The sequence below is a fragment of the Camelus dromedarius genome, chromosome 13 (assembly GCF_036321535.1).
Source record: "Camelus dromedarius isolate mCamDro1 chromosome 13, mCamDro1.pat, whole genome shotgun sequence".
In the NCBI taxonomy this organism is placed as follows: domain Eukaryota; kingdom Metazoa; phylum Chordata; class Mammalia; order Artiodactyla; family Camelidae; genus Camelus; species Camelus dromedarius.
The window spans coordinates 121023-259971 of NC_087448.1; the positions used below are offsets into that span (position 1 = coordinate 121023).

General features: G+C 55.8%; 2 protein-coding genes and 1 long non-coding RNA gene across 17 annotated transcripts; 1 reads left to right on the top strand and 2 right to left on the bottom strand.

The window, feature by feature from the left end:
* Positions 1-3050: 3050 nt before the first annotated feature.
* On the bottom strand, positions 3051-26769 carry CFAP97D2 (CFAP97 domain containing 2). 3 transcript variants are annotated; one of them, XM_010987643.3, is made up of 5 exons: positions 26445-26769; positions 19571-19651; positions 18632-18750; positions 10018-10160; positions 3051-3182 (listed from the first exon to the last, which is right to left on the bottom strand). In XM_010987643.3, the coding sequence occupies exons 1-5, from the start codon at positions 26535-26537 to the stop codon at positions 3163-3165; spliced, it is 456 nt and encodes a 151-aa protein (XP_010985945.1). In that variant the 5' UTR covers positions 26538-26769; the 3' UTR covers positions 3051-3162. The 3 variants fall into 3 exon arrangements, with proteins under 3 accessions (XP_010985945.1, XP_064348960.1, XP_064348959.1); XM_064492890.1 differs by lacking the exon at positions 10018-10160; XM_064492889.1 differs by lacking the exon at positions 3051-3182 and having other exon boundaries at positions 9539-10160.
* A 6577-nt stretch (positions 26770-33346) lies between these two features.
* On the bottom strand, positions 33347-42583 carry LOC116157264 (uncharacterized). 7 transcript variants are annotated; one of them, XR_010383539.1, is made up of 4 exons: positions 39828-42583; positions 36438-37939; positions 36300-36347; positions 33347-35514 (listed from the first exon to the last, which is right to left on the bottom strand). It is a non-coding gene; the product is annotated as an uncharacterized LOC116157264 (long non-coding RNA). The 7 variants fall into 7 exon arrangements; XR_010383538.1 differs by having other exon boundaries at positions 33347-35589; XR_010383540.1 differs by having other exon boundaries at positions 33347-35063; positions 35259-35589; positions 36300-37939.
* A 428-nt stretch (positions 42584-43011) lies between these two features.
* On the top strand, positions 43012-121157 carry RASA3 (RAS p21 protein activator 3). Of its 7 annotated transcripts, XM_064492919.1 has the most exons (25): positions 43045-43166; positions 52904-53033; positions 69829-69946; positions 80596-80699; positions 88014-88108; positions 95122-95198; positions 98784-98864; positions 99179-99251; positions 100148-100224; positions 102159-102263; positions 103812-103968; positions 104364-104512; positions 105108-105222; positions 105881-105955; positions 106657-106780; positions 107716-107822; positions 108607-108684; positions 110538-110615; positions 111545-111618; positions 112313-112419; positions 112802-112884; positions 116315-116523; positions 117433-117536; positions 119120-119303; positions 119817-121157. In XM_064492919.1, the coding sequence occupies exons 3-25, from the start codon at positions 69870-69872 to the stop codon at positions 120013-120015; spliced, it is 2532 nt and encodes an 843-aa protein (XP_064348989.1). In that variant the 5' UTR covers positions 43045-43166; positions 52904-53033; positions 69829-69869; the 3' UTR covers positions 120016-121157. The 7 variants fall into 7 exon arrangements, with proteins under 7 accessions (XP_031322255.1, XP_010985948.2, XP_064348989.1 ...); XM_031466395.2 differs by lacking the exon at positions 52904-53033 and having other exon boundaries at positions 43012-43166; XM_010987646.3 differs by lacking the exon at positions 52904-53033 and having other exon boundaries at positions 43012-43166; positions 119906-121157.
* Positions 121158-138949: the final 17792 nt, after the last annotated feature.

Here is a 138949-nt window from a genome sequence, read left to right on the forward strand (position 1 = left end):
AGCACACACATTCCCAGGTGGAAAGGGGCTCCAGGAGAGAGAGACACGACTTCCTGTTGTGGACTCCACTGTCTGACCCCTCTCCTGACAGCATCACTGGTAACCGGTGATTCGTGTGGAACATTATCTGGCATGCGTTTTATGTAAGGACCTGAAGGGGGTCAGAGCATGCCATCCCAAAATACACCGCTTTGGCTCCTTGATTATTTGAGAAACAGCAGATGCAAGCGGGGTTCTCTGCCCTCCCATTTCTACCTAAAAGCAGGGCCTAAGTCTCCATTGAGGAAGAAGCCCCCCCTGCACCAAGAGGAGAGCACTCTGTCACCAGGGATGGGGAGCCATCAGAGACGGATCTTTACAAACACACCTGCTGAAACAGCCCGTGTCTCCCACTAATTCCCTCACACGTCCCCATCGTGGCCCCACAATCTGCAGCCCCAGCCCAAGTCCCTGGACTGTCACAGCCCCACGAATTACGGTTCTTTGTTTGAAAAGATACATAAGCTCTTGGCTCTAATGATCTCTTCAGATTTTCGTTTTCCTTTGAAGACTCCTACAGACACTTAAAATAAGTTTGCATGCTTCCCTCCTGTTTACCTGGTCGATACGGAGGCCAGCCGCGGGTTCTAGCTGTGTGAAAGGAAGCTTTTTCCTCCCTACAGATCTTACTCCTACTGCTTCTAAACACAATTCTGTTAAAATTATTGGGGAATCTAATATTTACCCAAATTGGATTTCATAATTTGGAGAGTCGGATTATAAAAACTGTCTTAAAGCCGTGCTGGAGAATTGCTGACTTGCGCCAAAGAAGCCCGTGGGGATTGGGTACCTTCTCCTTGGTTGGGTCTCAGCATTCTGAATTACTGAGTACATACTGGTTGAGAACAAGTGAGTGTTTTACTACAACTTACCTTTGATGAAGATATTGGGGAAAGGGGCTAATTAGGGGGCCGGGGCTGTGGGCTCCTCGGCACCCCCATCAAGCAGGCAGAAGGCGAGCAGAACAGACTGGTCCTCTGGTCGCGCGGGCCCCGCGCCGGGGCTGCGGCTCCAGGGGCCACCACCAGAGGGCGCGCCGCCGCCCCGCGGCTCCGGTCCCGGTCCGCGGGCCCGGGCCGGACCCGGCTGGTCGCTGGGGCGTCGGAAGGCTGCCCGGAGGCCCGGGGCGCAGGACCTGGGAGCCAGGGGCCTTCCCGCTGCGGCCACTGTTTTGAGGGTCAGTTTGCTGGGTGGCTTCCCGCGCTCCTGACGGTTCCGGACCGTTCCTGGTTTCCCTGGAGCCGCGAGCCCGGCGGCGCCTGGGGCCTGCTGCGCAGCGTCCGGAAGGGCACTGGCGCCGCCCAGCGACCGCCGGGCTGACAGAGACCCGGCCGGCGGCCGCACAGGCGTGGCGGCCAAGCCCCCGCAGCCGCCCGGGGCGCCCTCACGGCGGGGCCCGGTCGGGGCTGGGTCCCCCAAGGCCGGCCCCCGTTGGGGTTGGGCCCTCGCCCCGGCTCCCCACCACCGCACCCCGGAGCCGCTTTCTTGCCGCAGCCCCCGGGAGGGGCGTTTCGGAGCTCGGCCCTGGGAGGGAGGGAGGGCCCGACAGCGCTCTGCTTCCAGAACCTACCCTCACACCCCGGCCGGGCCCCGCCAGCGTGGGGGCGGGGCGGGCCCCCCCCCAGGGACCCTGTCTGCTTCTTTACTGAACTTCTACGTCTCTTTAGCAAATACAGGTAGTTGAATAATTGTTTCAAAACTCAACAGACGACAAGTTTCTTTTCTAGAAATATGACATGTCTTGACAACTTTATCATGTGTAACAAATCTTTCTTCCCTTGTGTTCTTTTCCGATTTTGGAGTTGACGCCGTGAGACTCAAACGTCAAAGCTAGACTGCTTGTGTCATCGTGTTGGGACAAGAATGCGGAGACCAGGCTGCTGGCGCTCAGCTCTGGGAGTGATGTGGGCACTGGGGTGGGTCAAGGCGGGACAAACGCCGATGTCCGTCAGAAGTGCTGCCTCGGCCCTAAATCGTCAGGGTTGCACAGGAGGAGCAGATGTGAGGGCTTGTAAACCCAGTGTACCATAGCTGCTCAGAGGGCGTTTTCTGCCAAATTTGGCAGTGATCGCAAGACTCTCAGCAGTGTCGTGCCCTGTTTGAGGCTTCCCGACAGGGAAGGGACGTGGACAACCTACAGGGGTTCCAAAGACCGCCATTCAGTGCACCGAGGGCCAAGCACACAGCCAGGCTCTAGCACAGCCTCGCTCCGCGGCCGAGGTTTCAGAGAGGTGGAGTAATCTCACAGTCCTCAGAGAAGTCAGAGTTCACACCCAGGTCTGCCTGACTCCAGGTCCCTGATTTTAAACACCATCAACTGAAGAGCCTGCCTACAAGGAGCAGGAAAGAACCTGGGATGATTCCATTTGGACCCAGAAAACCGAAAGGGGACACTGTCGACCTTCAAGGATGTGTTAAAGGCTTTGTGCACAGAGAGTGAAACGAGCTTCTTGTTCTCTTTTATTTTAGTAGAGACTTCAACCTAAATCTGCCATATGATCTTACCTGGGCTTTACTGAGAGAGTCAGCAGAGTCTGGGACCCTCTCAGCAGTGCTTAACTGCTCCAACCAAGAACTGCTAGTTCTTTTTACATCTTTAGTCATGTATTGTGGAGTCAGGTTATAATTTCATCACATTGAGGAGTTTTAGTCTGATTTATTTAGATATTTGTTAAAGTAACAATCACAGATTTTTAAGGCAATTACACAAATACACCTGGGAGTAATAAGCAAATCCACAACAGCACAAAACACGGTAACAGAGTAAGTATTAGTAGCTAGAGAAAGAAATCTAATTCAAAAGGTTTTAACTCCCAGAATTACTCTGCATAATCTATTTCCAGCTATCAGCCTGAGAAGCACATAAAATAGTTTTGCTGCATCATTTGGTCAAATACCTTGTGTGAACACTCAGTTTTGGAGTGCTGACTCACGGGCACGTACAGCTGTCCTTGTGCGATAGTGGCGGGGTCAGCGTCTCTGAGGACTAGTGTGGCTCTGGCACCGGGGAACCATGGTGGCCGCGTGTTTTCCCATCACCACTTCTCACGCTGTCTTCTTTTCCCACTTTGGGTCCTGAGTCCTACCCACAGCTTCACTTTTTGGGTCCAAGATGTGGTCTTGCTAAATTTCAGTTTCAGTTCCTGCTGGATCAAAAATACATGTTGGAAATAAACACTTTCCTTAAGCAAGAATAGTAAGATACCAGTTTACTAGAATGCCTGGGAAATGGAGTCTCTAAATTCATTGACAATTCTACCTTATTTAGAATTCGTCATATAATTATTGAGCTTTATTGAGACATAATTTTATAACATAAAATTCACCCTTTTGAAGGGTATATTTCAGTGGTTTTGCAATATTCAGTTTGTACAATTACCACCAAATCCAATTTTAGAAGACTTTCATCAATGCCCCACCAAAAACACCACACTCAGCTATTGCTCCCCAATTCTCCTCCCCCCAGGCCCTGGCAAACACTAATCTACTTCGCATCTCTAGGGCTGGACTGTTCTGGACACTTCCTTCAAATGGAATCATATGTTGCATGGCCTTTGGTACCTGGCCTCTTTCACTGTTCATCATGTCTTCCATGTTTGTGCACAACGCAGCGCCTATCAGAACTTGGTTCCTTTTATGGCTGTGTGATATTCTTCTATGTGCTTACATCACATTTTGTTCATCTGTTCATCAGTTGATGGAACATCCTTGTGCAAGTTTTGTGTGGACATGTGTTTTTAATTCTCTTCGGTGTGGACCTAGCAGTGGGATTGTTAAGTCATATGCTAATTTCTGTTTAACTCTTTGAGGAGCAGCCAGGCTGTTTTCCAAACTGGCTGCAGGACTTCACATCCCCGAGCAGAGCGTCCATCTCCACATCCCCCTTAATGCTTGTTATCTTCTGTCTTTTGATTCTAGGTAACTGGCAGGTGTGCAGGGAGGTCTCATCGAGGTCTTGGCTTGCATATCCTAATAACATTGAGCATCTTCTCATGGGCTTTTTGGCCACTTGTACTTCTTTGGAGAAATGTCTACTTAATTAATCAGAAATCTTTTGCTGTTTCAACTTTGTTGTTGAAAATCTTTCTAAAATAGGTCAAAGTACTTTTACACTAAATCGGTGCTTCTGCGATTGCAGTCTGAACCAGTGGGCTTGTTGGTGTTGCATGGTCTGGGCCTTCAGGACACAAGCCAAATCCCAGAGTTTTTGTTTTTGCTTTTTCTCTTCTGTCCTCATCCCTCCCTGAAGGATGTGCTGGAAACTGCCTGTAGATAGAGTCTGGTTGTCCAGGTGTCTCAGGAAAAGAGGTGGAACAGGACTTCTTCCTTTGCTGCAGAATCATCAAGACTTGGAAGAGAAGGGAACTGAGGCTACTGACACCTCCTCCCTGGATGGTAACCACGTCCCTGAGCTTCCGCAGTGTTTGTATCAGGGGGCCACAAAGCACAAATCAGTGTTTCATCTAAAATGCTAGGAGTTGAATTCTTACAGTTTTATTTGTTTGCACAATATAGTTAAGATATAATCAGACAAACAACCCATCAAAGGGTGGCCAATATGATCACAAAGATCCTCAAACTTGTATATAGCTGAAGGGGTAAGTGGAAATGCCACCCCAATAAACACAGTGATGGAGTCCTATGGCTTCAAATCAGCCACATTAAAGTTTTTTTCTGGTGTCCTAAATGGCTGAAACCTTTGTAGAGAACCTATTGGATTATCTTTCACCTTAAACTCTACGCCTGACGGATTACAACCCCTGTTGGAGCTGAAGGTTTGACATGCAGTAGGCTCTTAGCCAACACACCCAGGTGGTGCAAGACTAGCTCAGTAATTAAACTCTTGACTCTGGTTACTGTGTGACAGTGTCACCCTGTCCCTTGTGCAGTGCCCTCCGGTGAGAGCCGTAACAGCTTCTTCTGCTCTGTTGTTGTCCCCCGTGCACACACACCACACACTGAGACTGTGGAATCATTGGGGTGGGTACTTGTCTTCAGGTACTACTTGCCCACCAGGAAGGGTTTTAGGTAAGCAGAATTTATGGCTGTATACGTGTTAAAGGCTCTGTCTTTACTTTTATTTGTTTTTTTAACCATTTGACTCTCTTCACCCATTTTCCCACCACCCACCCCTGCCTCCAACCACCAGTCTGTTCTCTGTATCTGTGAGCTTGTTTTTCTTTTTTTAAAGATTTGACAGAGGAGTGAGATCAGACAGTATTTGTTTTTCTCTGTCTGACTCTTCCACTTAGCAGAATGCCCCAGAGGTCCAGCCATGTTGTGATAAACAGCAAGATTTCATTCTTTTTATGACTGAACATCTATTTCACAATTTCTTTATCCGTTTGTCCATTGATGGGCACTTGAGTTGCTTCCATATCTTGGCTATTGTAAACAGTGCTGCTATGAACATGGGGGTACAGATGACTTTCGAGTTAGTAGAGATTTTTTGCCTAGTGTTTTTATTCTGTGTGGCAGATGAATATGTTAAAGAAGGAAAGAAAGAAATAATATTTCATTGTTTGCCAAGTAAATAGTAGGCACTTTTATAGTAATTTTTGCAAACGTTTAACCTGACATGAGTTCTGGGAACGGGTTCATCTCTCCCTACAAATGAGCAATGGAGGTTCACAGGGACCGAGAGAGCCTGGGGTGACCCTCGGGTCCACGGGGTCCCATCACAGCCTCTGCACTGATGATGTCAACAGTGCCCTGTTGCTGCGTGTGTTTGCTCTGTTTCTGTCCCTTCTCGCGTGTGCAGGTTACTGGGCTTGGGGCACGAGGTTAGAGCAGCATAGTGAGCTGAGGCCCAGCAGCTCTGGGACGGCCGCTGGGTTTTATGGCTGGTCTTGTAGAAACCCATCCCACTTTGAAGAAAAGTTACCAAATCAGTTAAGTCATTTCTCACTTTGGATTTAGGGGTAAATGAGTATGATTTGAGAAGGGTAAGGAGGATGAAGATTTGAAAACTTCCTTCAAAATATTTGCAAGTTGTTAATATTTAAACTGGCGGTGGGGGTGGGGGGAGCTTGAAGAGTTGCCTAGGAGAGCTGGGGTGCCGCCCTTCCGCACCTTGAGAAATGTGCACAGTTCCCTTAGCAGACGCTGCTCTGGAAGAGAAGGAATCAGTGCTCTTTCTTTCCCAAGTCAGTGAGCTTCAGATGTTCTGGAATTTTAAAGGTGAGTCACATGTATCCTGTCTGTGCTGGGCCAGCAAAGGCCCCAGACCCCCTGACTGGACAGTGGTTGGGTGGGAGGCATCTGGTCTTCAGGAAGCTGCTCGGGAGTGGCTTACTGGGGCTTCCTTGGACCATCTTCCAACTTCCTGGCCCTATAAAACTGAGTTCCTTCCCCCCTAAACCTATAGTTTTCAAACAGCTTGGTTTTGTCCTGCTACCCCCATTCCCGACTGGATGCTGAGTTTCTTACATTCCCAAGGCTGGAAGGCAGGGGTCTGTCAGGGAAAAACACAAGCAGACAATTCAGAGCAGGTCCTGCTGGTTCAAAGCTGTCACCCCAAGGGCAGGAAAGGGGTTTTCGACTGAGGGATTCCATGGCTGGGTGTCGGTCCCTCTGCCCTGTGCCTCACAGAAGCGGAGGCCCTGGGAACTGCAGATAGGGCCTGGAGTCCACTCGTGAGAGAGCTGTGCTTGGATTTTGGCTCTGACCCTCAGATCAGCATTCTGTCTTGGGATCCAAAGGTAGTGAGCTGGCCATACGCTTTCCATGTCTGTCTTCTTGCAAAGGAGAGGGCAGAGCAGTGACAGCCTCCCCGGGAGGCCCAGCGCTGGGACGTCTGCCTGCCCAGCTGCCTGGGTCTGGTCTTCGTCAGAACCGTGAGGGCCTCTCTGCCCCCCTCCTCCCCCAGCCTCCACTTAAACACTTAGCAAAGCTGGTGACACTTCAAATGAAGTCTGAGGGCTGCAGGCTGCGGGAAACCCTATTTCTAGGAGCTTCTGTTTTCTCTCTCTTTGTTTTCCTTTATCTTAACATCTCCCTTTACTGTTGGGCTTTATCTGTTTCCTGTTTTGTAAAAGGGGAATTTCAAGAGAGTCAAAGTAAATAAATGAAGGATGGATTTGAAGCACAGTTTCCAAGGATTTTCTTCATTTGTTAAAGAAAACAATATAAATGTGAAAAAAGTAAGGAAACAAAAACAAACAAAAAGCTAGAAATAAGAGCAAACAAGGTACTTATGTCAATAAATATAAATGGATAAAACAGGGGAAAAAGTCTCTCAGGCTAGATTATAAAGCAAAATTACAGTGTTCTGCTTAAGGACACAAACCTAAAATAAAAAGACACAGAAATATTAAAAATAAAATGATGCCAAAAAACAAATTAAATCGATATAAACCAAAGGAGGGCAACAGAGGTAGCAATAGGAACAAGCACGTGGAAGAGGGTCCAGGCCCCAGAGAACCAGGTGAGGAGACACAGGGTGATGGCTCTCAGGGTGAGCCCCACTCCCTGACGGGCAGGGCCTAGGAGAGGCCCTACGTGGTGTGAGCCGCTGGGAACCTCTGGAAGGCAGTTTGTGTGAAGTATGAGGAATAGGAAAAGTTTTTTATATTGCAAACTGATTTTTTAAGTAATAAATTTGGAGACTTTTAACTCTAACTTACACAAGGTACAAAAACTCCCTGTTTATTAAATTCTATATTAATTAAAGAGTTAAAGCTAATTAATACAACTATAAAAGAATTAAGGGAAAATATAGGAGCATATTTCTCCCATCTTAGCTTGAGACGGCAAGTACGGCACAAGGATCAGATGCTGTAAGGGGAAATAAGGGCAGACCTGACTTCCTGCAAGTGGACTCGGTGAAGTGATAAGTAATACTGTGGGGAAATGCTGTGCCACTGACAATAGGAACAGGGTAAATACTGGAACTAAAGGAGACACAGCAGTAGGAAACTGCTCGACCCTGTGGACAGTCAGTCCTCAGAAGAAACCAGACGGGACGAGGTGAGGGCAGGGCCGAGTGCGGGCGGAGCTGCACGTCGTGGACACTGAGGAGGCTGCTGCAGAATTCAGATGTGCGTACCTGTTGACTGAACAGTTTGAGGTCTAGGAATATAAGTTACAGAAATAATACGTGTAAAGATGAAGATGGGCTGGGATGCTCGTGGTAGTTTCATCTTGAATCATGAAGGACTGGAAACAGCTCAACATTGTATCATTGGAAGACTGATTAAATAAATTAGGGCACATCTGTACAAAAAAATACTTTGTAACTGCTGAAAAAGAATGGAGACCATCTTTATGTACTGACACGAAACTATTTCCACGATATATTATTGCATGAAATAAGCAACTTACAGAAAACCATGTAGGGTGTGACCCCGTTTTTGTTTAAGCAAGCAAATATGCATAAAGCATAGAAGTCCATGTTCACAAACAAGCTGTTAGCAGTGACTGCTTCCAGGGAGTCCAGTTTAAGAGAGGCCCCGCCTTTTACTTACACACTCTGTACTGTTTGATATTTTATTTCTTACAATAAATAAATGTTAGTTTCATAATTAAAAATAAAGATTTGTAACAGAATGTTTAAGTTTCAATATAAATTGCAACCCAGATTTTCTGAGTGCCTCAGCACAGATACTGTGTTGTTTTGTTTTGTTTTTAACAAACTGAAGGTTTGGGGCAATCCTGCGCAGGACGAGTCCAACAGCATATGCTCACTTCGTGTCTCTGTGTCACATTTTGGCAATTCTCTCAGTATTTCGAACTTTTTCATTATTATTATGTTTGTTAGGGTGATCTGTGATGTTAGTACTATGGCTCAAGTGGTAGCTTTTTTTTTTTTTAGCAATAAACTATTTTTTAATTAAGATATGTTCAGTATTTTTAGACATAAATGCTACTGCACACTTAATAGACGACAGTACAGTGTAAACAGAACTTTAATATGTCATGGGAAACCAAAAAATGTGCTACCTGCTTTCCTGTGATGTTCACTTTATTGAGGTGTCTGGAATGGAGCCCGAGACATCTCCAAGGTGTGCCTGTGATTAGTAACTGCTCGTTAGCTTTGCATCTTTGCAAAGATACTTGTTCTCTCCAGGCCTCAAGATTCTGTAAAAAATGTCCAAAGCACACAGGCAGGGAGGCTGGGGCTTCTCACACCCATACCAGCCGATGGGGAAAGGCGCTGCTGGCAGAGTGAAGGCCAGATGGCCTCAGAGGGTCGTGCACCTCGGGGAGGGGCCTGGGATGGGACTGGGGGCCTGGGTCATGCTGAGGGTGGGGGAGGCTTGGGGCCAGGAATGTGTATCTAAAGGTTGATATCTATGCATTTTCCCTCTGATGGACTAGATTTCCAGGGAAAGCAATTCCCTGAAATGTTCCACAACACGATGGCTGTATGTGCACACAGGGGAGTGAGTGAAGATTTTATAACTCTTTAATCTGATTCACTGAAACATTCATAAACAGGATTATTAATGACAAAATTAAAGTATCATTTTCCTTCATTCAGAATTATGATTTTGCCAGCAACAAGGACAAAATGAAGAGGGCGAGTTTAGAGTTTAAATTATTTGGCAAACTCTTTCAAATTATTAATTCTATTTGCCTTTCTGGATGCAGTGTGACAGTTATTTCAGGACTGTCACTTCATTTCCTAACGAGGCTTTGTGCAAACTGTCCTGCAACGTTACTATTTTTCATCAACTCTTTCTCCTACAACCTATAATCAATCAGCTGAGTAGATTTTTCTCTCTCTCACTTCCTCTCTCTCTCTGTATGTATATGTATATATTTGGTGAGGAAATAGTGGATGAATTCATCAGCTGAGTCAATGTTCTGTGTCTTCTATTATTAGGATGTGGCCACTTGGCTTATGCTTGCTGACAATGAAATAAAGTGCCGTAAAACAGCGGAGAATCAGTGAGTCGATGTGTTTGCCGAATCTGATGAAGGGAGTGGAAATTTCCAACAGCTATGGCTTTAACAAGAAGAAGGAACCACGGGTACCTCTTCCCTCGGTGTTTCTGCTGGCTCTCGGGATCCCAGCCGTCTTTGAGTGGGACAGGATGGTTCCGAGTCTGTGATCCTTTCCAAAATGATCTTGTCTTCTCTCTGCACTCTGTGATGCTTCTGATCTCTCTTCCCCCTGTCTAGACTCCAAAAAACAGCATATTTCTTGAAACATGGAGAGACTTAAAGCCTGTGACAGCGTCTCTGTCTGCTTTCGAGAGAATGAGCTGGGTGCCAACGGGCAGGAAGGGCTCCTGGGGCGGAGTGGCCCCTCTTGTTCCCTTGTCCCGCAAGTGTCTGGAAGCCCCTCCTTCTCTAGGTGCCTGGGTTGGAAGGGGCTGGGCTTCAGAGATGAACAAGCACAGCCCTGAACTCAGGGACCTGATGGCCTGGGCAGGGGTGGTGAAAGGTGGAGGAGAAACTGCAGGGTGCTGTGGCAGACGAACTGAGGCACAGCGGCAGGGGCGCCCAGGCCTTCCTGGGGGAAGGGGGAAGGGACGTCGATCATGAGAAGTGATGCTGGGACGCAGACTTGAAAGAAGAGCGGGTGTCACCAGGTAGGAAGGAGAGGAAGGACACTTCAGTGACCTGGCCTGCCTGGAGAGGTGCAGCGGGAGGCTGCCAGAGGCTGGACCTTGGGTGTTGCTCAAGGAGTTCTGACTTATCTTGAAGGCAGTGGGGAGACACCAAGTGGTTTAAACCACACTCACATGCATTTTAGAACAATTGATCGCTGGGGAAGGGGCAGAGAACGAATCAGAGAGGACAAGACTAGAGGGGCATCGATCGTGAGCCCACCACAGTGGTCCAGGAGAGGCGGCCTCCTCCGGACGGCCCTGGTTGGCCGTGGGCGAGCATGGCATGGGAGTGAAGAGAGGGCACAAGTTCCGGGGAGCATGGGAGTGTCGCTGACATGGGGAGTAACAGTGGAACACCATCCCATCCCAGTCAGAACAACCACAGAGCCCTGTTCTGAATGCTTTACACACACTGCTTCACGAACACCACACTGCCATCGACTGTCTCATATGCCACCAGCAACACCATGCCATGCACTGAGAGGAATTTCCACCCAGCCATCGGTGGGTGTGGGGGCAGTGAGCACCTGCGAGATATGAGTGTCTCACTTCATCCTTAGAGGCAGCACTACCAGTAGCCTGACTGAAGTTAAAGAGCGAATTGGTGAGGAGATGGGACTCAAGCACACGGTCTGACTGGGCCTGGGTTGTGGTGCAGCACTGGGTGGAATCACCTGTCGGCTGGTGCAGGCTAGAGACACGGGTGAGGGAAGGAGGGCAGCTTGCGGTGAAGGCAGGGTCAGAAAGGGGCACCTGCACTGAAGGGAGGGTGGGAGACCAGAGGGCAGAACAGGGCAGAGAAAATGATGAGGCAGAAAGGCAGTGTGACAGGTGGGGAGAGGACACTGACGTTCAGTGCTTCAGAAAGGCCCCAAATTGACCTTTTTGTAGGTCAAAAACAACAAAAAATCAACAATTTTATTCAGCACATGAAGAGTAGGGCTGAAAAGAGTCTGCATGAAAGTCAGGGCATAATGTCCATTTCAGCATCATTTATAATAGTGAAAATTCTCAGTTAATCTGGGGGCTTAATAAGAAGGAACTGGTTGAGTAAATGATGCCACCATACTAGGACGTGTGACCAACCCAGTAAACAATGTTCAGGAAAACATTCCAGTGAGGTGTAAAAATTCTTCTGATTTAATGCTGGGTGAAAACAGTCAGGATGTAGTATTGTATATGAGGTACAATTTTAATTATACTTAATACATTTCTATGTGTACAAAAATATAACTGTAAGAATGCAGACAAATATACAAAAATTATCTCTGAGTTGTGGAATTATAGGTAACTAAAATTTTCCCTTTATGTTCTCTGCTATGAATGTGTATTACTTTCTAATCAGGAAAAAATGTGAACATTATTTTTAAAGCTTTAAAAGGAAACAATTCAATAAATTTGGTAAGTGGGAAGTCATCGGTGAGCTCATTTGTCTGGTTATTCAAGACCTATTTCCTGAACACCCACTGTGTGCCTGGCACCGTGCTGGGCATTGGGTCCACAGAGCAGACAGACTCACAGACTCCTTCGGTCGTGAGGCTTGTGGCTTGTGGGAGGATGAGAGCAGACAGGCAAGTGCACAGACGACCACGAATGACAGGCTGTTGTGTGTGCCATAGGGGATGGTCGTGGAGTCAGACCACAGGCAGGGGTCATCCTTTAGAGTGGCTGTCAAACGCCCTCATGTGAGCTGAGACTGAAGGCCAAACAGGAGACAGTGGACCTAGGAGGACATTCCAGGTTCCGAGCTGAGACCTCGAGGGAGGGAGTGCGGCACCTGGAGATGAGCTCCTGACTGACAGCTGCTCTGTGAGTTGATGCGGAGCTGTTTGCTCACCACCTGGCCTTGTCTGGGGGGACCACCCACTTGGCTGGTCGTGTAAGTTGGGCATCATCCGAATATGCACTGCTGGAGGCGTGACAGGTCAGCCTCACGTGTGCAGGGCGGGGGGGGGGGGTGTCCGAGCCGGGGCCTGTGCGGATGAGTGTGGCCTGTCATGTAAAGCAAGTATTTCTGGATTATCCCTTATTTGTGGGTAAACTTTACCTTTCCCTCCTGTTTGCATGAGTAACTGGCAGCTGGCTTCATTTCTCTTTCTTCTTTGAATTTTCACTTAACCAAATTCTACCTCTAAGGTTGTTAAAAGCTTCTTCTTCCATTGAAAACTCAAATGAATCCTATTTAAATTTCTTGAGGGATGAGGTTGCCAGTGGGTTGTGGACCTGCTTGTTCGCTCTGAATCTGGCAGGGACACAGGTCCGTGGACTCTGGTAGCCCAAAGGAAGGGGCCCTTCTCTGGGCCCCTCTGTAGAAAACTGCACACACACAAGGTACTTGATGAAGACTGTTCCAGGAGCAGTCCCTGCTGAAACCAAATCGCAGCCTCGTTGGAAGCCTTGGTACAGAACGTTTCTGAGGTTATCTAGTCCAGGGAACCAAGACGTTGAGTTTTAGGAATTCTCTACTTATTCTGGCTATTAGCCCCTTATCAGATACGTGATTGCAAATATTTTCTCCCAGCCTGTGAGCTGCCTTTTTACTCTGTGGGCAGTGTCTTTTAAGGGACAAGTTTTCCATTTTCATGAAGCCTAATTTGCTTAGTTTTTCTTTTGTTACTGTGCCCTTGGTGTTGTATCTGAGAATCATCGCCAAGCCTATGATATGAAGCCCTTTCCCTGTGTTTTCTTCTAAGAGCTTTATTGTTTTAGGCCATGCATGTTGGTCTTTGATCCGTTTTGAGTTAATCTTCATTTATGGTGTTAGGGAAGGGCCCAACTTCATTCTTTTGTGTGTGGAGATCCAATTTCCCCAGTATTATTTGTTTACAAGGCTGTCTTTTCCCTGATGAATTGTCTTGGCATTCTTGTCAAAAGCATTTGACCATATATGCGAGGGTTATCTGGGTCTCTCAATTCTATTCCATTGGTCTGTACATCTTTCTTTATGCCAGCACCACATTGTTTTTGATTACTAGAGCTTTGTAGTAAAATTTGAAATCAAGAAATGTGAGTCCTCCACCTTTGTTCTTCTTTTTCAAGATTTGGGGTCCCCTGAAATTCCATATAATTTTAGCATGGGTTTTCTATTTCTGCAAAAAATGTTACTGGGACTTTGATAGGCATTATATTGAATCTGCAGATCACTTTGGCATTTTATCAATATTAAGTCTTCCAATTTGTGAACGTGGCATGTGTTTCCATTTATTTATGTCTTCTTTAATTTCTTGCAACAATGTTTTGTAGTTTTTATTGTGTAAGTCTTTCACCTCTTTGGTTAAGTAAATTCCTAAGTTATTTTTTCTTTTTTGAAGCTATTGTAAATGGAATTATTTTTGTAATTTCCCTTCCAGATTGTTCACTGTTCATGTATAAAAATGAAACTGATTTTTGTGTATTGACTTTGTGTTTTGCTACTTCGCTAAATGCATTTTTAGTTCTAACAGTTTTTTGGGGGTGATGTGGAGTCATTAGGGCTTTATACATATAAGATCATATCATCTGTGAACAGACATCTTTTTACCTCTTCCTTTCCAATTTAAATGCTTTTTATTTCTCTTGACTAGTTGCTCTGGATAGAACTTTCATACTATGTTGGATAGAAGTGCTGAAAACAAGCCTCCCTGCCTTGTTCCTGACCTTAGAGAAAAAGCTTTCCGTCTGTCAGCATTGAGTGTGACGCTTGCTGAGGGTTTTACATACAAGGATTTTATTATGTTGGAGTAGTTTTCTTCTATCCCTAGTTTGTTGAATGTTTTTGTTATGAAAGGGTATTGAATTTTGTCAAATGCTTTTTCTGCCTCAATTGAGATAGTCATTTTTTTCATCATTCTGTTAATGTGTGTATTACACTGATTGATTTGTGTATGTTGAACCATCCTTACATTCCAGAAGTAAATCCCAGTTGATCATGGTGTATATGCCGCTAATTTGGTTTACTAGTATTTTGTTGAGAATTGTTGTATCAATGTTTGTAATGGATATCATAATGTAATTTTCTTTTCTTGTGGTGCCTTTGCCTGGCTTTGGGATTGGGGTAATGCTGGCCTCATAGAATGTATTAGGAAGTGTTCCCTCCTCTTCAATTTTTTGGGAAAAGTTTGGCAAGGATTGGTGGTAGTTCCTCTTTAAACGTTTGGTAGAATTCACCAGTGAGCCACTGGGTCCAGGGCTTTTCTTCGTTGGGAGATTTTTGATTACTGATCCAATTTCCTTACTAATTATAGATCTATTCAGATTTTCTACTTGTTCATGAGTTAGTCTTGGTAGGTTTTATGTTTCTGTGAATTTGTTCATTTCATCTAGGTTATTCAATTCGTTGGCATACGATTGCTCACAGCATTCTCTTATAACCCTTTCATTTCTGTAGAGTTGGTGGTAATGCCCTCACCTTCATTTCTGACTTTAGTAATTTGAGTCTTCTCTTTTTCTCTTAGCTTATCCAGCTAAAGGATGATTATTTTTTTGTTGATATTTTTGAAGAACCAACTTTTGGTTTCATTGATTTTTCCCTACTGCTTTTCTGTTCTTTCAAATATCTCTGCTTTAATCCTTATCATTTCCTTCCATCTGCTGGCTTTGGGTTTAGTTTGTTCTTTTTTTTTTTTTTTTTTTTTTAGTTCCTTAAATTGTAAAGTTAAGTAGATGATTTGAGATTTTTTTCTTATTTTTTAAAGTGTTTAAGTTATAAATTCCTTTCCCCAGCACCACTTCACTGCATCTAATAAGTTTTAGTATGTTGTGTTTTCATTTTCATTTGTCTCTAAGTATTTTCTAATTTCTCTTGTGATTTTTTTCTTTTATCCATTGGTTGCTTGACAGTGTATTGATTAATTTCCACAATTTTGTGAATTTTCCAGTTTTCCTTCTGTTAATGACTTCTAACTTTTCCCACTGTGGTCAGAGAAGATCCTTCGCGTGGTATCTGTCTTTTAAGAGCTCATGAGACTTAATCTGTGTCCCATCCTGGAAGACGTCCCGTGTGCGCTTAGGAAGAGTGCTTGTGCTGCTGTTGGGCAGTGCCCTGTGTGTATCTGGTGGAGCTAGTTGCCGTGCTGTGTTAAGTCCTCTGTTTCCTTACTTATCCTTTGACTGATTGTGCTATCCGACTTTGTGACTTGAGTATTGACATCTCCAACTATTACTGAAGAACTATTTCTAGCTTCAATTCTGTCAGTTTTGCTTCGTGTATTTTGATAATCTGTCACTGGGCTGGACTCTGATCTCACACCATATACAAGAATTAACTCCAAAGGGATCAAAGACCTAAATGTAAGAGCTAAAACTATAAAACTCCTAGAAGATCACATAAAGCCATGAAAAATAAAATCAGGAATGAAAGCTCAATTGTTGGGCAAATAGTTTCTCTCATAGTGTTGACTTTTGCTCTGAGTAGCTAGCTAGGTCTGTCCATGCTGTTGGAACAAACTTGTCTGCAGTGTTCTAGGGACACATGAGCCTCTCTGAAGAAGGGCTGCTTCTCTCCAGCACCGGGCATTAACGTGACCAGTGTACTTTATTAAAGAAAGGAGTAGACAGAGACGTGAAATGGCTCCAAATTGGTGCGTTCTTGACAAAACTATCCACTCTCATCCTTGCGGGTCCCCTGATAATCTAATCACAAGGTGACACCCCCTTTCTACCAGCACATTGCAACAGGCCCCGAGATGAAGATTGCTCGGTGGCCCTGTGTCAGTGCTCTGGGTGTGAGGGCCACTGTGAGGCTGAGCCACCCTGACTTTGGACACAGAGCTCCCACCTATTGTGCGCAGTGTGCTGCCCAGAGCCAAGCACAGGTAGGAAGGAGACGAGGGTTCTCTGATTTGCTGCAGAGCCCAGCAGGATGACAATGAGATGGTCTGTGGTTTGGGAAGCAGGCAGAGAAATTCCCTAGCTGGGGACCAGCCGCTTGGCTCACAGGCCAGCCTTTGGCCCCTCCCATCCTATTTGCCCTCCCGAGGTCCAGCTCCCCCGTCTCCCGTGTCACAGGCAGGGCTTCCCTGGCGCCTCTGACTGGTGGGCACCTCCCGGTCTCTCTGCCCTCCTTCCTCCCTCATCTCCTGTGTGACAAATCAGGCAGGCACTGAGGGGGCTATTTGAGTGTGTGAATGATTGGGATTTGCAGTTTCAGAGAGAATTCCAGGCAGCAGGCAGGAGCGTCTCCCTGTGGGAGCCCCTCCTAGACTGAGTTTCATGGGGTCCAGCTGTACTCCTGGCCCCTTCATTACAGCTTTAAGGTAAGCAGTATCAACAGCGCTTTTATATGCAGGTTAAATGTCTGTCTTTAAAGCAGAAAATGACTCCAGATCAAAGGTAAAGTGTCCCAGGAAGGAGGAGGTTGACCCACAGCTCCAGGCTTCAAGGACAAGGGTCTGGACAGTGGGTGCCAGGCTGTTTTTGATGCCCAGGCCGCTGCCCGGCCTGACCCTCCCGACCAGGAGGCGGGGTGCCCTGAGTGGCACCTTGACAACCCAGCACAGCAGGAGTGTGGCCTCTGCCTTGGTGTTTCCAGCTGGGCCCACCACACCCCTGGTAGGACACACTTCCTGGTGAGGCGGGAAGCCCCATAAAAAAGACCGGCAGGACCCCCCAAGCAGGGCCACTATTCTCCTGACAGCACCATCCGGTTCCCCGGCCCAGAGGCTCTATCTCACTCTTTGCCTCTGAAAGGGCTTACTTACCCCTAAAATTCTATTGGTTCCCTGAGCTCACTTCTGATTGGTTATTTCCTTCACCCCTGATTGGTTATTACTCTCACTTCTGATTGGTTTACTTCCCTAACTTCTGATTGGCTCATTTGTAGTACTTTGTTTACATGGAGCTCACTCCTGATTGGTTATTTCTCTCACTCCTGATTGGTCTATTTCTACAAAGCTTGTGCCTGGTGGGTCAACTTCTGTTATACTTTATTTGCATATGATGTTACAAAGTGTAAAACTGGCAGCCTGTAAAGGCCTGTGTAAACCTACAGACAGGGTCCAGAGCTTGGAGTATTAACTCCTCTGGGCCCGCTGGCGTAATAAACCTGAGTTCTCCTTCTCTCCGGGTGCTGTTTGGTCTCTCGCAGCTGTAACACCGCGCAGTAACGCTGAGCTACAACGCCGAGCTGTAACACCATTTTCCGCACTGGTGCTTGAGGATCAGCTTGTATTTAAGTGTATTATGAAATGTGGAAACCACTCAGCTTCTTGGAGACAGGTGTGGGCTAAAGGTTTTAAAAGGATCCAGCACTTCTGAAAAAAAAGCCACCTTCAGTGCAATTACTCATCATGGTCACTAAGTTAAATGACAGTGATGGGGCCAGGGAGAGAACCTGGGGGATTCATAGGGTGTAGGGGACAGAGGTTATTTACCTTAGAGAAGGGTGCTCTCAGAAGTCATACCTCTCTCTAGGCATTTAGAGGGTGATTTTAAAGACTGACAGCCCGCCCTTCTTCACCTCCAGGGAGAACCCCACTCTGGGTGAAAACACAGGCAATTAGGCGGTGAGGGCACTCGAGGCGGGGCGTGGCCCTCTGTGGTCACAAGCAGGAGCAGCCACTGCCCATGCAGGACGCAGGAGTAGGCAACCTTCCCTGCTTTTTCCAGATATTGGCCCGGGGGTCTGTGGCAGAACAAAACCTTTGCTGCTTTTGGAAACGGAAACTTTGAGAATGGCCAGGCACAGGCGCTGGGCCAGGCGGCTTCGCCAGGAAGCTGGGCTCCGCTCCTTTCCGGCTCCATCAGCCTCAGTTTCCCCATCTGCAAACCAGGAATGCAGGAGCTCCTCCCTCAGCGGGCCTCCCAGGGTTAAAGAACCGAAGCTTCAACAGGCCTGGAAGAGGCTGTTGCTGTTGGGTCCCTGCTTTGCTGTAGGGAGGGCAGCTGATTCCAGGCAGACCAGGTGGAGCCCTGGTTCACGAGCCCCAGAGGAGGAGGCGCTCGTAGCCTGGGCGCTCTCTCCTGAGGGCTGGGGGGCAGCGCTTCTGCTCAGCCCTGGCCCAGCCCCCGCGGCCACCCAGGTGTGGTGTGCCTGAGGGTGGTGGGGCTCCACTTACCTCCTGCGTGTGCAGGCGCTCCTGCTGCTGGCCTGCCCCCTGGTCCTCATGATGCAGGACACCTTCTCCAGCAGCAGACGGTTGTCCCTGTCGATGACGGACAGCCGCCCCTCCTCCAGCTGCAGCAAACACACGGGAGCCTCACTGCATGGGTTTACTTAGGCGCTTCCTCCCACCCTCCTGCCCTGGGCTTAGGTTGCCCCCTGGAGCACCAGCCTCCTGTGGGCAGGCACGGGCTCCTCTGTCTGGGGATGGGGCCGGATTTCACATGCTCGACGTGGAAGTGACAGTGAGGATGCCGTGGTTCTTTGTGAAATTAGTCATCCTCTGAAACAGACCTGTGCCCATGCCACTAGGAGGAAATCACTTCGGAGTTTAAGAGAGATACTTTATACTGTGCAGAGGAAGAGGAGATTGAGGCCAAAGGAAACGAAAGTCCTCTTGTTTTAGGTTTTCAAATTGATTGATCTGCTTCACTTCTGCCCATTCAGGCTGCCAGCTTGCAGGCACATGAAAGGCTCACAGCATTTTGCTTTGGGAAACATTAGTATCAGTATAACCGTGTGGTGCTAACCCTTGCCAGATGGTGTAAACGTCAAGAAATAAATACTCTGAGGCAGCCATGAAACATCTGGTTGCAAGGAGTGATGGTAATTAATTACTCGAGATCCACACTGAATAAATGCAGCTGTGTCCCCCGACCCACTTTCCTGGAGACCTGCCAGGCCAACAGGGAGACTGAGAAGGATTTCTGGTTCTATTACCACCAACTCCGTTCTGGGCAAGACAAGGTTACTTGGTTACTTATAGGCATTTTATTTTTGATATGTGACTTGTTTATTCCTTCTTCGGCCTGCCGTTTTCATTTTCCTGGGTTTTAAGCTGACACTTTGATATTATGTTAGCTAGGACGGTAGCTGGGAAGTAAAACAAAATTACCTTGAGCTTCTTGAGTTTCAGGTGCAGGTGGCCGAGAGTCAGCGGGGCCCGGGTGTCCACGAGCGGCTGGGCTTCCTGGACCTGCACAGAGCGGGCAGTGTGACCCCAGGCACATTCTGACCAGGTAATTAACGTGAGCTTCAGTGGGCACTGGGGACCCATATAGATCATTATTCATGCACCAAAGATTTCACGTTGGCCTATGAAAGAAGGTGCTAAAGAAGGCTCAGGACTTGATTTAGAATCTGAGTAACCCCTGGAGGGGACCAGGCAGCCCTCAGAAATGAGCCCACACTATTGTTTTCAAGTGAGAATCAAGTGGATATGGAGTGAGACTTCATTCAGTGTAACTGCCAGATGACATTCCTGTGCCGCCCTCTGTTGCCAGAGGGCTTGGAGACAGTGGATTATGTCCCCGAATCCACCTAAGTCTCCTGTCTGAGCTCCAGCAACATTTCAGGATGAGCACCTTAGCCGTTGATTCAGTGCAAAATGATCCATGCAGAGTTTCCTATCAGAAAATATACAAGCAGGGAAGAATTTATATTTTAAAATGTGATAGATTAAATGCATAAACCATTTGCAGTAAAAAGGGACCTGGTATTCTCGACACCTGAGCTGGCAGCTGCTGCCCTGACAGTGGGGATGCTGGGGAGCCCCACCAGCTCGCTCTGTCTAAAGGGACCACTGGGCATCGGGCAGCCTGGGGCCCAGACCCACAGAGCCACATGGGGACGGAGCAGGGTGCAAAGCCAGGTGATGGGGAGAAGGTCAATAGCCAGTACTTGTGCCCTGGAGCCAAGGGAACCCCGAGGAGCAGAGGCAGGGGCGATGTGACCTCATACCCCATTGAGAGACCCTCACTCAGTCACTGTGTGCGGAGGAAGAAGGGCCTGGTAAGGCTGGCCGGTCTCAGGCCCCAGGCGAGGATGGGGGATGGAGGTGGGTCAGCAATGGTGCAGGTGGGCAGCAGGCAGGGGCAGCAGAGTCGGGCCTGCTGGGGGCCTGTGTCTGACGGGCGGGGCCAGGGGTGGAGACGGCCAGCTTCCGGCAGGTCTGGGGTAAGGTGAATGCCCTTTAGGCACATTTAATCTGAGGTGACTCTTGGGGGCTTCCTAGAGGCAAGTTAGTTCAGGTTGCACGTGAAAACCTGAGGCCCCTTATGAACACTGAAATAACACTACCTATTACAGCCTCTGCTTCTGAGCACCCTGCCTCACATGATGCTCTCTCCTCTGTTGTCATGTGGATGCAGGGAAGGGGACTCCTCCTTGCAGTGAAATGCTGGTCGGTAAGTGGAGATGGAGTGGAGACACGGAAAAATTGCCATTTTATAACCATCCTATTACAGATTGGTTTGGGCAAACTTGTAACAGATGTTCGACATTGGAGGGAAAGTGTGACTGAGGAGGGGCCGGAGGGAGTTGCTGGCAGAGATGGTGAGAAGCAACGCTGTCCACCTGAAAGGACCCCTGAGAGCAGGGACCTCGCAGCTGTTGCCTGTCTCATGAGGCAGGGGTGCGAGCCCCTCCCCCTGGAGACAGCAAGATCCTTCTCAGAGACTCTGGGCTGAGGGCACAGTGGGCAGGCCCTGGGAAGTCACAGGTTCTCCAGGTGAGTGATCTCTGTGGAGACTGAACTGCCCCCGGAGGTGGTGGGGGAGGGGGAGGTGATTGGTGTCCTTCTGGAACACGCAGGCTGCCACCACAGCACAGAGGTGCATAGGGACACACGTCCCCTAACTCTTTGCATTATGTGCGGCCTAGGCTTCCCTGAAGCCTGTGTACCGTCAGCACCTCTCCTGCCTCCATCTGGACCCAAAAGGGTGGAGGGGTGGCAGGAAGTGGAGCTTGTCTCAAGTTTCCAGTTCGGAGTCTCCCGCTGACACGAACATGGGCAGGATTACATTTGGATGGTGTTTGGACTTTACACGCTTGGGGTCTGCTCGTTACAGCATCTCATGTTACCCCAATTAATAAGAATCAATGCCTTTAACATACCAAGGGAAGGTTATTGCCAATCTAGAATTTTATACCAAACTTTCTATCAAGGGTGATGATAGAATAAAGGCATTTTAAACACAGAGACCAAAAGAAACAAATGGAAAAACTCCAAGCAAACACAAACCTCCCCTGCACCTGTTCTTGGGAAGCTACTGCAGGATGTGCTTCGTTGCACCAAGGGTGTAAACCAGACACAGGACTCAGATGGTTGCTGGACGGCCCACCCTGCTCTGTGATTCCATGACCCCAAGGCATGACTGTGCTTCATATTTCACGATACAAGGGAGACGGTTTGGTGGGTTGCTGCAGGGTTTAAATTGGGTATAATTTATTTCAGAGGGCTTGGAGGAAGAGCTGAGTATTGCATCGCTGGGGAAAATGCAGGAGGAGGAGAATTTGTCTTGAAACAACATCGGAGCCAAACCTTCCTATCCTCGAAGGCCTTGTGTGGCAGCCACACCCCCATGTTCTAACCCTAAGAGAGTCAGAAGTCACAGACCTGGGGCTGGGGAGCCATGGGGTCTCTGCGTTCTCACTGACGCTGGTGCCTCGCAGATGGGCGGGGTGGCGGCTGTTCTGTCCTGTCCTGTTTTACATTGGACACCTTCTCTGTTTCTGTGGTGATGCTGCTACCTGGGTAGCCGTCCCGGGAGGTCAGACCCTGCGCCACCTCTGACCCCCTCTGACCCTGTCTCCACTCCTTACCGCACTTTCCTGAGGGTGTTCAGAGGAGTGCAGGGCCCTGAGATGATCCCATAGATACTGAGGACCTGCTGTGGAGGACCAGCAGATGCCAGCATCCTGTCCTATTTGTCTCAGAGTCTAGAAGCAGAACCGTCACTGGAGCACTCAAGGTCACATTGGGCCTGAGTCCTTCCCATCCCTGCTTCTACATCCTGACCATCATAAAGGTACCTACCATCAATACAGCCAGTGTGTTGTTATGTTTTTAAATTTGTGAAAAATGTATCTAACTGTAATGACCATTCTGCTTCTTTTTTCACTCAAAATTATTTTTTAAACTGTAGTATAAAACTTCAAACAGAAATAACAATAGAGAAGAGAATAATGAACCCCCTGATGTCTCACTTCGCTTCCGCAAAACCGACTAGCTCGTGGCCCGTGTGGTTTCATCGCTTCCCCTGCCCACGGCCCCACCCCAGGCTGAGATTACAGCAAAGCTAATCCAAGCAAATCCTTTTCGTCCTTAAGTATTTTAACTTCTGTCTCTGAAAGATAGGAAATCTTTGTAAAAGTATATAATTTCAATACCACAATCACACCAAACGATGACACTAGTTCTCTGATTAAATATTCGGGTCCTGTCTCCTTCTCTGATTACTCTCTCTCGTCTGCTTGCTTGACTTAGGGTCCCAGTGAAGACGTGCCAACACCGCACGTGGCTGGCAGGTTTCTTCCATCTCTTCTAGTGTACAGTTTCTCCCTCTGTTCACCCCTGCAGTGTGTTATGAGGAAACCAGCTAACTTGTCCTGCAGACACTCTCCATCTGGGTCCTGCTGATTGCACACCTGGCACATCCTTAAACCGGCAGTTAGAAATTCCAGTTCAACTTTTCCCTTGGCGAGACCACACCAAAGGTGGTGCTGGGATGTTTTGTCTGTAGGTATACGTTTCTGCTTGTCTCTCTCAGGTGACGTGAGCAGCTGGGCCTGGTCCTTGATGGGTTCTTGATTAGGCATTGAAAAATAGAGACAATCTCTTCCACCATTCGTTCCATGTTTATTAATACTTCCACGATGGCAAGCTTCAGCTGAGAAGCACGCACACTCGGTTCTCTTCATCTACCAATTTTAAAGATGGTTCTTAGCATCTTCCGAGGCTGTTTCTGTTACCATCGTTAGGAAGTCAAGGGCATGGTCGATGTACTTCAGTCCACTGCACTGACTTCCTGACTGATGTTCAGCGAGGCCCCGCTGGGCCAGCAGGGGCTCCTCCAGCTGGCGTTTGACACAGCGCCAATAGTCTGCCAGCCTCTTTCCTTCTGGAGTGAGCACAAGGATCTGCAGGGTTTTCTTGCGTATGTCCTGTCTCAACTTGGAATCAGCCCTTTCTACAACCGAGGTGGTTCTGTTAGTGGGAAGTGGCATTTGGAGACCGCAGTCTGGTCGCTAGGAGTTGTGACTACACCTGAGTTTGTGTCTAGGCCTTGGCAGGGGCCAGAGCTCATCTGCTTCCTCCAGTTCCAGTTCAGGACCTCATTCCCTCCAGTGAGGCTCACTGATCTCACTTCTGCCGAAATTCCCAGATCTGAAGGACACCAAAGCCTACCGCTCGTTTGCTTTATCAACCCTCAGCACACAACAGTCTGTGAGAAGAACACTGCCCCTGCCACCACTAACATGATTACTGAAATCAAGTTATTTATTACTTTTTGCCTTTGTTTTATCATTAGGGAATCTCACCATGAGTATACACATTACTGAGTTTTGAGGACGTCTGAATAGTTCCTCTCAATACACGTACGAAGCCAACTGCATCTACACTTAGGTTCATTTTATTTTCAATATTCTGAAGTGTTTTTTAGATTTAATTTCGTTTTGTAATATGTGAAATATCTTCGTGGCTCCAGAGTCGCATCTGGCAAACACTTCTTTCTCTAGGAGGCCTGGGCTCTGTGTTTGGCACCCTTGCTCTATCCCCCGTTGACACGTCTTCTGACTTTGCAGCTGCTCCTTTCATATCTGAAAACATAGGGAGGCATGTGTTCTGTATGTATGTGCAAATGTATTTATGTATGTGTATGTGTATATAAACATTTTCATCCCTTTTTTGGGTAAATAGAGCATATTTTACATATGCTTTTTCCATTTCATAATATATTCTAGAGATATACATTTCAATATATATCCTAGAAATAAATTTATATAGTATGTATAGCCATTTCTTGCTCTTTTTATAGCTGCATGGTACTTAGTTGTGTGAAAGCACCCTCATTTATTCACCCAGCTTGTTTTTGAGGAAGAGTTGGGCTGGTTCCAATTTTGCTAGTGCGAATAATGCCACAATTAGAATCTTTTTCAATTTCTTCTCACGTCTCTGCCCCGGTGACTTCGGCACGTACACTCAGCTGTGGGGCTGCTGGGTTAAGAGATGGATGCATAGGTGATTAATTAGGTGGCGCCAACCCCCACAAGGATGGGCCCTCTTGCCTGCCCACCAGCTCTGTGCGACAGTGCCTCTCCCTGCCAACAACTTGGAGTTTTTTACCAATCTGATAGTTGAGAAGTGGCATTAGAAGGAAGTCTAGTTTGCATTCCTCAAGCATAGGGAGGTTAACCATTTTTTATAGGTTAAGAGCTGTTGGCAATTCTTTTTCTGTAAACTTCTGTTTATACCCCTTGCCTATTTTCATATGGGGTTTGCATTTTTCTTATTTTTAGAAGTTCTTTATGTATAAAGATATTAACCCTTTGTAATTTAAGTTGCAATTATTCTCCCCAATTTGTATGTGTTTTTCCATTGATTCTTTTGGGTTCTCCAGATATTTAGTCATTTCATCTACAATTAGAGAAACACTGATATCAATTTCTTTCCATTTCATACCTAGTGGATGTGTCTTGCCTACCTGCATTGGCTAATGCCTCCAACATAATTTAAAAGACTGTAAGGGACAGCACGCGTCCTTGTCTTATTTCTTACTTTAAGGGAAAACGTGATTAGGAATGAAATATTTATATTTTATTACGTAAGGAAATTCAATAGCATTTCTATTTTTTTAAGTTAATTTTGCTTTTATTTTTAGCATGAATGGGTGTGAGGTTCCAGGGCAGAGGCCCTGCTGAGAGGCCAGGCTGGGCTCGGCCCTCCAACAAGTTTTCCGTCTCCCCTCTGTTGCATCGGGGTCCTTACAGCCCCGGGGATTCTCAGCCAAGCAGTGAGAAGTTTCTCTAAAGAGCTGCCCTTGCCTTTATATGGAAAAGGAACTGGGGAGATACCAGGGGTGGTAAATCTTTCCCACCAGCCACTGTTCACCAAGCACACACTACATGTTCGGGGTACTGAGACTCTCCCAGTAACGAGATAGGGCCACCACCCCCCCGACCAGGGGAAACAAACAAGGTGGAATAGTGAACACGTTACGTCATCCATGCGGCTCATGAGGCAGCAGACGAGGAAACAGAGAGGGGTGTGCGCCGAGACTCCTCGCTCTTAGGGAGGGCGCGAGGGGCAGACTTCCAGGAAGACCAGAGGTCACAGGAAGTGAGCTGAGCCCGGGGACCACCTACCAAGAGGCTCAGAGGGGGTCTCATGGGGATGCAGGCACAGAGCCCAGGTGAGGGGCACAGGGCAGCCTGGCCGTAAATGTGGTATCCGTGCACCCAGGTGGAGAAGTAGGAACCTGGGGGTGTCTCCAGGGAAGTCACTCCAGAGTGTCACAGAGCAGCCCTGTTTCCAGAACGTCCGCTTCTTCAGAGTGTTTCCCAGCCTTGACGGCCCCTGAGCACCGCACACTCGGATGGTAGATGGGCAGATGACCGCCAGGCCACTTCGGGACCACAAGGCAGCTTTGCAAACGAGACCCACGTTGGCATCGACTAACTGGGACTGACAGCATACCTCCCGATGGAGCTAGAAGTCACCCGGTCCCCTGAGGACGCTGTTTGACAGGGAGAGCGTCCTTGGATCTTTTTGCCTGAAGATACTTTCAGGTCACTTAGAAAAAAATAAATACTTCATAGCAAGTGCCACATTTGAGAAAGGGACACTTGGACACCGCAGTCTATTTAATGGAGACTTTGTTTATGGCAACACTATGACCAGCCTTTAAGGAAACATCATTTCAGCCATTCCACCTCCAGAGAGAAAACTAGCCCTTGGCTCCCAGGGAAAGCCGGGCCTGGCCGCCTACCTTCCTCCTGTGGTCCTGGTAGGCCTTCTCCCACGTGCGCTGCTGGCGCTCCCCAGTGCGGGGGGGCGTCAGGTGGCAGGCTTGGCGAGACATCTCTGGCAGCAGAGCCCACTATCCCTTCTGAGAGGCACCCGGCCTCAGGGCGGCCCTGGAGACCCAGTGTTTGCTGGTCATGTGACGGTCGTCACGGTGCCCAAGCTCAGGGACGAGGAGGAGGGGGGGGGGGGCCTGTGCTCGGCAGAGAGGGTTGCATGGCCTCCCTCCGGGGTGTTTTCTCAGTGACCACCCCACACTCGTGAATGAGGTAAGGAATCTTTCCGCTCTCTCCTCCTCCCCCTTCCCCCTCCTTCTCCACATCTCCCCACCCCCCTCCTCCCTCCCTCAGCCTCTTTCTCTTCTGTCTTGGAGTTTGGTAATAATTTGGACACTCCAGATATTTTTATTTGTGGCTTCAGTGGCAGAGTCTCATCGGGTTTTCTTGATGGACTGGAAAATCAGCTACAGAAAGCTCCAGCTGCTCTAGGCCTTTCCACTCTCCCTGGCTTTTACCTGGTTGGGGTGGTTTCTGTGGGACAAATGAAGTGATGGTGGGTTAACCACTGAGTCGCCGTCACTGTCAAAGTCATGTGCACAGTGCTGGAGATGACATGAGCAGAGGGACTGGTGAATGACAAGACAGCAGTATCATTTTCATTGCAGAGCCCACGTCTTCATTACATCACAGTGTCCACTACAGGAAACCTTGGTGCAGAACTAGTGTCTGGGAACTCACGGCTCAGCTGTGTGTAAGAAGTGGGCATCTTAGGAAGCGCCACGTTCCCCATGTCAGCATGATTCTGTGGCTGTCAGTTTGAAAGAGAATCAGCCGAGCTTAAGCTGCATCAGACTTGGGAAAAATAAGATGTGGATAAACTACAGCAGGACTCTCTCTGCCCTGCTGTGGGCGGCGGAGCCACAGCGTGCTTCTAGGGATCTTCAGAAGTGTGGCGGAAGACTCTGCAGGTTGATAAACTTGCTGATGTGCTGACAGTTAAAAAGCTATTGAGTTTTTCAAAGAACTGATTTAGTTTAGCTCAGAATTTCTCATGGGTATTAACTTCAGAAAACTATACGCTACAAGGTCCCACTGTGCAGCACAGGGAACTGTGTTCAATTTCTTGTAATAACGCACAAAGGAGAAAGAATCTGAAAAGAAAATATATATGTGTATGTACATGTGTAACTGGCTCTCTTTGCTGTACCCCTGAAACTAACATTGTAAATCAACACTTCAGTAAAAATTTTTTAAAAGAAAACTATGTGCGTACAGTAGAAGATAGACGTAAAAATTACTACATAAAATACAGTAGCCCTTCGAGGTAACAGGCTTCATTAAGACTTCTGGGCCTATGAAACCTACACACCATATTCAGAGGATTCTGTTAAAACAATTCACTTTCTTTACCCAGTTACGGTCATTGATCAAGCCCGATGTCCAGCAGATGCTCCGTGAAGATGGGTCACTAGTGATGGAAAATGGCCTGATGTTTGTGAGTGACTCCCCAGCTGTGGGGCTGGTCTACATGACTCGTGTCTTCCTTTTCCTGTAGCCAGTTGGCCACTCGCTGAGAGGTTTCTGACGATGCTCTGTGTCCTGCAGGGGGCTGGGGGCAGCTGGGAGGCAGCTCGTACAGTTTGCTGGCACTCGTGTGGACAGACCATGGACAAGGGGCAAAGTAGGAACTGGGCTGTATAAATGCACACACCCCTGGGCTGTGTACCGACCCTCCACCCCGGCTGACTCTCACTGCCCAGCCACTCAGTCAGTGTTTGCTGTCTGAGTGGACTTGGTGGTGGGCCTGGAATAATCAGACTTGCCCCCGAAAACAGAAAGGTCCCATCAGCTGGGTGGTCTGCCTCCCAAGCACCCACCTACCCACTCACCCAGGTTCAAACCAAGTTTCAGTTCCTAACATGTTCTCAACCAGATCCAACCAGAAAAGTCAGTTAGCCAGTAGCTCCTTGGAATTGGTCCTGAGGAAATAATATGCAAGGCTGACAAGGGTTTCTACACATCAAAGAATTACCATTAAAGTGGATGACTGGAAGGTCGGAGTTTAATCATTAGTAAGAGACAATGTTAGCTTCCTCTGGTGTCTTTTTCTGTCCAAGACCCAATCCATGATACCACTTTGCATTTTGTGAACTTTTGGGTAGAGAGTTTTTTAATATTGGGCTGGGTTTGAATGTTTAGTATCACACAGTTTCTTTTTATGCTCTGCAGAAAATAAACACCAAAGCCTGTTCTTGATTGGATTACTCATGTGATACCTGTGTGTTCAGATCAGCCTTAATCAGTGTGTTGGCCCAATATTGACCTGAGAATTGAGTTTATTAGTAATGCCCTGAACTGTTACCGAGGGACGCCATGACTACGCACAGTCGTTGCACAGGACTTGTATGGTACATGCCATATTGGGCATTCGTGACTTGAAACATTCACAATCCCAGTCACGCGTCCTGTGGCTCTCGCTTTGGCATTTCTGTCCCTCTGCCCTCCCACTGGAGCAGTGAGATACACGCAGCACAGGCTCCCTCTCCTTTCTCAGGACAGAGTAGTTTAAAAACCATCTCAATACCTCAAACTCATTCACTCTTGGAGGGAAATGAGCTCACAGATATTTGTTCTCAGAAATAATTGTGTGACCCAGCGGCCTCTGATGAGCACGGGTCACTGGAGAAGCTGCGTACCTCCGTGCGGTGACAGGCGTGGGCTGCTTTCCCAACGCCGAGAACACCTGAAATCCTGGGCATTGTCACTTACGCGTCTGGGAGTGGACACAGGGATCGGGAGTCTGGAGGACATGGCCAAAGAAACCAGGGTCCTGGGCCAGCACACAGGGCTCTTCCTGGGGACACTCGTGGTCCTGAAAAGTGGGGATCTCTGCGAGAGAGAGACACGTGGGGAGCCTAGCGGGAGACAAGGGCTGCACCATCAGGAGAGGTGTGAATCAGAAACAATCTCTGGGAGCAATGGCAGGTTACTGTAGAACAGAGGAGGATGCGGGAGCTCCTGCAGCTCCGCTCAGCCAGCCTGGCTGCCAGTTACCCGCAAACCGTGAGACTGGCTGTGTGGCCCTGGGCTGGCGGCGTCCCAGGATGCAGAGGAAAGGTGATGGCTCTCCTCCAAGGCCTCAGATTCTCCCAGTGTCTCCAGGGCACGAGCATCCTGCAAAGTGAATGACAGCAGTAGAACCACCAGAAACCCCAGAACAGACTCCCAGGGACTCTCCTTCCCACTGAAGTCATGGGACACATTAAGGACAATGAGGCTTACTATGTTTTAAGGGGGAAAAAGATGAAATTGGAAACATCTGCAGGGTACAGGAAACCACAAAAGTTTTCAGTACAGGAGGAACATTTACAAAATTTGCAAACTTTGACCACACGCTGAGCTGTAAAGAAGTCTCCACAAGTTTTGAAGGACCGTGACCGTACAGACAGTGCTGGCGAGGGCACTGAGCTAAGGATGAACAAAGACACCCAAGAGCCCCACGTGTCTGGGGTGAGGGGATGAGGCTCTGAGGTCAGCAGCAAGACAGAGCTGCTCCTGTGACCTTCAGGTGCGCTTTTAGGGTACATTGGACGTCTTTGTCGGTTTGTTCTGAACACAAGGAATTTTAGTTGCCGGTCATTAGTGATGGTGGAGTTATCTGTAGCCTCAGTTACTCAGTCACTTCTCAAGAATGTTAGTCCTGAAAAGATTCACTTAGGCCTATTAATCCTCCTCTGGAGATGTTCTTAGGGAATTAATCCAGAAGAAAGGAGAGCTGTATACACAAATGATGACCTTCAGTGTTGCTGACTTCACAGCTAGTGGAGGGGCACACCTGTGGCGTCCTCTGCAGGTGAAGGTCACCTGTGCGTATTGGCTTGCTGGGAGGTAGTGCAGCTGAATGACGCCTGGGAAGATTACAAACCCAGGAAAGCAAATGTAAAATTGTTCCCCTCACAGTCTGTAGGATCAGGAGTGAGCACAGAGCCTAGAAGACGTCCTGGAAAAGCTAATTTATTATAGGTGAGAATGAAGCGATTTTTAATTTTCAAAATGGATGTATCACATTTGTGTGGTTACTTTAAAAAATCCACTTGATGTGCAAAGTGGCCCTGATCACACCACCCAGAGCCCACGCCTCCCCTCTGAGGCGTCTTCTCTCAACCACTGAGCATTGAGAATTCAGTGGCACGTCACCCACTGCTCGAGACAGGGTCGCTGGTAAACACACATGCACCCCTCGGCCTCTTTATCTAAACAGCTCGCCCCGGGTCCCACGTCCTCTGGTCACGTGGCCCCACGCTGCATCCGCAGCCTGGGCCGCCCAGGCTCCGCAGGGGAGACCCCGGCCAGAGAGAGCAGTGCACACTGTGAGGTCTCAGGCCCTGCACGCGCACTCTAGGAACCCAAAAGGAGCCGCTTCTCCTTTGCCTTCAAGCCCAGTGGAACAAGAGCGGCTTTACTGGGAAACCCGTAAATGGCTGCCAGCGTGCAGAGAAGACCTCCACGCTGGGGCGCAGTGGGACCAGAGCAGCAGTGGGGAAGCCCCTCCTGCCCGGGTCTCTACCCTGACTTATTATTTTTTTATCTGCCTAGAGGAGGCAGTGAGACCTCCAGTGCTTTTGTGCTATTTTAGGGTAGAAGGGTGGCATCTGCAGGGTTGGAAGCAGGTGCTGGCTGGGTCGGGGGTCAGCAGAGCAGCCAGTCCCTGGAGGAGGACCAACAGGCATGCCTGCCAGGAAGGCCCCGGGCTGCCTTCGATGGCACTACTGTGGCTGCAGACACTGTCTCAGGGCCCTTGAAGCTGTGGTCCCGCAGGGGCACGAACTGCAGGATGTGTGCTTGGAGCCCTGGGGCAGGGTCTGGGAGACCCTCCAGATGCCTGTGAGCTCGTTAGGAACCTGGGAAGGGATAGGCCCCAGGCTCTCAGCCCCTGGGTCCTTGCTGCCACTTCAATGTGGATGCTACTGCAAAATAAAGAAAGCGTTTTCTCCCTCAGGAAAACAAGGAAGCAGTTCATGAGTATTTTTGGCAACACATCCTTCCCTTCAAGAAAAAGAAGAAAATGCAACTGGAAAACAAATTGCACCCCCTCCTCCAATTGAGAAAACACATGAAACGTGAGAAGGGTCCACTCCACCTGCACTGAATGGAGGGTCTGGCCTTCAGGTGGGAGGGTGGGTCTGGCCGGGACTCAGTCCCCCGTAGGTGTGGCCTGTGGGCCTGGCACGTGGTCAAGCAGCCAGGAGGAGGCTGCTCTGTCCAGCGTGGCAGCGGTGGAGCCCTCTCGCTGGCAGAGTTGCCCCAGGGCTCAGAAAGTCAGGCTTCCAGAAGAAGCACATTCATTTAGGGTGACTTGAATTCAGAGAAAATACTTGAAATTGTCTGAAATTTACTTTTTCATCATCTTTACATTTTGATTCTAATTCTGCCAGTTGCAGTCATGGTGGAGAGACGGGTGTCCTTCTGCACCTGGCAGCCCCGGAAGCCCTGGAGCAGCTGCAGCAGGACCCCGCCCCCACCCTCCCCTTCCTGAGGCCGAGCCTCTGCAGCTCCTTTCACGGCTCCTGACAGGAGAGGTGGGCATCACTTGGAGCAGCAGTTTCCCGGGTAGGAGCCGGGTCTGGAGGAGAGGACCCTGCGTGGCAGAACCTGGTGGGTGCAGTCCAGACGGTTGCCCAACCCCTCCCCGAAGACACTGTGAACCTGGTCAGTCTTGCTGGTCCCACTAAGCCCCTCCCCACCACGGCCATATGGAGCTCCCCTCTGCCGGCGGGAAGGCACACTTTCATCCGTGGAAGCGGTTGGTCATGTGGATGGTGGCCGACAAGCACGGGCAGCCCGTTGGTCCCAGTCCGGACTCACATTTTTGGTTAGGGAGCTGTCCGTGTCTCTGGGAGGCAGGCAGGAGGGAGCACAACCCCCAGCCTGGGCTTGTTAGGACACAGGCTTCCTAACCTCTGTTCTCACACCTTCCCCAGTGCGCTGGAGCGACTTCTGCTTTCTGTTCCCTCCCAACTACATTCTTGTTATAAATGGTCCTGCAGATACCCTTCGGGGTGGGGGTGTCTGCCCAGTCCCCTAGACCTGCCCCTAGCTGGTCTCACACCCAGGCCACACCCCTGCCTTGGCCTGGGCCCCAGTCGATTGGATCAGCAAAGATCTCTTTAGAGACTGGAACTGGTATCTGGATTCAGCTAGTCTGTCTCAGCATACAGCATGGCTGGCACTGAGATGCCCATGAAGCCTTGGCTAATGAGGGGCCTGTCATCCATCCCACGAGCACAGAAGCAGGGAGAGACAACCTTCAGGGAAAGAAGATTGTGAGAACTGAACAGAGGGACAGAGAAGTGGCACCAGGAGGCTCCCCAGGCACCAGCTTAGACCTACAGGAGCCCAGCTTCCTCTGGGTTCAAAACAGATGCCAGAGTCTCCCGATAAATTCCTCTTTTGTTCTGAGCCATCCAGAGGGGACAGAGGCCAACTTGGGGAATCTAAGACCATAAGTAATTCCCACTTCTAACTAGTTTTATGCAATGGTGGTATTTGTCCTCCCGGGAAAGTACAGAGAGGTGACCCACCCTCTTCCATAGAAAAATCTGCAGATTCCTAGTTGACTGGCCTTCCTTGTCTTACTTCACCCCCAGAAACCCTGAGAACCACCTGCTAGGTCTTCAGGTTCCTGCTGCCACTTGAAGGGCTTTTGAAGTGCGTTGAACTTGCTGGAACAAGTCCTCTGTTAAGCCTGATAACTGGCCGGTCAGCACTGAGGTAAAGCCTGGAAGCGGTGGTGATTTCCTCAGATAGAAACCCAATTATACTGGCTACAGTTATCGGTGATTTGATTTAAATAATTACGTTTATTTTTAAAAGAGGACCCCAGTCTCCCCTCTTTTACACTCTGCCCTGCTACCCATCCTTTCATCAATAGTTAATCCATGTGTCTTTTTAAAAAATTATTTGCTTATTTAATGTATTTTTAAAATTTACTTGGAGGGGGGAATAATTAGGTTTATTCATTTGTCTATTTTACTGGAGGTGCTGGGGTTGAACCCAGGACCTCACGCACGCTAGCCACACACTCCACCACTGAGCTACGCCCTCCCCCTTTAGTCCATGTGTTCTTAAAGCTTGTTTCTTCGAGGACAAAACTGAGTTTAAATGTCAGAAAATGGTCATCTTATCCTTGGGCCGGAGGCACCTGAGCCGCTTAATTTCTGAAAATGGAAGTGCTTGCTGTCAAATGGCACCGAGGCAGGAAGCAGTGACAACAGCTGGTTCAGCCTTCCTGGTGGCCGGGCTGGGGAGGGGACAGAGCTGGGCCCAGGGTCTGACTCTTGGTCCGGGAACGTCCCCCTCTGCCGGCACCCCGGTGTCTGTGGTGCCTGGGTGAAGCACCCGAGGTGTTTCACGGGCGGCGGCTCGTCTTCTTCCACAGACATCACAGTAGACGTCTTGGTGTCAAAGGCATGACGGAAGGTCTGAAGGTCTTCAGTCGGAGACCAGCTGCTGCTTTCCTTGGGGTGATGAGGTCAGTGAAGCTTCTGCTCCTCAGCAGGGCTAACGGTGGTCTGGGGAGGTGCGGAGGGGCCTGCCGCTGGGGCTGTGGCGTCCTGCCCTCCTGCCCTGGTCCACTAGCTGCTACGAGCTGTTTCCCCTGCTCCAAGAGCTCCCAGGACCCTTTTAATCTGGTTCCTGAAGACTTCCCAAATCCTACCTGCTCACCACCACACCCATCCCAGCCCTGGCCGTGCCTTCCTTCTTCCCGACCTGTTCCTGTACCACTGGCCCCCCCGCAGGGAAAACGCAGATTTCCCCTGAAGCTAAAGGGCTGAGGTCCAGAGGCCCCACCTGCCCAAGGCCCTGGGAAGACACTAGTCATTTCTCTTTGAAGTTTTACCCTCTTTTCTTTTTGATCAGTGATCCCCACCACCACCCCCCCCATGCCAAATCACATCAGTTTCAGGGTCTGCCTCGGTCTGTATCTTTTTCTTCTTTGCACAATGCTTCCTGTTCACATGTTCTCTCTGCCGGATGTCTCCTGAGGGTGGTCGTTGAGCCACCAGAGTGGGGGACGCCAAAGGCGGAACCCCAGCGCCTCCTGTGTTCAACCAGGGCAACTCCTCCTGGGCGTGTTTAATATGTTGTGCTCTCGCTTGAAGAAGTGTCCTGGAACTCTAAGAAACTGTGAAAACCCTGGTAGGCCATGGCTGGTGGCTTGAACGTTAAGGTCAAAAGCTAATACGTGTGACGTGATATTTTGGCCGTGAGCATGGGGTAACAGTTTGCTGTGACACTAATTTGAAAAGATATCAGTGACTTGGACAGTGAGTCAGCACAACTCTTCCCAAGTCAGCACAGCCTCTGGGGTGAAACATGCAGGTAAGTAGAGTGCGTGGTCCGTAAGGTGCTGCTTTTCCTTCTTTGTGTGTGAGTGTAGGGACCTGGCATGTTGATGAAGCCATGAGACTTTTACTCAGACCACAGAGCATTCGGACAGAGATGAGCTGGACCTGGGAAGACAGGCGACAGGAGCGTCTGGGAGAGAGCTGGACCGTGTCAGCAGTTGGCAGGTCTCCCGAGAGCTGTGCACAGACAGGGATTCAACATGGAGCTGCACTGGGGCCCTTCCACAGACACTATACGTACATTAGTTTTCCCTCCCGAGAATGACCATGGCCTAGAGAACCTTTCCGTCAGAAAAGGGGATATTCAGTAGTGACAAAGAGGTGTCCAAAGACCATGTCCAAGTGTTTCAGCACAAACTGAAAACTAGTTACCAGACAACAGGACAACGGAAAGATGGTTGAGGGTCACAACAAATCAGCAGGTGAACCAGCAGCAGTGGTGACTGTAGAAAGGAGCGGCAGAGCGCCATTCACGGGAGACGGCCAAAGCCAGTCTCCCTCTCAGCGTGACGCAGGCTTGTTTCCATGTCTGGGGGAGCTGTGGGGCGGCTGGTGCCCCCAGGCACCTGGGTCTCCTCCCCCCTCAAGCCTCAGCAGACTGCAGGAGATGCGCGCAGGGAGGGTGGACCTGTCACCGCAGAGAAAGGGAGGTCGAGGTGCGGGCAGGCTCTGAAGGTAGGAAGGGATGGAAGGTGTGCAAGGGCTGGGGAGGCAACAGTGGAAGCTGATGTCATCATGTAGGAGGGACCCTGCCGAGGTCCTGAGGTGTGGGTGTCACTGGGTTCTGCCTGCCCCTCTGCTTCCCTGGCCTCCCTCTCCCCTCCCCACCCGGCAGACACCGAGGGCTCTTCTTCAAAGACCTTGAATCAACAGCCTGGGTTGGGCCACAGCTCCTAGCACGTGTCTGGGGCCCCAGAGTAAAAGCTTCCTCATTCTGGTTTGGGTTGGGGCATGTTGCGGGGGAAGGAGTGGGTAATTGCCAGCTCACTGCCCGCCAGTTCCTCACCGTCCAACTAAAGAGAGCACAGCCAGCAGAGCCCAGCTGTGGACACGAGCTCCCAGCTTACATTCCCACTCAGAGACGCCGGGGGAACCCACAGCAGAATGAGCCTGACTTCCCTCTAAGAGGACCCCAGTATCCCCAGACTTCCAGAAGAACGTCAGGGGAGTACAATGAAGGTCCACAAAGACAGGGACCTCGGGGCAAACGGCTAAGTAAAAACAAGAGAAAGTCAAACTGAAAGTCCAATTGTTGTCCTCAGAAACATTCTAGAAAACACTGCATGCTCGTAACAGGCAGAGTAGGAAAGAAATTAAAATCTGATTCCTGAACCTAAAATCCCAGGGAAGAGATGACGCTAGAGCCAGTGTGTCTTCCAGGACGCAGCTCAATGTGGACAGGTGGGGACGTACCTGAGGAGAGGTCACCAGGCTCAGGAGTAAGACGTCTCACCACTAGGACTTCAGAGAGAAAGAGAGAAGGGTGAGTAACACTAGGACGTAACAGGAGAACTTCCCATGCAGAAAGAAGACGTGACTCAGGAGACTGACCCCTCTGAGGGCTGAGGAAGTCCGGACGAGGCCAGAGGGAACTTCAGGACATCAGATGAGGAACCAAGACGGCCTCAGACCCGTCAGCAAGGGTTCAGAGGACACTGGGGCAATAGAGACTTCAGGGGTGAAACGGCAGAGTGGAGACCATACTCACCCCTCTTCTGGGAACCAAGACCAACAAAGAAAAGGAGAAGGAGAAACACACTCCACCTCCAGCAAAGCTAGGAGACCACGTGGACAGGGGAGCTGGCGTGGGGGACATCCCGAGAGGCTGCAGGTCACAAAGCTTCAGACTGTGACACACCCAGGGGGAGAGCAGAGTGTGGGTCCCTGGCCTCACCTGGCATGAAAAAGAATGGTTGGAGCCACCAAATAGGACCTCGCACTGTGCAGGTCCTCATGACGCCTGGGGCCGAGGTGGTCCCCCACGTACAGCCCTGCCTCCTGGCAGACCCTGGCCCCCGACAGAACCCTCCCCCCCAAGGCAGACCCTGGCCCCTGATGGAGCCTCCCATAAACAGCTGGTCCTGGGAGGACTCGCCACACTGGAGGTGAGGTATAAACAAAGGCAACCAGTGCCGAGTCTCAACAAAGACAGAGTGAGAATAAAACATATAAAATGAAGGGAAAGGAGCAAGTAAAACACAGCAGAAGGAGCAGAAAAAAGAGCCACGAAGGAAGTGAAAACTGAGCAGACTCACCTCCTGGAACAAAACCGTCTCCTTCCATGTGAGAAACAGCACATCCAAAGTGCATAGTGAAAGGGGCCCCTCAAATCCAGCGTCTCCACCGCGTGAGGCAGTGCTAACTCCAAGAGCAGGGTTTGCACAGTCTCACACATTTTGTAAGCTTATGGCATTTAATTTTTAATAAAGCTTCTGTTTAACTACCAGCGGGCAAAACTCCTGAAAGCATAGTGTGATCCCACAAGCCGGTGCCTCCTGGATCCCCGGGGCCCAGTCGCTGCTGAAGGTCCTGAAATCAATCTCAAAATTACAAATGAAGCTAGAACAGCCAGCACTGTTTTAGAACACGCTGGGTCTAGCCAGGGCTGGTGTTTGTGTAAGGGACTTGGGTCATGACCTAAAGTGCAGTTATTTTGTGGGTCCTTCAACAAGAAGTTTGAACCCCTCTGGGACCCCTTTCTGGGTGACAACGGTTTGCGAATGGCTGTCAGGGGCCGCACGGCTGCTGACACAGCCAAACACTCCAAGAGGAGACAGAGGTCAGTTACCTGCTTCCTGAGGGAAATGCAGAGGAAGGAGGCCTGAGAGGTGGAAAGCTTCTGCAAAAGGGGACCCCCAGGAAGAGAGGGTGCAGCAGGGCTGGTCTTTCCCTGGGCTCCGGAGCACCCGGGGCAGGTCTGCCCTCAGGTGTGCAAGGCGGTAGCGGGAGACACTCTCATGATAACAAGGACGGTCCTCGCAGGATGAGGTGGGGTGACGCCCTTCCTGGGGCATCTCAGGTTCTCCACAGGAGAGGATGTGGGCCACCTGGGGCTGTGGCAAGAACCATAGGAGGGATCTGTGAGCCAGCATCTACCACCATCTTGTCCTTTAAAAAAATTATTTTGAGGTGACTGTAGATCACATGCAATTACAAGGAGTAAGACTGTGCAGCTCCCCATTTCTCCCAGCACTGAGGTGGTGCAGGACTGTAGAGATCACAAAACTGCAGAGATCCAGCCCCTTCCCCACCCCGATCGCACCAGTGTCACATGCACTCGTACGCGAGCATGTCTGGACCTGTGCAGTCCTGTCACACATGCAGACACGTGTGGCCACCACCACCATCAGGACACAGGACACTTCCACCCCTAGGGCCCCTCCTGCTGCCTTGTTACAGCCACTGCCTCCCCATCCTTGACCTCTGACAACCACTGTCCATTCTTTGTCTCTACAATTTGCCGTTTTAAGAGTGTCATGCAAATAGAACCCTGCGGTGGGTGTGACACACTCTCCTCCCACCTCGGGGTCCGCAGCGCACCTGCATCGGAACTTTTTCCTGCTGAGTAGCTTGTTTGCCCTCTGCCTGTGGAAGGATGGGTGGAGTGCTGCTTCTGGTTTGGGGCTTTCGGTAAACACGTGGTTTCATGTGTGTAACGCCTTTTTCTTTTTCTTATTCTTTTTTTAAATTGAAGTATAGTCAGTTTACAATGTTGTGTTCATTTCTGGCGTACAACATCATGCTTCAGTCACACATGTACGTATGTATAGTCCTTTTCATATTCTTTTCCATTTAGATTATTATGAGATACTGAGTATAGTTCCCTGTGCTCTACAGTATAAACTTGTTGTTTATCTATTTTATATATAGTAGTTAGTATCTGCAAATCTCAAACTCCCCATTTATCCCTTCCCATCCCTCTTCCCCCCTGATAACCAAAGTTTGTTTTCTGTGTCTATGAGTATGTGTCTGTTTTGTAAATAAGTTCCTTTGTGTTTTATTTTTTCAGATTCCACATATGAGCGATCTCATATGGTATTTTTCTTTCTCTTTCTGGCTTACTTCACTTAGAATGCTGATCTCCAGGTCCGTCCATGTTGATGCAAATGGCATTATTCTATTCTTTTTATGGCCAAATTAGTATTCCATTGTATAAATACACCACAGTTTCTTTATCTCGTCCTCTGTAGGCTCACATTTAGGTTGTGGAACATCTTTTGAAGGAGATTTTCTCCCTCTAGAGGGGAGAAGGGGCCTGGAGTGGACGTGGGCCTACTGTCACCTCGGATGACCAGAAGCCCCTTCTGCACTGCTGCAAGCTCACCCCACAGGGGAGGATAGACTCGCAGAGCGCTTGGGAGGGGTGGAGGCCTGGAGGGAGCGGCAGGGACTGTACCCTGAGATCCCAGGGCCAGAGTGGTGCCTGGCTTCACTGACTCCCCCAGCCCTGGTGCTGGTGTTGCTGGAGAGCCGGCATCTACCGGGTGCTGCGGGTGAGAGGAAAGGGCCCCACCCTTGCCCTGGGGAGTCAAGAAACCACCGGGAACTGACTGTTCTTAATTTGCCTAATGAGCCTGATTGCTGAACACAACACACCAATTCTGGGCCCCACAACACCCAGTGGGCAGGCACTGCTGTTTTCCTGTTTCGCAGACAGAGAAATCTAGACTTAATCTGGGGAGAAGAGTTATGTTCACACCAAACCATCTGGAAGGAATAGAAAGTAATAAGCCATGTGTCAGAGGCCAGACAGGTAATAAAAGCCAGTCATTTTCACACTCACAGTTAATCAGTGTGTGTGCAGGCCACAGACACTGTGCTGCTCCTGAGCCCGACCTGGTCTCTCTGCCGCCCTGGGGTCACCGGGCCTCCCTGCAGCACAGTCTGGCAGGTTTCCTCCTCTGCCAGCTGCCACCACCCGCTCCCTTCGGTGCCACCCACCTGCTAGGAGTCAGAGCAACGCGATCGTCGTGAAGGGGCGAGGTGGTGCTGGCCTGGCCAGGTGTCCCAAGGTGGCTCCTCGACTCCCAGGCCCAGCACAACCTCAGGCTTTCAGGTTCTCTTCAGTGCTGCCACTGTGTCTAGACCTTCAAGACCGAGTCCACTTCCAGGGCTTTCTCCTCGTCCATTCCAAGGTGAACTGTGGGTGGAGGAGCTGCGGAGGTCCTCAGCGTGGCATCCTAGGAGGTGCACCAGCCCCAAGGGTCCCATCTTCCCACGGTGGATGCAGGCCAGGTGCTCAGTAAAGGTCGTGCTAAGAAAATGAATTCCCAAACAGAGTAAATACTCAAACAAACCCTAGTGCCACTGTGTAAGACCATCTGTAAATACTAAGAAAATCTTGAAGGAAATACAATATAGTGGTGGGCACTCTGGTATCATTTTTGCCCCTTTCAAGTTTCTTCACTATTACGTTGCTTCTCTCGAACTACTGTTTCACAAAAGCAGCAGCTCCTACTGGCCCTTGATAAAATCTGTTTGGCTTGGTTTGAACGATTTGAAGAGCAGTTTGGGACAGCCGCTGCATTCATCACTGGGTCTCCAGAGCCCAGCTCCCTGCACAGGAAGCATCTGTGGTCAAAGGCCAAGTTTCCTGAGTCCTGGGTTTTCTCCTCTGGAGCCTGTGTTGTGGTTCTGCTGTGAGGGTGCACTGACAGCAAATCCCCATCCCAAATGATGAATCAGGTGCCCCTCCTGTTGACTCCTCTGGGATGCTTTGATGGAGATTTTAGAAGAAAAGCACATGTCATCTGGCCACGGCTAAGAAGACTGGATCTGGAGCCCAGTTAATTGCTGGTTTCAGAAGTGTCTTCAAAAAGCTCCTTGATACTTGGCTAATCATGGTCACAAACAACAAGTTAAACTTTATCATGACAAAAACATAGACATTTTGGGTGAACATGCTTCACAATAAGCAATCGAGGCATCACAAATCTACCTAACAGTACATCCACCATATGTCTGAGGTTATATTCAACTATTAACTCAAACTGACAGATGTATTGATATCAACAAACAGCAGACAAACCGTTAAGGGTTTCTACCAGCGAGCGGAGGCCAGGCTTGGGCTGGGGCAGCGACCCCTGAAGCTCACTGGCTTGAGCTGGGACCTCCTTTCCCCAGCAGCACAGAACAGCCGGGCTTCGAGCGTCCAGCAAACCTCAGCGCAGATGCCTCTCTCTTCCGCTTTTCTCCTCGATGTGACCCAAACAATGAACACCGGAGAGAGATTATTCAAGGGTGTCACTACTCCTTTCTCTGGATTCTCCTACCAGGTCACGAGAGCTATGTCACCTGGCTCCTACAGGGTCACTTATTTACCTGAGTGTCCAGCCGGTCTGGCGCAGCGCTGTCTCAGGATTAGGTCTCACTCTGACCTGTAGATGTTGTTGGCTCTCTAGCTGCAGGTGCCAAGGAGACCTCCTTATTGTCACACTTTGCTTTAAATGGTGATCTTTTCTTTGCCTTGCCCTCAGCAAGAGCCACCTGATTCCATAGTCCAGATAATTCGTGCTTTTCCCAACTGCTCCAGTGTCTGACACACGGCCCCTCACTCTGTTTCCTACCCTCTACCTACCAGTTCTGCTCCAGCTCAGCACTGCTCAGCCGGGAGGGGCTGCTGCGCCACCATTTGGCAGCCAGCTCTCAAACCCCACCCCAGAGGCAGCTCCCCGATCACCTGGCCCCTCCTGTCTTATGCTGGATCTCTCTGGAAACAGATTCTGGAGCTGCAATCTGTGTGTGGGAGTTTATTGCATGTATTCTCAGAAGGAAAATCAGTGCACAGGTGAGGGGACGGGTTGGGCAGAGAAGCAGCCTGACAACAGTGCAGCTGCTACTGGGGCTCCAGCCAGTGCTCCAAGAAGCTCAGGAGCTGGGGCTGCTGTTCAGTTGTCCTGATGCAGGCACAGCCTTGGGCGTAAGGAGGGTTGGCTCTGGAGGACACAATTGGCACTCCCTTCAGGAGTCTCTGAGGTTGGCAGTCAGAGGCAGCCACACTGGGGGTGGGCCATGGGGAAACTGCTTTCCTAACCTCCGTGTTGAACCACTGGCAAACGCCTAGTATGAAGATCTTGAAAAGAGAAACTCAAGCAGGTGATTGTGGACCTGAAAGGAGGCTCAAGCAGTCAGGGTAAAGAATGGTCATCCAGCTTTTTCAGCGTGCACTTAAGCACTCTTTTAGGAAGTGAGGGAAAGCAGGGACCAAAAAAGGCCTCGCTGTTTAAGAAGCGTGTGTTCTGGTCTATGCAGGTGTGGTGTCGTGCGCTGTGAAGACAGAGGAGAGGGAAGTGGACAGGAAGTCAGGAGACACAGAAAATGAGGTGAGGAGGGTGGCCTGGGGGTCGCAAGGGCAGACAGGAGTGCACTTGGCTTGTGCGAGGTTGCGAAGCCAGAGTGGCCCGAGGCCAGGGGACAGCAGAGGGCAGGAGGGGGGTGGCAGGGATGGGGAGCTGTGGAGCCTAATCAGGGTCTCACCGGCCCCGCTCTCCTCCAGACCCCAGGTCACCCCTGCAGTTGGTCAGCTGCAGACCTAGTCTGAGGGGGCTGAGTTGGGCCAGGGAATTCTTTTCTTTTGATGCCTTTAGATTTGAATTTCTTAAAATCATGTGCATGCCTCTCTTGTCCCGCACCCCCGCCCTGGTGTTGGGCTCCCGCCTGATCCCTTCATCACCCCTCATCCCGTTCGCTCCCCGCCACCTCCCCCTCACCCCAGCCTGGTCTTTCCCCAGCTACCCCCACCTGGTCCCCTCCTGGAGCCCTCCACGCGGTCACAAGCCTCGCCCAGGACCCCCAGCCCGCCTCGCCGGATCATCCCAGCGGGCGAGCCATCCTGGCGGGGTCCCTTTATCCCACGTCTGAGACAGACCTTGCCCCTCTGCGGGCCTCGGCCAATGGGAATCTGGGGTTGGGATGCGGGCAGAGCCTTCTCGCTCCCCGTCCTCGCCCTCAGCCAATGCGCAGTTGGGGTCGCGCTATGGGCGGACCCACCACGTCCCCGCCCCTCTGCGGGCCTCGGGCAGCGGGAGCAGGGCAGGGGCGTGGGCGGAGCCTCCCCGCCCCCCCCGCCAGCGCTTTGACCAATGGGCGGGCGCGTGGGCGGGGCCGGGGCGGAGGCGCCGCGGACGGGCGGGCGCGGAGCTGGGCGCCGAGCGCCGGGACTGCGCCGCCGCTCGGGCTCCGGCTGCTCCGCGGGGCTCGGCGCGCGAATTCCCGGCCGACCCAGCATGGCGGTGGAGGAAGAGGGGCTCCGTGTCTTCCAGAGCGTGAAGATCAAAATCGGTGAGCTCCCGGGAGCCGGTTAGGGCAGCGGGGTCTTATCCGGGGCTCGTGGCTGGCGACCCCAGGTCCCAGACCCCTTTGCTGGGGGCTCCGGCCCAGGGGCCTTCTGGCGATACGCGCTCTCGGGCCGCGGCCCCCTGCCCACCTCCCGTGGACGGCCAAACGCGGCCCCCTCCCCACCTCCCGGGGACGACCAACCGCGGCCCCCTCCCCACCTCCCGGGAGATGCCCGGCCAGGGCCCCCTCCCCACCTACCCTCAGGACGGGCTGGGTCGGGCCGGGCCGGCGGCTCTGGGGGACGCAGCTTCCAGCATTGCCTCTGCGCCACTAGTGGCCGCAGGCCCGCGGAGGTGGGGTCGCCTGCACTAAGGGGAGGTGCGGTGTAGGACACGGGTCCCGTCCCCGCTGGGAGTGCGTATCTGCGTGTGCACGACCACGTGCCGGGACTCTCCCGACGTGTGCATTTCGGGTGCCCAAAACACCAACCTCGGGATTCTGCACCTTGAATTAGCGTGGCACCCAGAAACTTCCTTTCCTGGGACCGTTTAAGCTCTTTGACATGTTCCCAGGTGCGAGGGGCCAAAACTGGACGCTGACTGGTGCCTGTGTGTGCACACGACTGTGTATGTGGATGTGTGTGCATATCTGTGTTCTTGTGTTTGTGTGTATATGTCTGCAGGGGAGTACGTGGAGCGCTCTGGCCCAGGGCTCCCTCAGGGCCAGAGCCACCCCTCCCCCTTCCATTGAGAACTGGCTGCAGGAGTTTTGGCCACCAGGGCCTGCCATTCAGGTCATGTCCCCAGAGCAGTTTGCCTTTCTCACTGGACCCAAGAGCTGGGGGAGGGAAGTGCAGACTCTGGAGTGGGCTGGAAGGCTATATCTAGACTTCCTGGGTTTATCTGAAGAGACTTGCTTCTTCCCAGTTCTGTTTTGTCTTGGGAGGGTGATGTGCAAGTTTTTCCCCCCAAAACAGATGAGTGCCTGGAGTGACTGTCACACATTGATGCCATAAATGTGCTGGTGGGAGAGGGCTCCTGAGGACCCCGAGTGCTGTCTGCTTATCTCCCTGTCCCCCCTGGGTGCCTCACACTCGCATCTGTCCCCGTGTGGAGAGGGGCGGCCAGAAACAGAGCCAGGCACCCAGTGACTGCTGAAGTGTCAGTTGTCGATGACATCTGATGCTGCTTGAGGAATTCCAGCCACCCCAAATCAGCATGTTGTTTCCTGTCTGCTTTATTTTGGTTTGTGGATCATCGCTGAGACGCTGTTGATATTTGGCCCAGAAGCACTGCAGATAGGATGTGGCAGCAGCGGCCGGAGGAGCCTGCCTGGAGAGGGTTCTCTTGTTTACTTGCTTGACATCTGCTGTCACTTTCATACTGAGAGGTTCAGCATTGCACCCCACCTGGAGTGGTGGCAGGGAAAGTGCCTCTCAATGTCAGGGCCCACTGACCACGGGGGGAATGTCACCCAGAGGATCTGAGGTGCTTCCTCAGTCATGGGGCAGGAAGGGGTGGGGACAGCCAGGCTCCTGGGTGCAGCTGGCAGGAATGGGTCTGCGGCCCTTGGGATTCGGGCTCTGCACGGCCAGCCTCAGACTCAATTCAGGGAAGGTTCTGGACCGTGCACTGACGGGTCAGGTGTGGAAGGAAGGGGTTTGAAGATGCTGCTTGGTTAGACATTCTCTCTTTTGTGCTTCACTTTAAACAAGTGAGAGGAACGCCCAGCTCAGCTGAGGATTAGTGCAGTGACCGAACATCTGCTGTGTCTTACCCCATGTGGAAACTGGGTATTATTAGAACCTCAGAGCACCCCCCGCCCCCGCCGTTTGGGGGCTGTAGCGGTGAGGACGGGCAGAAAAGCCTGTGCACCAATGGTCCAAGTCCCTGGACGTGGTTCCAGCTCTGAGAAGCCCGTTTTCCCTGCTCTCTGAGGGTCTTCACTGGCAGTGCTGGGCTGCAGGAGGGAGACATTTGCATGCAACCTCTGCATCCAGGGCGCACAGGCAGCAAGGGCTTACCCACAGCACAGGCTGGACATCGTCCTGTGTCTGAGCAAAGAAACGGTCAAGGCTGTGATGCTGACTTAGAGCCTGGGCTGGAGACCCAGATGTGAATTGTAGGGGCTGGCTTGGGGCTTAGTCTTGTTCTATGGTTAGTACAAAGGGATGATGGGGGTCCCCGGCATGGTGGGGGTGCCTTGAGCTCTCCATTTCTTTCCTTAGTCCTCTGCTATGGCCAGTGTCAGCCCTGACTTGCCTGAGTGCCCTGGCCTTGAAGGCATGGCGAAGAGGAGGAGGGGCAGATGTGCAGGAATCACAGGCGCCCTCGCTCCCCTTGCCCCAGAGACCCCGGCCTGGCCGCCCATTCATCTCTGAGCCTCGTCTCCAGGCTTACTGGCTGCGTGCCCTTTCGCTGCTGCTGGGCTGCTGGCCGGGTGACCCAGGGCCAGCGTCCTCCCCTTTCATGGCCTCATTTTTCCATTTGCAAAATGCCGGCAGTTATTGTCTGCGGCATCCGGTGGGAGCTGGGAGCTCACGAGACAGTGCTGTTCAGGCTTACTTAGCGCCCGCCCCCTCACTTTCAGAAAAAGACAAAGAGAAAAATTCCCCCTAAAGTGAGAACAGTCAGCGATGCCGCTGTGTTTGTTGCTGAGGGAAAACGCAGAGCATTCTGGGGGGTCGTTCTCGGGGTGCTGGAGAGTTTTTCAGGAGTGGGGGCCTTGGCCTCAGTCCTTAAATGGTTTAGGACATAAGATGGTGCTTGTTTGCTGAGAGCTAACGGGAGAATGGGGAGAATCTCTTCCTTTTCCCTCTTTCCCTTTCTTTTCCCTGCCACCTTTTGCAAATGAGATAATACAGAAGAAAGTGCCAAATGAAAGTAAGATTTTCTTATTGCAACTGTTCTGAGTCCTTGTCCTGAAGAGCCTGTGTCTTCCCGCACTTAAATTGTGCCGTTATGTTGGACGGCTCTGCACACCCGAGAATCCTCGCTGAGGTCTATCTTTGGTAACAGCGGTGTCTCACGCCGTGTAAGACTGAGCATGCTTCCTCTGGGCTGATTGAGGAAGTGTGCTCCTCCGACTTTCCATGAGTCAGGGCTTCAGCCCTGGGGGCGCAGCCACTTGAGGGTTTGTCGTGGCGACGGTGAAGACCCCGTGGTGGGGGCGCTGCTGCTCGGGGTCGTTTTGGGCCTGGCGCTGCTGTGGACCCTGTGACGTGGCTTGGCTTCCCAGTGGTGTTCCTTTCTCCACGGCCCTTACGACTTGTTTTTGAAAGTGTCATCTGGGTAAACGTGTTAAGAGCAATACGCAAGGGTGTTTTTCTCAAGCTAGAAAAGAAAAAAGAAAATCCTGGCTTTGCCCTCAAGGTGAGAAAAGCCCCCTCCCTGGTCTGCGTGTGGGTCTCATAGTTGGGTTTGAGGGCAGGATGGGCCTGCTCGGTGCCGCCATGTGAGGCGAGCTTGCTGGTTCCCTGATGCCGACCTGCCTCCCTGGGCCCAGTGCAGCGGCCCCCAGGCTCCACGAGGCTCGGCACACGCTCCTGTGTGCCTCCTCTGTGAGATTAGAGCTCGCCCCCCGAGACGGTGATGCCCATTTGGATCCAGCCCGTGCGTACGTTCAGGCAGATGAGCCGCTGCAGCCTGCTGGTGCCCAGGCGGGACCCCGTGCCCGCCCTGCACCTCACTACAGGTGTCACCCCCCAGGGCAGGAGGTCCCTGGGGCAGGTGGAGCTGGTGGTGGCCAGGGGTTGCTAGTCTACACTCCTTTGGCTGATCAGCCTGGTGAAGAGGCCCCAGACCACTGGGGTGGGAGCTCAGGGTTCTGGGTCCACGCTGCTGCAAGTGTGGTTTTTACCCCAGTTTTCTGCGTGGGAAGCATTTGCCTGCCCATCGCAGGGTCTGTGAGGCTCAGGTGATGTGGTGGTCCCACCTAAAAAGTTGAAATAGTTGTTGGTAACAGGGCTTCTTAGGGTTCATGGAGGCCACGCTCTGTGAACAGGAGGGTGACAGCAGTGACAGGGGCGTGTCTGCGTGTGCATGTGCGTGTGTGTCCACGTGTCCACGTGCGTGTGCACATGTGTGTGTGAGATGGTGTGAGGGGGGCCGTGCTGGCCACACATGGATCTTGGCTTTGGGGGTTTTGTGTTCTCCTGGGCTCTCTGATGCTAAAATTACCCTGGATATTCTGTTAACGGAGCTCAGCTCACGGTGCTATTTTTAACCCCAAGGCCTGCTGTGCAGCAGGCTCGGGCCCAGGCTGACTCCAGCCAGTCACTCCAGGTGTCACCTGGGAGGGGGTGTGCTGACCTTGGGGGCAGATCTTACACTCTGGTGCGCCTGTGTCACGTCGTTTCGGCTGAATTCTCACAAGTGCACAGCACTGATGTTGGGGAAGCGAGGGTCCTGGTGTGGCAGTGTCCACCCGTAAGGGAGCTGGACACTCCCCCGCGTTGTGCAGGGCCTCCTCACCACTTCGGACTGTCCGTCCTCCTTTCTCCGTGAGCTTGGACAGGAGGCGGTCACTAGTGTGGGTGGGGGGACCTGGCTGCTGGCTGCTGTGGGTGGGCGGCAGGGAGCGTCTGCGACAGGGCCGTCACTGACCATGGGTCCTGAGGCAGAAGCTGGAGAGGACAGGATTCGCGAAGATGTGGTCTTGAGCAGGACACAGACGTCCAGAGCCAATTCTCTGAGCAGGGCCACCTGCAAGCCCCACGGCCCTGGGCTTGTCAGGAAAAGGCGTCAGGTAGGTGAGCAGAGCCGGGCCTTGTAGCCGGGTCATTTTGCTGGAAACAGCATTTGGCAAAAGATGTTTGGATTTTCATGTGTAAACACTCACCCCTCCTGAAGGCGTCTGGGGGTCAGAGCATCAGCGCCTCACGCTTCAGCCCCAGTGCACGGGCTTAGGAGGGAGGTGGACGTGTCTGCTGACAGTGGTAGCAGCTAACACTGGGGCCTGAGGTGTGCAGGTCACACTTGAAAGTGAGGGTGCTGGGATTGGGTCCAGGCCTGTCCAGGCCGCGGACACGGGTGAGCCTCTGGGAGGACGAGCCCCTGGGAGGATGAGCCCCTGGGAGGATGAGCCCCTGGGAGCCCACTCCACAGAGGAGTTTGGGACCTAAGACTGAGTCCAGCCACTTTTCTCGCCAACTCTTCAACTCCAGACAGACGTCCTAAGCCCACTCTGCCTCTGTTTCTTCATTTGTCAAAAAGGAGAGTAAGACTGTTTTTGTGCAGCTCAGGGGACTCGAGTGAGCAAAGGCACATGGAGGTGTTACCACAGGTACAGTTTGAAGCTACTTGCTCTGTTAATCTTGTAACAAATGAGACCCAGCTGAGCAAGTCAGGAGAGCCTCGTGTGGCCTCTGCGGGGGTCCCAGTGTCAGACGGAGTAGGGGTCTGTGTCTGGCTGTCCTGATGTACAGGAATGTTCAAAGAGCAAAAATTGGAAACAAAGTAAATGCCACTTGAAGGGTGATTATGCTATGGAGCTTCCAGAGCCTGGAGTACAGTGCTGCTTTCGGAGAGAGCTGGAGCCTAGCCAGGCCAGGAAGTTCGTGGGGCCGACTGGAGAGAAAGCAGAGAGGCTGTCAGACCCCTGGGAGGGTGGGGGGCACAGACACATCTGCTGATGGGAAGGGAAGACTACACCTGCCGCTTGGACCCCGAGCTAGGGTGTGGAAAAACTGTCAGAAGAGGGAAGGAAGCAGGTTAAAAATAAGTCTGCTTGAAAAAGCAGGACCGTCAGCACGGTGCGTGCGTGTGGAGTTACAGAGGTAGACAGGTACATGGAGAGGTGACGGTCACAAACTCTTAAGAAATGGAAAGAGCAACATTGTGCAGAAGCTGCCAAGGCCCAGAAAGATGAAACAGCTTTCCTTTCCCAAATTGCACAAGGCTCACCCTGTGCAGGAAAAGCTTGGGGTCCGGACTGAGTGAGTGAGTGATGGGCTGGGCACTGGGGCTGCTCAGGGCTAGGCCTGGAGCCAGCTCAGACCGCAGGCAGGTTGGGCTGTAGTGGTGTTCAGGAAGCTCTGACACAGATGAGAGTCGCACCATCCACACCGGTGACGTGCTTCTCCAAGTGTGAGGCAGCTTCCAAAATTAAGTTAACACGCGCGGACACTGGTATGCACGCACATCCTGTGAACATCCTTAGAAGAAAGCAGATGAGTGTCTCCAGATTCTGGCATGGCAGCTCCGAGGGCCGGAACCCAGGGGTGGCTCCGTACCGGGTGGGGCTCGCCCCCCTCGGCACCAGTGTCTGGGGAGCCACTGGTGTGAGTGTGTACTTTATCTTAGCTGGAACCAGTGGGTCAGTAAGGTGACTGTGAGATCACAGAAGAACCCCAGTTCTGTGAGTGTCTGTTTCCTTTGGCGTGCTTCTGCAGGGTGGGATCCCGGCCGGGCTCACTCTGTCCCGAAATCTGGCGGTGTTACTTTCAGTTTCGAGTGAGCTGGAAGTGGGCAGCAGGGATGTCAGCTTCCCAGTGACAGCCCCATTGGCGAGCGCTGCCTGTGGACCCCTGAGACCCACTGGGGGCCGGGAGGAGGCTGGACTGCACTCAGGGTTAGGGCAGTGCGCCCTGCCCTTCTCTCCACAGTCAGTCCAGGAGTGACCCGCAGCCCTGTTTTCCCCTCTTCACACCGCTTCTGTCCTGTATCTGAGTAGTGTCCCAAGTGTAAACAAGGATTCTACGTGGCCCCTTGGCCAGCGGGATAGAACCCCAAGATAAGCAGCGTCACCGTCTCTCTTGGACTCGGAGAGACTCAGAGCCTGGAGGCTCAGTCGCCCACTGCTTCCCTGGAAGGGCCGACCCCGTCCCTGCCCTGGAAACGGCCCTGTGCTCTGCGTGGCAGCGGCCGGTGCCCGCGGGTGTGTGCTGGTCTCCAGGTTCCCCGGCCGCCCTCTGGGGCTGACAGGATCCAGGACGGGCCGGGCTCCTGGGCCTCAGGGGTGTGCCCGAGGGTGGCACTGATGACTCGTGTCTTTCTTGGAGCTTCGTTTTGAACTCCATTGCGGGCCTGTCAGGGTGTTCTGTGTGTGGGGTGAGGCCTGTTCCCTGTCCCTGGTAAGGGGCCACACGGAGCAGCCCCTGGGGCCTATCTGGCTGAGCCCACCGCTGGTTGAGGACAGCTGCACGCACCTGGGATCTTCTCCAGCTCTGATTTGTGTTTTTTCTTCTGAGAAAAAAGATTTCATTTTCCTTTTTAGTTCTCATGGGAGGTACTGGAATGGCCAGTTTGTCTGATTTTCTGGACACTGCTTTCACGCTGCTGGTAGGTCTTTGCTTAGCGAACCGTGGACACCTGGGGGAGCAGTGGACGCCCTGCAGGACGCGATCGTGTCAGAGTGCAGTGTGCAGGCAGAGTTAATACCTGGCCTCTCCTCTGAGGCTCAGAGGAGCCAGCTCACTTCTCCAAAGTCACACAGCAAGAGAATCTGTGACTGCCTCCATCACCCTGTGATTGCCACGGCCCTGGCACTTTCATGGTCAGTGGGGAACAACCTTCTTGGGCGTGTTACCAAATCACTTCCTCAGTAGATGGCTGACTTCCCACCAGGCCTTCTCCTTCTAGAGAATCTTTAATGAGCATTTATGGGATTCAGCAGAGCAAAACCTTCACACAAGCCTGTGATCCTGAGAGGCCAGAGCAGCTCGGAGCTCAGAGCCCGCTGACACACCTCCCAGCCGGGGGTCCTGAGCTGCCGGAGCACCCAGGCAGCTTCACCCAAGCATGAGCTTCAGATGGGGGCTGGGGGCCATGTGGACAGCCTGCAGGCCCCGTTGGTGGTGAGGGACCAGTGTTTCCTCCTAATGCCTGCTCTCCAGCTTCTGACCATCTCCTCCTCCTGCTGGGGTGGAACCCCTCTCACCTCCAGGTCCAGATGTGGCCTTATGCGTGAAAGCCCCCTGGGCTGGGCAGGCAACAGATAGGAGGGGTGGAGTGGGCAGTTCACCTCGGACATTTGGGAAGGAGGTGGCTCAGCCCCAGGTCCCCAAGCCTCTGGGCATCTGCTGATTTTGGCCTGGCTAAATGGGGGCTTTCCAGGGCTGGAATCAGACTGTGATGCAGAGCTGTTAGCAGAGATCCAGGAACCTGATGTGGTTCCAGAAATCCTGTCAGTGTGTGGACCCCAGGGGACCTGGCCAGGCTGGCTTCTTGTGTCGAGGTCTGCAGTGGGGTGCCTGGACGGGGCTGGTTTCCCACGGCCGTGGGGTGAGGGCCAGGGTGGGGAATTCCAGACTGTTCGGGGCTGCAGCTGGAAGGCTCAGCCTTCTCAGGTGGCCCTGCTGGCCTGTCCTGGGCGGTGGCCATCATATAGCCGGGTATTTTATCTTCTTTGTAGGGGTGAGGCGGAAAACCACCTATGTGATGTTCACAGGGAGAGCACACCCCTCCGGTGCGCGGAGCGTGCAGAAGTGGGGGGTGGTTTCCTGGGGCTGTCCCCAGGAGGAGGCTTTAGTTGAGGGAGGGCGTCGTTTGTCTTTACCTTCTTACGAGGCCTCCTCTTGTCATCACACGCTGTGCGCGCACACGGGCATGCACACAAACACACACGGTACACGCAAGGCTCCACCCACATAGACATGCAGAAGTGCACACAGCATGCACACAAGGCTCACGTGCACACGCAGGCATGCCTACGCAGGCACACGTGCACACACATGCACACGGGCATGTTACTGTGGGGGAAGAGGCCTAGGAGGCTCACAGCAGCTCCCGTTGACTCTTTCCTGCTGGCCGAGCTCCATGGCATCAGCGAGCTGGCCTTGCCTGCTGGAGCTGGGTGTGTGGAGTTTAAAGATGGCTCCTGTTTCTTAAGCAATTCTTAATCTTCCTTCTGCCCGACGTGGCAGAGGCTGCAGGCACACTGCAGGTGCCACGTGGCTCTCGTGGGCCTGATCCTCAGGGGCCTGCGGGAGTGTGTTGAGGGCGCCTGCGGTCTGAGGACCCGGAGGGTGGCTTTGCCCTGTCCCCGCCGCCTGCTTTGGGACACCTGCCTTTCCACTTTCTATGACTTGAGCATCTTTTCTGCAGTTGTTTCTGATGTTTTAAATATTTTGTATTTGTATCAGAAACATTTCACTTCTTAGGCCCAAGCCTGGGTTTTCCCTGTGGCTGTTTCTCCTATTTGTTCCTGGGCTGTCTCCCTCCTGGCCGCGCTCAGGTGTGTGTTCCCCGTCTTCAGCCAGCTCTGGGGGCCCCAGGCTGGCTGTGCTGAGGACAGTGAGAGGTGAGAGGACATTAACCTGACGAGGGAACACTGCAGCTGGGGCTGCGTGAGCCTCGGCAGGGGAGGGGGCGAGGTCAGCTGCCGGCCCCAGGGGCAGCCCCCGAGTGACGGTGGGAGGTGCTGCACTTCCTTCCCGAGTCCCCGTGCCCCCACCGCCCCCGCGGAGTCGGTGGCACCCCTTTCTCTGTTCACCAGCTCCTGCCCCTCTCTGCTCCGCCTGTTGTGGGGGTGAGTGTCTCAGTGTTTGGACCCAAGAATACGTTCCTGCATGTCCTGACCAGAAGTAGTGCCTGTCATGGAGAGAGAACCCCTGGTCATTATGGTTTTGCTCAGTATGTTGACTGTCTGTGTATTCTGTTTCATGTATTCCAGCGTCCTCCGTGGAGAAGCCTTCCCCTTGGCCTGTGTTCTTTCGGTCAGGAGCGAGGGGTGGTCAGGAAGGAAGAGGGGGCAGGCAGAGCCCGGCCGCTGAATTAGACTCTTTTCTGTCTTTCCACCAGCTCACTAATCACTGGAATTAGTAGCGATGTGGTTTTGTGTTTCCTCTCCAACAACCAGCCACCCTGCCCCTCCTGCCCGAAAGGCTTTCCTTTTGGAAGCTGTGCGCTTGGACCCAGCCGTTTTGTGGAGGTAAGGGTGCTGGCTGAGTGGGAGTATCTGCTGACTTCAGAAGAGAGGGCTGGCAGAGGCCAGCCAGGCCCCTTGTGTGCTATGGAGCCAGGTGGCCCCCCGTACACATTGGCCTCTCGGGGGCCGCCAGCACCCCAGCTTGCTGGGCTCACTTAACTCCTCAGGCGTCATCCCATGAAGCAGAGCAGAAAACCAGTGGAGCTGGGAGTTCTCTTAGGCGTGCTGGTTCCTGGTGACTGGCGAACCCTGCTTCTTCCTTGAGAGTAGACTCCACCTGCAGGGCCGGCGAGTCTCCCATCCGCTTGGCCGATGACACCCGTGCTGGGCTCACTGCAGCCGCGGGCACCAGGGAGCCAGTGTGGCTGGACCACAACTTAACTTCAGTGCCCAGGTTTTAAACCAGGGCACTGCCCCCCAGGGGATGGTTGGCCACGCTTGGGGCCTTTTCTGTTTGTCACACTTGGGAGAGGGGAGGGTGACCTAGTGGGTGGAGACCGCCCCACAGCTCAGCAGCTGATAGCGCACTGGGCATAGTGGCAGCACTGGGAGGAGGGGCACTGGTGCTGGGAGCAGCTAGACCTGGCACTTCCCTGGTGGAAAGATGCCGGCAATGTGGACCAGGCAGACGCTGCGTGCTTCTTTAGGTGTGGACGAGGAGGGCAGGAGCCTGGGGTGGGGGCACTGTGGCCAGGCTGCTGGTGACACTCTACAGCCTGCCTGCTGTGTGACCTATGGCAAGTCACTTAACCTCTCTGAGCCTTAGCTTTAGTGTCTGTAAAATGAGGCTACTGACAGGACTGTAAGAGCGTTGAGTGTACTGTCACCGTCTTTCCAGCTCACTCATGTCACGCAGGAGGAGAGCAGGCTCAGAAGAGCTCTGAGACCTGCTCGGGGTCACAGGGTTGGGTCTGTGAGCCGAGGGTGTTTTCGTGAGCAGTCAAGAGCACACCTGGGCTGGCGGATTCCTGGGGAGGATGTGGCTGCGCGTGGAAGGGCTGGGCTGGGCGGGTGTGAGCTTGTGGCCTAGCCGTGTGTTCTGTGCCGTCACCCGCCCCCACGGGGGACCCCAGGGTTCCACTCCTCCCTGGCCCGTGCGTCCTTGGAGTGCTGGTACGGCTTGAGGCAGCTGGTTATGACTTGAAAGTTGAGTGTTAGCCAGGAAGTGTGGCCTCTGACTTGGCGTCACCTTGCAGGAACACGTCCATCTGCAGCAGCGTGTTAGGTGGCCGAGCTTCCCTGGGGAGCAGTGAGAGCGGGAAGTCGGGCGGAGGGCTCCAGCTTCCGGGCCGGTCGCAGAGCACCTCGTGTGGCTGAGAACGTTCTTACAAGGTTGTGTTTGTTTTCGAGGAAACTGGAAGGAGAGCAAGCACCCCGTTTGACACTGTGGACTTGAGGTGATAGTTGACAATTCTAGCATGTTTTGAATCCTGTAACTTTTAAAAAATTATAGATGTAAGTCATTCTATGGTTTTATCTCTGTGACCCAATGTTCTTATGACAGGAAGTGGGCATTGATGATCAATGAAATGTCTATAGGCTCTTGGACGCTGTCTTGTGGTTCCTGCACCTGGACCATCCAGCCCCTGGGACACAGGAGCTGCCAAGCAGGCCTTGCCCAGGCTGAGGGGGGAGGTGTGTGCGGGGCCCCCAGCCGCCATTTCTGCACTGACGTTGCCCTAAGGTGCTGCTCCTGCTCTCCCGTGGGACAGAGGTGTGACTACGGGGCTGCTGGATGCAGCTTTGAGTTGCAGGTGACCCACCAGCCCGGAGAGCCCTCTGTGGGCTGGCAGCATTTATTCCCAAGTGGCCCACGCTGTGCCCCCAGCAGCACTGACCTCCCCGGGGGCTGGGGGTGCTCTCTGTGCAGACACGAGCCAAGGAGGAGAGTCACAGCACCCCAGGGTCCCCTGCCCTCCTCAGGGTCACTGCGTCTATGATTCAGAGTCTGCTCCTCCCACACGTGGAGGTACAGCTGCTGAGAAACCACCACCAGGCAGGTTGGAGGGAGGTGTCTAACCCACTCTCAGGTTTGTTCTAAAAACTTGCCTAAATACAAGAGTAAAAAGAAAGATTAGTGGAGAATGAAGAAAAACAAGTTGCTTTTATAAGTAAAATCAAATACATAACCATGTTCCACTCATCTTGGCCTGTGCAGTTTAAAGGCCAGCCAAGAATGAGGCATTTTTCAGAGGTGGGGTGAGGTCCTGGCCCATTTTGCAGGATTGAGCAGGTTTTGTGGTCGTTCCTCGAGCGTCCCAGAGCGAGGACCTGCCCCCTTCTGTGGCTCCTCTGCTGATAAACTGTCTGGGCCCTCCTGTCACATGTGCAAGGCTGAGATGACCCAGAGTCCTTTCCAAGATAGTTTTGGACTCAAGTCTAGTAAAGGAAACCCCAGGAAATCCAAAATAGACGTTAGCACGTGACGAGAGGAAAGTCATTTTAAGCTCCGCAGATAAACCGTGGTTTGGCTTTCTAATAACGCAGCCAACGTCAGGTCCTTCAGGGCCCAGCGCCCTGGGCATCTGCCTGGCACATCGTTGGTGAATTAAGGAATATCCTGCAAGCCCAGAGATCTCCAGTGAACTGTCACCATCCTGAACTTTGGATAACAGAGGCTACCAATCTGGTTTTCTCACTGGCACTTTTCTCTTTTCAGAAGTTTGTCAAAAGCCATGGGGTTGTTCCCTCGGGGTAGCAGGGCCCCTCAGGTAGCGGGGCCCTGGTCGTCAGCGCCCTTCAGTATGTTTCTCGGACGTTCCTTTGGTTCCTGTCACCGGCTGCAGTGGAGGATGCAGGGGCCTTGTGGGAACACCCCAAGCCACAGCTGCTGGGTTAAGGTAGGGTGTGCAGAGAAGGGGCCCTGCTGGGAGAGACTCTTAGGAAGGCCTTACCTTGAACAACCCCCACTGTGAATGCAGACTTGGAAAGGACCGGCCTCTGGTGTGGTGTGGCTGGAGCTGGTGTGGCTCGTGGCCCAGTGCTGATTCTGCCTGCCTGGGACCACCCTAAGCCCTCCCTGAGTCAGGACAGCCTTCCCAGGTGTCCCCCTCTCAGCCGTGGTGCCCCCCGCCCCCCCATCCTGTGTCCCTCCGAGGACAGGGTCTTCCTCCTGCTTAGGTTCTCCTTTGACACCCTCCGCACTGAGGGCCGTCCCCTCTGCTTCCCCCTAGGAAGGAGGCTGCCGGGCCCCCTGGAGGTGGCAGAGGAGGGCCCTGCAGCCGGCAGCAGTTGCAGCCCTCTGCCCCCCTCGGGTTTTTCCCCATCCACCGTGAAGACCCACGCCCCCACACGGAGCTGGGTGCTTTCGGCCTCTGCTGCTTCTACTGCAACCCCCACCCCACCACCCCATTCTCTGGAATTAAAGGGAGGGTGGGCTGAGGGTCGAGTGGGTTTAAGTCGGTCTGTTCTGTTTGGAGTCACTGCTGCTGTGCACTGTGAGCCGGCCAGGGCCCGGGTGTGACGAGCCCTCAGAGGGACCGGTTCTGCTGAAACTGCGTCAGGGAGGCCCTGACTGCTGGCCTTGGATGGAGGTTTGACAGCCTCTGCTGTTACTTGTGAGGGGCTTTGAGCAGCTCGTGCGGTGAGAGGCTATTTTGGAAAGGATTGTCACAAAGGTAGTTGAAATACTGAGCTTTTCCTGGGTGTTGCTGAGAGGCTGGTTCTGTGTGCGAGCTGCGGTGTGGGAGGTGGTGCTTCTTCCCCAAGGACACCAGCTCTGGGATTTTGTCTCAGCTTGTTTACGGCATCAATTTCTGCTCCATGTTGCAGTTATCACCATTCCAGCCCGAGTGGTGATGGGTAGCCCCACACCTTCTGCGGGCCTCCCTCAGTGCAGGCCCGGCCAGGGCCTCAGAAGAGTACCGCTGGCCCTCCCACCTCTAGGGTGGGTTCTCGTGCCCCCCACAGGCCTGGCCCAGGGGTCAGCTTGTTAGTGCTCAGAGGGGTGTGCAGTGAGGCCCTGTCCAGGCCTCCCAGGTGCGTGGAGGCCAGAGCCCGAGTGTGTGCGTCACACACCGTGTGGAGCCCAGACAGCTGCTGCAGCCTCGCGGTCCGACTGGCACCTGGTGCTGCAGAAGACGCACACTCAGGCCCGCTTTGCGGGGGTCACTGCAGACGTGTGCCCCTGGAGACGCCCACGGGGCCCGTGCCCCCTCTGTGTCCCGTGACTGGGAGGAGAAGCCCACGGCAGGGGGCAGGGGGAGTCCAGCAGCAGCCCCCAAGCTGGCCGCACATCGCCACCCTAGAGAGCTTTACAACACCAGTGTCTGGTTCCCCAGCCAGGCTGGGGCACTCGCACTTCCGGAGCCCAGGAGTCGCAGGCAGAGGAGGACGGCGTGAGAGGTGCGATGGGCGGGGTGTCTTCTGCTGCATCATGTCCCCTGTCCCCTTGGTTTCTGTTTCAAGGTCTCAGCCCACATGCTCCTCACTCACCCCGAGGTTGCACCGACTGTCTTCTGGGTGCTGTGTGCATGTGTGTGTGTGCGCGTGTGTGGTGGGGCACGTGCAACTTCACTGGAGAAGGTTTGGCAAATGTGGAAAAGCAGAGAGAGAATCCGGAAAGTTGTAACTCCACGTCGGTGCCATGTGCATGTGGGCGCGGCTGGATGGGCTGCTGAGTCACAGGGCACGCTGATGCCCCGCCTGCCGACGTCCCATGGAGTTCAAAGCTGTTGGGACCCCTCAGACTGGGAGCCCCCTGTGTCAGAGGGCACCCCTCCTTGGCATCTGGGACCTTCGGAAGCTGGAGCCTGCAGACGGCGTTCAGAGACCCCAGGACCATAGTTTCTTGTGTGGATGTGCTCGACCTCGCTGCCATATTAGGAGTCTCAGCCGTGAGAGAACGTGACTCCGCTCCTCAGCCTGTGTCCACGCAGCTGACCCGCCTGCATGGGCGAGCCAGGGGCCCAAGCCGGGTGGACTACCATCTCTGGGTTCTTGAGCCGCCGTTGGTTTGGGATTCAGTAGCCATGACCTGGGTGTGGATGGGGGCTGAGCTCCCGAACGGATGCTGGAGAGAGGTGGCCGTGAACCAGCTCTGGGTGCTTGGGTCAGTGGGGAGAACCAAATGCAATGTTGTGACTAAGTGAGTTAGGGACGCCAAAGGGACAAAGGAGAAGGTGCCCACTGCCTCGAGTGCCTTTGTGGCCCAAAGCACTTTTCACTTCTTAGAAGTCAGGGTGGATATGAGGGTCGGGGCTTTTCTGTGGGTTCAATTTAATTCATAGAGAATTGTGAATTGGCCCTTGGTTGAAAAAAGCAGACGGTCTAGGCCAGCCAGAGGCTCAGATTCTGGGAGCTAAAAATAGAAGTGGTGGGGCGGACAGGCCCAGACTCCGCACAGCCGACTGCGGCCAGAGAGGCTTCCGTAAAATGAGCTTTAATCAGGCAGCGGTGATTAAGCGGAGGGGTGGGGGGTGGATGGTATAAATTCAGATTACGACAAATTAAAGAATCAATGTGGAATGTCCAGAGTTGGTTTGTTAGTGTCACTAGACTTTAAACCAGAAGAAGTTGTTCGGACGGTGTAGGGCTGAGGGGCTGCTTTGTGGGTCGGTTAGTGTGGAAGTGTGGTTGTAAGCTGGAGACTAGCCGGTGACAGATTGTTGCTTTGCACGTGTGTGGTCTTGCAGAAGATGGACGTGGTCAACTCTTTACAACGCTGTCGATATTCTTAGGTCCCCAACAGGCAAAAAATGTAGAGGCTATAGAGCAGGCCAGCACACATGAGGGAACCTAGCTGGTAGCAGAGCCGGCGCCTTCGTCCCTGGGGAAAGTGTGGTTCTCAGTGAATGGAATTGCCTTCATTGGCCGTCTGTCTTGAAAAGAGTCACATTCTAACTCACACCATATAAAACCAATTCCATATGGATTAAAGATTACAAAGTGAAAAAATAAGACAAAAATACCGGGAGCATTTTGGAGAATATTGTGAATGCTCTCTGGAACCCGGGGGAACTTGTACGTCGTCAGCCAGCTAAAAAGATGACAGATCTGATTCCATGAGAAGGACGATTCCTGTCCAAGTGACAGCCTGAAGCAGGCGTCCCACCTGCTGGCTCACGGTGGCCGGGCCCTCATACCCTGAGACAGGCCCAACGGGAGCAGGCGCAGGACTGGACGTGTGGCACAGACGCCCACCTGCAGCCCCCGCCCCCCGGTGGGCGGACCACCCCCGGGTCTGTGCTGGGAGCCCCCAGGCCCCGTGCATGAGCTCCTCCAGTCCCAGGGGAACCACAGCCGCATTCCTCTGGTGCTGTGCTGGTCTGACCCCAGGGCCTGGAGGGCCTGGGCAGCCTGGAGGGCCCGGTGCACTGGGCACGTCCTACGGCGGCCCTCCTGGGGAACGCGGCATTCCTAAATCCACTGGCAGAGCAAGTGTATCAGGTGGCAAGGAGAGAAAAGCTTCTGGCAGAGTCATGCAGTGTGGTCCAGTTTTGGGGACCAACGTAAGGACCCCCCCACACGCAGATGGGCTGTGGGGTCACGAGCAAGGTCTGGATGTAATCGGACCAGACAGTGCTGGTTATATCCTGGGGGGGCGCTGGTTAGGGAGGGTGGTGAGGGACTTCCTGTGTGTTCTTACGTAGCATTACTGGTTATGTGAACATGTATTTCTTTTGTAGTGAAAATGTTTAAAATAGATAAATAAAAAGGTTTTTTTAAGCATCGAGCCTTCAGGACAGGCCTGCACCTGCTCCCAGTGTGTGCGTGGGGTGCCCACCGTGGGCCCGACGCAGCAGGCGGCTTCCTACGTGTGCCATAGTTTGGGCCGGGCTGGCTCTGGAGTGAAACAGAAAACAATTCACAAAGTCATTAAATCTCCGTTTGCCGGGACTCAGCCTCTGAGGGTGGAACTCGTCCCCAGTGGGGTTTGTGAGTGAGTTTCTGATTTAGGGTAAAGTGGGTATTTACTCACAAAGCTCTGAATTATCCTGCTTCATTTTGCAGTTAAACTTGGTCATGACAAATGGCCTTCATTGTTACACATAATAAATTGACTATGTCGGTGTTTTGTGCAAAAGGAAGGAGTTGTTGGCAAAAGAGATTAGATCTAAAATTTTAATTTACAGTAAATCTCAGATGCTATTAAATTTATAAGCATTTCTGTTTAATTATAAACATAATGCATATTCTATAGAAATTTTGCAAAAACTACTTCTAAATTTTCAAGAATGAGAAAACAGTGAGTCACTTCCTCATTGAAAGGTTTGCCGCTGTAACGTTTTGGTCCTTCTGTTCAGTCCTTTCCTCTCCATTGTTGCTGAAGATACACTGTGTACACATGCACTTACTAGATATCAGATACGCAACTGTATCCTTTGCATGTTCACTTCGGACCTTTCTGTGTGTTTCAGAGAGCCCTTCATCAGACCCACCTCTGCGTGTGACCTCCCGTGTGTCCTCAGTGTGCCCGCCTGGCCCTCTGGGCCCTTGCCTCTCCTGCACACGGGGCTCTGGAGGCCGGGGATCGGGCTGCGCTCTGTCCAGTGTCAGAACCAGTTCCTTTTCCTGACAACACAAACATTGTTACAATAAACATTCGCCATTCATAAACCTCTGTCCTGCCCCTGGACTTAGGGGGAGCTGCTGTCAAGCTGCTGCCAGTGAAAATGTGAGGGGATTTCTCTTTCATTGGCAATGGCCCCTGGATGTGACTGTGGCCTTGAAGGGGTGGGGGGTGGCCAGGGCTGCTCGGCCCTTGGCTGGGGATCCAGAGCCGCTTTCCCCACAGCCCCTCACCCTGGGCGCTGCCTGACCTCAGCCGGGCTACTCGACAGATTTGGGGATAAAGATCCTCAGAGCAGGCGATAGGCGTCCTGCCCCACCAGCACCTGTCCTCTGCACTCCAAGAGCTTCTGCTGTAAACCTGACCCTCGAGGCTCAGACAGCCCATGGCTGGTGGCCTGGGGAAGCCCTCGGGGTGTGGGGCGGCTACCCGCCCAGCACGGGCCCCACCTTCTCTTTGCTGCTCTGTTCTGGCAGCCTGCTCTGGAGGGTGGGAGGCCCACCCCATGGGGTCCAGGATAGGCCAGGGCTTGTCATGCTGAGTTCTCTGGGGAGGGGAGTGCCCGACCACCTGCATGCATTTGTGTGAGCTGCCAGTTTGCCAGGGTGGTGACATCAGGCGAAGGGACAAAAACACAACTGTGTCTTGGACTGGGAACTCAACCTCACTCTCGGCCTGTGTTTCAAGTAATGTATGAGGAAGGAAAACCAGAGTCTTAAATTTGCAGTTTTCTCCTGCTCTAAAATTGCACTGGGACTCAGACCCAGCGGCCAGCGCGGGCTCTCAGTTTGTGGCTCGCTGTAGGGATAGCAGATTAGAGACCATCTCTGTGGCTGGTTCATTGAAGTGGGGCCAGAGGCTCCCACCGCGGCCTCACTGCCTCCTGACTCTGAGGGGCCGGTGGTTGGAGCTCTCCGCCTCCAGCAGGGCCTCCAGCGGCTGTTGTGGGCTGTCTAACCAGTGATGCAGCCTCCCTCCCGAGCCCGGTGCGTGGTACAAGGTATGCCCAGGGCAGCTGATGGTAAACTGGGCAGTGTCTTGCTTCCTTAGACCAGTCTTAATGTCAGAAGTGATTTTGGAGTTTTGAACAGCTGTTGCGCAAAGCAGAGTGAGATGCTGGAGCCGCGGGGCCGGTTGGGGCTGGCTCTGCGGTGGCAGGTTCTGGGGAGCCTTGTTGGGCCTCTGGGGTCGAGGGGCTGCCGCAGCGGTCTGAGGAGTGAGCCCTGCGGGTACACGCATCCCAGATGCAGCGTCTGGGATCCCAGCTTCTGCCCTCCTGCCCAGAGACCTGCTCAGCGGGTGAGTCACAGCTGAGGACAGCCCACTGCCCTTTAGAAACAATCGCAAAGCTTTGCTTACTTCGTCCCTTAAACCCCTCCCAAGTGCCGCCTCCCCCGCCCCACCCCCCACCCCCCGGCCTCAGGCATGAGGAAGCCAGCGTCTGCCTTGCCGCCAGCAGCAGAGTCACCCCAACCTCCAGCCTCCTGCCCACTCTCCTGTGCTGGCCGAGCGTCCGTTCCAGCCCCCGGGCCCCAGGCTCCCTGGCTGCAGGCACCTGCCCTTCTGGCCCCCACGGGCCGTGGGTGCTCGCTGGTGGCAGTGAGGCCCGCGGTGACAGTCCAGTGGCCCTGGTGGGGTCACGGGACAACTGTGGCACTTTCCACTTCCCCTGACTCGTCTACGCGGCGCTGCATGTGTGTGGCCTGCAGCGCGGTGATTGCTCAGCTGAGGAAACGCAGGCGGGGAGCCCCAGGTCACCCTGCAAACCCAGGCTCTGGGTGGGTGCCCATTGGCTGCGAGCACATTCCTGTTCAGACCGGCCAGTGATGCGAATGGGGTCCCAGCACCCAGCCCTCGTGCAGGGCGGAGGAGGCACAGGTGCGGCGGGGGGTGCTGCCACAGTGGGGTGCAGGGGTCTAGACTCGAGTGCGAGCCACACAGGTGAAGACCAGCTTGGTGTGTGGTGGGCAAGAGCTTAGGGGTCTGGGGGCCCGGCTGAGGGCTGCGCTTGTTTCAAGGAGTGTACTGCTCTGGAGGGTGGGGCGGGAAGGAGAATCCGGAGGTGAGGGCCCCCACGTGAGCCACCAAGGGCAGTGCAGGGGAGGTGCCTGGATGACGCAGGGCCCTGAGCATCGTGTCGGGGAGAAGGGCATTTCACCAGACAGCGTGAAAGCCGGTGAAATGTTCTGGAATACTGGCTCCCTCATGCCTGAGAGGGTCGCGGGCGGGGGAGATGCAGGCTGCTGGACAGTAAGTGGTTCTCAAAGTGGGCGAGCTCTGTCCTGAGACAGCGGGGCCGGAGGGCTGGAATCTGCCTTTTTAACCAGGTGCTGCTGCTGCTGGTCTGGGCCCCAGACTCTGAGAACCACCGGGTGGACGAACAGGGAGCTGCTTGTCCTGATGAGCAGCCGCCCGGCTTACAGACGGGGACTGTGAGGCCTAGAGAGGCTGGCCACGTGCCCCGGGTAACCTTAGAACCTGCTGTCCCGAGTGAGATCACACGTGGGTGAGCCTTGAATATGCGACCCAAGGCCACACAATTCCGTGATACAAAACGCCCCAGAGAGGCAGATTAGCAGGGACGGACATGGATTCATGTGCGCCAGTGGCTGGGGCGGGAGTGCTTCGGGGGCAATGGCGTTGTTTGGAATTAGGGGTAATGGTTGTACAACTCTGCACTGAAATCCACTGAATTGTACATTTTAAAAAGTTGAATTTTATGATGTGTAAATTATATATCTGAATAAAAAACAGTAATTGCAAAAAATTTACAAAAACTTGAAATTACTGACTTTCTGAGGGGAATAGGAAGCCAATCCGTTATTTGAAAATCTGGTAAATAAGAGGGAATAATGAGCAGTTTATCCCGATTTCCCATGTGGGCCTCACCAGTGGGGCACTAAAGGCAGGATCTCCTTACAAAATTACTTCGGTTTAGAAACTAAAATCAGAGACTGTCACCATTTTGCAACCCCTACTGAATTAGCGGCTCTGGCTCCATCATTCCAAGGCACCGAGTTGGCAAAACTGACAGGTGTTTTAGAGTCCTGAACAGAGCCAGGCTGGGGGGTGGTTACTGACCCGGAGGGCGTGAGACAGCGCTGAGTGCTGGAAGTGCTCCGTCTTGGTGGGTGCCGACCGCACTGCGGGTGAAGTTGGTGGAGTTGTGCTTGCCGAGTGTACGTTCTACCCCAAGAGGTTACAGGTAAAAAGTAATGAAATCAAACATGAAATCCAAAAAAGGTATCTACTTACACAGGCATCTACTTGCTCTAGAAGAGGACGTGGACAGCGTGTGGCAGCTAGGGAACGGGGTCCCATTGAACAGCCCTGGCCCAGGTCGATGCCCTGAGACCACCTTTTCTTTGTTTTGGTTAAATTGTGGCAAAAATGCACACAACATAAAATTCAGCAATTTGGCCACTTCAAAGTGTACAACCCAGTGGCACTTAGTGCGTTTCTATGTGGTCTCACCAGCCCCTCCCTACTTCCAGAGCTTTTGAATTGCCCAGAGGGACCCTGTGTACCCTTCAAGTGATCACGTCTCACCCCGGACCCCGTGGCAACCGCGGACAGTGCACCCGTTTTGTCCATCGGCGCACGCCCCCCTGCCCAGTGGAAGCCGGGAAAGCCCAGTGGAAGAGGCGCTGATGGGCTCCTCCAGGGCCAGGGCCAGGTGTCCTCACGCGGTGCCAAGCTTGAAAGGCAGTGGCCAGACTGTGATTTGTTAGCTCGTGTTCACCCCGTGTGTCCGGGAGGAACAGAACTACCGCGTTGCAGCCTGTGAAGGAGGCTGAGGATGGGACAGAAATCTGGACCACTTAACTGCACCTGAAGAGCCCTTACAGCTGGAGCGGGCCCTCCAGGGCGAGAGGGAGGGGCGACTGGAGCCCTGACCCCACACTGTGTCTGACAGTCAGCACCCTCGGGCAGGCAGAGTGGTGCCCTCCTCACCCAGAGCAGAGTGACCCGAGGGAGAGAGCCCTGGACGGGGCCCTGCGGGGGAGCAGGTCTGGGGAGACTGGTGCGCAGAGGGTAGGTTCGGCTGTGGTCCTCACAGACGGCCTTTCCACCACCTCCTCAGGCCCTCACCCGGTCACTCACCTATGTCCCCAGGCTTAAGGTGGCAGCAGTAAATGCCACTTACTTTTCTGGCCTCAGCAGCCCTTAGAAGTGCAGCATTCGGTGGGAAAATGCTTCGTAAACAGGGACACAAAATTTCAGTTTCCAAAGAATCAGAAATACTCATTCAACACAACAACATTCTAAAAATAAAAGGAAAAAAATGATTTCTTTTCCCCTTTTCTTGACTTAATTTTACAGCTTTTATTTCAGGACTGAGTTACTGTCCAAAGACACCATTTGCATTTCTAGCTGGACTGGAAAAGCAGAGAATGGAGCATGGTTTTCCCCTGTGGAGAGAACAGAGTCTCAGTGAAAGCAAAGTTAGCTAATACTGAGCGTTTTAGGTGCTGAAGGGGTTGGATTCCATTCAGACGGAAGATGCGGTCATTTTAGGTGGGGCTGATGTCTGTCTGAAAATGGAGACATGTGTGGCTTTCCGTCAGGCAGTCATAGATCCTTAGGTCCCCAGGCCCCCCGTTCCACCCGGCAGCTCTGCCGGTGGTGAGGCCAGCTTGGCTCCGGGGCTGCAGGGCTCTTGGAGCAGTGTCTGCGCCAAGGGGCACGGTGCAGGAGGGGCACCGGGTGGAGGAGGAGCGACCCCAAGTTTCAGCCTGCTCGGAAGCCTGGGGCGTCTGGGTGGAGACCACAGCTCCCACAGGTGTGGGAGCACAGGCCCGGGGGTGGTGTCGGCCTGAGTTCTGTCATTGCTGGGGTGCGCAGATCTGTGCCCTGAATTACCCCCCACCCTCTGCAGCCTGCCTCAGGGCCCATCCCGCCAGAAATTCCCGCTGCTTGGGATGTAGGGGGAGATGGCAGCTTCCGGGAGCAGGGCCAGATGGGGAGGGGCAGGCCTGGGGGCTGGGGCTCCTGTCTGTATACGCTGAAGTTTCCACGAGGTCTTTTGGGCAGTGGCGTTTCTTGCCCAGAGGTTAGACTGGCAGTCACAACACACGTGGGGGCAGGCAGGTGCCCTGAGAGGGGATGTGGCCCAGTGTGATCGGGTCTTCTGAGTTTTCAGGAGGAGTAGGGGAGCTCTGGGTTAGAAAAATGTGAAGTCGCTGTTTTTAAAGGGCACCAGTAATTCAGAACTTAAACATCGCTGTGTAAGGAGAGCAGTGCCTCGTGCTGACGGCTCCTGGCTGACGCCGGAGGGTCAGCTCCCAGCCCAGGACACAGCGGTCACCACCCCCAAGGGACCAGCAGACCGGGTCAGGGATTTGTGCTGGGAGACAGTGGGAAAGCAACTTCCAAGAACAGGCTCAGAAGATTCCTGACAGGTAGAAATCATGTCCTGAGGCCTTTTCTAGGCGTAAGTGTGAGTCCGGTGGCGGGAGGTTGGGCAGGAGGGACCCTCTGGGGGCTGTGCTGCCCTCGCTGCTGAGATGACTGGTGGACGATGTGTGGTCCCACCCCAAGCTGCACTCACCACCCAGCTGTCAACGGTCCTGCCAGAGCCCAGGCTGTCCCCTCACTGCTGAGATGACCAGTGGACAGGTGTCCTGGGCTCACACACCTGTTTAGGTGTCATTTAGAGGGACTGACCTGCAGTTGAGTTGAAAACCACCACATTTAAGTAAGAAACAACAAAGTTCCCAAACTGTGGATGGCAGAGTGTTTCTGTTGGTGGAGGCCCCAACAGTCTGGGTCTGGGGGTCAGAGCCCTGAGCCTGCCCTGCCCCTCAGGCATCCTCATTCCTTCCTCCTGCCTCCTCTTCCCTGAGGCGTTGGGAGCCCTCGCCCGGAGGTGACCCCACTGACACGGGGCAGCCAGGCCAGCTGGATCTCCAACAGCCCTCCTGGGGCACAGATGGCCGTGCTGCTCCCCACGCCAAGGGCAGTGGGCTTCCTCACTGGGGCTGAACCCAGCGGTGGCACTGAGACTACCCACAGCCCCTCCCAGAGGCAGGGGTCCACACGTGGCTCTTCCCGGCCGCCTTCAGGTCTGGGTCTCCTGGCAGTGCTCACCCAGAGCGCACGGACATTGTGACCAGGGTGGCTCGAGACGGTGGCCTGATTCCTGTGGTTAGGAACCGGCTTTGCTGCTTCCGGGCTGTTTTATCACATTTTTTAAGTGCTGCCTCTTCCTTCTGTTAGTAAGTTCTGTGTTCAGAGATGAGCCGGCACCAGGTTTGCTGTCTTTATCCAGTCTACCAGCCGACAGTCATAGTGAGTACAGGGTCTGCGTTTTGGAGATGTGGTTAACAGGAGGGAGTCACAGAAAAATGTTAACTATTTGGCTCTTCGAATGAAACCAGAGTTTACTTTTCTTTTTCCAGGCACTTATCCATCCATCCATTCAGCAAAGAATCAGCACCTGCTGTATACCAGGCGTGACTTTACCTTCTTAGGAAAACATCTCCACACACAAGGGAAGAGAACGCGTCTCTCTCCTGTTCTGAGACGAAAAGGAGCAGTCGGGGGGAACAGCCCCAGCCTTTGGCATAAGTGACCCACATGAAGGACACGTCTGTTTGAGTGTTGTTGGGCCAGGACCAGCCCAAGAGCTGGAATAGCGCCCCGGCTCGGCCATGGCGGGGCCCCCGGCCGCAGGGCCCGGCGGACAGCGTGGCCAGGGCGGGCTGCCGGCCCTGCTCCCAGCCCTCCTGGCCTGAGTGGCTTGTTGACGTTGGCTCAGGTCCACTGCTGGCTCTCTGCTGACGCATCATCGTGGCAACCAGGATGTTTCTGTGACCATCTGGGTGGGGCCGTGGCGGGGGCACGGAGCTCCCACAGCAGCACAGGGCAGGTCAGCGTCCCAGCTGCTTCTCCTGTCCCAGAGAAGTGTCAGCCACTACTGCTTGTGTTCTCAGGTTCTTTGGAGAATAAACAGGAAAAAAATCCCAGTTCTGTGTTTTCCACCAATGACCATTTCCAGTAAGACTTTCAAAAAAGATTTTTGCCCTACTTTTAAGAAACACAGGAACTTGCAGCTAAATATTTCATTCGTTGCAAAGAAAAATTCCAGTAGGAAGTCTGGTAAGCCCTCATTCACATCATGAGGGTGTCATCTGGGAGGTCGGTCGGCAAAGTCAGGCTGGTTTGAGGTGGAAGATTTGGGAGCCTGCAGATCAGTTCCAAAAGTGGGCGGGGAGCTGAGAGCCCCTTCAGACGTGGCCTGTGTGCTGTGGCTGCCCGGGGTCAGCTCAGAGACCACACGGGGACCTGCCTGCCGCTCCTGTCAACCCCCCCAACCCTGCCATCTCTGGAGAAGCCCCCCGGCCACTCCCCCACTGTTGTGCTTTGGGGTTCGTCACGCTCCCTGCATGCACATGTGTGTGCACACATGACCTCTCACACCTGCCAGAAGCCTTCAGAAAATGTCTCTGGACACGTAATAGCGGACTTGAAGCCTGGCTTGGATCACACGTGTCTTCTCAGACTGGCTGTGTTCTCATGTGCTCAACTCCCGTGCAGTGGCGTGTTCATGGCATGTTCATGGCATGTTCAGGCGCATCGCACGCAGCGTCACAGTGTTCTAGGGATAATCGTGCGTGTACGAAAACATGCATCTGTTTCTTGCTCCTTCACCAGCTGAGAGGCTTTGATGATCCCTTGATGATTCCCCAAAGAAAACGTCCCAGAGCCCTTTGAATTAGAACATTCAAAGGTCCCCCCAGAGCTGGAGGAACCTTGGAGACAGTGTGTTCTCCTGCTTTTCCAGCTGGGGAGACAGAGGCCAGGGAGGCAGGTCTGTGTCCCAGCCGGTGCAGGAGACGGCCACAGGTGCAGATCATCCTAGAACACTTTGGTGCATCTGAAAACACTGCCCCCACCGGCCCTGTTATCGAGCAACTTCTGTTAACTCACTGTCCTACTCTGCATCTCAAGTGATAACATTAATGAAAAGTTAGAAAGAAAGGCTTCAAGCAAACCGAGTTCACCTCCGCCCTCTGTGCGGAGGTCATGGCATGGCTGCAAACAAGCAGCGTGTGCTCGCTGGGGCCAGTAGGGTGGCTGTGCTGGGCACCCAGCTCTGGTGCTGAGCTCGGTTCTGCTTTGGTTCCTGTTGCTGTTTTTCCTTCTCTGTCAACCAGAGCAGGTCTTCTGGCCTTGAGTGGCGCTAACAGGTACGGTCAGTTCGCCTGGGTGGCTCTGGCGGTGCTGGGTGCTCAGACCCCTACGCTGTCCCGTCCTAGTGCGGGGGCTGGGGCTGGGGGCGAGCTCCTTTGAGGCATTGCTTCCAGGGGGGCTTCTCCTCCGGGTTGAAAGCCCCTCCCCTGCTTAATCCACAAGCGTAGCGGCGGCTGGGACCTGTAGGCTCCGCTGGTTCTGGCTGCGTGTGGCTGTGATAAAGGTCTCCCTGCGGCCAGGCCCTCGGGCTTCGGGGTGGAGGGAAGGTGCGGCCCGCAGGGCTCCTCTTACTGGCTTGTCCTCACTGGCTAGTCCTTCTGTGTTTAAAGCAGCTGGAGTTTGTAGTTTACTCATCAATGAAAAAGAGTCCTCCTTAATTACTGCCATAATCTTGACCTAATAGTGTCAAATTCAATGCAGAATAAAAAGGGACCTGGGGATGAATAGATAAGCAAAATGTTAGCCTTGAAAGGAAGGGACTCCTGACTCGGGCTGGAACACGGATGAACCTTGAGGACATTGTCGCAGGACAAACACATGTGATCCCTGTATGTGAGGTTTCGAGAGTCGCCAGATTCTAGAGACAAACTAGAAGTGAGGGGCTGGGGGGAGGGAGCGGGGGTTGCCGTGTCGTGGGTGCGGGATTCCAGTTCTGCAAGGGGAACGCTGGGGACTGGCTGTGGAGCAGCAGGGGTGCTTCCCTGAGTGCGGCAGGACGGTGCACTTGAAGGTGGTTAAACGATACATTTTAACTTACGTGTATCTTGCCGTAATTTAAATATTACAAATCTCAGAGGGACTAGTGTGGGTAAAACAAAACAAGTAATCCTCAGTTCCTAGGCCAGTGGATCCCTGCCTTTACCAGTTTGTTTTAGGGGTTAAGGTGCATTTTAACTGTACGAAGCATTTCTCGTCGACACTGACTTGTGGTGGCAAGAAAACCAAGGCCTTATAAAGAGCTGATGAGTGTTCAGAAATAAAACAGGGGCATTGTTATGAAATAAATCCATTATTTGAAGATGTGTCAGTGATTAGCAAGGAGACTAAATAAATCTATGCTAGATTGATGATGTATTCACATTTGCTTTTCAGGTGAAGCCAAAAACCTTCCCACTTACCCGGGGCCAAACAAGATGCGAGACTGTTACTGCACTGTGAACCTGGACCAAGAGGAGGTTTTCAGGACCAAAATCGTGGAGAAATCGCTCTGGTAATGTCTGCTATTGCTCTATTTGATACGAAGCTCTCTGAGTGGACAGTGTCCCCGACAGGCTGGTCGCTCGGTTTGAGGGAGGGGGCGCGTCGGGCAGTTCCAGCCCAGTGCTCGGGCTTGGTGGGGGCAGCATCCTCTGTTTACTGGTGCGGCAGGAGACGCTCTCTGTCCGAAATGGGAACTGAGCTCACGTGCGCGTATTTGTCTGCGGAGGTGTGGGCAAGGGCTTTCCAACCTGAGAGGAGCTGGAGAGGGTGCGACCAGAGAGCACAGCCAAGGGTTTCGGGAGGGTGAGTATCTGGGAAGCTTCTTTCCATCCTGGAGGCAGCTATTCCCAGAGGTAAGAGATGAAGGAAGCGTCTGTTGATGGGATTTGAGGAAGGGGGTCAGTGAGGAAGAGCCACATTTAGTAGGTCTTAAGATTGAGAAGTTTGCTGCGTAAGAAATGTCAGTGCTTCTCAACTTCAGCCTGTGGGAGACTCACTCAAACAGTGCCCTGCAGCGCAGACGCTGGCCCGGGAGTCTCGGGTGGGGCCATAATTTGCATTTCCCTCAAGCTCGCAGGCCTGCTGGCCCTGGACCGCACCCTGGGGTAGGAATTGAGGGCACCCGACAGTCATAGCGCTCTGCCCGGCGTGAGGGGCAGGCCTCTCTGCAGCGTTGGCAGGTGAGTGGGAGGGTGGTTCGAGTCGGGGTGAAGCGCAGGAAGCGGGTGGGGTCTCAGCCAGTGTGTGTCTGACCGTGCGGCAGGTGCAGACGGCGGCCCCGCCCTGTGGCTTGGAGCTGTGGGTTGTGCGGGTCCCTCCAGAGAGCTATTTTGAGTCTGAGAACATTTTTAGCAGATGAATTCTAAGTGGGAGCAAATAGCACATTCTGACAACTGAGTCAACTTAACTTTTAGAGCCTGTCAGGGATCTCCTGCCCCTGACACATGGAGACACTCACTGCCCTGCTCCCTCTGCACCTCACTGCGATGCTGGCAGGGCTGCCTGGGGCCCACCACTAAGTTGTCTGTGTTATTTCCATGCACACTGCAACCTCCCTGAAGTAACTTGTCAAAGAAAAAACAAAAGACTGAGAAGTTTGTCAGGAGCTGAGTGTGGCTTTGGGGCTGATGGTGAAGGCGCTGCTGTAACTTCAAGGGCCCTTTCCATTTGCTCAGTGGAGGAAAATCCTTCCTGTATTTAAGGGCCAGAAACCCTTAAACCCAGGACTGCTGCTGGTGTCTGTGAGGCCAGTCTCTTGGGGGACCTGCTGGGTGAGGATCTCTGGGCAGGGAATCTATTTGGGAGCCTCTGTTTTGGGTGACACTGAGAAATGGGGACCATTCCTCAAAATGTTTCATACAAGTTTAGAAACAGAAATCATAGTTTCTGGTTTTGGTGGCCCAGGAGAGAGAGACTGAGAGTGAAACCATAATGACGCCGTAATGCTGTCTCTTCTGGGAAATCAGCCAGAAGCAGGGGCAGCCCCCAAACACTGTCGTAAGTGAGTGCGTGAGGTGACTCTCCCAGCTCGGCAGAGCATCTGAGCCCTTCGTGCTTCCCTTACAGACAGCTTCAATAAGCTTAGTTTTTTTAAAAGTTAATTTATTAGCTCAATTAATATTTATTGAGTGCTTATCTCATATGCCAGATAAGGAGAGGGTACTGTTAAGCAGAAAGTTAAAACTGACAGCAGAGAAACAGACAAACCTACACAAAACAGTTACAAGAGCTTAAAAAACATGGATGTTCATGGCTGTTTATGATTGAGGCAAAAGCCTGCTCACGCTGCAGAGGGCAGGCTGGCTACCCCAGAGCTCGACGCTGCGGTGTGTAAGGGCAAAAGCAGGTAAGCCTGCTTCGTGGAAGCAGTTAGCACGCACTCTGTGCCTCCACTTGGAGCCAAATACTTGAAACCAAAAACTGGCTCTTGTGAGTATGTGCCTGAATCCACACCATGCCTGTGGTCCAAAAGCCCCACTCCACCACATACGTTAGTGCAGTCCTAGATGCGTGGTTGGTAACGCCCACGGAGGGTCAGTAGGTCCGTTGAAAGCAAATCCAGTCCTCTCCTTCAATCCAGGTCTTGGGATTTTCCGGGATAGTGTTCCGGGGAACTTGAGCTCAGAGGAGAAAATGCACCAAGGACACAGGAGATAGTGCCACTTGCGTTTGCCAAGAGAAACTATAGACCGCAGAATCAGACCTGCAGGCGTCAGGAACAGGGCGTGGGGAACTTAAAGCAATGAGAGACAAGACTGAAAACAGGAGAAAGCAGGAGAAGAAACAATGGAGAATGCCTGAACCATGATGAGAAAGAAATGAATAGAATTCCAGAAGTGAAGTTCAACAGAATGTAAATGAAAAACTCAGTGGATGAGTTAAATAGCTGGCTAGACTTAGCTGAAGGGAAAATTGGTAAACCAGGAAATGGATTTGAAATACACCCCAGAGACTCAAAGAACAGAAAGTGTGAGAGAGGGGTGGAGAGCCGGCAGGCAGAGGGAAGCGTCATCACGCCTCGAGGGAGCTCAAAGGCGAGAGGCCTCTTGTGAGGACGAGAGGTGGTGGTTCGATGCAGCTCACCTTCCCGAGGGGCCGTGTCCAGAGGGAGAAGACGGAGGCACAGACTCTGCTGGCAGCTGCGAGGGTGGAAGGAGGGGACCCACCCGGGAGACGGGAGGGCATCACCTCCTGGACCTGCCACCAGCGCGGCCATCGTCCGGGTTCAGGGTTGTCCCGAGGAGGTGGCTGCTCCCCCGGCTGTTTTGTGGCCCCGACTTCCCGAGTCGCCCTCCAGCTCAGCATGACCTGTCAGGTATGGTCGTTTATTTGGCACCATTGCCGACCTGGACTCAGAAGAGCCGGCAGGCCTGGCACCGGTCAGCACTGCCCAGAGAGGCTTGTCCTCTATCCGCATGAAGTGCTGGTGTTGCGTGAGAAAGGGGAGGGGACCCGGGGATGGGGCGCTGCTCACCAGTGAGCGGGCACTGCTGGCTTCCGTCTTCCTCTCCCTGTGTCTCTGACTCAGAGTGTGGAGGTGGAGAGGGAGCTCTGCTGCAGATTTCCTGCTGGAAACTTCCTGGGTCCGATGTGTCGGGGAGAACACGCCCTTTGTCCCGGGCCGTCCCTTTCCCTGGAGAGTGATTTGGGGGAACAAAATCTTCCTGATGCTGCAAGTGCCTTAGCTCACATTTAACTCTCTAGAGCTGTGATTTTTAATCATTTAGAAGGCAAGCCATTATTTTACTGTTTATTTAAACTAAAAGGATGTGTGAAATTGGGTTGTCAGGGCCAGGGCTAGGACGCAGCTGCCTGCCTCAGTGCATCTGTTGAGAGCACCCTGGGGTCCCCGGAGGGCCACTTCCTGCCTCTAGAATGGGGAGGGCTGGGGGGTAAAGGCTGCACCTGGAGGACTCACCATTTTATCCAGTAAAAGGAACATGTTGATATTACAGGCAAAAAAATAAATAGTTAAAAATAAGAGCTTTTAAGTGCCAGGATGGTCCAACTGTTTACTGGAACATTCCGTGAAATAGCAGTTTTTCATTTCCTTTTGTCCATTTAAGAGGTTATTTTGGGGGTGATATCGGCTATCTTTCCCCACAAAGTCCCCACAACACATAGGAAGACGGCTCCTGGCTCCGTGCAGAGCTGCCTGAGGTCGCAGACCTCCCCGGACCGCTCCCAGCTCTGACTGAGGCTGAGCCCCCGCCCCCAGCCCAGCCTGCACCCACCCCATCCAGCCCGGGAGCCCCTCCCTCCTGCTTCCTCTCAGGGCCTGGGGGGCTCCTCCTTCCCACAGGCAGAGCCCTCACGGCCCCTCTGCTGTGGTGGGAACCATGCTTGCATGTCTGCTGAGCAGTGAAGGCAAGTTCCAAGGTTGTGTTTGCAGTAAGATTCCTTTTTGTTCATGGACTTGGGATGACGCCAAAAGCGGCCTGGAGTGCGTGGACAGGAACGTCAATGTGGCTGCTTTTTCTGGGTAGTGGGATGGCGGGGGTACTTTGTTCTTTTGTTTGTGTTTTTCCTTTTTTCACGTGAAGGTGGAGGTTCGTAAGAGAACCGTTTCCCCGCCTTGCTTGTCCGCTTGGAAGTGGTTCCAGGGTCTCCCATCCCGTGTTCGCAGCGAGAGCCTTCCTGAAGCGAGGCACACTGCTCAGGAGCGGGGCTGCTGTCCGGGGAGGTGACCAAACCGAGGACGGCGTCCGCAGGCTCCGGGAGGGAGAAGCATCTGACAGGGACGGGAGGAAGCCTGTGGTTTGGGAGGAAAGACTTCACTTTATCAGATGTTTTTAATGAAAACCAAGTTGCTGACTTGAAAACACCAACTTTGAAACTGAGACTCTACAAATAGTGTCATCTTCCCTGACATTTCTCTTCTCTCTAATTTCTCAAGTTAAAGCTTAAAATCTTTCTGACATAAACATAGGCCTCAGGCCCAGACATTCCACATCATCTGGAGGAGGTAGGTCCTGCCCCACGGTCCTGGGGAGCTCCCTGAGGGGCGGGCCTTCAGCTCAGAGCATCCCCCCACCGCCAGCATCTGGCTCCCATCCTCCCTCAGGCCCTAAATCACAGGGTGTAGAGCTTTTCTCAGAGCTTCCCAGATGCCCAGCTGACCGCGGTGCCCAGGCCCAGGTGTGGCTGGACCCCTGCGGGAAGAGACCACCCTGCAGGGAAGGCTGTGGGTCTGCGTGCAGGATGTCCCAAGCGGGGAGGAGCCGAGTCTGCCCTGTCCGCCCTCCCTGGTCAGTCCTTGCGGATCAGTGGGCCAGGCAGTGCCTGGCTGTCAGGACGCTGTGGTTAATGGCTTTGCTCTTGACTCCGCACAAGCTCACGGCCCCGGGGCCCCCTCCCCGATTTCCTCCCCGCCAGGGCCTTTCTGAAGATTTTGGAGTCCTGCTGGCTTTCCCTAGGAATCCTTGTTTCAAGTACTTTAAGAAGCATGGCTGGGCCCTAACAGATCAGTGTGGTGGTTTGTAATTTGTTGGTAAGGATATGTGATTTCTCGGGGTCGTGGGGGTGAGAGGAGGGTCTGCATGTGGGAGCCCTGTGTCGGTGGTAAGCCGAGCAGGGTCTGGTGGACCCCATGTGAGCAGGGTTTCTGCGGAGGGAGGGAGATACGGAGTCTCAGAGCAGAGAGTAATGTGCTGGGACCACGTGGCCGTCCGCCTTGCACTGGGTCAGGCCAGGAAGACGGGTGGTGGGTCGCCTACCGTGGCTCGGGCTGAGGCAGACGTCCAGCTGGGGTCCCGGTGCTTCTGGTAGGCCATCAGCAGCCCCGTCCACCTGCCCCAGGCTGCCTGCCAGCCAGCGCCCTCATGTCCCCACATTGCCCCTGTGTCCCATGAGGCCACAGTGGAATGGCCCAGGTGGGGTCCAGGCAGGACACTTCTCTCCAGTGTTTGGACAGAAACTGTGATCTGACCGCAGCGTGTTCTTCCGGTTGAGGGGAGCTACAGCCTCTGGTCCCTGTTTCAGATCTTCACGGCACTGTGGGACAGGCCCTCATTTCTTCACCCTGTCCTTCGTGGTGACAGAGCAGCGATCTCCCCTGGGAGCTGCCCCTCCCCGTGGGGTTGCTGCCTGCAGTGACCCCTGAGGTTGGAGTAAGACGTAGGGTCTTACTGGAGCCTCAGAGGAAAGCTTTCACAACGAGAGCTCAGAGGCCGAGGGGCCAGGCTGCGTGGGGACTTTACAGGAGTTTAAAGTCACTGTTTAAAGGAAGTGGGAGGTGGGCTTAGAAGGAACAGGGAAGGGTCTTCTCCTGCCTCTAAGAGCTGTAGGAGTCTTGTATCTGAGGTGCCTTCCCAGGGCTGGGCGCGGGTGCTGGGACCCCTGGGGCCCCAAGAGCCCGTGTGGGGCACAGGCTGCACCCTCCCCACCTCTCCAACTCTAACCCAATTTGCACTTAGTATTTGGTTTAATGAATTTTGATCCAGGTTTTAGTTAACGGTTTAGCCACCTGCGCGTTTGTTCGTCGAACACTGAGCGGCTGAGAGCCAGGCTGGCGCCCTTTGTGGAAAACTGGCCCTGCCTGCCTGGCTCCCAGGTCTCGCTGGGCCAGGGCGTGGGCCATGGGGCCGTTGGGGCATCGCAGGCCCCCTGCTCTGTGGCACACCAAGGCACAAGTGGCCCACCAGGGACCGGATGCGGGGTGCATGCGGCCCCCCTGCCCAGAGGAAAGCCAGCTCCCCACACCGGAAACGGGCGCTGGTGTTGGCGACACAGCATGAAACGGGGAAACCAGGCGCTTGCCTCAGGAGCAAAGCTGCTGTCTGGCCGCGGGGTAGGGTGGGCGGGGCCGGCCTCACGCTGATGCTGGGAAGTGACTCTGCCGTCCGCCCGCCCCCCCCCCACCGTCTGCTGCTGCACAGCTGGGCTCAGGGAGGAGGAAAGGGGGCGCCCCCCCCACCCCGCCCTGTGTCAGAGCTTCTCCTCATTTCCTTCCAAGCTTGCTCCCGCATTCTGCACTTGTCCCAGCAGTCACCCCGCCTATCACTCTGGCCACCTCGCAGACGACGCTGCGTGGATTAACTTCCCCTGTCAGACAGCGGCACTTAAGGGGCCAAGCCCTCTGGGCCCACTTGTCCTTTATTTGGAAAAGCCTGCAACTGTGCATGGGTATAAAGGCCACACCCGCCATGCTGACCTGTGCGACAGACACCGGCTGGAGGTGCCGACGGGCGGGACTCGGGCTGCATGGCCCCTGGTGTCCCCCAGCAGGGAAAGACCCACTCGCAGGCGTGTGGGGGCGTCCCACCCTGGCCCGTGGTCCATGATATGCTTCCTCCTCTGCAGCCCTGCAGGGACATGTGCGGGCTCTCCTGTCCAGCGAGAGTGGTGGCCTCAACAGTGGCCCGGCGTGTGCTGGCGCCGGGGGCACCGTCTCATCCCGTGGGCCTGCTCGAGGTGGGAGGTGCTGGCGCTCCTGCCCCTACCCTGAGAGGTGCTGCTGTCTGGGCCGAGGTGGCCTTTGTGCAGGGACCCCCTGGAGGTTCCAGTGGGGCATTTTCGGAAGTGGCCAGGCCGCCTGCCTGCCTGTTACTGACAGGTGTCATGAACAAATGCATTCCTTGTATGTTGGGCATGAGCATTGTGTCTTTTAACTTAAAACACAGATTTGAAAGTTATCAGTGGATTAGTGTCCTGAACATGAAAGAAATATGAAAAGATGGACATTTAATGGAAAATGGGCCTAGGCACTTCAACCCAAAATGAAACAAAAAATGGTCCCACACTTTTGATAGACATGCACCCTTACCAATAATTTAAACTTTTCGATGAAAGCTGGAGGTTGTCATGGTCACCAGTTTAGCCGAGTTTGTGAGTGTTGATCAGACTCCGTGCTGGCGGGGTCCCACTTCCTTGGGGTCCAGCACGGCGAGTAGCCCTCCTCCTGCTGTGGAGCCGCCAGGATCTGTTCTGAGGGGCCGACACCGGGCTACTGCCACCTTTGGAGTGAAGTCGGAGGACTTGCTGCCCATCGTGTGAGAGGGGTGTCCTGCAGCTGTGGTCACTCAGACCTCAGGAGCTGTCTGCCCACTAATGTTTTATTTACTTATTTGGGCAGTGGTCCGTAGCCTGATGCTAATGGTAGAAGCTGACTGTGGGTCAGGGTAAATGAGGTAATCCCACTTTTATTTTAAAAATGTGTCTTTGTTTATTTTTACTTTTAGTCTATATCCAGTTATCTTTAGAGAAAAAAACTAGGACAGTATATATTAACCCAAGAATGTAATTCTGTTTTTCACTTTCTGACATCTTTATGTATTTTTAAAATTTTGGTTTTTGAAAGATAGCTTTCGAGATACAGTTCACGCACTGTGTAATTTGCCCATTGAAAATGTACAGTTCTGGTGTTTAGTATATTCAGAGTTGTGTGGCCATCACCACAATCACGTTTAGAACATTTTCATCTCCCTAAAAAGAAACCCATTCCCTTTAGCTGCTCCCTGCCCCTGACTACCTCGAGTCCGCTCTGTGTCGTGGACAGGCCTGGTAGGGCACATCGCATAGGAGCCACACACTGCTTGCCCGTGGGAGTCTGTTTCCTGCGTGGGGCATTGTGTCTGACAGGTGCGTCCTGGTTGTCGTGGGTGCTGGAGCTTTATGGGGCTGGGGCTCCGGTGGGTCAGGGCCCCTCCCGAGCGCCTGTCGTCGTTTCTTCTGCAGACCTGCAGGTCCCAGTTTCTGTGCGGCTGTGTGTTCACTGCTCCAGGGCATTGGCCTGGGGCAGGTTGCTGGGCCACAGAGGTTGCTCTGGGTTTACCCCATCTTCTGTTCCTTTAAGCAGGGGATGACAGTTCAGGCTCCTCTGCGTCCTCCCTGACATTTGTTACTCTCTGTCTTTGATTCTGGCCTCTTAGTGGCTCTAATTTTGGTTTTAAATCCTCAATAGATTTTTATTCTTGAAAAGAAAAAGCAGCTTTTTCTCTTCAGTTAAGGTGAAAGGGGTGGTCCTTTTCACGGGCGTGTCTCTTTTAAAGCAAACAGAATCCAGGTCACAAAGGAGTTGAGAACACAGGAAAATGCAGGAAAAATGTACATACAAGTCTACTTATGAATCAGCTTTCTGTGAAGAGTGGCATCTTCCTGGGATATGTGTGCTTAGTTTGGGCAAGGATTGGGTACAGTCACTTGGGCAACGGTGTCTGCAGATGAGCGGTCCCCAGGCCGTCGAGTCGCTGCTGGTCTGGGGGCTGCCACGCTGTCCGTGGCCGCGCCCTCCCTCCTGGCCTGGACAGCGGCTGTGGTCTGCGGGGAGCGCCGTCCGGGTACAGGACCGTCCTGTCCTGTCCCCTGGGCACTGTCCACGGTCACATCCTCCCTGCTGATAGCTGCCTTACTGGCCCACCACTCCTGCCCTCTCCCCTGACCCTCCATGACCCGAGGGAGCAGGCACTCGCAGCACTGTCTGTCCGTCAGCCCCACCTTCCGTATTTTGTGAGCCAGACCACCTACTCACCCCGCTGCCTGGTCTGGCCTTAGGTCCCAGCTTCCGGCCCCTCTCTCTCGTCCTGGCCACACCAGCCTCCTCACCCTTGAGTCCTGCAGCCCCAGGGCCTTTGCACACGCAGTTTCGGCTACCTGGAACCTCTTCCCTGTCTCCCCGTGGTCCTTCCCTGTTCACGTGCTCATATGTTCACCCATCAGGACATGACCCGGCTCTGTAGCACCCACTGCATCTCAAACACCAAGGTTTCACTTGGCTGCTGACCACGGCCGCAGGGCGGGCAGGGGCTGTGCCCCAGCAGGGCCACAGCCCCTGGTAAACAGAGGTTGGATGAACTACACATTAGGAGTTTAAATCTAACTCCTTCAAATCATCTGGTGCTTCCCATTAAAATGAACCCGGAACCCAGACTCCAGGTCCCCAGCCCCCAGGGCCGCCCCCCACATCCCTGCTGCCTGGACTGCCTGTTCCTTCTGCCCGGGGCCTCTGCGCTAGCCCTGTTCCCACTGCTGCACCTCCCCTCTCCAGCCCCGGGGGTCCAGCCCTGCGGCGTCCCCATCTTCTGAGGTCATGGGTGGCTCTGACCATCACAGCTTCCTGGCAAACCTGCACCCACAGGCTCTGTGCCCCCCGCCTGAGGGCAGCCCCATTGCTGGGCGACATGGCCTGTGACTGGCTCTGGAGGTTAACCCCAGCAAGGGGTCTCCTGGCCTCTGGTTACAGGCTCGGCTCAGGCCCAGGCTGTGCCCCTGCTCCATCCAGGTGGACTCGCGGGCTGAGGGGCAGCCTTTTAACTTCCTCAACAGTGTCTTTTAAAACGCAAAAATGTTTAGTATTTTTAATCTTGATGAAGTCTGGCTTATCAGGTTTTTTCTTTTAGCTGTTGTGCTTTTGTTGTTGTATCTGAGAAATCATTACCTAACTCCGGTCACAAAGAATTATTCCTATGTTTTCGTCCGCGTGTCTCAGATTGGCCTCGCGCTCAGGTGTGCGGTGCTCTGAGTCGGCTCCTGTGCGTGGCGGGAGGCGGTCTCTGTCTACCAGGACCACGCGGCCTGCAAGCCCGCCCTCAGTGCTCTCTCAGGCATGACCTCCATCCTGGGGCCTTTCACGCTGGAAGGGCTGGTTTCTGGGTTCTCACCAATCTCGGCCCGGTCAGCCCCTCCTCCTGCCCCCTGATTCGGCCATGGGTCCCATGTGGGCAGCACCAGCCGTGGGCCCTTCTGGACTGGTCTCATCCGACCGCCCGCGGCCCTTCTCCCCTCCCCACTGATGCGCAGTCCTCCCCCGCTTCTCACCCCGTGACTCCGTGACTCCGTGACCCCGCGATCCCGCGACCCGGGGCTCCTCGCTCCAGCTCTGCATGCAGGGCCTGCTAGGGAGGCGAGAGGTATGCGGTTATCGCCGTGAGTTCTAGAAAAGGGGGCGCTGTCTGACGCAGGGCCTTGGAGCTGTGCTTCTAACACGGACAGCGGGCCTTCCCGGGGGCTGCACGCGCTGAGCCCACTGCTCACTCGTCTCAGGGGAAGGGACAACGCTGGGGCCGCCGTGGGGAGGGTGTCCGCACCTGTTGGCACTGGTTCATTTTCACCCAGCTGAGGAGCTGCAGTTCCTGCCTCCCACGGGAACCCGGGTGCAGTGCCGGGTGGGCCCCAGGTGGCGAGCAGCCTGGCCGCAGTAACCGCCCTGCTGTCTCTGTCCAGCCCCTTCTACGGAGAAGACTTCTACTGCGAGATCCCGCGGAGCTTCCGCCACCTGTCCTTCTACGTTTTCGACAGAGACGTGTTCCGGAGGGACTCCATCATAGGTAGGTGCCGACAGGCTTTCCTTGTTCTCCCCGCCTCCTCCAAACAGTCTTGTCCTGGCGGGATCGGGGCGCCTCTTTTGGACACCCCGTTCTGAGCTAGTCATGCCTGCATTTTCCACCTGCCCTTGCTGGCTGTTCCGGACCCCGCCTGCCAGCCTATGCAGGGTGACAGCCCATAAGTGGGGACACTGGGACATACCAGCAGAAGTTTTGAGGCTATCCTTAGAGGCAAAGGTGGGCGCCCCCGAACGACTTCCAAGGGCTTCTTGAAGGGGCCAGTGTGCCAGGTGACCCTCCCCCTGTCCCCAGGCCTTGCCGGTTCCTGACCCTCAGCACCTCTCCATGGAGGGTTGGGTGGTATTGGGGTGCTCTTAGACCTGTTGGGGTACACTCAGATGTACTGGGGTGCTCTCGGACATGTTGGGGTGCTCTCGGGGCACTAGCGTCCTAGAGAGGGTGAGCCCACCTTGAATGTGGAGGAGCCAAGAGCCGCCAGTCTGGCAAGTACAGCTCTGTCCCAGGAAAACCCTGTCTGTCCCCCGAGGCACCAGAGTTAGACCAGAGCAGCCCCGCGTGGGCCTAGCTGTGGCCGTGGGACCCGAGCTGACTGCTGGTGGCCTGGCCACTCCTGGCAGGAGGCATCTGGGTGCTCACCTCCTGGGCAGAGCAATGGAGTCTGACGTGCACCTGACCCTGCAGACTCTGTGTCACCATGTCCCCCACTCCTGGGGCGTCCCACCAGCTCCTTGCCACCCACACGTGGCTGGTCAGGCGTGTTTGCATCCAGGCCAGCAGCACTCAAGACAGGTGGCCACTCCCTGCAGCTCTGTCTGTCCCCAGCCCTACCTCGCACCGCCCTCGTGGGTGGTTTTTCCTAAGCTCTCAGGCCCTGCAGGCCCCAGGGTTGTGTCTGGCATGCTGGTCTCATGGTGGCCACTAAAGGTTCATCACTGCCCGGTAAACCCGCACCTGCCCCCCGCCCCCCGCTGACCCGCCAGGTCCACAATGGGAGCCACCCTTCTCCCTATCCCCGTGGCAGCCAGCTCTTCCGGCTTGGCCCTCGCCCCTCCAGCCGCTCCCCTCTCCCGTACCAGAGCTGTGTGTTCTCTGCCTGACTGTCAGCATCTCCTCCCAGTTTAAAGCTGACCACTGGCTCCCACGGCACGAAGAGAAAGCTCCAAAGAGGGTCAGGGCCCAGAAATGACCATCATTTCTCTGCCACACCTGGCAGCAGCCGGTCAGCAGTCACTGAATGTTTGTCCAGAGAATGGACAACTTTTGAAGATGCCTCTGTACATTATATTTATCCCATTTTAGAAATTCAGTGTGTTTTATAGATAGTTTCCCATCTAAAGAAACCCTTTTCTGGAGTTAGAGCCTGATTTACACAAAAACAGAGAGAAATGGCCAAATTTGAGGCCACACTGCATGGTGTGTCCTGGAGAAGGAAGTCCATACTCCCTAGTGTGCATTTAAGACCTTTGATAATCTGACCCAGATTGTTCTCTGGGCTTAACTTCCCCACGTCCACTCTACCACTATACATCTCTCACCATAAACACACGTAGAACCAACACCTGCACGGCCTTGACCTACACCATCTGCCTGTCACACCCTAGTGACACTGGTAGCCTTTTTACTGCATCTCAGTCTTCTGAATCTCACTAGTCCTGTAGGGATGAGCTCAGATGTAGCCACGTGTTCTCTGCAACCGAGCAGTGTATAAAGTCCAAGTTCCCAGGCCCCATCTGTGCAGTGGACCCAGGTTGCCAGGGGCTGAACCTGGAATTCCACCCAGTTCCTCAGGTGGCTCTTACAGTCGAAAGGAAACAGCACGTGCTGAGTCCTTCTGTAGCCAGGCCCCGTGCTGCATGAGCCTTTCAGTCACCCCAGGAGGGAGGTATCACCCCTACTTGCTGAGGCTCAGAGAGGATTAGACACTTGCCTAAAGGTGCACAGTCAGTGACCCAACATCTGTCCTACGCAGAGATGTGGGAGGAAGGTCGGCAGAGACGTGGGAGCAGAGGGTTATGTCCACACTGACCTGGTCGTTCCGTGAGGCCCCTGTGGTGGCCTCCCCTGCCATCACCTCAGAACTCGCTCCCGCTGGTTTCATCCCACCAACGTGTGGAAGGCAGCTTCACAGGGTTTGTCTAAATATTTCGTGTTTAATCAAGCCTTCAGATTTGTGCTTTCCCGAGACTCTGGGCACCGGCCATGTGGAGCGAAAGCTCTCCTGAGCCTGAGTGGCCCTGTCTGACTGCAGGGCAGGGAGCAGCGGCACCAGATCCGCCATGTCTGCGGCAGAGACGGGGCTGGCAGGGTGACAGACGCATCCCCCTCACCTGCTCCCTCCAGGGGCCCCCCTCCACCCGCCCTGACCCCAGGCTCTGTCACCAGGCTCCCCTTTTAGGACCGTGGTCCTTCCTGGGTCATGGTGGCTTATTTCCTACCCGGACTCACCTCCTGCTGTCCAGCGGGTGCGCCGAGGTTTGTCCCAAGAGGAAAGGGAAGGGCCCGAGCACTCAGCTGAAGTTGACATTCTGCTGGATGAAGCTGGCTCAGATTTTACCAGAATGAAGAGTTTGATTAATCCTTGGAGCCTGTGTGAGCCTTTTCTGAGTGGCAATCCTGAGGAAAAGAAATTTTAAAGTATCTTAATTTTAATCAGAGAGCTTGCTCGAATTGGTTCTGCAGTTATGTCCCCTCAAAATAATCAAGTTGGTTATTAATCGTTCTGTTGAAGGCACTGCTATTTTTAAAGATAACCAGCAAAATCATGGTTTATCAATTCCTGGTGGCTTTAAATTGAGGGTGTGTCCCACGCAGCCAGATCCAGATGCTTTCACTGTCACTCTCACAGCTGCAGAAGTAAGAGGCTGTCGGGACCTCCAGGGGTAATTTAAAGTTATGACTAGTAATCATGTTGTTACTGGGATGAGAAACCAAGTTCTAGGGTATAAATTTGTGTCATGGAAACAAGCAGTGTCTGCCGTGGGGCCCCCAGCACCGCCTGCCCCACTTCAGGTTCCCTGATGCGGCCGCACGTGTGCCTGGCCGTGGGCTCGGGGCAGGGGTCCCATTGAGGGTGCTGGAGACGCAGGCGTGGAGGTGAGGCTGTACCGGCTTCGAGGGGGTGAGGGCTGGTGGGACTTAAGTAGGGGGAGAAGACAGGGCCCCCCGTCCCTCCCCCGCTCTGCCGGCCTCCTCTCCCAGGGGCCTGGCTTGTACCACCAGCCCCTCTGTCCCTCCAGCCCCAGAGCCGGAGGGGCTTCTGCAGTTTCTCTCTTCGGAGGGGAGGGGAGTGAAGTGAGACCTTTATTCCTTTGTTCCTAAGCAGGGTTTATTGAGGTATCGTTTATAGATGGCGAATTCACTCTTGTCAGGGGTAGAGTTTGTGGTGTCCCCCAGTGTGCACCGGGCTGTAACAGCACCACAATTAGGGAGACTCTCCCTCCCCAGAAACTCCCGTGGCCCCGGGAGTTGGCTTCCTCCTCGCATGCCTGCCCATGGCAACCGCGACCTGGTATCTATTTCTTGTCCACATGCATGAAACCACGGAATGTGGCCATGGCACCAGCTGCCCCGCCCAACACCGTCCTCTCTGCGTGTCCGTCGCGCAGACCTGCCGCGTCCATCCAGTCATCACCTGATGAGCGCTAGGGTTGTGTCCACTGTTAACATTCTTGCCCAGGTCTTTGTGTTTCCATTCTCTTAAAAAACACCCAGGAGTCGGGCTGCAGGGCTCCCCTGCCGTCCCTGAATTGACCGCTTTGCCTGAGGGTTTGTTTGCACCAAGGCATTTGAGAAGGAGCAGACGCAGGGGAATCCCTCCGTCCTAAGGTCAGCGGAGCACACACCCGGGCAGAAGCTGACGAGGCCGCCCTAGACCCTGTCAGCCCCAAGGGGCCGCCGAGGAACCCGCACCCAGACCTTGCTGACCCGCTCTCCAGAGCATCAGTTCCCACGTGCAGTCACCTTCCTGGAAACTCCAGTCCTTTTCCTGTTTCTCGTTGTGTCTCTGAAAATTGGTGGTGGTTGTTTCAGGTTAGGTTGCTGCAAGGTGCAGCCACCTCTTTGAGTTGCTCATCACCGAGTTCCCACAGGCACATCTGAGATTCACACGTGGATAAACTTCCGTTTGCTTTTCTCCTGTCAACCTTCCTTGTTCCCGGAGAACCTAGAAGGGCAGAAGGGAACGGCTTTTCCTCCCCGGGGGTGTGTGTTTGCCTCTGCAGGGAACCACCGGACTGCCTTTCTGGCCGCACCGTTCTGGATTCTCTCTAGCGCTTAGTGTCGCCCGCTTCTGTTTTTAATTCCCTTGCCGTCCTAGTGTGCGCAGCGTCGTTTGTGATGAAGCATGGTGTCGGGCGCCCTCTCATATGCTGGCCTACCGCCTCTCTCGTCTGTGGGGAGTGGTTCACGCCTTTTGCCCTTCCAGCTGGGCTGTGCCCTCACTGAGGTCACAGCTCTTTTCAGCGCGTGCCGGACGCAGCCCTTTACCAGGCGTGTTTCGCAGGTGTCTTCTTCTAGTTTGTGGCTTGTTTTCTCATTTTCTTACCAGTGTCTTTTGAAGAGAGAAGCTCTTAATTTTGGTGAAGTCCAGTTTATCAAATTTCTTTCTTTTATGGTCTGTATTTTTGGTGTCCTGCCTAAGAAATCTTTGCCTGCCCCAGGGTTTTGAAGATCTTGTCTTTTCTTCTAGAAGGCTTTTGGTTCTAGCTCTTACATTTAAGTTTATTTCGAGTGACAGGAGGAAGTCAGGGTTCATATCTTCCCTCGCGGACGTGCAGCTGAGTTCCCTCAGCGCCTTTTGAAAACCAAGTGACTGTGTGTGTGTTGGGGGTGGGGGTCTCCTCTGGCTCCTCCGTGCTGTTGCACTGACACAGCTGTGCTCCTTCCACTGTCTGGATTCCCGTATCTTCATGGCAAGTCTTAAACCAGCAGTGTGAGCTCTGCAACTTTGTTCTTTCCCAGACTTGTTTTGCTATTCTAGGTCCTTTGAATTATCATTTACATTTTCAATCAGCTTCTCAATTTCCGAAATAACCAAGATTGCATTGGTCTACAGATTAATTTGGGGGGAGTTAACATCTTAACAAAACTGAGTCTTCAGACCTTCATGGGGTGTCTCTCCACATACTTGGGTCTTTAATTTCTCTCGTCAGTGTTTCGTGATGTTTTCAGCATGCACATCTTGCACATACGCATATATGTATGTATATATTTTAAATTTATCCATATATTTTATGTCTTTGGTGGAGTAGACAAAGATTTCTTAGGTCATGCACCAAAAGCTCAAGCCATAAAAGCATCATTTTGTGAATGTGCTGTTGGTATCTTTTCAATTTCAGTTTTCACTGTCATCACTCGTAAGTACAAATACAGTCGGTTTTTATGTATTAACTTTGTATTCTCTGGTCTCGCTAAACACACCTAGTCTGCTAGCTTTCCTTGTGTATTTCTTGTCGATTCTGTGAACAAAGACTTTTGTTTCTTCTTCTCTGTCTGTGGGCCCTTGTTTCTCCCTCACCTATCAGGACACCAGGTTGCACAGGAGTGATGGGAACAGCGTCTCTGCAACCGGCGCTGTCTCGAGAGTGGCCTGCGGTCCCTCCTTAAGTCTGGCCTTGGTCACCGTCCTGCAGTTTTCACCCCTGGGTACCGGCCGTCCCCACATCCTCTGATGCTGCTGTGCCTGGCTCCCCACGTCACACACCCCGTGAGCCACCTGACCGGTGCGGCACCATCAGGGGAAGTAACACGCGAGGTTTTACCGGTGGGAAGGCCGGCAGCACCACTCTGTCCACGTGGGAAAGTGAGGCCGTCTGGTGTCACTCAGGTCCATCAGGACAAGTCTGAAGGTTACGACACATCAGAGACACTTAAGCGGACGCAGATCAGGCACTGCCCAGAACGCGGCAGAGACACTGATACACCCTCGTGCATTCTTGGACGTGACGAGTCTCTAGAAGGAGGGACTGGAAGCTGCTGACAGGTGACCCCCCAGGGAACCATGTGGCAGAGAGAGACTTATTCCTGGCTGCGTCTTACATCCTTTTGAATGCCTCAGACTTTGTACTGTGTTCCTGTACTACCTACTTAAGTTAAATTAAGTACTTCCAGAAATAAGGGGTAGGAACGATGTACAGGTTGTTGGAGTCGTTTGAGCATTAACTACGCGGCTGCTCCCTGTCCCAGTTAAAGCTCATAAAATCATTGCAGTTACTTAAAATTTCAGACTTCAAATGGAATCCTCCCGTCTAGCTGAAGTCCACGGAGTCTGAGGGTTTCTTTATCCTTTTTCACTGAAACATATTACCCAATTCAGTTCCAGGAAACTTCTGATTCTTGTGGCTTTGTTCCTGCAAGATTCAAAATCATATCCCATTGGGAAAAAGGGTGGGGTTTGCAGGAGCCAAGCGGAGAGGGACACGTCTTCTCTGGGGGGGCTTTACCTCGTGACAGGGTGCACTGGGGGTGGTCTGAGGTGGCGGGGCCCACATCAGGGCCGGGCAGGACACCCCCGCGGCGAGGAGGAGGGGGGTTGGAGGTGGTGGGGGAGCCTGCGGTGGGCCCCAGGGAGCCGTCCTGCCCTCAAAACTGGACGCTGATTGGCGGGGCCCCGCAGACCTGTAACAGACGTCTCTGAATTTCCGTGGTGCGCCCTCTCCACAGCCCATGCCTGCTGTATTTTCTGCCCGCTGCCTCCCCCTTCCATTGCTCCCGCCCGCTGACTCCATGTGCCGTGGCCTCAACCCCTGTGAGGTCCGTGGCTGGGCAGGATTTGGCTCTGGGCAGCCCTGCGTGGCTAGAGCTGAGTGCTGGTGTTGACTTGAAGTGCCAGGTGTGCTGCGTTCCCTCTGCAAGTGGACGGGAGGACTGGCCTTCAGCTAACAGGCCCTGGCCTTCCCCTGGCTGCGTGCCAGTGTGGGAGGTGAGCAGACGAGCCAAGGCAAAGATGCCGAGACGCCAAGTGGACAGTGAGCGCTGCACTGTAGCTCGCACAAGCACGCACATTTCCACGGAGTCCCCAGCAGAGCCTCCCGCTGCCGCCGCCCCGCTCGGCTCTGCTGCGCGGGTGTCGCCGAGCCGGGCGCCATGCTCTGCTGGGGCAGACGTGGCACCTTCAGGATGAAACAGGCATGTGCTGATCTTACGGAGGAGGATGTGGCCTTGTCACTCTGCCTGGTTACGCGTTCTGGACTTTACCGTGTGAGACAGTTGGCCGTGATCCTGGAGCGCTTTTGCTCACAGCCTTGTTGTGGGGGGCTTGTTCCCTCTCGTGACCACGTTTCCCTGCTGATGTTCCAGGAAAGGTGGCCATTCGGAAGGAGGACCTGCCGAAGTACCACAACAGGGACACCTGGTTCCAGCTGCAGCACGTGGACGCGGACTCTGAGGTGCAGGTGAGGCCCTCGCCGAGCCGCGGGGCACGGGAGCCTCGGGGTGGAAGAGACTCTGGTTGTGGGTGAAGAAAGAGATATGGGGTTCTGGCCGCCACCGAGATGACGGCTGGCAAGCTATGCCCTCCACGTAGTGAGCGTTGGCATGTTAATTTTGTCTGCCCTGCTGATTATCGTCAGACTTAGTCATGCAGCTTAAAAAAGTAAAATACGGAAGGCCTAACACATAACTGAAAGTGAACAGAAAACGTGGGGAATACACAACAAAGCTGAGCCTGGTTGGCTGGAGGAGGGCACCCGTGGGTTACTGAGCCGCTCACACTCAGCAGAGCAGGGTTGGAGCTGGAAGAAATGAGGGAGTAACGAAGCCCCCGTGGTCTGGGTGTCCCTGGGCTCACCCGGCTTCCCTTGACCGGGGGGGCGCTCCCCAGAGCTGGGAGTTTCTCCCCCGCAGGGCCCTTCCTGGGTTGGACCCCCCCACGCTCAGCGTGCAGGAGATGCCCAGCAGGGGTTCACCTGCACCTTCTCTGCTCTTGCCACCTGGCTTGTGTGGTTTCCAGCCAGAGCTGCCCGGAGCCCAGGCCAGAGCTGCCCGGAGCCCAGGCCAGAGCTGCCCGGAGCCCAGGCCAGAGCCTGGAGTCTTGGGACCGGGCCGGCACTGAGCTCAGGGAGGCTTCAGGTGCTGGTCTTCTGTAAAGCAGGCTGTGTCACGGACAAAATGCCTGGGGTGCACAGGCCCCTGGCGGTCACGGGGGTCATCCCCAAACTTGCACCCAGAAGGACTTACTGAGGAGCTGAGCCAATCAGCTGTCGTGAGGGTGCCTCACACCTGATCAGTTCCGACCGGGGGCCCACGCCCGCTGCAGAAACTGGGGGACGCCAGAATCCCTGCAGAACCGATGACGGTGCCCACCTGACAGCTTGGGGGACCCTGACACAGAAGGTCAGTGGCACCCACTCTGCTCAGGTACCCCAGAAACTGCGCCTTCAGAAGGCGGCTCCCGGAGCAGGAGCACCTGTTGGGACTGGACTTGCTCTCGGTGCGGATGCTCCCGCACTGGAGGCTCGCGGGGCCACGTGGAGAGCAGCGACCCACGTGCTCTCCCCGCGTTTAGTCCCCAGATTCAAGTTCACTTTTATTGCTGAGCATAGCTTTTCCTTTTTCTTGATTTTTTTTTTTAAACTTAATTTTGAAATGATTACAGATTCATAGAAAGGCTCAGAAAATACCACATGGGCAACAGTGATTAGTCTTTACATGTAAAAGGCTGTGGCTTGCCTGTTCACATGTGAAGACTGAAAATAAAAGAAAGGTGTGTCCCTTTGCTGGGTGCCCCGAGGTGACATTCGAGTAACTGGCGACCTCGGTCGTCTCATCAGTCCCATGTGTGCGGCTGCAAGCACACGTGAATCCTCTGCAGTGTCCCACATGTGTGACTATATAACGACCTCCACAGTCCAGACCCGCTGGGTCACTGCCGCCCATGTGAGTTATGCAGCCAGAGGGTGATTGACCCGGTCCTGGCGAGTGGCTCCTCCGACTGTGGTGCAGTGCTGGCACCCTGCGGATCACAGATGGTGACACCGCATTCCAGGCGCTGAGTGAGTGCTTCCCGCAGGGACTTGGTTGTCAGGCTGCCCAGGCAGCAGCCTTTCAAGGTGCAGTGATGCACCATCCTGCAGCCACACTTCATCCCAAAATGTCCCCATCACCATTTCAGAAGGACCAAGGACAGCACAGTGTCTCGAGCCATCTGCTCAGTGACTCACAGTTAAAGGTGTCAGAAAGGAAGTGTCATACAACTAGGGTCAATGGGAGACCAGTGAGTCACAGACAAAACGGGGGGGAAAGGTGACTTAAAGAAACTGTGGTATATTTGTGCAGTGGAATACTACTCAGCCATAAAAAAGATGAAATAATGCCATGTGCAGCAACATAGTTGGGCCTAGAGATTGTCATTCTAAGTGAAGTAAGCCAGAAAAGGAAAGAAAAATACCATATGATGTCATTTATATGTGGAATCTAAAAAAATGGCCCATAGGAATTTATTTACAAAACAGAAAGAGACTCAAGGACGTGTGGTTACCAGGGAGGGGAAGAGGGGGAAGGGGTTAAATTAGGAGTTCAGGATTAACAGATTCACACTGCCATATCGAAACAGATGAACAGCAAGGTCCTGCAGTACAGCACCAGGGACTGCATTCAATAGCTTGTAATAACCCGTAACAGAAAAGAATCTGAGGAAGAATATATGTATGTACATCTGTCTGTCTATATATACACATATAACTTAATCACTTTGCTGCACGCCTTAAACATTGTAAATCAACTACACTGCAAAAATTTTTTTTTAAAGATTCTGACTTGCCCTGGAGCCGACATTTTATAGGTCTCCAGTAACCTGCTTGGTTCACAACACCAGCCCCTCTGCTCCTTCCCTGGCCTGGGCTGGGCAGCTTCAGGGCGAGGCTGTCGGCAGGGACGGGACAGCCCCTCCTGCGGTCCCTGCTGGGCTGTGGGCACAGCAGCTAGAACTCTGGCACCACCCTCCTGTCCAGAAGGGCCCCTCCCAACTCCTCCAAGGACGCCCGGCCGCCACTATCTCTGCCTAGCACCACTTCTGTCAGATTTGGCCCCCAAGGGAGACACGGAGGAGCTGCCCCAGCAAAGCCACGGTCCTGCCGGCTGGTTCTCAATCCTCACAGTGACACTCTGCGTCACACGTCCTTTTTTAAGGACTCCCCGACAACCAGGGTCTGCAGTCGTCCCTTACAAGGACCCGGGGGTCTCTCTGTGGGAGGAGGGTGCAGCCCCTTTCCCCTGGACGGAGGTCCTGCTTCTCTGGGGTCTGCCCTCCCCGCCTCTGCCCCCCTCAACAGTCTTGGCCCCGGCGGAGGGTGCAGGGCTCCAGTCTGGCCTCTCAGGCCCCATAGACAAGGATCAGCCGGCAGGACGCACCTGCTGCTGTGCCCACGTCTGCCCACAGCCACGGCGTCCCCTCCCCAGGCCAGGGGTCGATGCCTTCCTGAGGAAAAAGGACTGGAACCACTGGTGCCTTTTCTCTCTTAATTAATAAACTTTATTTTTCTAGCAGTTTTTGGGCAGAAAGTGCAAGGAGCTCCATGTCTCCCCCCCCCCGCCGCCCGGTGTCGGCGTCTGGCGGTGCATTTGCGACACTGACGCACCGGTGTTCGCTGAAGCCCAGGCCCATGGTGGGGGTCAGGCCTCCTGCTGCGGGTTCTGCTGGGGGACAGGTGGTACCGTCCGGATCCACCGGCAGAACCACAGGGAGTTCCATGGGGTCAGGAGTGATTCTAGTTTTAGTCATTCGCGCCTTCTTTTCCCTTCGTTTGCTTGGCTAAAAGCTTATCCGTTTTATTTATCTTTTCAAAACCCGACTTTGGTTTGTTTATTTTCTCTGTTGATTTCCTGTTTTCAGTTTCGCTGATTTCTTCTCCAGTTATTGCGTCTTTTCTTCTGCCCACCTTGGGTGTGATTTGCTCTGTTTTTCTGGTTTCCTAAGGTGGAGGCTTAGGTTACTGATTTTCAGGTCTGTCTTCTTCTCCAGGATGCGCAGTGACTGCCGTAAGTTTCCCTCTGAGCATTGCTTTTGCTGCATCTCACAAAGTTTGCTGTTTTATTTTCGTTTTGACTTGTGAAAAGAAATGAGTTCCAAGTATTTTTCAGTTTCTCTTGAGACATCTTTGGCCTTTTGTTATTTGAAAGTGTGATGTTTGATCTCGTATTTTGGGATTTTCGAGCTTTCTTTCTGTCACTGATTTCTAGTTTAATTTCCACTGGGGTCTGAGGGTGGCCGTGAGATGATTTTCATGTTTCTGGACGTGTGTCCAGGCCCGGGGGCTCTGAACGGGTGGGCATCCTGCGTGGGTTGGTGACACTGTTCAGTCCTGGTTGCTCTTTAAGGCTTCTTATCATTGTTCTCCTCAAACAAGACCCGGGAAGGTGGTGACGTCTAAATTTTTAATGCTCTGTCCTGAGTTTTTTCTTCTCGCAGACCAACATAAATGCGAGGATTCTCCTCTGAGCCTCAGTGCCTCTTGCCTGGTCTGGAGGGCCAGACCGGCCACCTGGGCTCTGGTCGCCCTCAGCTGAGCACTGGACCTGTGGCTGCCTCCCTGGAAAGCGCTCCTGTTGGGGTCAAAACAAGTTGGGGAGCAGTTAGTTTTTAAATTTTTTATCTATAATTATTATTGTATGCATTTCTAAAGGTTACAGTTACTACAGAGTGCAAGCTCTGCCCCGTGTGTGCAGCACGTCCTCCTAGTTTGTGCCTCCCCCACCCATCTGCCCTTGGGGGCAGTTGTGTCTGTAGCTGAGCAGCTGGAGCGCAGACACCCCTGCTCATCCCGAGAACGCTTGGTGCAGAGACCGAGCCTGGAAACCACACTTCCTGCCTGCCCCTCCGAGGGTGTGCCCCGGTCCCCTGGGCGTTGCCCCAGGTTGTTTGTGCGGAAGGTGGGCTGGGTGAGGACTGAGGTAAGCGTCTGAGCTGCAGACTCGGGGTGATTCTGGGGGGTCCGCTCCATGATGTACGGTCTGTGTTCTGTTTCCCTCGTGCCTTCCTCCCCAAATCACCCGCACTGCAGCGAAACGAAACAGCTGACGGGTCTGCCCCTGTGGAGGGAGGGCTGCCCTAAGAGAGGAAACGCGCGGGGTCACAGGACCTGCTGGCGTGAAGCTGCCCGAACTCCTCTGGGAAAACAGGAAGCAGGGTGGCCAGCGGCCCCTCAGCCCAGCACCGGGCACCAGCGGTCAGGGCGCACCTCACCGGACACAAGCTTCACTTCTTGGAAGCGGGTCAGGCATCGTTTGGGGACGTGTCCGTCTGAGGGCGCCCGGCGCACCTTGGGGTGGGTGAGGGACGCGAGCCTGACCAGGACTCTGTCCTCTCACGGAGATTCCTGCTGAGTTTCATGTCCGAGCTGTCAGCATCCGTGTCTCCTTTCTCTGTAGGGACCGCAGTGCCCCTGGGGGGCGGTGCCGAGCCTCTGGGTGACTGGGAAGTCCCAGCCCGCCCACGCGGGTATTGGGCAGCGTGCTGTGGCTCTTTCTCTGGGGACTTGTCTTCTCCACCCCTGCCTCCCACTCCCAGTTACCAGCCTGAGGATTTGCTCTGGGCTGGGGTCAGGGCCAGGTGAGGTCCGCCAGGAGGGCGGTGCTGCGTCGTGGACCCTGCGTCCGCACACCTGACAGGAGTGTGGGAAGATCTGGTCAGTTCGCTGGGAGGCCACTGCCCCAGCCAAGCACATGCCCGTGGTGGGCGGCACCACCCAGATCAACCCTTCACAGATGCAGACAGGACACTGCTGTCACTTGGGGCCACGCGCTATGATGCCGGCGGCTGGTCTGAGATTGCGGGACTCATCACTGGCCATTTCACCTGCCCATCACTCCCGCCCTCCCTGCAGCCACTCTGCCATGGGTGAGGGGACAGCCAGGAAGGATAGCATGCTGCCGTGCCCGCAGCCGGGTGCCCAGGAGTCTGCTGTCCTGAGCGCCCAGTCTCCCCCGGAGGAGGCCAGCTCTGGCATCCGTGTCATCAGGGAGCCTGGGCTAGCCACCCACATCTCGGCCCACGTCAGTGTCATGGGCGTGGTGTCTGTCTGCGAGGTCAGCCTGTCCCCCAGGCTCCTGTGGCCGAGCTCTGGCCTTGGGCATCTGCTTGCTTCCAAGCTTACGATCCCAGAGGCCATTGGAGGGATGGGCTGGTTTATTCCCGAGTGAGAACGGCTTTTGTGGGGGCTTGTGTCAGCCCCCAGTGGGGGCCTGAGGGGCTGAGATGGGGCTGGGGCGACAGAGGTGTCACCCTGACCCATGTCACCACCGGATCCTCGTTCCTTTTTTGTTTTCTGAGCCAGTGGATCCCGGAGCCTCTGGTCTGGAGGCGTGGCTCTAGCTAGGGTGCTCCCTGCACCCCTCCACCCCCCTGGCGGGCCCCTCCTCATAATCAGTGCTGCTGGCATTTTCTCGAAACACTTTTCTGGTGGCTCACCCCAAGCCCAGAAACAGCGGCAGGACGACTCTGTACCGTTTAGACCTGGCTGTGGGAGCTGCCTTTTCTGGGGCAGAGGAGCCCCTTGTCCTGGGACAGCAGCTGGTCCAGACCCTATGCTGCCGGCCAGGCCAAGCCCGGAACTGGGGTTTCTTCTGGAGAGGCCAGCACGTTCTCTGGGCAGACGCCCTGGGCCGGGCAGGAGTGGACAGAGCGCCAGGTGGCCAGTCGCTCGGAAAGGAGGGGAGAGGCTGCTCAGGGCCGGGGAGGGGTATCTCTGCCTCTGCCGAGGGGAATTGTAGAGCAGTGACAGGAGGCATCCTGCCCCCCCACCCCTGTGCCCCCGGCAGCCGGCATCCCACCATGTCCCTGGTCCTCCTGAGACAAGGCGGCCATCACTGGCTCCCCAAGCTGCCGAGCCCGGAGTTTAGTCAGAAGGGGCTTCAGGACGATAGATCCTGTTGAGTTCCATGTCTGATTCTCACCCGGAAACACTTGTGTCCTGCCTCCTCTGGCTGGACTTTTGGGAGCTGGCCTGTCTGCTTCTGTCTTCGTGGCCCCACTCGCTGTGGGCGGAAACAGCCCATCCTGCCCTGTGACTCGCCAATCTGCCCTCTTCCCGGAAGCACCCAGGATCCTTGACTTCCCTCCTGAAGAGCAGGACTCGGGCTCCTGGCCTCTGGTCCGACCTCGGGTGGGCACAGAAGCATCGGGTCATGGGGCAGAGCTGCGCCACCTCCCCAAGGCTGCGGGGGCAGCGGAGTGAACACAGCCCAAAGCGACAGCCACACTCTGAGCTGCTGCTCCTGGAGCGCCTGCTGCTCCCGGAGCACCTGCTCTTTGTGCTGTTTGACCAGCTGTCAGCGGAGCTGGAGCCTTTAACTCTCAGGGATCCAAATTGGGCGGGTGGACATGCGGCAGACCCCACGCATCTGTGACTGCAGACCCAAGCTCCCTGCTGCACAAGGCTGCCCCGTGACCCTGTGTCCTTGTGTCTTTCAGGGCAAGGTCCACCTGGAGCTGAGGCTGAGTGAGGTCATCACTGACTCGGGCATCGTCTGCCACAAGCTGGCCACGCGGTAAGAGACGGGGCGGCCACCGTGGCCCGTCTGCTGGGAGTAAGTCTAACCCCCAGGGAGTGGGGTGGGTGGGTTTTTCAACAAGTGAGTCAGGATTCCGAGCCTTGGGGACTCCCCCGACGGTGTTCTTAACATCTTCATAACACGAATGCCCATCCCAGAGGTGACAAAGTCACTCAGTGCAACTCTAGGCAAAGAGGTTGGGGTCACAGCCCTGGCATCACACACAAGGAAATGGCAAGGTGGGGTGCCCATGCCTGACCTCTGACCCCAACCCCGAATCCAAGGCCCCTCCTACTCCCAAATGCTTAGTGAGTGTGCACGTGTGTGTGTGCACCTCTGTGCATGTATCTGAAGGTGGTCTCCACACTGAGTTTGTGGTGGACTCTTGACCTCTAGGGCCTCAGAGCCTTGGGTGGTCTGGAGGAAGCTGGCCTCAGGAAGGCTGGACACACGCAGGACTCCCCACGGGCCCTCTGACCACAGCGAGGGCTTTGGTGCGCTCCCCGTGGACAATCTGCTCTCACTGCCTGCCCCGCGGGCCTCGCATGTGTCTTTACCAAACACACTGGCCAGTCTTCCAGGGTCAGTGGGCAGCGGTCAGGAGTTGTGCGCCGCCCCTCCCACAAACGCCCCACAGATACTGCAGAGTTAGGTGGCTCCTGCAAAGGGAAGGGGCCTGCCTGCCCTGTGGGAGGGGACGTGACCCTCTGGTGTGGGGGGCCCGCCAGAGACACCCAGCCGTCCTGTCTTTGAGGGCACCTGTTCCCGGCTGCATCCTTTACCTGCTCCCGGCCAGCGAGGGCTTCAGCAGATTTGGTGACACCCTTTTCTTGGGCTTAGGAAATGCTGGCAAAGCCTCCAAGTTCAGCTTTAGGTTTCCACTGTCTCTGGCCACCAGCAGGCCTGGGGGAGGGGGGAGCAGGGTCCCCCGTTGTCTGTTGTCCAAGGGGGTCCTGCCCCAGCTGCCCACAGCATAGTCTGCTCACATTCATCGTCTGATGGCTGAAGACGGCCCCGGTCAGGTCAGGCTGCAGGGTTGTCCCCGTAGCACCCGCAGGAGGGCACGGTGTGGACATGTAGGGCACGCGTGGGATGTGGTGAGGGCTCTCGTCTGGAGTGGCGGAGATGAGCTCGGTGATCTCCTTCATTTTCCCTTTTCTTCTTGAAATAGTTGCTGCGCCCTCGGGTCCAGTGGCCGTGAGGAGAGAGCTGCCTGTTTCCTTGCTTGTAGTTTATCCCATGTTGAAAAAAGACTTGACGTGAGCCTCACACAGAGCAATGCAGCTGTGTCAGTGGTGGGGAGACGGAGGGACAGGCGGGTGGAGAGCAGGAGGGTGAGCGCAGGGGGTGTGGGCCAGGACCTGTCCTGAGGGTGGCCCCGCCTCTGAGGGCGGAGGGTGGAAGTGAACCGTCTGTCTGGGAAGAGCAGTCCTGAGCGGGTGACCGCAGGTGCAGCACCCAGAGCAGGAGGATGGGCGCTGCAGTGAGGAGCCTCCCCAGCGACACCACAGCTACCTGCCCCGCTGTCCCTGCTGTCTCCCCACCCCACCAAGCCCCGAGCTGACCTTGCAGAACCCCACCCGTGGCCACTGGGGACTCGGGGGTCTGGTCTCACTCAGCTTGTGGGGACCCACTCATCCTTGGACCCCCTCAGCTCCAGGAAGCACGGGCCCCAGATGGCGAATCCCAGCCCCTGCCATTTAGAGACACCTGCCTTCTGTGTCCAGCCCGTTCTTTTGGGTCAGGGTGGCTTGTAACCTTGGAAGCACCTGCTCTCCTCATCCCTGAGGGGTCTTGAAGGGTCTTCACTGCCGCTTTGAGGGAGATGGGATGTCCATCACCCACCCCAGTGAGGAGGTCTGTTGGCCCTGCACCCCACTGTGTGTCCAGCTGGAGGAGGAGGACAGGCAGCCAGCTTAGCGGGAAGCTTTACTTCCTTTGTCCAGAAAGTGGGAACAAAGGTGTCTGGCCTTCCTGCGCTGGAGGCTCCTCCCCACCCCCCCCAGAGCGTCTGTGCCCACGGCTCCATGCCCGTCCCTGGACATGTGTCCGAGATGTGGTGAGAGCTCAGAAAATACTTGTTTAGAGATGAGGTAGTTCCTGGAGAGAGGAGGTGACCAGGACAGGGTCAGCAGTGGGGGAGAAGCAGAAATGCTCCAGAAAGAGTAAAGAGAGAGGGCTGGGAACACGGGCTAAGGCTGGTGGAAACCGTGGGCCCTCACGAGACCCAGCCTGTCTCACGGGGGCTCCAGACAAAGTGCCAGAGAAATGGAGAGAGGGGTCCATCAGACCACTCCCAGCTCAGGACAGGCCTGCGCTGCGTGGAGGAGGAACCGGGAGACAGAGGCCTTGCCTGGTCAGGAGCGTCCGGTGATGGGTCAGCACCTCAAGGCTTCCCAGGAAGGTGGAAGCTGCCCAGGCCACCTGGCTTCCCCAGGTGCAAGGGACCCGTGGTCTCCCAACTTCAGACATGAGGGAGAATGGCGCAGCCAGACCCTCAACGCCCTAGTGTGGGGTTAGGGCTTCTGCCTCCTGCCAGGCAGTCAGTGGGGCTGGACGCCGTCAAGTGAGCTGTCCAGATGGTGGGTGGTCGGCCCCGAGTTGGGGCAGACAAGGTGAGCCAGGGGCTGGCTCTTGTCCTGGGGGTGCAACCTGGCATGGGCAGCGGGGTCTCCCAGGCAAAGCCTGAGGTGGGTGAGGAGACAGACTGGAGCTGTGGGTCAAGGCCACTGTGAGTGCGTTCTGGAGGGGGACTTGGTGCTCCCTGGACCTGCGTGGACGCCCAAGGTGGGGCACCTCAGGCCTGGGGTCATTCAGTGGAAGGCCCTGTTCTCCCTCGGACACTCAGCAGGGACTTCAGGGGTCACACCAGGCAGTGGGGCGGGGCTGCTGGCCCCTCCCTGGCAAGAATAGCTCCTCAAACCAGAGACCCCTGACCGCAGCTAGCACGAGGGCCAGATGACCCCAGGGTCTGGGCGCCCACAGCATGACGTTCACAAGGTCCCACGTCTGCTCAACACAGGCCGGCCAGAAGCAGGAGCAGGAACAGTCCAGCAACAGACCAGGGTGATAGGTGGTGGGGTAGTAACCAGGGCGGGTGTGACTGCCATCTAGGACCAAAGGGAGCCCCAGCCCGCAGTGGGGTCAGGGGAGGGAAGCCTGACACAGGCCTCCCGCTGCGAGGGGTGTGAAGGAGGCAACCCCCAGGCTGCAGCTGTCGTGCCCTTGCCTGCAGGGCCCGTGGTCCCCACCAGTAACTCAGACATAGCCCCAGACCCCACCTGGCAGGACTGCGGGAGACAAAACTCTCCAGCCACTCCTCAGAAGTGGAGCTGGAGCATCACTGCAGAAGTCACCAGAACCACGTCCTGCTCAGCCAAGGCCACTCTGCCCTTCCTGGGAATGCACACACACTTTCTCCTTCCCCCAGACGGTCCCGGGCAGTGACGGTCAGCTCTTTGCCCACGCGTGGCCCTTGGCACGAAGCTGCTGAGACAGTTGACAGCTCAGACCCTGGGGCAGTCTTGGGAGGTGGCTGTGGGCCTCCTGTCCCCTGCTGACCCTTCCCACCTCTCTCCTCAGGATCCTTGAGTGCCAGGGCCTCCCCATCGTGAACGGGCAGTGTGACCCCTACGCCACGGTGACACTGGCAGGACCATACAGGCAAGTGTGGCCGGGGGAGGGCGTGGGCACGGGAGGCGGTGAGGGTCGTTCAGTGGGGGCATGGGGAGCCCAGACATGGAGGATTTTGTGTCCTTTGTTGCCCCGAAGTTGCTTCCCGAGAAAGAAACCTTGTGTTCTTCACAGCGGGTATTTTTGGCTCAGTAGAGGTTCCTGGTTTGCATACCATCTGGGCTCGGAGACAAACAGGAACCTTCGGAGATGCGTTGCTCACTCACTTGGTGGCTCACCTCAGGCTGGCAGATTTGGTGTCAGCCATGCTGTTTCCACCCTAATCCTTCCTCCCACGACTGCAGGTCGGAAGCAAAGAAGACAAAAGTGAAAAAGAAGACCAACAACCCCCAGTTCGACGAAGTGTTTTACTTTGAGGTTGGTGTTTGGGGGCCGGTGTGATTGAACCCACCCCCAGAATCTGGCAGAGTCTGGGTCCGAAGGCCCTCAGCACGTACTTCCAAGAGTTCCATCTGGCACACGGGAGACCCCCTCCAGCCTGCGGCTCCAGTTTCCTTGGAAGAAAGGCCACTTGTTGCTTCCAGCAGAACCCAGTTTTCAGTTGAATACTGACAAATTAATACTTTGCAAATTACTGAGACTTTGGGGGTTTACCGTTTGTTTGGGGTTTTGTGTCTTCTGCCTCTTCCCTGAGCAGGGGAGGGAGGCTTGTTTCCCCAGAAATAGTGAGGTCTTGATGCAAAAGAGCAGCTGCAGGCAGACAAGACACCCCTGGAGCTCTCAGAATACGGGTCCCCTGGACAGGTAGGACGGCGTGCCCAGGGCAGGACAGCAGGAAGAAGGTCCAGAGGCCCCAAGCTTGTCCCAGGCGCCCTGTCCCAGGCGCCCTGTCCCAGGCGGGCAGCAGGCCGTGGGCAGGGCTTCCCCGGGAGTCCGCAGGCCCAGCGGGCGTGTGGAGCACCAGGCTGCGGGGTCTGTCTAGGTGTAGTGAGGCTGGGGCCGGAAGGCGGAGTTTTGGGAAATGAGATGGAGGGTGCGTTAGGGCCAGCAGAGGACCTGGGCCTTTCCCCACTGTCCTTGGCCCCCACGTCTCTCAGGTGCGGGGGCTGCGATCTCCCCGTCTGGTAGCCCTGGAGAGGGTGTGGAGGGAGGACCCGAGGCTGAGGTGAAGAGCCGCCTCTGTCCCTGGACGGTCCCCTCGCAGCCGGGCCACAAGACTCCAGCCGAGTGGGTCCCCAGAGGCAGGGTGTGCGTGCAGGACAGAGTGTGGGTGTGAGTGGGCGGCAGGCCCAGCGCTGTCCCCCCGCCCCCAGGTGACCCGACCCTGCAGCTACAGCCGCAAGTCCCACTTCGACTTCGAGGAGGAGGACGTGGACAAGCTTGAGATCCGGTGAGCGCGTGTGCGGGCAGGTCCCTGCTGGCGGCTGCGCCCCGCCCATCGCACCTCCCGCCTGCCTTTGTTTTGTTCTGACATCGGGGGTGCAGAGAGGGGCTCCTCTTTCTCTGTTATTTTAACGCTGGAGTGTTGGATGTGGCCGACGTTAGAGCCGGGGCTCCCCAGGTCGCTGGGAGGCGGCTGGAAGGGCAGACTGGGCTTTATGGTCTGCTCCGTGGCACCTTTGGGGGCCAAGGCTTCCTGCCCCTCAGGCGGGCACGGCCTGGCCTGGCACGGGGTCCTGCCGCTCTAGCCTCGCAGGGAGGTCGGTGTGCAGCCTGCACACATCACCCTCAAGGTTGAGGGTCGCAGCGTCCACTTGAGGGCCACGCAGCCCTCTTCCCACCAGCTCTGAGTAGTAGCCCCCACTAGGGTGGGAGACCCGAGTCACAGCGGGGGGCTGGCCACAGTGAAGCCTAACCGGCCCCGTCCCCAAGAACCGGAGGGACTCTCCAGTCTTGACGTGGTTGAAAATTGCTTTCCTGAGGCACCTGAGGTTCCCTGGAAGCACCATGGGCATTCAGTTGGGGGCAGACTCTGGGTTCCTCCCAAAAACCTGGCTCTGAGCAGTGACCAGGCCCTGGAGTGGGGCTCTGGGTGCGGGGGGTGACCGGCAGGTGCAGGGTCGGCCGAGGCTCTTCCCTCCTCTTTGCGGGTCCCTCCACCTCCACGGGCCTTTGTACACACGTCTCGGTTTGAGCCCCATTCTGAGTGTTTCCAGTCAGTTTAAGTCTTCCATTTCAAAATGCAAACCAGAAGCAGAGTGACCCTAAGTGCAGTGTCCAGGCAAGTCCAGGCCTCAGGCCTCGTTCTAAGCATGGCTGTGCACCAGCTGCTCCCTGGACACCAGCTCTGCCCTTCGCTCAGAGAAAGGAGTGTTTATGAAGGACTGGGCTCTGAATTCAAGGGGCGTCCTAGGTGTGTCTGTGAGCACATGAACTGAGAACGTCTGAAGTGCTTCTCTTTTTAAAAAGGAAACGAGGCAGCCTGGTGGCTGGTTTGTCTTATCACTGAAATGCCACCTGGAGGGTCAGTCTCTGCTTTATTTGTTTGGAAAGTGCTGTGATGTGGGACATGCGTCCCCTATGTCCCCCTCTCCCAGGCTGCTGCTGCGCTCAGCCTGGCAGGGAAGAAGGGCGGTATCATCTCCTGGAATTCCCCCATGACGCACCAGTGTGGTCGAGCTGGTCTCAGGTCTTCAGTCCTGAGTGACCATGGGTTAAATTACAGCCTGTGGGGTGTGCGCAATGTTAACACGGGAATGCCGCCCGTCTGTCATGCACATACAGGCCCCAAACTGAAGGGAGCAGTGAGCATTGTGTCTGAGGGAAAAGGCTGAGTGAGGGTCAGGACACTCAGCAGGAGGGCATGGGCTCTCCACACGGGGCAACCGAGACGTGGCCGCCCCGTCAGCCTCCCAGCCGCGATCACACAGGCGGGTCACGAGGTTGGCAGGTGCAGGGACCAAGTGCAGGTGGAGGGAGAGGCGTCAGGGACACCACATGTCCTCCTATGATGGACGTGGGGCGTCCTGGCTGTGAGGTGGGCAGCCTGGCCCATCCCTGGAGGCGCCGTTCCCTGCAGGTGCCCAGAGGAGCCAGTCCTTGCTCACCCTGCGTCGAGCCCCGCAGGCCGAGGGCACCGTGCCCCCCGGGGCCGTGGTCCTGCTCCAGCAGGCCTCCCGGGTGCAGGACACGGACGCTGATGGCCTCAGCACCCTGCAGCCCCTCCTGCCCCGCCTGACACAAGGGCGGGGGGACCTCACACGCCGGCTGTGCCCCAGTGGGGGACCAAAGGCTCTGGGTTCTCTGCAGAGAGAGCAGGGGTTCAGGGAGCCCCTGCCCCTTCCGGCCTCCCACTAAGAGGCCCGTGTGACTGGTGTTTTCCAGGGTGGACCTCTGGAACGCCAGCAACTTGAAGTTCGGGGACGAGTTTCTGGGAGAGCTGCGGATCCCACTCAAAGTGCTGCGGCAGTGCAGCCCCTACGAGGCCTGGTGAGGGCACGGGGGGCCTCCCCCTCCCGTCCGCACGGGGCTCAGAGGATGGGGCCCACACTGAGCAAGCGTCTGAAGGGTGGCGGCTGAGCCTCAGGCAGAGTCCCCGGGCGGGTCACCGAGGGGGCCGCACCTGCTCTGCCCCCCGCCCCTCCCACTGCACTCTGGACCCTCCATCTCTGGAGGTGCCCCTGCACAGGGCGCAGGCCTGCCGGTTTCAGACGAATGTCCACTTATGCCCGACTGGGGTCTCGGCCACCCCCACGCGTCCCGGGAGACAGGTTTCTGCTCCCTGTGTCCCTTCTTGTCCCTGTGGCACCTTGGCTTCCTGTGACAGTAGTTCATAGGTCACATGGCATCACAGGGAGGAAACACCAGTGAGAGGCGCCTCAGACACCTTGGTCGCCACGGCCTCATTTCCCACATCTCCTTTAACAGACTCAGGTGGGAGGAGGTGCGGGTCACACGCCACACACGTCACACATACACGGCGCACACACCACACGTCACACATATGCCTCACGGCACTCACACAGCACACACATGGCACACACACGGCACAGCACACTTCGGAGCCCTGCATACCTGCAGGCTATCTATGTGATACCGGTTTGCTTGTGCCCCAAGGGGTGTCCCGCCACCAGGAACCGGAACTGGTGTTTCAGTTCTGTGCAGACGTTAGCCCGGGGCCCAGCAGGTCTGGACCACAGGAGGCCCTGCTGGGCTGATGGCCATGGCCTCAAGACAGAGATGTGACCTGAGTCCCAGGAGGTCGGTGCCTCAGCCAGACACACTGCCCACATTGCACCTCAGGCCACCTGGCCGTGTGCTCAGAGTAGACGGGGTGCCTGCAGGGCCTCCCAGGTGAACGGAAGAGAAAGGGTGTCTGGTCAGGAGCACAGCGAGGTGACTACATGCCCGGGCTCTGCCCAGCCAGCAGCACAAGCTCACCGTCCCCTCTGACGTCAGGAGCTCTACCACATGTTTGTGAGAGTCATTTCATCCAGGCTCTGCTCGTCGCGGGCAGCTGTTGGGTGTTCACCTTCACAAGTAAATTACCCCGGCATTCTCCTAAGCTGCTCATGGCTCACCCCTCTCATGCTGCCTGTCCCTGCCACTGTTCCACTTTCCCACCTCCACCTGAGTCTGAGGCTCTGTGGTCAGCCGGATAACAAACATCCCGTGCAGGCCGCCTGCACAGACCCTGCAGGGAGTGTCAGGTGGGAGACCCCCCCCAGGTGCACGGACCCTGCAGGGGGGTGTCAGGTGGGAGACCCCCCCCAGGTGCACGGACCCTGCAGGAGGCTGTCAGGTGGGAGACCCCCCAGGTGCATGGACCCAGCAGGGGGGTGTCAGGTGGGAGACCCCCCAGGTGCACAGACCCTGCAGGGAGTGTCCTGCAGAATCTCCCAGAGCCCCTCTCCTCAGAATCTACACCTCCGGAGGCGGGAGGACCACATGGAGCAGGGTGTGGACTGACCCTGGAGGGAACTAGCCCCTGGAGGGTGTGGCTGCCTCACGCTGCCTCTTCCCCTTGTCCTGTGCCAGGTACTTCCTTCAGCCCCGAGACAATGGCAGTAAGAGCCTAAAGCCGGGGGACCTGGGGTCTCTGCGGCTGAACGTGGTCTACACAGAAGACCACGTCTTCTCCTCCGACTACTACGGCCCGCTGCGGGACCTGCTGTTGAGGTCGGCGGACGTGGAGGTACTGCGTGTGCGGCACGCCCCAGGGCCCTGCCCCCATGCTCAGGACCAGCTGTGCCCCCTTTGCAGGGCTGGGAGCCCTCACACCCACTGTGTCCAGAGCTGGGGGTAGCCCAGTGTGGCTGGCGACTTACCCTTAGTTTGACCGTGACCCCAAGGTTATGAGTCCTCTGCTCGCCGGCCCTGGTGCTGGACGTGGGGGGGCAGGGGAGGCCCAGGCCCAGCAGGCCCACCCGGAGCATGTGTGCAGATTGGAGGTTTTGATGGGGGTTTTCATGAAAGATGTGTTTTTCTGCCTCAACTAAGAGCACATTCACTGTGATGAGAGGGACCACCGAGCTAGTGGGCTGCGCGGGTCTGGGCTCCTTCACCCTCCTTCGCCCGCTGTCTCCCCAGCCCGTCTCGGCGTCTGCAGCCCACATCCTGGGCGAGGTGTGCAGGGAGAAGCAGGAGGCGGCAGTCCCTCTCGTGAGGCTCCTCCTGCACTATGGCCGGGTGGTGCCTTTCATCTGCGCTATCGCCAGCGCCGAGGTCCGGCGGACCCAGTGAGTGTGGCCCCGGGTCAGGCCTGAGTCCGGTGAGGGGCAGGGCCGGGGGCCAGGCGCTGGAGGATTCCCGGGGACAGGTTTCCTCCAGAGATACACTCCCCACTCCCCATTTCAAAGATGTGCTTTTTCTCTGGAAACCCCAGGCCTCAAGGCAGGAAGGGGTGAGGAACACCCGTTGCCCCGAGGGGCTCAGTGCCTGAGGTGGGAGCTGCGAGTCCGTCTTAAGCCCATCTCAAGCCCACGGCAGAGGCTGGGCCGCCTTGGCTCCAGGGCCTGTGGCCATTCCAGGGAGGCGGATTCTGCTGGGGCGGGGCGCCCCGGGACCGTCAGAACAGAAGGATGTGGAGTGTGCCCCGGTGGAGGGTGGTCCCTGCCCTGTGACCTGTGCTGACCCAGACCCAGAGGAGCAGAAGGGCCCTCAAAGCGCAGAACGAGGAGGCACCTGTTGGTGGCAGCCGTGCGTGTGTTGGCCTTTGGCGGTGGATGGGTTCGTTGCACAGGCAGGCGGGCCCAGCTCAGGACTCCCAGCCGTGAGGCGTCGGTCAGGGCAGCCTCTGCCTGGGACGCCTCGCTACTGGTCACTGTTGTGCAGGGACCCCAACACCATTTTCCGAGGAAACTCGCTAACATCCAAGTGCATCGACGAGACGATGAAGCTGGCAGGGATGCAGTACCTGCACGACACCCTCAAGCCCACCATTGAGGAGGTGAGGCCAAGGGGCCATGGAGGGCAAGGGGGCGGGACAGGGCCCAGAGCCCGCAGACCCTACTTCCCCATCAGCTTCTCCCCGGCCACCCCTGGGGACCTGCCAGTGAGTCCCAGATCCTTCCACGTTTTCTCAAATTAGACAAACACTTAAGAAAGCTCATGTTTCCGCTAAGATAGAAGGACATGGGAGAGAAAACCCGTCCTTCAGAGGACACCCCCCGCCCAAGTTCGCCAGGTGGGCGGAGATGGCCTCTGCTGTCTCCCACCGGTGGTCAGACAACCAGGGAGGAGTGACTGGCCTCCCCTCCAGAGGACAGCTTCTCTCACACCACCCGCCGGGGACGCCAGTGTAGGCAACGCATCCCCAGAAGTGTCGCAAAAGCAATGAGAGACCATTGAGGATACTGTTCTGGTTTGACCTCTGTGCCAAATCCGGGCAGAACTTTAAAGTGAAAACATTACTAAACTTGGTGAACCTGATCTCATGCAGAACAGTCTTGGGAAAGGCTCAGTGTCCTGGCCACGACCCCACGTGCTCCTTGTGGCGTCCGTCACGCGGTGGCTGTTCTGGACCCGCTGCGATGTCCGCGGGGCCGTCCACCCGCTGGCACTCTGTAGTGGGCTCACACTCTCTGGGTTGTGAATGCTCTTTGCAGATTTGCCAGAGTCACAAGTCCTGTGAGATCGACCCCGTGCGGCTGAAGGAACATGAAAGCCTGGAGAGCAACATGGTGAGGCCGGAGGGATGGGGCCCAGCAGGAGGGCGGGTGAGGGCAGGTGTTCAGGGACAGCCTCACCGCCCAGCTGCCGCCTCATCTGCCTTCACTTTGCTGCTAACCCGCTCTGCACCCCCGTGCTCCCCAAAGAGCCAGGAGCTCCCCTGCGGGGTGGGGCCGCTCCTCACCTCAGCAAGCTGGGCCCCCACCTGGCCGCCTCCTGCTGCTCCCAGAGCTCTGACCTGTTTTTTAAAAGAGCAGAATCCCTGTTTAATCTTCCCATGTGGTTTCTTCATGAAGGCCGATGATGTGGCGGGGCAGAGGAAACACAACATGCCCCCCCATCTCTAGTTGTTTCCATGAGTCACTGTGACTGGTCAGCACCCTGGTCCTTACCTGTGACCAGGAGTCAGCCCTCCCCCTCCCCTGCCCTCTCCCCTGACCCCTCTCCCTCTCCTGTCTCCTCCCCCTCCCCTCCCCTGACCTCTCCTGCTCCCCTGCCTCCTCCCCTCTCCTGCCTTCTCTCCTCTCCTGCCCTCTCTCCTCCCTTGTCCCCTCCCCCACTCCCCTGCCCTCAACCCCCTCCCCTGTCCCCTCCCCTTCTTCTGCCCTTACCTCTCCGCAGTGGTGGGGGGCTCTGAGCAGCCAGCGGGTCAGCCGAGGGAGAGGGAGGGCCGGGAGCAGGCAGCGCTCAGCACCCCGCCCCCCCATTACAGGAGAACCTGCGGCAGTATGTTGACCGCATCTTCAACGTCATTACCAAGTCGGGGGTGAGCTGCCCCACTGTCATGTGTGACATTTTCTTCTCCCTGCGAGAGGCAGCCGCCAAGCGCTTCCAAGGTAAGTGCCCTGGGCTGCCAGGGCTCCCCCGTCTGCACTCACCCCTGTGTGAGCTGGGGCCGCGCTGTGTCGCAGTGTTTCATTCGGGCCTTTGCAGCAAGAGAAGCTACCTTCCAGCTCAGCACCCAGTGTCCTTGGACTCTGCTTTGCTGCATTTTCCAGAAAGACAGGATGAGCCCTTTGTGTCAGTGGGCCAGGAGGGAACCCAAAGGAGAGTCCCCTTTTCAGTTATGCTTGTTCCTCAGGGGGATGCCAGGAGCCACCCTGTGCAGACCTCTGCGGGGGCAAAGCAGGGTCCTGCCCCGGAGGCGGGCGTCAGATTACCTGAGGGCCTGCACGTGGGGTGCCAGCACAGCCCGGGCCAGGTTTCCCAGGCCGAGGAGAGGGCAGTGCCATTTGGTGCCCTGCCTGGTCCAAGAGGCCCCGTCCCAACCCTGCCCACCCGTCCCCAGGGAGCCGTGAGTCAGCGCAGTGTGTGGTGCCGCAGCCCCCAGGGTGGTCCCCACAGGCCAGACAGAAGGCCCCACGCCTGCTGGGCACCGCGTCCTCTCCAGCAGTGGGGCCTGGGCTGGGCCCTCCACGGACAGGACCCCTGCTTTCAGGGAGTGAGGCTCCGTCCGGGACTGGGAGGGCAGTTACCCAGCACACCTAAGCCCCAGACCCCTTTGAGAGGGGGTGAGCAAGTCATACCCTCCTGCCCAGCTGCAAACCACCCACCCAGCCATCTCGGCATCGCAGCACCAGGGCTGGTGAGCGGTCCTGTCTCGCAGCCCAGCTGCTGGACAGAGCTGAGCTTTTAGCAGCAGAGACAGAGACAGAGCGGGGCATGGGCTGCAGGCTGGCGCTCGCCTCCGGGAGGCCCTCAGAGGAGTGGGGCTCTGGTCACAGGCGCCCCGCCCAAGGCCCACTGCTGTCCTCTCCTGTCCTGGCCGCAGACGACCTGGACGTGAGGTACACAGCCGTCAGCAGCTTCATCTTCCTGAGGTTCTTCGCTCCAGCCATCCTGTCCCCCAACCTCTTCCAGCTCACGCCCCACCACACGGTACGTCAGCATCCGGCCTTGGGAACTGGTCGGCCAGGCCTGGACCATCCAGCCCTCCTGACCCAGCAGGCGGCTTGGGCAGGGTCTGTGGAGCCGTGTGAGGGCAGAGGCAGCACCACGTGGTGACTGGGTTGTGGACGTGCCGCCTGCCCTGAACTCCTTAGTCTCAAGAAGGTTTCAAGACTTTTTAATCTACGATGTGTCGGTAAAACTGTTAAGGGGTGACCGGAGTGTCACTGTGGCTGTTACTGTGACTAATCCTGCCCCTGGGAGGATGGGGGATCTGCAGCCTCCTGGGTATCCAGCCGTCCCTCCAGTCAGTCAGCAGATATTTCTTGAGCCGGCCCCCCACCTTGAGCCGGGCTCCGAGCTTTCACAGAAGGCGCCAAGCGGAAAGCCTAGGCTGAGGGATTCGAGGGGAATGGGCCCACTCCTGCTTTTGTGGGTTTGAAATAAGTCCGCGAACTGCACGCAGGGTGACGGAGGCCCCAGGCAGGTCACGCGGGAGCCCCGACAGGGGAGGTGGCCGGCAGGATCCGCCCTGCACCGGCCTGAGCAGCTCTTGTCACACTGCTGTGTGTGAGGAGACGCGGGGTCTGGGGCCTGGGGGCTGCATCTTTAGGGGACGGTCTGGAGGCACCTCCAGATCTAGTGTCTGCGTGTTTATCTGCTCACTCGCAGACGACGCTCATGCTGGGGCAGCTTTTAGGGGATAGCCTTCGTTTTGTCAGCCCTTTGGGTCACACCTTGTCTGTAAGACTGTCCCCGGCCCCGTCTCTGGCAGGACCCGCAGACGTCCAGGACGCTGACTCTCGTCTCGAAGACCATCCAGACCCTTGGCAGCCTGTCCAAGTCCAAGTCTGTGAGTCACTGACTTTAGTTCTCTTTTCAGCACATGGTGGGGGGCGACAGGGAGGAGTTACATGACCAGGAGCGTAACTTCCCCACCAGCTCAAGCACCTTCCATGCGAGGCTGTGAAACTGCTCTTTAGGAGGAAAAGGACGACAGCAAGGGATGGGGACATCACTGTACGTGATGACGTCGCCTGTAGGTGGTGACGTCACTGTAGGTGATGACGTCACTGTAGGTGCTGGTGTCACTGTAGGCGGTAGCGTCACTGTAGGTGATGACGTCACTGTAGGTGGTGGGGACATCACTGTACATGATGACGTCATCTGTAGGTGGTGACGTCACTGTAGGTGATGACGTCACTGTAGGTGCTGGTGTCACTGTAGGAGGTGATGTCACTGTATGTGATGACGTCACTGTAGGCGGTGATGTCGCTGCAGGCGATGGCGTCACTGTAGGTGATGACGTCACTGTAGGTGGTGGGGACATCACTGTACGTGATGACGTCGCCTGTAGGTGGTGACGTCACTGTAGGTGATGACGTCACTGTAGGTGCTGGTGTCACTGTAGGCGGTAGCGTCACTGTAGGTGATGACGTCACTGTAGGTGGTGGGGACATCACTGTACATGATGACGTCATCTGTAGGTGGTGACGTCACTGTAGGTGATGACGTCACTGTAGGTGCTGGTGTCACTGTAGGAGGTGATGTCACTGTATGTGATGATGTCACCTGTAGGTGGTGACATCACCTGAAGGTGGTGGTATCACTCTAGGAGGTGGAGTCACTGTAGGAAGTGGAGTCACTGTAGGAGGTGGTGTCACTGTATGTGATGGTGTCACCTGTAGGTGGTGACGTCACTATAGGTGGCTAATACTTCCACTGCCGGGTGTGGATTCCCAGACCTTGTCTCCTCAGCCCTTGGTGGCCCAAGTGGGGCTTGAACATCAGTGGAGGTGACCGATGGCTCATCCACACGCAGCCAGGGGCAGCCCCTGCCCTCCCTGGGCCCCAAGCACATTTTACCCCTTCGATAACAAATCTGCATCTCCCCTGCCCTGTCACTCGAGACTGACATGGTGCAAGGCCTGAGAGTGCACCTCATGACAGGCAGTGGTGCAAGGGCCAGGTGGGGACGTCCTTGGGGATGGAGCCTGCACCTGGCTCCTGCATGGAGGGGCCCGCTGGGCTCCGTCTACAAAGGGCTGAGCCAAGACCATAGAAGCCCCCAGCCCAGAACTCCTCTTCCTGCTCTGTGCAGGGCCATGAGGGGCCAGGTCCAATCCCTGTAGACAAGCTCTTCGAGCAAACGCTCAGCTTTCTGTGAATCTGGGTAAAATAAAGAGGTAGGGTGGCTCGCGAGCTCCAGCCTCTCTCCCCGGCAGGCAGTCCTAGTTTTTGGTGGCTGGAAGCTCCCAGCGGGGCTGAGATCAGCACAGAACCCACCTCATTTTCACACCTGGGGGAGCGAAATGCCCTCATATGGACACAGTGGACATGGGTGCAGCGTGGGGGCAGCTGCTGGAGACCCCTCCCCGGGTTCCTGCTGGAGCCCTGACTCCCCACTTTAGGAAGCCCCTCCCTACCCCCGGCTCACAGAAGAGACCCCAGTGCCTGCATCTGGGAACAAGTGACCCCAGAGACGGGTGCTGAGTCACTCGTCACAAGACCTCACAAGGGCCCGGTGGAGGCAGCCTGGTGAGACGCAGCTTGAGGGGGCTCACCCCCAGGGCAGCGCCCCCCAGGGCCACCCGGCGTCTTCCGCTCGGTCACCGCAGCTGAGGCTGGTCCTCACCTGTGCCTCCAGTGTTTCCACATTTGGCCAGGAGACCTGTAGACATCGTTAAGTGACCTGTTTCATTTTAGGCCAGTTTTAAGGAGTCCTACATGGCTGCATTTTATGAATTCTTCAACGAGCAGAAATACGCTGACGCAGTGAAAAACGTGAGTATTGGACTCAAGTCATGCAGTCTCGCTGCCCCGTAGTCACGCTGTTCCCCGGAAGCCAAGCTGCTTGTTTAAAAATTGAGTTACAATCCAAATAACATGAAGTTGACCATTACCCTTTCACACTGTTTCACCCTGTTTGGTGGGCTCGCAGCGTCTCGGGACCGCTGAGTCCGGGGCTCTCGCCGCCCGGGGCTGCTGGAGGCACCTCTCTGGGGTCGAGGTCGGGGCTTCCTTTGCCCTCGGTGCCTGCACGTCACACCCGCGTGATTATTGCCCAGTTGCTCTGGGATGCCACATCCTGCCCCGTCCTGGCTGTGTGCTCCTGGTGCCCCTGCCCCGAGCACCCAGGACCCCAGACCCAGAGTTAGGGACTCAGCCCTCCCAGAGTATCTCTCTGGGCCCTAGAGCTTTCCTTTTTTCTCCTGTTTAGAAGCAGTCTCACATATTTAGCTCTCAAATCATAAAAACTGTGTCCAGGGGAGGAGCTGAGGCAGCTAAGTAGGTGGAAGGAACCCAGACCGGTCGTGGGACGTGAGCTGAGCAGAACCCGGGGTAGGGCTGTGTGGGGTAGGGCTGCGTGGAGCAGGGCTGCTTCAAACTCCACTAGAAGTGCACTCGGGAGTCACCTGCCAAATGCTGGTGGACCTCCCGGTGTCGCCTGAAGCCCGGCAGCCTTCCAGGTGCGGTACCAGCTGCAGGTGCACTCAGGTGGGGGCCAGAAGCTACTCAGCCCTAGTGGAGACCAGGGTGGGACCCCTGGTTTGCACAGGGGGACCCCTACCCTGGCACCACACCCCAGAGCGCTCTCTTCTCTGGGGCCAGAAAGAGACACAAAGCACCCCTAGAGCCATGCTGCCCAGGAGCGGATATATTCAGGCGTGCCGGTTCCCCTTTTAACGATCTGATTTCTTTCCCACATTTAGTTCTTAGATTTGATCTCATCCTCTGGGAGAAGAGACCCCAAGAGTGTGCAGCAACCCATCCTGCTTAAGGAAGGGTAGGCCAGCGGGAGAGGCAGGGCGGGGTTCTCAGTCTGTCCAGTCAGAGGCCACCCAGACCCGTCTCTGAATCGCACCAAGCCTGCCCCAGAGCTTGTCTGAGACACAGCTGTCACTCCCCTGGGCCTGTTCTCTGCCGATCCTGCGGATGGAGAGATGCTCTCCCGGGAGCAAGGGGGTGGGGAGAGGGACTGTCAGGTGCTCCTGCCGGGCTGCCCCACACCCACCCAAGTCCAAGGGCCCGTCTGCTCCCATCAGCCCCTCCCTCTGGAGGGGCTTCCGTCAGGGCACAGAGCCCAGAGACCCAGTCGCCAGTCTCTGCTTTGGGAACAGCCTGCCACGGCTGTGGGCCTGCTGCCCGCACTTTCCTTGGGAGCAACTCTTGCCCATGTTTCAGGGTGGGGGTGGGCGGAGGCCACGTCAGTGGAGTGCTGGGAGACCACTGGCATCACCGGCTTGTGACTTGAACCTGACACCAGCGTAGGGGCTAAACTTTTCAAAAGTAGTGGCATTTGCCTTTTGATTTTTAAATCCTGTCACTTGGAAACAAAATTATAAGGTACTGAAACCCTGCGGTCTGCATGGAGTCTCCCAGGTACGGAAGTGGAGAGTTGCTTTGCCTACGTGACTCTGGGCTGCTGGGGAGGGCGGGCGTTGGGGACGTGCCCCACCGGCGTGTCCTCCTCCCAACAGGTTCATGATTAAGAGGGCACAGGGTCGAAAACGCTTCGGGATGAAGAATTTTAAGAAAAGATGGTTCCGCTTGACAAACCATGAATTTACCTACCAGAAAAACAAAGGTAACAAGAAAAGTTTGCTTTTCACTTGTTTTCATGTATTTTATTCTGAGGAATAAAATTTACATATTTTATTGTCTCAGTCTCTACTGGGTCACCACCTGCATCCGGGTTGAGCAGCTCCTTATGGGGGAGGTGGGGGCTCTGCCAGCGTGGCCTTGGCGGATGTGGGCCGAGGCTGTCGCCCTCCGGGGCCACATATGGGAATCAAGGTCTCAGACCTAGATCGTGGGACCCCAAGGAGGTGCTCTCTCCCCACAAAAGCGTGCGGACATGGTTCCTGGAGCCAGGGCGGCCCTGTGGACACAGGTCCTGTCGGGGGCGGGTGTGAGACCCTGAGAGGGAGACTAGCCTGCTCACAGGCAGCCCCCCGCCCCATGCACAGGAGACCCGCCCCTCTGCAGCATCCCCATCGAGAACATCCTGGCGGTGGAGACGCTGGAGGAGGAGTCCTTCAAGATGAAGAACGTGAGTCACCACCTCCCTGCCCTGTGCCTCCCACCACCGCCCTGCCTCCCGCGTCCTCTCTCAGGATGCGCAGTCCCTGGGTGTCCACCAGGCGCCGTGTGGTTCCACATCCGAACCTTGGAGCAAGCAGCCCCCACCCCCCACCAGGGTCAGCCGGGGCCTGCTGTTCATTTAGATCTAGTTTTCAATTTATGGGAAAGTTCTGAGAATAGAGTAAGGCTGGTTGTTTGCATTTGTCCACCTGCCGAGTTGTGTCCTGCCCTCCTCGTCTCTCTCTGCGTAGAATGTGTGTGTTTTCCCTGAACCACATCCTACAAGTGAGGATGTCCTTTTCCGTGACCCTGTAGTCCCCAGAATCAGGACGCCCCGCGCTGATGTTGCATTATCCCTAGTCCACATCCAGTCATGGCCTTTGAGCCGCTGTTTTCCCAGGTCAGCAGCTGGGAAGTACTTAGTTCTCTGCCGTCTCCTTAATCTGGAACACTCCTCAGCTCTTCTCTGTGTTTCGCGGCCTCAGCCACAAGCAGATAGGCCAGAGTTTGGGGGCAGCCCTCAGTTTGGGTGTCAGGTCGTCAGCGGCAGCAGGTTCTGGTGATGTGTTTTATCAAGAGGTTCACAATGTGGCACACGTGCTGGTGACTCGTATCGGGGGCCCGTGGTCCCTCGGTTGGGCAGGCGCTCTCGGGGACACGCTGCACTGAGTCAGCTCCGCCCTTGCCCATCCACACGGCTCCTGACTCCTTCACCCCTTCGCTGCGTCTGCCGGCTGCCTCCCGCGGGAGCTCTCTTCCCCCGTGGAGGTCTACCCATGTGTTGGTTGGGCCGTGAGGCCCCCAGGTCTCCATTTCACTCTCGGGGGCTGAGTCTCTCACAGATGTTACCACGTAGATGCTCACGTGGCCGAGACTGGCCATGGGAATAGCTCCCCCATCCGGGCACACCCCAGACACACGGTTGGGCCCCACTGAAGTGTGAGCCTGGTCCACGTCTGTGGGGACCCACATGTGGCCTGACCCGGCAAGAGTGTGTGCCTGCTGGTTATTTCAGTCTTTTCAAAGTCAGACTTTGGACCGAGGCTGTGGGAGAGCCCTCACATCAGGCCCACTTCTGGCCATTCACACACCCACAGCTTTGGGATCCCCAGCTGTGTGCTTGCTTCCCCAGTGTTGTGGGGACCCGGTGGGCGGTGTCTGCATTTCCTGACCACCGAGCACCTCCAGAGGCTGTCAGGGAGGAAACAGGCCGCTGCATCCTCTCCTGCCCCTCCACGAGGCTCCAAGGGAGAGCACAGGCTTCACCCCTGGTGAGGACGACCTTGCTCCGTGGGCGCAGGCCTGGTCTCTGTAGGGGAATTTCCCAGCAGCCTCAGCCTCAGGCTGGTGCGGTAACTGGGAGCACCTCCCACGGCACTCAGTGCGGAGCCTGATCCAGGGGCTTTTCTGGGCTCTGTTTCCGTCGGAAAATCTGCAATCTTAGCTCTTCCTTCTTCCCAGTCTCTCTCCATTTCTGCTTCTCTCTTCCTAGTTTTCTGTGTTTTTTATGTTTTTCAATTTCATTAGCTATATTTTACGTAAGTCACGTGCAGTCTTCTTTGAAGCACCGTGGGGCTGTAAGTAAGAAATAATAAATAATAGTCCAGACTTGGAATCCTGCCGATCATCCCTGGTCTCCCAGCTTTAAAGAAACTGTGACTGTGACCGGGGCTGAGGGTTTTCTGGCCGTGTGGTCTCCGCCCGCCCGGCATCATGGGAGAGAGCACCTCCTGAGTGGTCCCAGGCTGGAGGACCACTCCTCCTGTGCCGAGGGCTGTAGTGGGCAGAGGGGCGGCCCCACGACGTGTTCTTCCTGGTGAGAACAGTGTCAGGCAGCTCTGTGCTGCCCTCGAACCTTCTCCTGCCCCAGGAGCCCCCAGCGACCGCTCGCTGGGGGGACAGCTCTCCCCCAGAGCCACGCGCTCCAGCAGCCACAGGCCCCCAGCCCCCAGCAGCTGACCACTCACCTTCTTCAGTGTCCTGGTGTCCATCTGGCTTGTGCTCATGGGTACCCCCAGGTGGTCTGGTGTTCAGTAGGTGCCTGTGGCCACCAGGGATCTGCTTGTCTGGCCGGGGCTGGTCTTGGCCCCACGGTCCACGGAGGGCAGTGCTTGCTGGACTGTTGGAGGGAGCCCCACACTGGCCAGCGCAGCCCACAGACGGCAGCTCCACGCGCTCTGCACTGGCTTCATACCTTGGCTTCTGGGCGATTTCTTGGGCCAGCTGACAACCGTGTGGCTAGGGTGGGGCGTTTTTCTGGACCTCAGGGAGGTTAACTCCCTAGCACCTGCTCCAGGAGCAGCTTGTTGTTCCTGCACCTCACCTCGGGCGTTCCTGGGACTGATATCACTCACCCAACCCCGCATGGGGGCTCTGCGGGCTGCGGCCCCAACATCCGCAGAAGGACCCAGTGTGGGGAGCACTCTAGAAGCAGCATGAGTGGCTTCATTCCATCGGGTTGAGAATAACCCCCTAATCTGAGCACTTCCTTGTCAGCCTGTTTCTTCTGCTGCGTACCTCAGAGGCAGCCTTCCACGACGCTGACTACCAGGACAACCTCCTCTTCCATTTGAGAGTCATTTTCCAAGGCCTGCTGTGTGCCAAGCCCTGTCAGAGGGGCCAGCCTGTGAGGACAGTCAGAACAAAATGCTTCCCTCTAGAGTCTTGCCCTCCTTTGGGGATTGCAACCTCACACGGCCTGTGCAACAGTGCATGTGTGGGTGCGGTAGGGGGCGGAGCCTCCGATCTCTGAATGAGTCCTGGCTATTCACTTGGGAACTTGGACTCAAACTCCTCCTGGAGTCCCCCCAATCCTGTTCTCCTCTGGGTGCACACCACCCCCCTTGCAGAAGGCCACCATGGACTTTGCTGTCCTGACTCCTGGCAAGTCCAGCCCCCACAGCCCTCCCAGGGCACTGGCTTGCCAGCCCCCTTGCTCAGCCTCGTCTCTGTGTGCAGCCTGGCCAGCTTCTGCTGGGAGTGCCCAACCCTTCTGGCCCCAGGGCCTTTGCACCTACTGCCCATGCTGCTGGCTTTACACCCCTGCTTTCCCCACTCAGCTTAATGAACCCTGGGCCGTCCTTCTAATCTCAGCTGGGGGATCATTTATTTAGAGGGCTCTGCCCACCCCCCCATTAGGTCTTCACCCTCACACAGTCCCCACACTTTGTGTTCACTATTGTCCTTCTTGCTGGCTGCAAGCTGACAAGGGCAGGATGTTTGGACCACTATGTCCCCAGGACAGTGCGAGTTACCCAGGAATGTTTGTTGAATGAGTAAGAAATACAAAAGGCAGTGGAGACTCTGAGAAGCCTCACGGGGAGGTAACACCTGCCTGGAGTGGGCGAGGGGGGCGGGAGGGTTTGCTGTGCGGCCCCTGAGCCCCCGTCTCCCCGCAGATGTTCCAGGTCATCCAGCCTGAGCGGGCATTGTACATCCAGGCCAACAACTGCGTGGAGGCCAAGGCCTGGATTGACGTCCTCACCAAAGTGAGCCAGCGCAACCAGAAGCGGCTCACAGTCTACCACCCGTCCGCCTACCTCAACGGCCACTGGCTGTGCTGCAGGGCCTCCTCGGATACGGCCACCGGCTGCACCCCCTGCACCGGGTAGGTCGGTGCCTCTCAGGTGCCCGGTGCAGCCTGGCACGGTTGTCCAGCTTGGGCACTGTACTGGGAGGCTTGGCCAAGGGCCGGCACTGGGGCTAAAACGCAGCCCCGCCCACTGGGCAGCTGCATGCGAGGCCGAGCCTCCGAGGCAGCTCTCCCCACGATCAGGAGACTCTGCCCGCAAAGGCTCCACGCAGACCTCGGGCGCTCTGCCAGGGGTCCAGGCCGTCCTCGAGGAGGGGATGGGCAGTGGAGGAGGGTCTCCATGCAGGGAGAAGGCTCAGACAGGGTGCTGCCTTGTTTCTTCCAAGAAGAGTCTAGAAGTTTCCACCGTCCTGCTCACACTGCCTTCGGTTCCCCACCAACATCTGCGCACCCCCCTCCCTCCTTCAGAAATGGAGGCGGCTGGGCCTCCTGAGGGTTCGTCTCTGCCAGTCCTGGGGGGGAGGCCTGGGCGCCCGAGCCCCGTGTGACTTGTGAGAACAGTGACAGACCCCCCACAGCCTTGAGGTGGGAACAGGGGATGCGGCTTCACTGAAGCTGAGACGCGGGATAAACGTCTGTTGGGTCCCGCCGCCCCTAGAGGCTGCACGGGGGGCGGTGGGTGGGCAGGAGCAGAGGCCCACACAGCCTCTGCGGGGACAGGGACTGACCCCTCCTGGGCAGCCCACCGCCCTTCAGGGCGCACAACCAGGGGCGTCTGTACTATTTGTGGCAGAAAGGTCTGGGCAGGTCTGTGGGTACCTCCAAGGCTGTGGGTGGTCACTTCCAAATGCTCGTGACCAATGCCCCAGCCCTGGTCCGGGACAAGAGCAGCACCAGGTCCCTCTACCGTCTTGAATGACCTTTAAATAGTCCATATCGTGACGACTCACACTTCCCTCGTATGTTCTTGGGGTGCTCGGGCAGCGGCCTCCCGGCCAACATCCAGCTGGACATCGACGGGGACCGGGAGACGGAGCGCATCTCCTCCCTCTTCAGCTTGTACATGAGCAGACTGGAGAAGATGCAAGGTGAGGGCCAGCGTCCTGAGTCACGGCAGCTCTTGGGGCGCAGGCCGGGCCCTGGGACACGTGGGGCTTCTGCAGAGATGACAGGACATAGACCCATCTGGGCGGTGAAGGTCTTGGTGCCGCGTTGCCACCTCATTAAGGTGTGCTCCTCAGTCACAGGCTACTGGCCAAGCTGGCGTGAGCGCACGCTCTCCAGTGGTTCCCAGCCTTAGTTTCAGGAAGCCGTGAAGAGGAAGTGGGTCTGCTTGTGCCGTCTGGTCCTCATCATGCTCGCAGTCTGTTCAGCGGTCCGGTCGCGAGCCTTCCTCTGACGCTGGCCCTGGGTCCTCCCTTCTTCATGTTTGCAAAATTAGAAACTGCTCCCTCCCACTAATCCGGGGCCTCTCCCAGCACCCCTCCCCCGTCCACGCTCCTTGGTGCCCTGGGACGGGCCTCACCAGGACACACGGGTCTCCTTCAGAGCCAGCCTGGCACCTGCTACGAGACCTACGGCACATCGACACTGGGGAGCCCTGACCTCCTCCCTGAGGAGCGGGCCGCACCACACCCACCTGGCCGGGCTGATCCAAGGGTTTCATAACACAGCCCTGTGAAGCGGTCTGCACAGCGCCCAGAGCTGAGTCGACTGGGGTCTTGCAGCTGGCACCCCGTCCCGCCCCCCCTTGGGGTCTCGGTCCTTCGGTGACTCCTGTCCTGTCTCTCAGTGGCCCCCACTTCCCAGAGGGATCCCTGAGGCTCTGGAGCTTGAGGGCCTTGCCGGGGCCTGGTCATCACAACCAGTGGGGCTCCGGGACCTCACCCTGTGCGGCTCACTCGCCCCGGTTGCCCCGGGTCGCCACTCCTTTACTCCTCATGGGAGGAGCCCCCTTTCCTTTGAAGTTTTGAATCTTCCCGGTTTCCCTTTGCGCAAACTTGAGGTTTTCCAGTGAGAAGAGCTTTGCCCCGAGCTGGATTTAAAGACAGCGAAGCGCTCTGTGACGATGAACTAGCACACGCTGCAGACGAGGGTGGGGGGCCTGATGCTGGCTCACCGAGGCCCCAGAGTGCAGGACTCAGCTCAGGGGTTAGCAGACAGGTGGGCGCCCAGAGGCCACCGTGTGGTCTTTGGCAGGAGTGAGGTGATCTGATGAGAGACTTACCTGCTGAGAGGTGGGGTGACAGAGGTCCTAGGGAGCTGCTGGTGCAGACTGGCTGAGAGGTGGCCCCACAAGGACGGCTCCTTGTCCACTGTGTGCCCCGCTTGTCCAGCCGTGGTGCGTCCTCTCGAGTGTTGGGTGGAGCTCGGCACCCCTTTCCTCAAGTTCATCTCCCCAGACTGACCCTGGGCCCAGGAGCAGACAGATGTCTGCCTGTTCTGGCTTGGGGAGCCGGTGGGCGTGGACAGAGCCAGGTCACCTGGAGAAGGGCTGGCCCTGGCGCTCAGGACGTCGGACCCTCAGGGACTCTGGGGTTCAGCATGAGCCAGCTCCTGGAGTGGCTTCTGCTTTGTGTGCATGTGCACGAGCGGTCAGCCCACCCCATGCAGCTCCGGGGCCGCCTGCCTGGGCTCCCAGCGCTGACCTCCGCCTCTCCCTGACGTGCAGAGGCCTGTGGGAGCAGGTCCGTGTATGCCGGGCCGGAGCAGGAGGAGTACTCCACATTCATCATCGACGACCCCCAGGAGACCTACAAGACCCTGAGGCAGGTCATCGCCGGGGTCGGGGCCTTGGAGCAGGAGCACGCGCAGTACAAACGGGACAAGTTCAAGAAGACCAAGTATGGGAGCCAGTGAGTATGTCCGGGAGCCAGGGAGCGGCTGCCTCGGACCCCTGCCTGCTTCAGAGCAGGGTCTCACTTCAACCTCCAGGCCTGCCGCTCAGTGTCCCGGTGCGGCCCCTCCAGACCCTCTGCCTCCCTCCTCCCTCCCACCTCCCTCCCTCCTCCTTCCTTCCAGGGAGACCTGGGTTTGGTCTGGCAGGGAAGGGAAGTGAGGACTCTGGAAGAGACCCCAACTCTGGCCAGGCTGCCCAGGATGCTGAGAGGCCCCAGGGACACTACCCCATCTCTGCTCCCAGCTCCACAAACGTTCACATCACATTCCAGGCCCCTTAACACCCTCTATGGAGAGAACCCATGTCGACCTTCTAGAAATGCTGCCTTTTCTTAAACGTGGCAGAGCCACCATGCTGAACACTTCCCGTGGGCACCACTGTGCCCGAGCGCCGTCCACTCCCACTCCCCCGCTCCATGTGTGGGCACACTGTGACCCGCCCTCACCCTCTCTTCCCTGCTCCCCCACAGGGAGCACCCCATTGGAGACAAGACTCCCCTGCTCCACGCGTGCGCACACCGTGACCCGTCTTCACCCTCTCCTCCCCGCTTCCCCGCAGGGAGCACCCCATTGGAGACAAGAGCTTCCAGAGCTACATCAGGCAGCAGTCTGAGATCCCCACCCATACCATGTGAAGCCTGCAGGACGCCCAGCCCAGGACGCCCCTGAGCCGCACCAGGGAGGCCCATGCTTGGGAAGGAGGAGGGAGAATCTCCCCGGGAGTGGCGGGAGCGGGTGAGGGGTCCGCACTCCAGCCGCTCACAAGACGGCAGGCGTTGAGCTCGTGAATTTCCAGGAGTCCTGGGCCATTGCCGGAGTAGCTGTGCACCTGATTCCACCCAGGCAGGGGACCTGAGCTGGCCTCTCTGGAACAGGTGCTGGGGACTGCACGTCCTCTGCAGAGCACGTGTTCCTGCATCCTGTGCACTCTCGCCCCTGCTGGTCTCTGGGGGGCCGCACTCTCTAGCGCTCGGCCTCGACTCAGCTGGACACTGTTAGCGTCACTCTTGTCCTATGAGCCTCCTACCCCAGCAGCCACGGGAGCCGGTGACAGGCTGAGCTGGGTGTCCACCCAGCCCCCACACCAAGCAGACTGGTGGTGTTTGCTGCCAGTGGGGCTGAAAGTAGAACCCACATTCGCTGCCCCAGTGGACATCTGGGGAGACTGTACACATAGAATGCACATTATTTTCAAGCTGGTTTTCTTAACGTTTTTAAAGGACTTTTTAATTAGCTCTTTGACATCAAGTAACTCGGAACATCCAAACCTGCTCCTTTCAGGGGGTTGGGGATACCCCCAGAGGACGAAGAAGGGAACAGGGGTGTCTCACGGCAGCCAAGCAAAGATCCTCAGAGAAAGCAGAGGGAGGGGTGGAGCCCTGGGCCCGCGGGGTGCAGACACCTGGGCCGGGAGCACGTCTCTCTGAAGCCCTGCAGGCTGCCAGCGCTGCTTTGCACTGGAGTCGGGGTCCTGCCTCGGGATGCGGCCGTCAGCCCCCAGCTGTTGCTGCCTTCCCCCCAGCAGCCCTCACGGCTTTTGGCGAGCCCTGTTCAGACATGGAGGACCAGGGGCCTGTGCCCTCTGTCTGCCTTTTGCAGGTACTGTGTTCGGACTCACAGTGGCGTTACCTGTTCTCACAAAAAATGGTGGAAAATGTTGCAAAAAAGAAACTTGGGACACATAGCTATTAGGCTGCACAAAACTGCAATTTTTAACATGGATTTATAACTTAATGTTTCTGTTTGTAAGATACTAATGATCTGCAATGTATTTTACTGGTCAATTAAAACAGATGTTTTATTCTTTCTGAGACTGGCTTGGTTTCACAGGCATGCCCGCTGGTCATGCACACGTGGGAGACGGGGTGTGTGGTGGAGGGGTAGGTGGGCTGCTACGTGATGTGCCCTGACGACAGGTGGGGTCCCCCCGATGGCAGGTGAGGTCCCTTGATGACAGGGGAGGTCCAGCTGTAGGGCTTTGGGCTGAGCTGGAAATCACGATGTTTTCTTGGATGGAAGGTGTGGAGCTGGCATGTCAGGGCCGTGGGAAGGTGTCCTACTGGAAACCTCCAGTGTGGATGGAGATGCGTCCAGCTTGAGGAGGGTGGGCTTTTGGGGCCCAATCTGTGTCCACTGGCTCTGTCTCCAGAAACCTGTTACCCGAAGAGGAGCTGTCCCGGCCTCCCACCAGCCTGGCTGCGTCTGTCACCCTAACACCAGGAGCAGAGCCTCTGAGCCACATCCCTGTCCCTGGGCACCATGGCGGGACCTGCACCAGCCACCCGGCTGGGTGGCCTTGTTCAGGGGAGGATGTGCATGTGGAAAAAGGGAATTAGTCACTTTTGCTTCATTCTGAACATTTAAGGGCTGTCGGCTGGGTGCTGGGGGAAGCACCTGCTGTGACTTGTGCCTGTGGTCTCGGGTAGGGAGGAGAGAACTGCTGAGCAGGGTGGGAGAAATTGTCTGTGAGGCTGTGTTAGGGGCCGAAGCCTGTCCCCCGAACACTCGTGTGGTGTCCTCACTCCCAGGACCCCAGAATGTGGCTGCATTTCAAGGCATAAAGAGGTGATTAAAGTTACATGAGATCACTAGGGTAGCCCTGAGCCAGTCTGACTGGCGTCCTTATAAGAAGAGATCAGGACACAGACACACGTGGAGGATGGCCACGTGAGGACACTGGGAGGAGACTGCTGCTGCAGGCCGAGGAGAGAGGCCCCAGGATAACCAGCCCTGCCCACACCCAACATTGGACCTCGAGGCCTCAGAGCCAGAAAGCGGACCTCTGCTGTGGGGGCCCTGCCACCAGCACCTGCTGAGGCAGTGCCAGCCACCCAGTTCAGACTGGAAATGCCGAGCGTGTTCAAAGGTGTGGCCCTGAGCCAAGTCCACATGGAGAACCCCCGTCTGGCAGGGGGAGGATGCAAGATGCCACCGAGGTCCCAGGACTCCAAGTGGAGCCACAGCCACCACCCCTGCGTCCTTCGTCCCCAAAAGGAAACAAAAGATTCCACTGAAGGCTTGCGCAGACCCAGCACCAGAAGTGCCCGCGGAGGCGTGCAAAGGCGCCCGCTGTCTGGCCCCGCTGCCGTCTCTGGGGAGAGGCAGAGGCCCTGGAAGGAGCCCATGCCTGCATGAAGGGCTGCTGGGCTGACCTCTGGCCTCTGACTTTGTGCTGATGTCACAGGGGCCACCTAGCAACGGCCCAGGGTGCACTCGGGGCTCGTGGGGGGTCAGAAGCCATGCTCTCTGTCTGAGGGCTGCACAAGACCTGGCAGGCATCCCTCTTCTTTCTCGAGACCTGGAGGCAGTGGAGGATGGAGAAGGACACCGCGGCCGCACACAGGAGGCACCGGCTGGGCCCCGGAGCCCCTCCCTCCACCGTGGGCCCCGGACACCTCAAGGCAGCCAGCGACATGGCTGAGCTCCAGAGGAGCAGGAGTGTGGGTGGCCTGCACCAGAAGGGCCACCCTCCCAGCTGCATCGAGAAGCTGTGCAAGGAGCCAGGTGGGGTGGCGGGGCTGGGCGGACGGCACGGGGCGGGCGGCTCACCTAGGGCCGGTGGGGGCCTCCTCCCAGGCCCACTGCCCCTGCTTAAGATCCTAAGGCCAAGGTGGAGGGCGTTGGGCGCTAAGGTCTGCAGGCAGGGCCACCTGGGGTTGGGGCAGTGCCTGGGGCTTGAGGGGAGCAGCCTGGGGCTGGGGGCTGGCTGGAAGCTTTGCTGAGGGCGGGAGGAAGGATGAGGACAGACAGAGACCTGGACCCCCGGGCCTGTGAGGGCATCGGCTACATTGAAAGACGGTTGTCACATGGGGGCCGGCGCAGGAAGTGTCCCGGCTTTATAACAAGGCCCTGGGCTGAGCCCTGCTCCTGCTGCAGCGAACCGGTCCTCACCGCGGGGGCAGCGGTGAACACAGGGCTGGTGCCACTGGTGTGTTTATGCCTTACACCACGCCGTGTTTCCCACTCCAGCGTATTTCTAAACGTGCCAGGTGGGGTCGTGGGGTGGCCGAAATAGGTCGTGGCCCCGAACACCAGATCCTAGTGCAGCGCTGCCCTCGAACATCAGCTGTCCCAGGGCCGCAAGACCCTGCGTTGTGTTGTCTGAGAGAGGGGGGGACTCACCCAGGTGTCTGCGGGGCCGCCGAAGTTCTGTTCTCCCAGGAAGTTCAAGCCAGCAGGTGCCCTTTTCTGAGACTGTCGGAGACCAAGGAACAGAGCAGTAAGCAGGAAATACAGTTTGCTTGTTCAAACCCTAGGAGTGACTTGCAGAAGTCCTGGTGGAAAATCCTTGTTCTCTCCACATGAAAATCCAAAGGTGCGCTGTTTCAGGAGGAGGAGATGCTGGATGGGGTCTCTGCCCCCTCGTCTGTTACCGTCCCCCCGGGCCTCTCTTCTCAGGCTCCCTCAAGAGGGGCAGGGTCCCTAACACAGAGGAGATCCACTGTAACCTGCTCAGGAAATATTCCAAGAAGCCACGGAGGGCATATTCCAAACAACACAGGCCACGGGCCAGCCACTAGTGGGACTCAGTGAGGACTGGAGGGAAGACTCGGTTCTGGCCGTTTCTGGACCTTCTCACCCCAACCCTGGGTCTGCAAAACTGGATGGAAGGCACCTTCCCAAGTGCTGCATTGTCGTGCCCCCTGCACACCCGCCCCTGAGGCCCCAGGCCTGGTGGGGCTCCCAGACCGTATTGTAGGGGCCGAGCCCTTGGAGGTCCAGAACCTGCAGGAGGCAGAGCAGGAGGCCTCACCTGCACATACCAGGGAAGGCTGCCCTAGGCCTCACCATCCATTCGGTAAAATGGGAAGAGGAGCAGCCTCGCTGAGTCCCCAAGCTGACCAGGACTTGACGGTCACACACATAGGGAGCCCCAGGTACCAAGGTGACACAGGTATAGGATGTGGCCCCAGACAGCTGGCTTGGTGGGCTGGGCCGGGGCAGGGCCAGAGGGAGCCTGTGGGATGCGCATCCAGCTGGGCCCTGGAGGAGCCAGCTGGCAGAGGACCCGCGAGAGGCCATCGCTGTGCTCCTGAGCGAGAGCTTTAAGTGCTCGCATGGACCCCACATCCTGACCTCTGGCTGCACAGAATCTGCCCAGGCTGTCGCCCTCACCAGGCCTGCTTCTGCTCCAGGGAGGCCCTGTCCAGAGGCGAGGAGGGGCTGTTCCATTCCCAAGGGTGGGCTCCAGGCCTCAGGCCCCTCTGCTGGAACAGGACCCGCTGAGAACTTCCACAAGTTGGACACGGCCTCGTGCTGCAGAGCGGGTAAGGGAGCGCGCTCATCAGAGGTCCGGTCTAGTCTGGTCATGCGGAGGGTCCAGGACCCTTGCCCGGCCCACGCCTGCCCCGCCCTCCGCTCACACCCCAGCCGAACCCAGACTTACAGGGGGCATCTCACATTGGAAAACACAGTCTGCACGTGGTTTGATGAGCGTTTAAAGCCCAGCTGAAGAGAGGCAGCAAAGCAAGCGCTCTCTCCACATCCCAGAGCAAAGCTTCTGACGGCTGCCCCCTCTGGGAGGCCCGCCTGAGGCCCAGTGGGAACCGCGCCCACGCCCTCTGCTGCCCGGAGGCCTGTTGGCTGAGCCCAGCAGGTGTGCCCAGGACCCAGATAAACAAGATCTTCCTTAGAAAAGGGACAAAGCAGGGAACCTACGTTCATATTTTTACTTTAGGAGAAGGCTCGGGGGCAGGCAGGTGTTTTCCAGCCCCACAAGTGCTTCGGAGCAAAGAAAAACCACCCTCTCGTTTCACCATTCTTCCCTTCTTGCCACACGTTCTAGGAAGGAGCACGTTTGAAGATCTGTCTGGGACAGACCATGTCTTTGGAAACATTCACACACTGGCCCACGTGCACACGCATGGACACATGAACACACGCATATGTGTCCACATGGCCTGGGGGCTGCTGAAGATTTTCCCAAAGAAGTCCTCATTAAATTCCTGCCAGGAAACCATTGATTCTGAGCTTTTCTCGCTGAGAGCTGCCAAGTCCTGAGATATTCTCTGAAGACCTGCAGCCACCCACCGCGCCCTCACACACCCCCCTTTGCCTTCAGGGTCTTGTTTCTGGGTGGCCAGGGCCTGCCTGGGGACGGCACAGCCACAGGTCAGCAGCGCTCTGGGCCTGTGTTGGCGCTGTGAACGGAGAAGGGCGCACCACACCTAGTTCCCATGTTCAGGGAGCTGGGCCCGGAGACTGAGGGACACGCGTGGGTGCCAGGGAGGCCAGGTGTGGGGAGACACGCCCTCCAGGAAGGTCGCTTAATACAGATGGGGCCAGGAGCCCGTGAAGGCTGGCGCTGGAGGGCAGCAGGGCCAGGGACCTGCTCTGGGGTCAGGGTGGGCAGTGTGTGGGAGTGGGAGGACCAGCAAGGCTGGGATGCAGGCAACTCCCAGGAGCCAGGCAGTCACCTCCTCTGCCCGGCAGGTGCCCCGGCCCTGAGGCCTGTGATGAAAGGACACTGAATGGCCGGTCGGACCACCAAACTCTGTAGGAAGTCCTCCAGGAGACCAGCTGCTCAGAGGCCCTGCCAGGGGGCTGTGTTTGCATCGGGGCCCTGGGTGTGTGTCAGGTGCTTGGGGACAGTATGGAGCAGCTCCAGGGACCCCAGGTCTCAACCATCTTGGACTCACACATACCTGCACAGTAATGGGACCTGGAATGTCAGCGACCTTGAGGCCCCCGGAGGCTTCCTCTTAGATCCCCATGGGGGCAGGAACACCCTCGGGGTCTGCACGCTCCCAGGAGCGAGAAGTCTGGGTTCACCAGGAAGCGATGGCCTCCCGCTCTGAGCTCAGTTCACGAGGCTCACACTCTCTCCCGCTAAGGTCACCAAAATACAGCTTTCCCTTAAGGTCTATGGACAAGCGCTCTGCAGAGGTGGCTGGAAGAGCTGCTCCCTTATGTCAGGCAGGTTCTGTGATCTGGGTGCCCTGCTCACCTCACCAAAGAGCCCTCCTAGCCAGGCACAGTGCGCCTGAGAGGAGCCAGGAGGGTGTCCTGGACCAGCAGAGTGTGGCTCAGATCCCACCTCCTGGGGCTGTGTCATGCCCTCACCCGCTGGTTGGTGGAGAGGAGCCCAGGGGAATGGCCAGCAGCAGAGGACCCCACCTATCACGCTCTGCAACCAGAAGGACTTCAAGATGCCTCCTGGATCTCACACATTTATTGGAAAGGCAATGCCTTATGCCTCACCCCGAGTTCCACTGAGAGAGGGCAGAGGCCCCTCGGTGACCTGTGTCGGGTGGGGAACTGGCCCCGGCTGTGAGCCTTCAGGGCTCCAGCTCCCATCACGCAAAGTGCTGAAGGAAGGGATTACAGGGAGGCGTCCTGGGGCCTGGGGGTCCCGGGGGGACGTATCGGGGTGAAAATGCAGACTCGCTTCGGTCATAGTCACTAGTCATCGGTGGACTGCTGAGCCCGGAGCTGCAGAGAGGCAGCACCCAGCGCCCCGCGGGTGGCCCACCCACCTCGACACAGGCTAGCGACAAACACTGATGCTTCCTCCTCAGAGTCCAATGACGAGGACAAGGACGTCAGAAGCAACGCAGAAGATGCCAGCTGGTGAGTGGCCTTTGTCCACCGAAACAGCTTTATAGAGATGTGAGGAGGACACAGGAGGCCTAGGGGCAGGAGTGGGCACACCAAGGTGGAGATGGAGGCCCCAAGGAGCTCAGGGCATCCAGAGAAGGCCTATGGCTCAGATGGGAGGCCTGTAGGCGGGTGACCCAAGGCTCTCAGGGAAACAGCCCCTCCTTGTCCCCCTGGGGGCCCCTCCAGCCAGCCGCACCCTGGCCCTGGCGACTTGGAGCTGGCCCTGTGTCTGAAAACATTCCCACTCGAGTCTCCAGAAAGGAGGCGTCTTATCTGAGAGCTGGCTGGGCCTGCAGGAAGTCCCACCTGCTGGGGCAGGTCCGGGTGAGCAGCCCTGCTGAGCACTCCCCCCTCCCCCACCGCCGGCCACCCTCTGCCCCAAGCAGCCTCGACCACCACCCGCCCTCCAGCCCCAGGAGGCAGGAATCCCTTCGGTCCCGCCCTCTCTGCTGACGCAGGGGCCCCGCTCGCTGGGCTGGAGCTGCTCCCAGGGCTGCCAGCCCATGAGCCTCGATCCAAGCCCCTCCCCTGGCCCTGCCGCAGCCAGGCCAGCCCAGAGGAGGACAAGCGGGAAGAGCGCCCGGACGCCCCAGCCAAGGTGGATGACGCGGGGGAGCCGGTGCTGCTCAAGGCCAAGGAGAGCATCCTGGAGGCCAGCAGCCAGGAGCAGCAGGACAGAGGGGAGAGCGAGGACAAGCGCGCCCTGGGGGCTGAGGTCAGGCCACTGTCCTCTGACACTTCTGACACTCGTGCCCGGCCACCCTCGGGCCGAATCCTGCCTCTATTTACCTGTTCAGTGTCTTCTTACAGGAACAGGAGCCAGAGTCCGTAAAGCTGGGTGACCTTCTGGAAAAAGAGGCAAGAGCTTTTCAGTTTAGTGACAGAAGTCATATGGGGATACTAGTCAGGGCTGGTCCTGCTGTGGACGCCTGGGCCCAGGGTCACCTCGACCGAGCCCTGCCTGAGCCCCAGGGAGCCTTCAGCATCCAGCTTTGTGCTCTTGGCCCAATGCCGGGTAACCATGAGGGCACCACAGGCCCTAACCCCAGCCTGCAAAACAGTGCAGTTGCTAATGGAGCAGGGGCCGGGAGAGAGGTGACCTCAGCCTAACCTTGGCCAGGGGACCCCCAGCCCCTTGCCTGTGCAGCCCTGGGGGAGCGGTCCTCATGGGACACTTTCTGAGGGAAGTGCTTTTTCCTGCCTGATCTCATGTCTGGATGGAGAGGGCCAGGGGCACCCCACCAGGGTTTACAACTGATGGCTCTTGGCCCACGTCCAGGGGTTCGGGGACATCCTCCACTCCCCAAGGTACTTCTCTTGGCGTTGACTAAAATGCTACACTGGCAGCACCTTCTGGGCCGAGCCAAGGTGCCTGGTTAGAGACCTGGGGCAGCCCTGAACCTTCTGGGTCCTCACGTCTCTATGGCTCGGGAAGAAGGCAGGTGGGTTTGTGGGGGCAGAGTTCAGGTGCTGCCCAGGTGGTCAGGTCTGCAGTGGGTGTGGAGAGACCTCCCCTGTGGACATCACCTTCTTACCCAGTGGCCCTGGTGCTCAGGGCAAAGGTCAGGGGGGCAACCCTCTGGGTCCTCGAGGACCTGAGAGAGGTGAGCAGAGAGGGTGGGAGGCCATAGCCTGCTCCCTCTCTACCAGAGCTGCCACGGATGCCTGGGGACCCACACTGCCAGCAGCCCCCGCCCGTCTCTCAGGGCCCCAGCGAGCACAGTGAGTATCTGGTGGTCCCAGTGTAATTGCCCAGGTCCTAGCTGCCACAGGGCTGGGAACCCACTCCCCTTCCTGGGAACCTGTGCTCCCCACAGCCTGCTGAAGCCCGGCACCCACACCTCTTTGGTTTCATCGACAGAAACCATCTGTGTTTGTGGAGATCGATCTGGGAGACCATGTTGAGGAGGTAAAAAACCCGCAGACAACAAAGCCAAACCACCCACCAGAAGGTGGCTTCTCAGGGCCAGCAGGCGTTTCCAGAAAACTTTCCCAGGCACATGTGTGCTGGTCAGCAGTGCCAGCAGAGCCCCGGGGTTTGAGGACTGACCAGGGGCCCAGAGGGCACCTCACCTCTTCCTCATTCCCCTCGCAAGCTGGACACATTTCTGCACCACCAGAGACTCTAGGGCCTGGGTCAACCCTTGAGGTGCCCCTGGACCCTGAGAAGCTCTGTGGAATCATGCTGGGGTGGTGGGAGGGCACAGGCTCAGGAATCAAGAGGCCTAGCTGCTACAACCAGCTCTCCTGTGGATGCACACGGTAGTGATGATGGTGGCACTCTGGTGGTGCAGATGATACCTAACACTGAGGCTTTCTGAGTACCGGGCACTGTTCTGAGGGCTTTACAGAACAACGCTGGAGTATAGGTACTGTTACATCATCACCACCACCACCACCATCATTGCCAGCATGGTTATCATCGTTGTGTTCATCACTGTCACCACACCTACAGTGCAGTCATCATCGCCATCATCTTCACCACCGCCACCACCACGACAACCACCACCACGACAACCACCACCACGACCACCGCCACCACCACCACCATCACCACCATCATCACCACTACCATGACCATCACCACCATGACCATCACCACCATCACCACCACGACAACCACCACCATGACCACCACCACCACCATCACCACCATCATCACCACTACCATGACCATCACCACCATGACCATCACCACCATCACCACCACGACCACCATCACCACCATCACCACCACGACCACCATCACCACCATCACCACCACGACCATCACCATCACCACCACGACCACCATAATCACCACCACCATCACCACCAGCATGGTTATCATCACTGTATTCATCACCATCATCACACCTACAGTGCAATCATCCTCACCATCATCTTCACCACCACCACAATCATCACTACTTTCATCTCCACCACCATCATCACTGTCACCACCAGCATCACTGTCACCACCAGTAGCATCATCACCATCATCATCACTCATCATCACCACCATCATCACGATTGTTATCACATCCTCATCATCACCATCAAAATCACCATGATAACACCATCATCACCTTGTCACATCATCATCATTTTCTGCAAAAAGAAGTGGTTGACCCAGTGGCCTGATTAGGCCTTTCCAACACAATTATTCTAGGATGTCCTTCTCCATTACTTTGCTATAGGGAGCAGTCAGCCTTTTTGAAGTTTTTTGTTCTTTCTTGGCAAATGTAAACTCCTCTCTAGGGTTGTTCTTTTCCAAGCTGCACCTTCCGTCTCTTTGCCCTCAGAACAAGCTGAGGGGTAAAGAGGGCTGGTTATTGCCCCCCACCACAAGGCTGTCATCAGAGCAACATGGGCCCTAAGGACCCAACAGGGGCAGAGTTGGAACTAAGGGCCCAGGTCTTCTGGCCTACAGTCCAGAGGTCATGGTGGCTCACATCAGGGGGTCCCCTAATTGGAAGTTTCCCCGGATGGCACCCTCCCCCATCCCCTAGACTGCTCCTCCCACTGCCCACAGGTGGTCCCCTGCACCATGAAAGAAGAGAAGCGGTCCCAGATGGACATGGGGGATTTGGATTTGTCGGAGGATGAGTGAGTGATGGGTTCACACTCGGGAAGGTGGGGGCTTTTTCTCCATCACACTTGCTGGTGGGTAGACCCAGTCCACATGCTTTCTGCCTCCTGGGCACACGCAGAGACCCAGGCATCTACTGAGGCTGGAGAAGCTGAGGTGGCATCACCTTGAGTCTTACCGCACCCCATATCCAGACCTCTCCCCCGATCAATCAGCCAACAAGAGGGCCAGAGGGGAGGGAGGGGAGGGTGGGAGGAAGAGGAGAAAGTGAGGGCAGGGCAGGGGCATGCCTGGCCGCCAAGGGCACAGACCTTGGTCCTGCAAGCTTCGGAGGACATCCCTGCGCCTGCTGTCTGGGCAAAGCGGGCCAGGCCTGGGGGCCGGGTGGGAGGCAGAGTGGCCTGACTGCCCCCTCACCACGGGAAGTACTGGGAGATGTTTGCCCACAGGCCGTGGGGCTGTTGTGTTTTAGACAACAGAGAAACACAGAGGAGAAAATAGCAATTTACCCACCTGCCACCGCTCAGAATGAACAACCGTATTAAGATCTCAGCTAATTTGCTTGCACATTTAAAAAGAAATACTTCTCTACCTACTTTGTAAAACTGATACACGGTCATTTAAAATAAGCAAAACAGTGTGAAACAGAGCAACACAGAGGAAATGTTTTAAAGGCCCGAGTGCCGCCTCTTGGAAACAGCAGGTTCCCTGCAGGAGCACGTGGCTCTGAAGTAGGACTGGGAACAGAGTCAGGACCCGCGGGCACACAGGCTGGTGAGCTCAGGCGCCTGGGCCTTCCCGGCGCCGTTTCCCTGGGTGTCCAGCTCTGAGCGGTCACAGCTCCATAGCCCTTGCTTACTTGGTGCCTGCTGCTGCCTCTCCCCAGGTCTGTGTGCTGGGGGAGAGTTCCTGTGAGGAGCTTCGTCCTCACGTCCCCTCTGACCTCCACTCGCGCAGCCGGCCACGTCGGCTTGCCCCGGCCCGCTCCCAGTCCACCCTGGAGACAGGACGGTCTTTCCTGAGCACATGCCCACTTCTCTCACATTTCTTAATGGGCATGGTAATGGCCCACACTGGACGCAGCCTGGCAGCCCCACCTTCTGCCCCAGGCCAGGCGGTCCCAGCCCCACCCTCTTGGTCTCTTGGTCTCGACTGCTGGCCCCCAATACTCAGGGGCCCCAGAGAACCTGTGGGACAGAGCCAGGCCCAAGAACCAAGCCTGGCTGCTGGAGACTGCTCGGTTGGCAGGACGGGATCGGAGATGGGCCCCCGCTACGGTCCTGGCCTGGACACTGGCCGGGGTTGGGGGCACCTGTCTGCCCTGCTCAGCTGCAACCCCTCGGGGCTAAGCCTTCTCTGTTCGGCCAGCCCCCTCGGGCACTTAGGCACTAGCAGCCCATTAGCTGCCTGGTGGGTGCTCTGGCACCAGGCCCTGGTGGTCCCTGAATGGGGGAGGGGTCCACCGCCTCACTCCAGAGGCAGCCCCAGAGACCACCGTCCAGGGGAATAAGCACAGACTGCGATGTTCTGGAAAACGGCGGCACTGGGCATGGCCAGCTGTCCAACAGGGGCGCCTCTCAATGGCCAGGCTGAGTAGGGGGGAGGGGCTCGGCCCAGCTTGCCTTTAAGGTCTCCTGTATTCAAGGCATCCCCTCTGATGCAGAATACAAGAGACATCCTGGGGTGGCTGAAGAGCTGGGGCAGCCGGGAGGAGCCCCTCCGGCTGGCAAGCCCTGGGCCCCCCCCACCCCGCTTGACAGCATGGGGGTAGAGCGGGGTGCTCCTGTGCCTCCCTGGCTGAGGCACCTCACCACCCGCCTCGGTCCCCAGGACCAGGACCAGCTGGGTGTGCTGCCTCCCATATGTCAGCAGAAGAAAGGGGAAGGAGAGCTCGTAGATGCTGGAGAAGGTAATGCTCCCTCGGGGCCGGGCTGCGCGGGACACGTGGGGACAGGAAGGGGAAGGGGGCCAGGCTACAGCTGACCTCCTCCCAGCCTCCAGGGTCCGCCCGAGACCTGGCCCCTCTGGCCGGCACCCAGGTGTCTGCACTTCTGTGTCATGGGCTCACCCAGACCTGGGAGGGACCAGGGAGGCAGACAGCGGCCCTGAGAGACGCCACACCTGTTTCAGAGGTGCCGTGACCACCCCCTCACCTGTTCAGAGGTGCTGCGACTCCCTGACCACTGGGAAGTGGTGACACCATCTTTAAAATTACACAATAAAGAGTGAACGGAAGATGTGTCCCCCTCTCCCGTCCCTCTCTAGGGCCGTCCCTTCCTTCCACGCATCTTGTCCCAGGAATGCAAATTAGGGAGGTGCTCAGAGACATGGTGGCTGAGCCTCCCAGGTCACACGGTCCTGCAGCCCCACACTTCAGGTCCAGTTAGACCCAGAACGAGTCAGGTTCCACACGCGCCCTGTAGTGGGCAGGGGCCCAGCACTCGGCCCCACATCTACAGGAGGCAAGGGTCAGCCCCAAGGAGAGCCACCGCTGCCAGAGCACAGCAGGACCCCAGGCAGGTTGGGCGTTGTTCTCTGAGGACCTGGGAGGCCAGGCATCCTGGCAGCTGGGCCTGGGAGCCAGGAATGCCACACGAGAGATGCTGCTTGCGGCGACAGCTGGCAAGAGTAGGGCCACAGCAGGGACCCAATGGGGCGTCCTGAGTGCAGCCAGCCGGGTCTTGGCAAACTGACTGCCACAGACCATCTTGGGGTTCAACCCAAGACCATGCCTCCTCCTGAAGACACACCCCATTCCCCACCCAGCAGGCACGCTCACTCACCCTCACATGCACACACATGTGCACACACAAGGCACACACGTGCACATGCACAGGCTTGCACGCCTGCACACATGAGCATGCAGCATGTAGGAGGCCGTGGGAAGGTGGCGAGCATCATCTCTGAGGCCAGAGGTCAGAGGAGACAGGTGACACCCTCAAGGGCCACCGTGTTCATCACCTCAGCTCTCCACCAAGGGCCCCTGCTGTGTGAGTGGGAGAGCAAGGAGGCTGAGAGACACACGGGAGACAGCAACAAGCAGCCCGGAAACAGGCTGTCCTGGGCAGGGCCGTGGCGCCGCGGCCTGGCTGTCGGACCCGCGGGCCACAGGAAGGCCGCTCTGCCGGCTGCTCCCAGGGTCCTTAGAGGAGCTGCGCTCAACTGACCCTGCAGCCCCCGAGCGGCTGGGACCACTGCTCGTCCCCTGACAAGGAAGCATCAGCAAGGGTCCCCCATCCCAGCCTCCACACGGGCAGCCCCTGTCTCCCTACCCGGCCACTGAGAAGGACACCAGGAGAAGCTGTGGTGAAACAGCCAGAGGAGGCCCCTTTGGCCTGAGTCATCTTACTGGTTCCTCTCTGCCCGGTGCTCGGCCACAGGCCAGGAGGGTGACGTGCCCCTGGTCGGCCTTCCTCCCTGCTCGTTTGCCATCCGTCCCCTGCTGCCGCATGCGGCTGGCCGGGTTCAGAGACACGTGCTAACTGCACTGGCCATGAAGGAGCCACACGTGTGCGTAACCTGGCTGGCTTGGTAGTGACCTCTCATTGGTTTAGAATGTAAACCCCCTGAAGTCAGATGAACCTCCCATGTCGGCTAGTGGGCCTGTGGGGGAGCCAGCCTTGCAGATTGAAAAAGAGCAGATGACCTGGAACTCTGTACACCCAAGAACAGTGAGAACCAGTAACCGCTGCTGGTGCACCAAGTGTCCGCCTCCCACCTGGGCACCCAGGTGGCCGGCGGAACTGCTTCTGCCATGTCAGCGCTGGAGCTCGGCCGCAGTGCAGCGGGCAGCTGTGGGCCCAGGCAAAATCGACATCTTCTCAAGCCATGTTCACATTCAGGGAAGGTGAGAGCCAAGATGCCCAGGCTGCCTGTGAGCCATCCCCTGGCCTCAGGGTCCCCCGACTCCACCTGTGGGGCACCAATGCAGGGTCACCACTGCCTTGGCCAGTGGTCCCGCGAGTGGTCCCGGGAGTGTTCCCGTGCTGCCCTGGACCCCAGGCCTGACCCGACTTCCTCCTCTGACTTCCCCCAACCCCATGGCAAGGCCTTCAGCCCCTCCTCCCAGTGTTATTATCCTCCCCCAAATTTTTATTTTATTTTTTAACTGTCTTTTTTTAATGGAGGCCCTGGGGATTGAACCCAGTATCCTGTGCACGCTAAGCATGAGCCCCATCACTGAGCTACACCCCCCCCCCCGGATCTAATATGCAGTGTCCTCGTGGGCAACGTGAGAACTGGCAAAAAGCACTGGCTTGTCATCTCACTACCTTTAGATCATCACTGTTAGAGTGTTCACCCATTTCTCCTGCATGTGTGACATACACAGAGACAGAGCTATATGTGGAGGTGGGTAAATACAGCTTTTTTACAAAATTGGCATCACTGCACCAGTTTCTTTTTTTACAAGTTTCCAACATGTCAGAAGCTTTTTCGGGGTCGTCCACGAACTTTTGCTGAGAGGCCAGCCAGAGCCGGGCACTGTTGCACATGCTGGGGACACAGCGATGGCTGAACGGACCCAGGCCTCGTGCAGCTTCCACGGACAGATGGACACCTGGCACATCTGATTCATCTGCACGCAGCCCCGTAAAATGAGCTGCTTCCTCTGAGAAGCGATGCTCCCGGGGCTGTGCACCCCGGCTAACGCGCACGCGGGTGAGCGTGAAATGCTGATGCTGGGACCGCCAGGACCCAGCTCCGGGAGGGAGATGCCAGCGGTCGCAGTGATGCGGCTCCAGTGGCAGACACCTCGGGGGCGGGTGCTTGCACTGCACCAGGTACACTGTCCTGAGCCAGTCTGCGTGTTCTGCGTCACTAATTCTGCAACACCTGCAAGGTGGGCCCCATTACCATCCCTGTTTTGCTGGAGGATGGCAGGCATCCGAGTGTGGGGGAGGGTGTGGGGACCCCCGGGGGATGCCGGCCACTGGCCCAGTCACTAGCCAAGCACCCCCACCAGCTGCTGCTCTGAGGCCCCCGTGTCTGATTTCTCGTCTTTTTCCTGCTGCTCCAAGGAAATGGATGTAAAGGAGTACTTCTCGGTGGAGGCACTCCCTGTGAACCCTGCCGGGAACAGTAGCCGCGCTTGCCGGGCGCGCCCCCTGGTGGTGAGCCTGGCACCGTGCCCTCACAGCCTGTTTTCCAGCCCGGAAGTCACCATACAGACCTTTCACCGAGGAGGCAGTGAAGTGATGCCTCACCACTGTTAGGGATTGTAGCTCTCGTCTAGTTACTCCCCAAGAAGAAGCCAGAACGTGAACATGCTGGTGCTGTCAGCTGGCAGGCGGAGTAGGGCTTGACTGGGCTCTGTGTGCACAGCCCCTGGGGCCCGTGTGCACAGCCCCTGGGCCCCTCCTGTCCAGGGCTTGTAGCTTACTGCAGCCTGGAGGTCAAGTGCACCATGATCTCGTGACCCATGACCCCACAAGCTCTGTGGGACATACAGACAGACCCTGCACCCCTATCTAGAGTCCGGGCACCTCCAGGGGTGGATGATGCTTGGCTAAAATGGAAACCCACCCCCCAAATAGATACTTCCCACAATGCCCTGACACACTGCACACAACAAAACACAGACACGGACTCACTGAAACTGCAACACCCTGAGGCCTCTATGCCCAGTGTCCCCCTCATGTCCCCATGTCCCCCCAATGTCTTCCAATGTCTCCATCTTCCCATGGTGCCCTGTGTCTCTCCATATGCCCCATGTTACCAGGGTCCATGTCCCCAGGTGCCCTGGCATCCCCAGGTGCATGTCATGAGGAGCCTCGAGTCTCTCTAGATGCCCTAGCATCTCCAGTGACACTGGGCACAGAGGGCCCGCCGTGGAGGAGGATGGAGCTGAGAAAGGACGGCCTGACTGGTGCATGGGTTGAGGGGTGGGCTGGGGGGGCTAGGGGCTGCTGAGGACTTGGGAGGTGAGAGGCTCACCAGGACCCATGGGCCTCCAACAGCAGCACACAGAGAGTCGTCAGGACCAGCCCGGACTGTGCAGAGGGGACAAGCCCCATCCTGTCCCCTGAGCTGTCCCTTCCCAGAGCACGGCTGGAGTCTACCGGGCACCTGGGAGGAGTGGAGGGAGAGCCCTGCTTGGCCAGGGGGGCGAGGAGGTCCTCTGGGTGCCAACTTCCCTACATCCTAAAGTCAGATCTGCAGGCTGGGTGGCAGGAAGTCTGGTCAGGTCCGGCTGGACTGCCCCAGGATGCCTCCTTCTCATGGACTTGGGACAGGTCTTCGGAGAGGTGTGCTGTGCACAGAGAAGGGTGGCTCCCGTCAGGCACACGGGACCAGGGCATCTGTGAGCAGAGCCCTTTCTGGTCCTGATGAACGTGGCTGTGGATCAGGGAGCTAGGGGCGCGGGGGAGCAGGGGGGCACACTCTTGGTGCTGCAGGGGCAGCACGAGGTGATCCCATGCTGACAGAGCCTGGAGACCGAGGTAGGGAGTAGACGAGAGGACCGAGGAGCACCGAGCAGGGGACGCAGGCTCCAAGGGGCCCGACACCCTGCAGCCAGCACGCGGATCACAAGCACACCTGCCGCTGCCGCCTGCTTTTGCAGTCGAGAGTGCAGCCCTGTGCTGGGGCTCTTGAGGCTGTGTCCCTGAGTCTCCCAGCACCAGGGCCTCCCCTGGCCGGGACTGCAGGTCTGGCTTCCCTGTTTCCACCAAAATAGATCAGGGTGTCCCAGGGCAGCCCTGGTGTCACTGAGGTCACCAATCGGCCGGGCCGAGATGGGGCACTGAGGCCACATCTGCTTCGTTCCCCGAGCTGCTGGCACGCACTTCCGTCCCAGGGGCGGTCCTTGCTGAAGCGGTCCCACCACTCCTGGAATTTCTGCAGGAACGGTGCTGGGGGTTAAGCCTGCTCCCCATAGGACAGGACGGAGTGGAACGGCCTCAGGCCCCAGCTCAGAGCACGGAGCTAATTAACCTAGCTGACTGCCTGACCCCACTCACTACCTAACCTGACTTAACCCAACTACCTACCTAACCCAGCTGGCCACACTTGTTAGCTACTGCCTAACCCAGCTAACTCCTTAACCCAGTGAACTACCCACTCAGTTGCTACTGGCCCAGCTGACTACCTGCTCAGCCCCTTTAACCAGCAGCTCCCGGGCAAGGATTCTGCTTGTCACACGGAGATGTCGTCCAGCACCTACCGTGCTCAGGATCCCCGCCTTGGAGAACCGCCCGGCAGCCCTCCACCGTAGGCCCTCCTTCCCATCAAAGCTGTGGGAGCTCCGGCAGCAGCTCCAGTGCAGCTCCGTCTCTGGGTGCTGTAGACGTCTGTCCTTGGGCCCCTGAGATGGCTCCTCTGAGGTGAGGTCACCCAGCACCCGAGGGGCCAGAGAGCTGGCAGACACCAGGGAGGGGCTGGACCCAGTGAGGCTCCAGAGCTTCTGCAGAGGAAAACACGTCTCAGAAATGAAGGCTGCGTTCCACGAGCATCGTTAACCATATCTGCAAGGACCTGGACGAGCAGACAGTAGTGGGCCCCCAGCCTGCCCTCCAGCCGCCTGCAGGGAACTGGGTCGAGGGACAGATTAGCCCCTCTGAGAACTGACCAATCAGCAAATGTTGGCCTCAGGGTGGCTCCCATAGCCATCCACCAGGCTCTGCCCTGAGTTCTGCCCTGTCTACAGACTGGATAAGGCTGACAATTTCCAGTAATTTTCACAAACCTGAAGGAGAGGATCAACATGTAGAAAGCAGACTCCAGATTCGAAACCTCTCAATAGACAAATGGGTAAACCTAAGATTAAACATCACACAGACAATTTAGTTCAAACCACGTGGGGCTCTTGACTTGGCGGTAGTTCACAGAAGATTTGGTGGTTTTAGTGGACCACAAGTCATATGAGCCATGGTGTGGCCATGCAGTGTCTGGGAGAGGGCAACCTGCCTGCTGTCTTCAGGACTGTCCCCTTGCACACCCGGCGGGGCAAGCCCAGCTCCAGTACGTACACAGTTAGCACAGGTGAGACTTAACCCATCAGTCACTATGTCGATTGTCCAGAGGGCATTTGGAGGGAGGGCACTTGGGTGTGGAAGCAGCGGTCCTGTGGGAAACAGCGGGGGGAACAAGGACTTTATTCAGGCAGGAAAGCTACCCTGGGGTGTCCCACGAGCCCACAGAAGGTTCCCTGGCTGCCGCGGTCAAGACCGGAGACTGACTTAACCTGGTGTGAGACTGCCCTCCACATGAGAATGGGTAACCTCCTCCGGTTAATGACTCTCCGTGTGGCAGGCCTGCCTGTGGCTGGTCCTGGAGGGCCAGGAAGTGAGGACCCCAAAGGACTTCACCATGACATGACCTTGCTGGGACAGTCAGGGTGGCCGTCTGCTGAGTCTCAGGCTGAAGCCAACAGCCATCTTGGGGCACAAGTCCTGATTCTGCAAACTCCCTCGACCTGCATGCCCACTGGAGCTT

Excerpts from the sequence above, each read along its gene's own strand:
- CFAP97D2 (XM_064492889.1), bottom strand. The coding sequence starts at position 26,537 with ATGTCTCGCCAAGCCTGCCACCTGACGCCCCCCCGCACTGGGGAGCGC. Across the intron at positions 19,652-26,444 it reads ACCAGGACCACAGGAGGAAG|GTCCAGGAAGCCCAGCCGCT; the intron begins GTAGGCGGCCAG and ends CGCTCTGTGCAG. Across the intron at positions 18,751-19,570 it reads TGAAACTCAAGAAGCTCAAG|CTGGAGGAGGGGCGGCTGTC; the intron begins GTAATTTTGTTT and ends TGTTTGCTGCAG.
- RASA3 (XM_064492917.1), top strand. The coding sequence starts at position 67,527 with ATGACCATTTCCAGTAAGACTTTCAAAAAAGATTTTTGCCCTACTTTT. Across the intron at positions 100,225-102,158 it reads GTGGACAAGCTTGAGATCCG|GGTGGACCTCTGGAACGCCA; the intron begins GTGAGCGCGTGT and ends GGTGTTTTCCAG. Across the intron at positions 112,885-116,314 it reads AGTCCTTCAAGATGAAGAAC|ATGTTCCAGGTCATCCAGCC; the intron begins GTGAGTCACCAC and ends GTCTCCCCGCAG.